Source organism: Crocodylus siamensis, chromosome 5 (assembly GCF_052110815.1).
Source record: "Crocodylus siamensis isolate JL-2025a chromosome 5, ASM5211081v1, whole genome shotgun sequence".
In the NCBI taxonomy this organism is placed as follows: domain Eukaryota; kingdom Metazoa; phylum Chordata; order Crocodylia; family Crocodylidae; genus Crocodylus; species Crocodylus siamensis.
Window position 1 is genome coordinate 45426149 of NC_143399.1, and position 120306 is coordinate 45546454.

Consider the following 120306-nt stretch of genomic DNA (forward strand, 5'->3'; position numbering starts at 1 on the left):
GCAATTTTTACTGATTTTTGTGGGTTTTTTCCTTTTAAAAAAATGTGTGCATCTCTCTCTTCCGCAGAGTAGGATGCCTTTGAATTATTGCTTGGGCAGGAAACCCGGTATCTTTTTCTTCCTTTGTACGCCGGTTTCTCCCTAATATTATCCCTTCCTGTCCGTGAACGATACTTTCCTAACGACGGGGAATATGCGGGTCCTTCCGTGGGGCCGTGCCGCTGCGACAAGACCGGCTTCGTGCCTCGGGCTCCGGCTGCTCCCGGGGCCGGGCCGGGCCGGCGGGGCGCACCTGGCGCCGCATCCCCACCTGCCCCGCGCCGAGGCGTTTGCGGGCTGCTCGGATGCTGCCGACGCGCATTGCTGCCTCGTCTCGATGTGACATAAAATTAGACTATCCCCCCATCCTCGTATGGACATCGCGTTTGATTCACGAGGAGAGCGCCAACCCCCCGGAGGAATACTGAAAGGGGGTCATTATTTATGTGTTTCACGCGTGGGAGCGAAGTGGAGCCCGAAAGCAGGGGGGCGCGGAGGCCGCGGCTGCAGCCCTGGCCCCGTCGCAGCCCGGGGCTGGTGTATAAAAGTGTTGGGGGGGGCAATAAAAGACTGGGCTGTTTGTGCTGCCTCCCCGGGGTGGGGGGATGAGGTGCTGTCCTAAGTCAGGGAGTGAAAACCTGGTCTCACTCCAATCAACGCTTGCTGCTGATTTTAAGGGGACTAGGACCCCCCCGCACAAACAGATGTTGGGGCTGGGGGGGGGCATTCGCCCGCTATGCCAGGGGTTTGCTTGAGAAATGCCACCCTTGCACTGCGGGGCGAAAAGCCCCCCCCGCACACAGGCAGCCTCCGCATGGGCGCCCGGCCGGGGCCCGGGTCCCGCGCCCGCGGCCGGGGCGAGGAGCGGGCTGCGGCGGGCGGGGAGGTAAAGGGGGCTGCGCAGGGGAGGAAACTTATTTAGAGAAGGGGGGAGGGCGAGGCGGGCGGGGAGGTACCAGAGCCAGGCGAGGAGACCGGCTCCGGCAGGACGGGAGGCAGCCGGGACCCTCGGCAGCCCCTGCCCGCCGGCTCCGCTGGCTCGGGGGCGGCTGCCGCACGGCGGGGACCGGGGCTGCCCCTTCCCCCAGCACCGAGGGAAGCACCTGGGACCCCCCGCGCCGCCCCGCAGCCACCAGGTCAGTGCGCGGAGCCGCTTCCCCGCGCGGGCCCCCCCGCACCCCGCATGGGGGGGTGTATTTGGTTGCGGGAAAGAGACGTCGAGGCAAAGCTGCGGGAGGGCGGGCCCGAGCCAGGGGTCGGCAGTGGATGTAGAGCGGGTCCCGCGTGGGGGGTGGGGGTGGAAGCAGCCCGGGCTCCGGCATAAGAAGGGCTCGGGCTGAGCCTGCGCCCGGCCCCGCGGGCGCCTCGCTGTGTTGCAGCCGCGCCGGGCCCCGCGCCCGCCCCCGCCGCCGCCCCGCGATGTTGGACGGGCTGAAGATGGAGGAGACCCTGCAGAGCGCGCTGGACACGGCGGCGCCCTTCTCCGCGCTGCTGGGTGAGTCCCCTCCGCCCGCCCCGGGAGAGGCAGCGCCCCGGCGAGCGCGGGACCCCTGCCCCAGCCCCTGCCCGAGGGCGTCCTCCTCCCCGCGCCCGCTCCTGCCCCCGGCGCCGCTCCCTGCGCTGCCGGCCCCCGCGGCAGCCGCCTTCTCCCGGCTCGCTGCTTCGCGGAGGACGAAGGGCCGCCGCGGCCGCGCCCTCGCACCGGCTCACGGCCGTGAGCGGCGGCCCGGGGGGGGACGGCTCCTCGGCCCGGCCCGGCCCGGCCCGGCCCCCGCCGCGCTCCCCCGCACGAGTCCTCCCCGCGCCCCACGGGACGGGCCCGCGCGCGCGGAGCCCGGGAGCGCACACACGTGTCGGCCGCGGGCGCCCGCGTCCACCTGCAGCCCAGGGCGCAGCCTCGTGCGGGGTTTACACGCACACGTCTATTATACCACGGGTATACGCATAGATGTGTGTATGTATATATACATGTATGTGTGTGTATATATACGCATGTATATATGTGCGAATGTGTGTGTGTGTCATATATATGTGTGTATCTATCTATATTTTGCGTGTGTATATGTGCGTGTATAGCTATCTGTATGTGTGTGTATGTATGTTTATATATGTGTGTGTATATATATCTGCGTGTATATCGATATATATGTGCGTGTATATCTATATGTCTGTATGTGTGTGTATATATGTAAGTACACCTACATATCTGCATATATGTATATGCGTGTAGATGTATGAATGTATGTGTACACACACAGATTTTTGCACATACACTCAGTGCGTCTCTGCGTGGGTATATACGCATCTATATGTGTTCAAATGCAGACGGACAGACCGCGAGCGTGCACCGTCCTCCCGTGCTATGACGGATCTCCTCCCGCTCCAACATTTCGATCTCTTCCTCTTCTCCAATTATTTTTTGCCCCAACGAAAAAACCGCAACCAAGGGTCGTAAGCTCCGGGCAGGATGAGTGCGATGGTTTGGAGAGAAAAAAAAAAAAAGACAAAAGAATTTTTGAACGTGTGACTCCCAACTTCTCTCTCTCAATTTTAAACTGCAGAGAAAACATCGTACTTAAAACTCACACGAGGAATGGGGGGGGGGGGGGTGTTCATGTCTAGAGGAGCGGTCCGCGCCGCTTTCATGTCACTGTTCGCACAAGCCAAAAAACTATCCCTCCCTGTTCACCAGATCCGCTCCTCGGGTTTGCTGATTTAGGATTTCCCCCGTCACACCCCGAGGCGAAGGGGCTTGGTCTTATGTGTGCACCCCTCGTTTCCGTCCTCGCAAAAAGGGATACATGCAGATCGCAGCCGGCGCGGGGGGCATAGCCCCTAAGTAGGAAAGTAACAGCCTGTGTGTGTGTGTGTGTGTGTGTGTGTGTGTGTGTGTGTGTGTGTGTGTGTGTGTGTGTGTGTGTGTGTGTGCGCGCGCGCACGCCAGAATGATACACAAAATTTAAAACCCCCTAGCCCCTGAAAGGAAAGAAGAGGTTGTGTGCAGGTGCGCGCCAGAACGATACACAAAAATAAATAGGAGAAGCTAATTACTGGGCGGTTTGGGGGCGGGGGGTCGGGTCAGACACGCCGGGCTAGACCTGGACAGTGAAGCTGAGGCTATTTTGAAGGAATCAAATATTCCTCCCGGCCCGTTTCAGGGCCAGCTCCGTGAACCGGCTGCGGATCGTGCCCGAGTGAACCCGGGCCCGAGTCCCGGTGCAGGCAGCCCCGGCTCCTGGCCGCTGCGGGCACACGGGTTTCCCCGGGGAAAGTCTGCTGCACGCCCCGCGATCGCGCCCCCGGGATCCATGCAGCCGCCCTCCCGCCAGCCCCGCGCCGCGGGCACCTGCAGGCGGGCCGGCTGGGGAGTGGGGCTCCTGGAGCAACTCCTGCCCTGTGTTTGCTCGCTCGCAGGGAGAGCGGTGAACCCCAAGTCGGTGTGCGAGGGCTGCCAGAGGGTCATCTCGGACCGGTTCCTGCTGAGGCTCAATGACAGCCTGTGGCACGAGCAATGCGTGCAGTGCGCCTCGTGCAAGGAGCCGCTGGAGACCACCTGCTTCTACCGGGACAAGAAACTCTACTGCAAGCTCGACTACGAGAAGTAAGTGCATGGCCCCAGGCGGGGCCGGGCCGGGCCGGGCACACAAACAGCCCATCCCTACCCGCCTTCGCCATCCCCCCCGCGCGCCAGCGTGTCCGACTGCCGTGGGAAATGCCCCCCCCCCGCTTGTATTCATCCGCGGGGTTTCTTCGGCATGCCCCTCGGCGTGACCGTGCCGCGGCGGTGCGGGGCCGCGCGGGGACTGGGAAAGTCGCCCGCAAGCCCCAGCCCCGGGCCGCCCGCGCACACCGGCCCGAGCCCGCTCCCCGCCGCAGGCCGCAGCGGCTTAGCCTCGGTTTGCTGCCTTCTCTTCTCCCCCAGAAACAACTCCCGCAATTTGGTCTGTGGCACCGGGGTTGGGGCAGCTCGGTGTAGCTGTTTCTGCTCAACTAATAACATCGTTGAAATGTCTGTCTCCTTACTTGCGAGACTGCTGTGGGCTTTTTGCCTTTCCTATTTCTCTGCTTTACGAAGGTTTTAGACAATGGGCCAATCTGGTTGAAGTCTCCTTTGGGAGTCGATGGCATGTGGAGTTCCTCAATCACTTTTGAAAAGGCTCCAAGGACACTTCAATGCTTTAAAAGTGTGGCTATTTGGTCTTCCAGCGATATGGTCTTTACTGGACTCTTCATTGGATTCATTCATTTTTTTTTTAACAGCGTAAAGAGCTCTGTGCCTGTGGCATTTCTGAGGGGGAGGAGGGGGAGGCTACTATACCTATGTAGCTGGACAAAATAATATCTACTGGTTTATTAGGTGAGAGGGGAGTGCAAAAGATCCTACCCCACCTCCTTAAATGATTTCAGGAAATCAGGGATTCCTTCATTCTCATTTACAGACTGAGTTTCTATCTACCCAGTTTATGCTGCCTACCTTGTAGCCATTCAGGTCCTGGCCTTTATCCTCTCCACACCCTATAAGGCAGGGCAGTGTTGCTATCCCCATTGTACAGATGGGGAACTGAGGCAGGAAAAATTCATAGTGAAATCCTGGGAAACTCTCACTGAATTCAATGGGGTCATCGTATTGCTCTAAGTGACTTGGCCAAGGTCACACAGGATGTCTGTAGTGGAGCAGGAAATTGAACCCAGGTGTCCTGACTCCTAGGCTTACAGCCTAACCACTTCCTCTCTGTAGGGCTTGAAATGTGAGGAAGCTGTGGGGAGAGTGGGGTAGGAGAGATTCTTTCTTGTTCAAACAGGCTATAGGGACTTGGTCCTGAGGTCTCTAACCAGGCACAACTTTAGATTGGGTAAGGACTTCAGGATGTGGCCTTTAGTATGTAGGAGGAGAGGAAAGGGAATGTCTCTTCTTATATTTTCATTCAAATCCTTGTGGAGATCAAGACCAAGCCCTTGTATAGGCAGATGGGGGGAGCTGGTTGTGGTTGTGAGTGGTCTGAGAGTACAAGGATCCTTCTCCCCTTCTCACAGCCTGGATCAGGGGATGGGCATGGTCATAAAACAGGAACTGCTCCTGTCCTTTCCCCGATGTGCATGGCCTCACCCTTTACTCCATACTGTATCACTGTGATGCAGGGCAGTGGCTCACATTTCACAGAGAAGTAAGGCTGGGAGGGACATTAAAAGATCATCTAGTTCAGACAGGATTGAACCTGTGACCTTGGTGTTCACATGCTAGGGGGGATTCTTGTCCCCCTGTCACAGTTCCCCCAATCTGGGGACAGCTTCTTACTATGGACAGTCACTACCTAAACAGCACAATTAAATCCACCAGAGTCTGACCTATAGCCTAGTGAAGTCAGTGGAAAGACTCCTACCAGTTTCAAAGGGCTTTGGCTCAGGCCCTTAGTGATCAACAAAAATAGGATCTAGTCTAGCTATTCCACTGGATCTAGCTATGCCCTTTACGTTTTTATTCTAGTTCTGATTAGTTAGGCTTTGAAGTTTATTTTAGTGTGTGTGCTTGACCCACACATGGGTACAGTGATTTTGTTAACAGGGCATTCATCATTCCAGCTTTTGTGTAGAAGAACAATACAAGTATTTAATACATATATTAATCAAGAAAATTGGATCCTATGGCCCCTGCTACACATTACAGATACTATACAAGTAACTGATTAGTTGCACAATAAACTAAGGCTGGCCATAAGTGCAAAGTACTTATCCCACAATTAACTAATTAATCCTTCAATAAATTTAGACCAGCCACACATGCAAAATAATTAACACACAATAAAGTTATAAAAGTTAGTGCTTAAATATGTGTAACAACTCCTATAGCTGGTTTCTAGCCAGCTTTAATTTGAACATGTAACAGTGTTCTAACTTACTGGAAAATGAAATATTTTGGTAAAGTTATTTTTTCTGTCCCTTAAGGTAATAAGCATATAAAAAAGATGAGTGTATTATAGTAAGGTGGCTTTTGTAATCTTTTAAATTCTATATGATGGATTATTAGTTTAAACGCATCAGATAAAAGCAAAGTTTAAAGCAGAGTTTGTGTGAGTTAAAGCTTGGCATTGTTTTCAAATGCTCAAGATACAATGGAAGAATGCTAGGACCTGCAATGGAGTGCAAAACTTCATGGAAAAATGGCAAATAACTTTTTATTCATGAATTTGTGTGTGTGCAATGTGCTAATTCATTGGTGAGAACATAGCTACTGTTTTTAGTATCGAGATCAAAAGAAATGTGGTGTGTGTCTTCTATTTTAGCAGATTATGCATTCAGAACACTTTTGTTGTTATAACTAAGGAAACATATTAGATGTCACAACAGAACAACCTTTCTGTGTTCTAATATTCTTGGTTCTAGAGGTTGTGCTATATATATGTGTGTGTGTGTGTATACACACACACACACACATTTCCATAGTATCTGAATATTTAGATAGAAATAAGGCCCAATCCCGCACCCTTTGTTTTATCTGTATATTAGCCAGTGAGCCATCTGGGCCAATTGGTTAAGGTCTATTGAAGTGGACAGAGCAATGCTGAATTACACCAGTGGAAGATCTAACTAACTGGGTCTATCTGTATGAGGAAGAGCTACCTGCAAAAATAGCAAGTAAAATATCAATTATATGCCCAAGTAATGCCGTTTCCTGTGAACATACTTGCCTATTCCCATTATAAAATAGCTTTACTTTTCTTTTTTTATTAAGAATAAAAATGTGGAGAATATAAAATAGTTTTTACAGTTGTATTAAGGCCTTAGTCCTGTATCACTTAACTTCATGGGAGTTTTACCATTGTATTAAGAGCCAGATCAGACCCTAACAGAAGAGTCCAGAGAAAACAGTGAGATGCATAAGGTTTTTGCAACCTGATCACATAGCCTATGCTCTCACATGAATATGTGGGGGGAAAACCTCCAGGGTCTCTTTCCCTTTTTGGCTGGTGTACTACACTTGTATGCATTTAATATCATGATAGGAGTTGTTTTACAAATCTACAAATCCTCTTCTCTTCTCATTCTGTTTATGGTTTGTTTCTTCATGTGCCAAAGATAGGGGTAGTTGCTTAAAAGTTATGTATTCATAGAAACACAGAGATTTGTGCAAATCCACCAAGTATAATGGTATATGGTCTTGGTATTATCAGTATGAAATTAAAACTAAGAGCACACCTAATGTTGGGAAAGGCTTATATTAAACTAAGATAAAATTTTGTAATGATCAGTTGTTATAATAGGTGGGTTATATTTTAGATCTGGCTTACATGTCAAATATAAGCACATCAGTGTAACACCCCAAATCCCACCCGTGGGTACTTGCATCAGAATTTATGCACATAAAAAAATGTTTCTCAGCCTAGACCTGCTCCCATAGAAATCAGTGGCAAAACTCTCATTCATTTCAGTGTTAGAGTGAAATCCTCCCCCACTGAAGTCAGCGGGAATTTTGCCATTGACTTCAAGTGGTCCAGGATTTCACTGTCTTTCTAAAGGTTTTATTTTTCAGATGAATGATTTCTATCCAGAGTGTCCCTAAAAGGCATTTTACATATCACTAATAGCTATAGTTTTACCCTTGCTGCTTGTATCAGTAGCATTCTCATACCACTCTGTACTTGCTGTAGATTAAAGCTCTGTTTTTAAAAAGCTTGTTAAAGATTAATAAATGAGCAGTAGGTGAGAGTGCATTTAGTCACGTTGCAGGTGATTATAAGCAACCATGTAACTTGTTGGATGCTACAAGAGTTGACTTATCATTGATTAAGACCCCTCATAATTATTTACTAATCTTTTATAAGGCATTTTTTATATATTAAAAGAAATATTACTATAAGGAATGAAGGGAAATATATTTACAATGACAACTGGTGACACTATGTAACAGCAAATGCTTGTATAAGCCTGGAAATTGCCAGCCAACTAAAAGTGCCATGCACTGAGTATCTTCATATAAGAATCTGAGTGAATTTGGATATACCCAGAGCGAGCCTCATTGTAGTAAGCACTGTATAAATACAGAGCAAGGATAGTAGCTGCCCCTGAAGTGTTTACTGTCTAAATAGGCAAGACAGACACTGGGTATAGGAAATGGTATAGTGAATAAGCAGAGGGGATAATATGATGGTAGCAAACACTATATTAGCTCACTGCTTATTTATTTATTTTTAAGTGGGTTTAGTTAGGAGGGGACAGACCAGGAATGAATCCTCTTCCCTACACCCTGGATGCCCAGAAGCTATTTTTAGGCTGAGACTGCAGCCCTAGCACCCTGCAGTGTGGAGGGATAGGAAAAAGTGGGTTTCCCTCACTCTCTTCAAAGCCTCCTGTGCTGACCAAAGCAGGGCTTCTTGGTACACAAGGGCTTCTGTGAAGCTGCTTTGCCTCCCATACCCCAGAACAGCCCCTGGGTGGGGCCAAGTGTTTCTTTCCAAATTGGAGTAAATTTCACCCCTGAGAATGCCGTAGTCAAACAAATCAGCATTTTAAATATCCTTGTGCCTCTTCTGCATTTTCTTTAGAAGTGTCCTCCAAAATTCATCATTTGCCTGTGACCAGAAACATTTGTTCCAAATCATTTTTTTTGTTGCCAGTGCGAAAACTGACCACACACTCATCCTGCTTTTCTTCAACTGACCAGTTCATTAAAGATCATTTGCCTGATGATTTCTCTAAATCAAGTTGGTTCCGCAGGCAACTTGCAGACTGTTTATCGCAAGCATTGGATATTTGAACTTAGACTCATTTTGATTGGAATGCAAGGTCCCGCGGTACTGTTTTCATCCTCTGACTGGATGGAAGCACATCTTCACATCCGGGTTCCACTGGGAACACTTGTGATTACAAATTCAAAATTTGCATTATGTGTGAAATCGTTAACCGCTGCTTGTATGCTTGCTTAGCTGATTTATGACTAGTGCCAGCTCTTGATCCAAGTGTAATTTTCACCTGAATTTAGCTTTGTGGAAGGGACCCCAAATTTGAAAGAAGGGCCTGCTTGTGCTGAATTCAGTGACAGTTTTCCTTGTAACTTTAATGGCAGCAGATCCAGGCCTCAAGTTTTCATTGTTATTTTCACAAAAAATGAAGTTTTGTGAATCAGGCTTAGCTTTCCCCCTGTGCATGAAATGTATTATTGCAGGAGTTCAGAATGAAATTCTTGGTGCTGGTATTACACAGCGATAAGAGAGCATTATGATTCCCCTTCTATACCTTACCCACAAAGGAGATGAATCTCACCTCTCCAACAACACGGCCTCAGCTCCTTAACTCAAGATACCACAGTTGAGGCTTTCAGCACCAAAAGCCACTATTATATCTTGTCATTTTAGTTAAGATAGTAATGGGCTTACTGTCATTACCAGACATTACCTTCTCAACTCAAACTTTCTGCAAATCAGATCAGCAAATCCCAGTCTTGGGAAAATCTTCCCTGAGAAGAAACAGGCATTTAGAAGGAGGGAATTACTACAGCTGGTCAAAACGTTTTTGCCAACATGCCAGAAAAATGGTGTGACTGAAGCCAAATTATTTTTCATGGAACTTTCTTGGGAAGTTTTGGGGATCTCATATGGAAAAGGAGAGAAACTGATGGTTGGGGTACTAGCCTGCAGTGTGGAAGAGCTGGGTTTAAATCCCTACTCTTTCATGCTACAGTGAGCTGGAGGAGGGATTTGAACATGGGCCTCCTGTGTCCCAGGCCAGTGTCTGAACCCTCCAAGACTGTCAAGACCAATGCTTAGATACACAGCTGCCTTTACAGAACTACTTTAAAGGTTCTGTTTTCCTACCAACCCAGAACAAAAGCAAGTGTGAAATCCTTGGGCGAAGCAGCCTTTCTGTCTTCTGATCAGCTCTAGGAATTAGATCAAGAAAGTGAAATCTGAATTTCTGCAGAAACAGAAATTGGCAGCATCGCACATAACATGGTCCAAAGCCTATTGAAATCCACAGAAAGACCTCCCTTGACTTCAGTGGACTTCAGATTAGACCCTATATCAGGGATGGATGCCAAAAGTGACTGGGATGTTTTGCTATATTAAAAACTAGGATTAAACATTTCACCTTTCCTCATTGCTGTGAGGCTTGGGTTTGCATTTTGTTTCCTTTTGGGCACAAATGCATTACTCAGAGATCAAAACTACATCTGTAGATGCTCATATAAAAACTGGGTTTATGAAACCGGAGTCATAACCATTTGCTTTGAGTATTGTAATTTTTTATTGTTTTGGCATCACTATTGGTAAAATAAAATATAACAAGGAAAAATCAGAAAAATAAAGATCATCCACTAATGACCATGTTAGTCAGCTGAAGCTCAGAGGCTGACGTGAAGAGCCCTTGAACGTTCATCTGTAGAAGGACCCAGTCCAGCTTTAAACACTAATTAAAAACACTTCTTTTTCAGAATTTATTTCTCCCACAATGTGAGTGGGGTCCCTGTTTGGGGCCTTATCCATTTTTTTAAAAATCAAAACAGACTAGGAAAGGCAAACTTATGCCTATTATTTTATATTGCTGTGTTAAAACACCACAAAACATTGCTTACAGAATAACAAAATAACTTGGGAAGGAGGACAGACAACCAAAATATTATGGAGCAGATTTTTCCAAAGCCTCTAAGGGATATAAAAGCATAAATTCCATTGACTTGCAATGGCACTTGTGATTATAAATCTTAGTGAAATATTTACATGCTCCACAAAAAAGAAAAGGGAACTTATTTAGCCTCTACCCGAATTAAATAGCATTCCCCCCTTCCATATTTAAGGAAAAGAATTTCCAAGGGCAAAAACATTTTCAGGCCCATTATTTCAAAACTTCTTTATGTTTTTCCTGTCCTACTACCTTGTTTTGCTTATTAACAATAATTTAAAAGCACAGTAGGTTGAAAAAAATCTCTGTCTTTCCCCAAGAAAAAAATATAATGTAAAATTTTGATCGGAGAGTTTTTAAATTAAAAAAATTGGAAATCAAAATGAAAATATTGGTTTCAATTTAATTTTTCTTTCTTTCCCATTCCCCCTTTTAAACAGTCCTTGTGGGTTCTGAAAATGCATCTTCAAACTAAATGCAGATTTTTGTGTTTGTGTGTCCTTTCCTCATCTGTGCAGTAGGGTTGAGTATACTTGCCAGCTTCACAAGCATTTTATTAAGACCAATAAGCGCTGGGATAAATGAGCCTCTACCTCCATAGAGATTCATTGATTCACTCCAGCTGTGGATCGGTCCCAAAATTACAAAGCATCAAGTTTTACTCTCACAATTTCTGGATACTAAGCAAATGCAGGATAGTTTAACAAACTGCTAAAAGATGTGCTGTTGTGTTGCCAGCATTCACAATTTTTATCGGTAGTCTTACAAATATATGGCAAGTTATGTAAAGCACCAGTTTCTGGAATCATGACACAAGGATCTTGGCTTGCTTGCTTTCTTTATTGAAAAAGCAAATTTCTGGTCGCAAAGAAAAGCTAGGAAGAGTGACCTGAACACACTGAAGAGATTAAAAAACCAGAAGCAAAATACAAAAAGCCCCCTAAATTATCCTTTTAGAAACCTCAGGATCTTTAAGCAAATCTCATAACTTTTGTTGTGGAAGTCTAAACTGTTGTTTTTAAAGGTAGGGTTGGCAACACAATTGGAAGAGACATAAGAAGCTAAGTCCTTTTAGTTTATTCAGCAGAGAACAGGAGATGCCTTGCTCATAGTTGAACAGTGTCTACAACAGAAAATTATTTCAGGCAGTTGATATCTATGATCTAACAGACAAAAAACGTGATACAGTTGAATAGCTAGAAGCTGACTACTCTAGGCATAAGGCACAAGTGTTTAACAATGAGGGTAATTGGCCACCCAGACGCGATGGGTTCTTCAGCACTTGCTGTCCCTAAATCAAACCTGGCTCTTTTCAAAAAAGATGTTATAGCTCCAGAAAAAAAAACAGCCCATAGGCTTGATACAGAAATCACTGAGTTGAAGTTGTTTTCTCTATGCTGTGCAAGAGGTCAGAATAAGTGATCATAATGGCCCCTAATAAACCTAAAACCAATGAGTGACTAAAATAAGAATCTATGAATTGCTGTTGTAGAGGACGAGAGGGGAAGAGGTTTAAAACATTTTCACAACTTATCTCATTTGTGACAGAGCAGCAGACTTAATGTGCATAATAAACATAATTGCATAATTAGCTGCAAATCGCAACTGCTTATTCAGCCTACAATCTGTATGAAAGGGATTCTACTAATACCTTCCAACATCTAATTATCAAATTCAGCACCACCAAAATGAAATGATTAACTGAATGATACTGCCTGTCAAGAAATATATCTAGCAGGAAGGGAAAAGATAATTCTGAGCCATTCCAACAGCTGGTGGTTTTCTTTTCTTTTTTTAGGTAAAACTTCTTGTCAGTGAAAGGCAAAGAGTGTTTTGCCTTTGAATTGAGTGGGATAGAATTTCCCTCCTTATTTTGTCAGATGTTGATATTATTCATATTATGATGATCTGATCCATTTTAGACCAAGCGTGGGTCAAAAGCCTGCAGCAAAGTCTCAGGGATAGTACTAATATACCATTTGTCCATGTGCAGGTAGCCTTCACCCTGTGAAAAAAGCCACGGGTAGATGATAGACACCTCTAAAATGGTGTAACCCTGTCTAAGAAGTGGCAAGTTTACCCCATGTTGAATCACAGTTCAGTCCATTCCCCATAGGGTAATTTGGCTGGGGATAGATCAAATCCTTGCAGCCAGTTATCTATTTGGAAATTTCTAGTAGGTCCTGCTTGATCTCTGTGAACCTAATTCAATCAGAAGTTATGGTCTGTTTCAGAAATTATCTGGTGATGTTCTATGGCCTGAGCTATGCAGATAATATAGGATTATAACTGTCCCTTCTGTGAACTTTGGGGAAAATTGGATTCAGTTTCGGTTTCCTTTCTCTTAAATTCAGGAGTGTGTTAATCTGGGATTCGGCTTCTACTCAGCATAAATATTTTCCCTGGGCTAACAGCTATGCTGAGTGAATTTACAGGGTGGTTAAAAAGGCTACTGTCCTGATTAAATAGTAGTCTATGTCCCCTTGGCACCATACAAATGGCTACACAAGGTGTTGTGCATTGGAGTATTAGGGCAGAAGTCAGGATCCTGAGTTTCAATCAAGAGCCTACATTGCAAGTGTGGGCATATGCACATGATCATGTATTAAATACATGATCATTAATGTATTTTGTCCAGTCCTCAAAGCATCCCATCCTGAAGGGAAGGGGAGAATGCATATGAACTGATTGCTTGGTAGTTAGAAGTAGGAAGGACCTCCAAGAAAGCAGAGTTGGGCATCCATTTCCAAGGCAGGGAAATGACTGCCAGCAGGGTTTTATCTGCTTGTGTTTTGACTGTCATTCCTTTGTGAGAAAACTTGTTGCAGAACCGGACCATTTATGTTGCTGACTTAGATGCCCGATTGCACTGGCACTCTTGTCATTTGTTTTGGGGAGACCATTTAACTGTGAAATGTAACAGCACTGAGATGAACAACTTTTGATGCCATGAAACCAATTTTTAAAAGGAGGTGCCTAATTCTCCTTGAGATCCATCATAGTTAAGTGCCTAAATGCCTTTAAAAATCTGCTTCACAGCTCTAAGGAAGGGAAAACTTTTGTTGCCTTATTTTTAGGGTGAACTGATTAAAGTCATTAGGATTATTGGAAGCATTCATGCTATTTTAGCTAGTACTGACAATAGTCATTGGCATTTTTGATACACAGGGTCTTTTTCACGCTAGCTGCAGTGAATAAAATAGGAAGTGGTGGGAGGGGGGGAAACGAAGTTCACCTGGGTATCAACACGATGCTTAGAAGTGGCCTGGAGAAATGGGGCAGAACAAAGCTATGCTGGCATGGGGGCAATTATTGGAGGCAAGATGCTGCTTTATGGAGCTCCCTAGCATCTGTGGGAGAGTGCTCCATCTACTGTCTCCTTTTATGGGGTTTGCATGTTGCCAAAATTTTGTGCAGCTCCATGCATAATGCTTTAGGGAAGTTTTCAGATAACCTGTTTTGCATGTTCACCAATAAAGTGCAGCTCATCTATTCTGAAAACCTTGGTGCTGATTTACCATTGGATGCAGACATTGACACTGAGACCAGATTTTCCTTATAGAGCTCCCCTCAATAGTAAGAATGGGCACAGAGATGCAGAATCTCACTGATTGTGCCCTTAAGAGTGCCCATTGGCAAGTTTAGGACTCATTGCAGTGAACTCAGGGGCAGAAAGAATGAAACATGCTTTCCTTGGGTCCAGGGATTCTGATTCTGCTTGGTACTGCTTGCATGCTCCTCTCCCCCATGTGCAAGTTTCAGGAAGAATATGACCCTGAATAACGTGCAAGGGAGTCCAGGGATTCTATTAGAAGCAGATTTGATGTCCTGCCGCAGCCGCATTTTCTGCCTGTATTACTGTGTAAATTCAGCTCCTTTACACTTGGGATCCTCCAGATCCATAGTGTCACCAGTGTAGCTGAGAGCTGAGTGTGTCCCTGTAGCTGGCAAGAGAGTATTGATTAATATAGCCATTATTGTACTGATTACTTGGGGTTTGGAAGCACACTTGTTAGCTCCCTAGACCCACTTAACCCCCCCCCCCAAAAAACCTTTGGTGGCAATCAGGGGTCATTAAACTACTGTTAAGGAGGCTATGGTGATATCTGCTTTTGTAATGCATAGACAACTAAAAATACCATGTGTGCTGGTTTCTGTTCCTAGTCTATAATTCAAGCCACGTGAAATGGCATTGGCCCCCCTCAGCCAGTGCTCCACTTTAAGTATTCTATTTTAGAAGGGGAGCAAATAATAGACTTGGATTGTTGCCCCCTTCATCCCTCCCTTAATTAGATTTGTGTTTTACGATTAACATTTCATATAAAAGACTGGAACTGGTGGATGTTTGGCATCCTTATGTGCAAACAAGCCAAATATACACATCATCTGTCCCTGAATGCCAGGCATGTGCTTCATCTTTGGCCCCTGATTTTCACCCTATCACCAGAGACCTGCTTTCTTCTTTTACCAGTGTGAAATTACAGACAAGCAATATGTCTTCCTTTGAGCAGGGGGGTGGACTAGATGACCTCCTGGGGTCCCTTCCAATCCTAATTTTCTGTGATTCTGTGACTATGTTGTATTGTGAAATGAGACTGACAGATTTTCACCAGCGCTGGTAAAGTGAGTCTCTCATTGTTTTATGCTTCCTGGGTTCTGACTTTTAGCTATGTTTTATTTTGGATCTGCTTTTTCATGTCGTAGCCAAAGAGTTCAATCCTTAGTCAGCTGGATGTGTGGGATATATTAGAGCTAGCTGAAAAATTTCAAATGTTGACAATTTTCCCATTAGAAATTTCAGCAAAGAAGCTAACCAGAGACAAAAAAACTGAAAAAAGTTTCACAAGAATTTTCTTTTCTCAGTTAGTTGTGGTGACAGCCTTTACCTGCTATGATTGACTATGCTTTCTGGCTTTTTAAGCCCTTACTCCCATTTTCAGTTTCTAGGAAACTGTCTGCTATAGATGAATTTTTAAAATGATATTTTAAAAGAAACAAAGGACTTTCACTCATTATGTTAACAGCTTCATAATAAAGATGAGTTTTGCAGTATGTTCTAGCAGTAACTAGATTCCCGACCATTCTAATTTCTGGTAGCTCATTCCATAGACAATCCCTCTCAGCCAATCAGCGCTTTATTTCTGGCTCTCTCATATGCTGGCCTGGGTTTTCTACGTGCCGTTATCTCAGAGGAGCTCAGCTGTTTTACTGGGCCGTAGATGGAGATGTGGTCACTGAGGTAGCTGGGTCTTGACACATTGATGGGAATGTGCTATGAGAATCGGGCCCAGTGTCTTGAACTGGTAATGCAGATGGATTGAGTGCCAGAAACATTGTCAGAGCACCAAGTGATTTGCTTATGGTGGTTTGTCCTGCTGCAAAAACAGACTATGTTCTGCACAAAAGGAAGCCTCTGTCTCCCTTTTCCCTTCAGCCTCAGGTAGACAGAAGGTCAGTAAACCAGTCTAGAGGTGATGAGCTCATATTCCGATTAACATACCAGAGGATGTGTGAAGTATTCCTCACATGTGAAGTCAGAAGGCCTTTCTTAATATTGGTGTTACCTGGTCATTTTAGAGTTAAGTATGAATTCAGGGGGGATCCTGAGGTTCCAGTCCCCTTTGCTGACGGGAGCCACTTGACTTTGATGGGGTGAAGGTTTGTATTAGAGCTGGACCTTGGAAGCACGTTCTGCTTCTGGCTAAGTTATGAAATGGTTGCTCTTTATCTCTAGCAGGCATTGGGCCACCTTGTGGTGGTGATGGCTGCATGGGCAGAAGGTAAGCTATAAAGAGATGACTACATATATAGAATCATAGAAAATTAGGGTTGGAAGGGACCTCAGGAGGTCATTTAGTTCAACCCCCTGCTCAAAGCAGGGCCGTCCTCAATTAGGCTCATCATCAGAGCCAAGGCTTTGTCGAGCCGGGTCTTAAAACCCTCCAAGGATGGAGATACCACCTCCTCCCTAGGTAACCTGTTCCAGTGCTAGTGAGAAATTTTTTCCTAATATCTAACCTAAACTTCCCTTGCTGCAATGTGAAATCATTACTGCTTGTTCTGTCATGTATGCAGAACCAGAGCCTCTGTGTGTCTTGTTGCCTTTCCAGTCTAGTCTCATGTTGATATTGTTGCTTACAAGTGAGACAGTTTTCTGTGGGATTTCACAGGATGAGTATCTGAATGAGAGAACAAAGTAGGAGGGGAGGGGAGCAGATTGCAAAAGTATTGCTTAGTCATGAGACAAATTTGGGGCAGAAATTTCATTTGCTTCAGTACATTGTATATTGATATGCACTGATATACAGAATTATTGAATCTAGGGTTAAAAAACCAAACAAAAACGTACCTAGGAAGAATGCTGACATGCTAACAGCTTTTGTTTACTCCGGGCCAGTGTTTTCTATCCTTTCCCCATGCTCAGTAGTACCTGCCTCTCCAAGTAATTGCACTAAAATTAACAAAGCTGTTAGCACAGTAAGGTAAAACTCTTTATGAAGCAGAATGTAAGAATCCATCCCTTTATTGGATGGATTACCTTGATCTCAAATTAGAAGGTGTGTTCTTATTGAGTTTGTAATTACTTTATTTTCTTTATTTTATTTAACCTCAAAGTAGATTCAAGTAGAAATCTGGCAGAACACTTCTGATTTTTTTTGGAATGGGACACTTTTATTTTCCATTTCAAAATGACTTTTGGTTGTCATTGTCAAAATGTTGTATAACATAATAGAAAATGTAAAAGAAATGTTAAATCCAGGGGAAAAAAAATTGCTTTTCTTGAAACAGAAGCACTTTGACACAAAATGATTTTTTTTTAATTTATTTTTTGCTTTCCTTGATTTTTGGAACAGAACATTTTTCAAATTCTCGATATTCCCTGACAAATGAAAAATCTAGTTCACGTCCAGCTGAGTATGAACTAAGATTGTCCTTTTTATGTCTTATGCTGTACTACTGTAAGCCAGGGGTTTTCAACCTTTTTTAGTAAGTGTACCCCCCAGTGGATGGACGCCTATCCCCATAAGAGACATTTAAAAGTAGATTGAATAATTCACACAAAAAACAGCAACAATTTGACTCAAACTGGATGGACTAGCCACCACTGAAATCAAAAGGTGTTGAATTCTGGGGAATTTTAAGAATTCATCAAACTGACTGATATAAGGGTCTCCGCTGTGTCCAACTTAATAATATGATTCTTTGAGAGCATGTATTAGCAGACAACTTCTTGCTCAGACATAATCAATAGGTGTTTTGGTGTTAGGACTCTATGATTGGACCTAATAGCATAACAATTTCTCAATTTCTGTACTGTTCGTTTGATGTCAGATGTGTCTTTCTTGGGCTTTCTCATCACCTCTCCCATCTGGCATTTATCAGCCAGGGACTGTATTCATCAGCCCCTCTACTTTTATTGAAGAACTCAGTATCTTGCAGGATGGCGAAAATAAATGTCCATTTTCTTTAGCTAGTGTTAGAATAATGTAATAATACCGGTCTAAATGGATCAAAATAGAGAAGAGGCTGAGTTATATTAAATACAAATTATTTTCTTCTGGGCTTTTTTTGGTTGAATTCAATAGGGGACCACTTAAGCTGTGATGGATTAAGTGAAAATTAATCCCTGTCCTTGTGCGTACGACAAAATTCTTGGATTTAGGAGATCTGTGTTCAATTTCTGGTTCTGTCATCATCACTGTCTTGCTGTGTGGCTTTGGGCCAACTTATTTAACTTGCTCTGTGACTCAGTTTCACAGTTCACAAAATGGAGTTACTAACATGTGCCCTGAAGGGGTGTTGTTTTGCTCCAGTCATTATCGTTTGAGGAATGTTCTGAGCATGGCAGATAGAAGGTGCTATATAAGATGTCTATCTTTGCAAAGCAAACCAGTTTTTAATGTGGATAGAAATAGTCCACTTCCACCCAAATGGCTGCTTACTTTCACTGGGCTCAGGTCTTTTAAACCTATTTTCATAGTTATAGATTTTTCTTCTTTTTCCATGGTACCACTTGACAGGAAGAGTTTTTTTCCTGAGTTTCCATTTATCCCCTAAAAATAAAAAAGATGATGGGAATCGCTTGTATCCCAAAATGTAGCTTTAATCTCAGTGCCTTTTCAAAGGAGAGAATTTGCTCTCTAAAGTAAGGACAGCTGTAATGATCGCTCTTCATCATGGCAACCCTGCAAGACATGAAGTTTGCCCTGAGTAGAAAGGCAAGGAGTTTGTAGGAGTCAGTGAGCGTCTCCACTTTTCTCTGGGATGTAAATACCTAGAGGAGCATAGTGCGTTTGTTGGGTATCCCTCAGACAGTAATTGTACTTTCTGAGCCCATCAGGGCCATGTATTGATTCTTCACAGCTGTCTCCCCGTCGCTGTTGACTATACATTGTCTCCCCCCTCCTCCCCTTGTGGGCTTCATTTCCTAATGCCGCTCTTAGGGAGATCTTTCTGTTGTTGACAGCGGAACAAATCCCTTTTAACACAACCATCACTCCTTCCTCCATTGTCCTCCCCCTTCTCCTTCACCCCCACTGGCACCGTGCAAATTTCCCCGTTGCATGTCTATTCCTCTGGAATGATAACAGCTATCTCCGAGTCTCAGCAGAATGACGGGCCACAGGCAGAACTTGATGAGAGACAGAAACTCTCCTGCATTTGAAGGAAGCAAAGTAGGATGTAAACGCAATGATGAGTGTCTTGTCAGGAAAGCCAGTGATACCTCAAGGAGAAATAGTCCTAAACAACCCTTTTTCATTGTAGTCTGTGCGTATCCCTTTACTTCTTATTTCCCCTCCACAAGGCTCTTTAAATGAATCCATGATCTGTAGTTCTTATGGGTTTCATCCTGCCCAGCTGAATTCAGAGGTGCAAACTGTGAGCTGTTTACACTGCATATATCAAATCCCTTTTAACACAATCCATCTGAATTTAATTGGGTCACATATGAAGAGTCAAGCATAGAGCCTCCTGTTTCCAGTTAATTTGTTGAAATTTTGGGAATTAAGATGTTGGAGGGGATAGGGGAATCGATTATTTTTCCAACATAATTTCTAATGAAAAATTATCAGTTGTAAAATTTGTTTGTCACAAATATGGCAAAATTTTAATTGATATTTTAAACCACGTTTTCGTTAATCCATGTTAACAATTTTTTTTTTTTGTTTTACCAGAAAACAGGGTTTTTGGCAAGGCGAAAGTTGTTTTTTTTTCAAAAGGTCTTCAATAAAATTTTTGGGTATTGGTGGGGGAGGTAAGGGGAAGGAAAAATGGCTCAGTTGTAGATCTTTCATAATTGAACTTCAAATCTCAGTGGATATGGTTAAATATGGGGGCAGCCTGTTTGTTCATATGACCTACGATACATTTACAGTTATCTATCTCTTGATTCATAAATCATAGATATTTCTACTCAGTAATTTCTTGATTTGTGATTAAGCTACACCATCCCTTTTAGAAAGAATCAAATTTTTTATTTTGGTTTCAGAGAGGACTTTAACTTCAGGCTTAGGACTAACCAGGAGTAGATTCAACATATGGAGCAAAAGGGTCCTTATTAACCCTTATGGGTACTTATCCTTAGGATTTATGCTGAGCTATAAGACCAGAAAAAAGTCAGATTGCATTTCTCTTTCTTTCTTGCTCCTCTATATAGCAGGATTCTCCAGAATGTGCAGATGGAGCAGGGAGCAGCTTGTAGGGTAAGGGTCAGAGGAGGAGGTCTCCTAGCAGCAAGGAGGCAAGACCGGTTGCCATTTGCTGCAGGGCATCAATAACTGCAACCAACGGGCAACATGTTCTAATTCCAAGTTTTGTGGAAATATTCATGATAAGTGCACACCAGCTCATGGGAAACCAGAAACTATTGCCTTGTTGCCAATCAAAAGCTCTCATGCAACTAAGTTTCTTAACAGTAATCAGAAAATATGGACTATGTGAAATATTATGTGCACCAAGTGCTTCTGCTTAGTGGTGGTACCTATTCCCATAAAAAGTTGTCACTGAGTGGTGTTTAAAGTCACACTATGCCATAATTTTGTCATCTTGTCCTGCAGCATCCAAATACAATTCTTCATCAGGACGTAGACAGATTAAGGGTATCTTGGTTCATCTTAATTTATACTTTTCTGATGCCTGTTCTCTTAATTATCATCAAGTGGCCATTTTGTCTGTCTCATACTTTATCTGCATTCACCAGATCAAATCATTGGACTAAACCAGAATGTGATACTGCACCACTTTACATGACTTGCATGCCATAGGATATTTAACTCACATAGACATGGCCCCTCTTCCTTTCCTGTGCAATGCTCAACAGTCAGGACAGTTGGCTCACAAGAGTGTTAGAGGCATTGAGAGAGAGATGAAATATTAAATTATGCATATCTTTTGACTTCCCCATTGACAGTTAAAGAGCTGTAGCCATATTAAAGGTATTCTTTTAAATGGCAATGTGGACACAATGCATTGATATGAAAGCCATTAGTGGCTGAATCTACTTAATATCAGCTCAGGTAAATGCGGCTCCATCACTCTGCATCCATAATTATTAAAGGCTTAGAGGGAAATCTCAGTGGACCAGCTTAAAATTTTAATGATTAGACTGTTAAGCTCAAGCTTGTTTCAGCTCTGGCCCTACGAATGGAGGTTAACCAGAAAGAAAGTGAGACTTCCTACTGCACACATTACCTGTAGGACATAAAGCCCCACACTTGATAGAAGGTAACATTATAAAGATATATTAGGAGATAGAAGGTAACATTATAAAGATATATTAGGAGAAAGTAACAGGAGAAGAACCTTAGATTAGAAATGTGTTCTGTGTAGGAAAATGGGCAAAAGGATGTGGGACTAGGGCTGACAAAGTATTTTAAAACAATTATCACAGTTAATTGTGAGATTAAAAAAACAGTTGCAATTAATCACAATTTTAGTTGCACAGTTAAACAATAGTCAGCACCCCCCCCCCACCCCAACTCAACAGCTCAGAGCCCCTGTGGCTCTTTTCTACTACCACCAACAGCACACAGCCTCAGCACCAACCCCAGCCCACCCCGTGTCTGCTCTGGACTCGTCCTGGCTGGAGCGGACCAGCTCCATGCAACAGGGAACCCATGCAATCCATACAGGGAACCCATGCAAACAGCTCCAACCCCAGCCTGCCCCACACCTGCTCCAGACTCACCTGCCCACACTGAGCAGCGGTAGCAGCAGGGCAGAAGCTGCTGCTCAGTGCGAAGGAAAAGCGGCCCCTCCCTGTCACTGCTGCCAGGCCCTTCATGCTGCAGCCACCTAGAGCCCATGCCTGGGATGCCCTGCAGCTCATCTGCACTGCCACTGCTACCCTGCTAGGTGGCCTGGAGGCAGCAGTGATGGCAGCAGGGAGAAGCCACAGGGCAGCCCAGTTGCAGGCTCTGGGTGGCTGCAGCAAGAAGGCTTAGGCAGCAGTGAGGGGGAGGGGTCACTTTTGCCCTATGCTGAGGAGCAGATTCTGCCTGGCCCCCGTCGCTGCTCAGCATGGGTGGGTATGTCTGGAACAGGCGCGGGGTGGGGCGGGCAGGGGTCGTGGCTGTGCACACAGGCTCTAGCTGATCTAGAGCTGGTCCGCTCCACTGGTCGAAATGTGCGTGATTAATGCGCTAAAAAAAATTAACGCATTAATTTGTTTTTGCATTAATCGCGCAAGTTAACAGTGATTAATTGGCAGCTCTAATGTGGACCTCACTTGGTAGAGAGGAAGGACAATTCACTCCACTGCAAGAATTGCTGTGAAATTCTGTGGCTTGTGATGCACAAGAAGTCATGCTAGATGGTTATGGTAGTCCCTTCCCGTCATAGAATCTAAGGAGCCAAGAAGGCTGGATTATGAGCTCACTGCAGCATGTGGGTCTCTGTACCAGTACTGTCTGATAAAAGCAACGCTCACCTGTGTCAGTTCCACTCTTCAGAGAAAGCTGAAGCTAGGGAAGTAATTTCTAACCATGTGGTAGCTCACTGGAAATCATTTGATAGCCTAAGGCCAGTTCCAAGTGGAAACAGGTACCCGTTTCATAGAAAACACTATCATGGGATTGTCTCTGTATGTGGACTCTGCAGGATTGAAACCAACAAATTGAACTTTTGTTGGCATTCTTAGAAACAAAGCCAAGGACTGACTGGATGACAGAGACTAAACTTGCCTCTCAGAACCAGGAACTGGTCCTTCCTTCCCTGGCAGGGCAGAGGTACTGACTTAGGACAACCTGTCTTCATTTGACTACATCTTCATCTTTGTCTTTTAAAATTAGTGAATCAAATTGAATGACAAGAGAGGTCCTGATAATAGAATCATAAAATCACAGAAAATTAGGTTTGGAAGGGACTTCAGGAGGTCATCTAGTCCAACCCCTGCTCTCTTCTAAAGATTCAAGAATCCCTACCCTCCCTTTTCTCCCACCAAATCCTCCCCCCGCCATTTTTTTTTTTTTATAAGTGGAGGGGTAGTAAACTGTAATTTAGGAACTGCCATTATCTTCTACTTCCATAATTTGATACTGGACTTTTAAGGAAAAAAATTAGCTCAAATTTTCAAACTTGTATGGCAAAAGTTAGAAAACCAAATCCAAGAATGCAATCAATATAAATAGTCTAATTTTTTTTCAAGAACTGATGACAGATAGCCTAGCTTATCCATTGACTTCTAGGTGCTTGGAACCTATGAAAATCAGCCTGTTTATTGAGAATCACAGCTGGAAACACTGGACAGATTGGAAGTCAATCTATTTTAAGATGCTTCCAATGGGTTCCAAAAACAGAGGGCTCAGAATTAGTGTTCCTTTTTGAAAATCCTGTACAAATTGGTTAGCTTTAGGACCCACATTTTAGAATGTCAGCTTGTATTCTTCCTTCTGTCTCCTGAAAATTGCAATGCAGTGTTTATATTGCTTTGTTTCAATGCAGAGGTATATGCTTTCCAGTGATGGAGAAATTATTCTCATGCAGCGTATACTGCATATTTTGTAGGTGAATTGTTTTGGATTCTGTTTTGATGAAAAGTGCCATAGGAATGTAAGGCTTTGATATTTTATTATTTTATGTTTACTCTTTTTGGTACATTTACTCTATTCTAACTGGAAAACTGCAGAAAAAGTCAAGTGATCGCACACCATATTGAATTTGCATTTTTCTATAAGGATTAGAGTTCAAAAGCTGAGTTTTCAAACTGATACGCCTTTGGCAGAGAAATAATTATAACTTTATATGCTTTGTGTTTCTGAAGTAGTTCTAAATTACTTTATCCCTCCAGGCATTTTTTAAGTCCACCAAAAATGTGTTTCCCTAGTATCCCTTAAAATATGTAAGCTTCCTATTGAAGCTATACAAATTTTGACTGTAGGATATCTGTATAGGACCAGTTTTAACGATAGGATTTCTAATAGGCCAGATGGACTAAAATTTACCGGCTAAATAAATCACAAATGTCACAAACATCTTTAGAAATCATAGGTAACAACAAGTTCTCTGTGTGTACCTTCAGTGTGGCAACAGCGTAATTAAGGTGTTTTGCAATGGCTTCAGGGGTATGAGATCAAGTCCTGCTTTGGACTCATGCCAAAGGCTGCCCCCAGTTTACCCCACTGTAAATGAGTACTTGGCTGGAGAGCTAAAGGCAGCTGGATGTGACATCACTTGTTGACTTCTCCTGACTACAGAAATGGGCATGCCTTAACTACACGAGTTTTATGAGCTGCTAAACTCAAGTGAATCTTTAGTCATACCTGAGTTATTCCCCTGAGTCAATTTAGAGTATATTTTTCAGCGATTTGACTACTCTGTGGGTAAAAACAGACAATGGGTTTATCCCAGTATGATTGCCCATGTCAAAACAGAGCTGGGAAGAGTTGGATATTTCACAGATACTCCAAGTGGGGCAATGGGCTTGTATGTCTGCAGGATCCCAGAATAAAGGACTTTGTCTCAGGAGAAATATGATGTCTGTTTTTACACAGAGAGTCCAGGTACAGGTATGGGGTTAGGGAGGGCCCTTAAACGAAAAATGATTGGAATGAATTTCTGACAGAGGACTAAGGGAATTGGGTACTCTCATTTTCTCTTCAGCATTCAACTTAAAGGAGAGCGTCACCACCAATCTTTAAAGGAGAAGCCCCTGACTCATACAGAGTGCTTTTGAAAATACTACTTGGTAGGGGGGGGGGTGAATTGCTATTACTAATTACTGAATGGAGGCCACTCCTCTAAAATGTATGTTCACTCACTGACATATTCCATAATTTACATGGTATGCAAGTAAGTCCTTGCTCTGTCATTCCCTCCCCCCACTTCTTCCAACACACACACTACTATAACCAGCAGCCTTACACTAAGCAAAAGAAAGGGAATGTACCTTTAAGACCTCTGCAATTTGCATTGTTATCTGGCCCAATCAACATTGCAATACACAAAATATGTCAAAAGTAGAGGGAATTAAAAGAAGAACAAGAACTATTAAAGGACTGGAGGGTATGTAAGTTTAAGAAAGCAATCCAAAGTCCATTGAATCAAGTGAAAAATTTTCCCTTAATTGATTTCAATGGGCTTTGGATCCAGCACCAAGCATTTAACTTGTCCAGACAATGACCTGTGAGAGGATGATAACCATCTGCAAATATCTGGAGGGTGTAATCTCCAAGAAGGGAAAAGTATATTTAGTGAAAAGTATGGGGTGTAGTGAGGCATAACAAGAACGATGAAAACTGAAGGCAAATCTTGATAAACTTCTAGACAACAAGCTCTGTTAGTCAGTTATAGAAGACTGTTGAAGATCTCTCACAAGCTAAAAACAGACCTAGGATTTCTGTGGCAACAAAGCCATTTATTCCAGGATCCTAGAGATCTACAAGGCCATTGTCCCACTTTAAGTACCTATGAAGTACCCGGATTAACATTTTGTCCTGGGACAGTGGGGGAGGGATTAATTTGAATTAATTGACATTGAAGCTTCTGTGTAAATTACTCTTATTTGGATGTCAGTATGTCTCCATGAGATGCTTTACTGTGCATTAGACTAAGCTAATGCATCACCATGTATGTATGCACAGCAATTACTGTACAGTAGATGAATCAAACGCACCATTTTCTAGTACCTATAGATACATTAAACTAATACGCCAAAGCACATGTGTAGACACTGACTAGGAGCAAATTGCTCCCAGTCAGTCTAGGCAGCAAGGGCCAGGGAGAGCTCCATGGGATGCTGCCTTCCAGCCATGTGGAGATTGGGACGGGTCCCAAATCTGTGGGGCTGGCAGACAGCTGCCCACAGAGCCAGGACAACTCCCCCTGCCCCCAGAGCTTAGGCCCTCCCCTGTTCTGTCCCCTCCTCCCCCCACAACTCCCCACATCTGAGGAAAGCCAGCCAGGAAGCTTTGCCCCTGCACAGATAAAGGCTACCTACAGAGCCAGGACAGCTAGGTGCTGGTACCCAAGAGAGTCTGGAGCTTCCCTCAGCTGTTGAAGGGGGGCAGAGCATGGCCCTGGACTGGGCTGATCCTCCTGGGTGCAATTTGATCCCAATGTGGGTGCACATGTAGACATGCAGTGCTTTAATAAGCCTGAATTTTCTGCGAAGAATTCAGGCGCATTAAATGCATATGTAGATATGCCCAGTCAGCCTTGGAATAAACCCCATGTCTCTTTTTGTAGCTGAAGAGGTGTTGCTCTTTTACTGATGTTGCCTTTCTACTTTCCCTCATTCCTTAATCACTAAAATCAAAAGAGAAAACTTCTGAGGACACATATAGGAGTTATTTTCTCCCATTTTAACTGGCTTTTAATAAAGGCAAGATGACTACCTTCTATTTGAGCCTCTGGACCTCTCTCCCCAGATCTTCAAATGTAGGTACATAGAATTGGGCACCATGGCCACAGAATTTAAAAATGACAACTGTAAAGATGAGTTCATGACTTCAGGTTTGGACAGACAAACAAAACCTTATTATAATTTGCATTGGTTTTGTATGCCAGTGTAAATTACACAACAGTCATAAAGGACAGACATGCAGTTACCCCTGGATAGCTCATACAGCAAGCTGCTATTGTTTGCTTTACCCCTGGGTATTTACGGAACATGTTCTACCCTTAGCAAATAGATATCCTGGCATGGATGCAGAAAGGTGATACCTAAACCAATGTAATTTACCTTGGTAGTGTTGTAGCCTGGGGTCAAATTTACCCCAGTTTAGGAGTTTGCGTTGTTTGTCTGCTACTTTTTATACTGGTATGATGCTAATTACATTAGTATAAATGTGTCATCTACCTGTGCTTTTTGAAGCAGAGAACTCCAGTTTTCAGGAAGAATCAAACTGCTAAGTCATTTGGTCAGTTTTAGAAACATTGCTCATAAATCTGTAGTTGGGCATTTAAATTCACACCCTGTTTTTTCAAAACTACCAAGCACCCAAACATCCTTTCTTAAGTCAAGCACAAGCTGCTCAAGTTTGAAATCAGGCCACTGCAGATGTCTAGTGATGAGCTTAACTTTAGGCATCTCATCCTGGAAAATATTGGTCTTATGTTTGAAAACTTGTCCCCAGATCACATGCCCATTTTAAAACTCGGCCTGAATATTTTGTTTTCCCCCTAATGACTCTCTTTTGGGGAAGCACTTTGAATCTTAAAAAAATAGGGCTGGAAGGGAACTCAAGACCATCTATTCTAATGCCCTTTTGAAAGTAGATCACCCCTACCTGAATCATTCCAGATAAGGGTTTGCTTAACTTCCATTTGAAAACTTCTAATGATGAAGGGTTCATAACCTCTCTAGGTAATCTGCTCCAGTGCTTAACCAACTTCACAGTTAGTGCATTCATCCTGATATCTAACTTCAATCTCCCTTGATGAAATCAGAGAAAGGGGCAGTGATTATGAAGGATTGCTGTGCTTTTTCACTGAGATATCCAAAGCCATCTGGGAGATTTGGACAATTAAATGCTACCAATACAACTGAATTACACATTGTCATGAAGATACTTGAATTATAAATTGCCATGATAGTATTGCTCTTCCACTGGCTCTTTCAATAATGAGCTGGGCAGCTTAACCTTGATCACTGATTATAAATGCCAGGAAAGAAAACATGCTGGTGCAATGGTGAGGACTCTATCATTGGAGCCTGCCTGGTGATCCTGATATCTATAGATATCTCCCTGGTTGAGGAAGGAGGGGAAGAGGAGAGAGCTCCCAGCCTGGAGGGTATTTGAGAATATGAAGTCACTGAGATGATCATATTGAAATCTGAGCTAGTGGGCTCGATGCTGACAGCTCAGGCATAACCACCCCCTTCCTTTTAATCATGTTTTACAGCCTCCTCCTCCCCCACTGGAAAGGCCTAGGTTTGAGTGAGCAGTGTGTAATATAAAAGGGCAGAGCTGGGCCTGGAGGGACCAGGAGCTGTGTACATGGGCTGTGTTATTGCATCCTCTGGCAGGCCAGTGCTCAGGATCCCTGCTGGGATTACTTGCACAATATTACTACTGTCGGAGGAGCGGGGAGGGGAGGGGGGGGGTGAAGATCACCAGCCATGTTGCTGATAATAACGGCGCTTCCCTCTTTTATTAAGTTAGGGAAGTCTCTGTTCATCACGGTAAATGCCTGAGGCTTGTCTAGGTCCGTCATTCCCAGACTCGCACAGAAAGTAAGGAGAAGGGTGACATTTGAAGTAATTAGAACGACTGTGCTGAAATGAAGCTTGCAGGCCAGAGAGGAGAATTAGCCAAGAGAAAAAGCTAGCTTGTTTCACAGCTGACGCCTCCTGCTGTGATGTGGCTGGGGAGGTGGACACAACATATCGACTACCTGCATGGGAACCCAGGGGCTTCATATTTCTATGTAGATTCTTCCTTGACATCTGGTTTGTCCTCTTTCCAGCAAGCAAAGATGATTTCTTGGGTGGGTTCAGTAACATGAGAAAGCTGCAGAATTGTTTTCTTCCTTCTGTGCCTATGCTCTGACCAGCCCGTGCCCCTACCCCACCGCATGTTTCTGCATACGTTCTCCAGGAGTCTATTTCCCTCTCTCCTCCTCTCTCTTTCTCCCTCATGGCTTTCTGCTTTCTGTGGCTTCTCTTTAATCTACCCCTCTGGATGTCCCGAGCCCTTTCCTCCCCTTTTGCATCTCTGTCCCTAAGAATTAGCCATCACTTAGACTCTTCCTCCATCACCTGTGTCTCACACCCTTGACTCCCTCTTATTTGCCACCCCCTTAGGGATCCCCTTTCATTTGTCAGCATTCCTGTTGTCCCAGGAGAGATGGAGACCTCCTGGGAGGTGGCTGGTGAATGAATACTCTCCGTAGAAGAGGGAGAGTGTGGTTGACCTTGCTGCCTGCCTCCCACATCTCTGAAAGACCTTGTGTATTGTCCAACACACTGTCAAGCCAACAGCTAAGCCTGATGTTGTGGCTAGATAGCCACAGGGATATCTGTAGCAGTGGGAGTATCCTTGTCCTTTCTTCTCATTTTGCAAAAAAGTAGGTACAGGCAAACAGAAAGCCAGAGTGACACAGCTACAAGCTAGTGGATGGGAAAAGTGTCTCTTGCTATTTTTTTAGCTCAGACCTCAGCAGAGAGAAGTCCCATAAGTGCAAGAAGTGTCTGTGAGGACACTACTGGGACAGACATAGTAGAGCACCAGGGAATACAGGGTTTGGTGAGGGGAGGAGGTTGAAAGGTGTGCTCTTAGAAATCACTAGGATGGGAGAAGGGGAAGGCTCCTGTCCCACTTAGTTTCCAGCCAGTTGCAGTTCCATGTGGAGAGGGTCTGAGCTCAGCTACGCAGCTAGATATTTTGAATCCAGTTAAAACTTTTGACCGAAGCAGGGATTACATGATTGAGTTTCAGCCCACGTTTATAGATGGTGCAAACTTTCTGGCATGAGTTTAACTGACATTTTGCGGGAGATAGCAGGGTATTAAGTGTAGGTTCTTGGAGATAAAAATAGCAAGCTTACCAAACACATTTTCTGTCTTATCGTTTCTAGGGTCACTGGTGCTGCCCAGCTCTGTCGCCTCCATGTTGACTCTCCAAATCTGATCTCTTTTTAGAGCCAGTAACTAAGTACAAAGACTCTAGTCCATTCAAACACCTTCCAGGGGTCTCCACCTCTGGGAGTTGATAACACTAGCATCAGACTTTTCCTTCTATCTTAAGGTATCTCTGAACCTCCTTGTGGTAAGATGCCTTTAGGCTTTACTTTCCTAGCCATCCTTGACCAACATCCGTAAGTGAGAAAGATGTGAATGCAAAGGCTTCTGGGATACGTGCACAAGCCATTTGGCTGATATATTTGGAGCCTTTGTGTTTTGCACTTACCCATCTCAGGCCAGGCCTGTTGGGCTGTGCTTTTGTTGGCCAATAAGCTAGGAACCAGGGATGCAGTCAGACAGAATGAGCAAAGTGCAGCCCCTAGCATGTATTATGTCTGGGATGGATTATGTCAAGTCCTGGATTGTTTGTTATTTGGGTCCCAGATGTGAGATGTACTTAAAAAGGCCTGTTTTTCAGAAATGCAGGGCACCCAAAATCTGAGCCCTTAAGCACATCACAACTTGAGCAACCAAGAATATCAGTCACTTTTGAAAATCTTCTAAAGTTTTAGAATAACACTTCCATTTTTCCCATCACGGTCTCCTGAATATAGCAATAACATTTTCATCATAAATGTTTATCCACACAATATTCATCAGCATCTATATCTAGTCCAGTATCAAATATCTACTGAATGGATCTCCCTTGTAGGTGGGAGCCGCTTATCTGAAGCAGAACTGATTTGGTCACATATAATTAATGGCAAGTGACTATTGACTGACTACCAGAAATTCTTCTAATATGCTTTGAAACAGTCGCAGTTACACATATTAAATGTATAACCTCTAACTACAGCCCCTCACGTTCTGTAAAATATCATGTGATGCCTTATCCACCTATGTGTAAAAGTTAGTTATGGAACATCCAGGTTTAGACAGAATTTCAAATAATACATTTTAAATAACACTTTAATGATCAGTTTAAGTTTCTCAGAACAACACTGAAGCTGGGTAAACCTTTCTGTAAGACAAAACATAGAGTCCTTGCTCAGCAAGGCGAAGTGCAGCATGAAGGAGCTAAATGACTTGTATAAAATGACACTGAAGAGCTAAGGACCTATAATTCTCAAGTGTTTACTCATTATTGACTTCCTGTCTGATTGGCAAATAGCATATGGGCATTCACCTGGCCTTTCTGAAGCAAAGGTGAAACAGTATTGTGAGTTTGTGGCATGAGGATGTTGTGGTCTGCACTGACCAGCTCTAGGCATGCAGTATGAATATGAATAGTGGGCCCCATGCTTTTGCTGGCCACTTTCTCTGCGGCCACAGAGAATGGGGAAGGGAAAAGATAGAGTGTTTCTCTCGGCAGAAACTTCTTGTATCAACAGGAGTGGATCCAGAATTTTACGAAGTGGGGTGCAGGAGCAGTAACCAGTTTTACAGGGGTACCTGCTCCCCCCACTCCCAGCCCCCTTCCCCTCCCCAACCACCAGGGCTGACGGACTGTGCCAGGAGAGCAGCAGTTGGGGACTTTAATTTACCAACTGCAGATAAAAATTTCCCCCTCATTCCCCTCCCTGTTCAAAGGCACATCCCCTCCCCTTCCTTCTCTCCTTTCCCACCTGCCACTGCTGCTGTCTCTGCTGTGCTGGGGGCAAGGGGAGCTCCAGAGCTGTTCCAGCTGGCCTGTGTAGGATCTGGGCTCAGCCTGGGAAGGTGGTTGTGGGTGGGTGGGTTCCCTTTCCCCACACCTGCTCCCAGGCTGGCAGGGATCACCTAGGCAAACCAGATGGGGTGTGGAAACTCAATCACCTGCTGTCACCACTACCGCTGCTCCTGTCCCAGATTAAGCCCAGCCCCCTCACAGCTCAGCTGGAGCCGCTCTGGAGCTTCCCTTACCCCCTGGGACAGCAAGCAACAGTGGGGAGGGAAGGGAAGGGAAGGGATGTGCCTCTGAGAATGGAGGGGAAGAAAGAGAGGATCTTACCTTCTTCAGGCACTTAAAATATTCCCTAGCTGCTGCTTCTGCCATGTAGTCAAAAAGGAGATCTAGCCAAGCCACTGCCCCCACCTCTGGATCTGCCCCTAGATATCAACCCTGTCAGGGACTTCCTGTAGCTCTTTTTGTTTCTCCATGACATGTTTCTGCACGTCAGAGCAAATCACTGGCCCACTTCTATTCCATACCAGCCTCCTATCTTCAGGCATCCAGCACCCCCAAACAGTGTGGTGTGTAAAACTATCCAGCCTTCACCTAGAAACCTATGAAATAAAGAGCTGGAATATAGTGCCATAGCAAGGGGTGGGGAAGAAAGGGGTGAGCAGGACGATTGTCCAGGGTGTTGACAAGAAGGGGCATCAATAGGCACTGCCCAGCCAGGGTTGGGCGTGGGATGGAGCTGTGAGCGGCTTGTTTGGAGGGAGGGGGGCTGGTTGGGGGTAGAGGGAGGCCAGCTCCCACCACTGCATTCACTCCCTCCACCAATCTATGCATGGGGGCAAGAGCGGGCTGCCACGGCGAGCTTTGCCCCGGGCACCAAACTTTGTTGGTACAGCACTGCTGGTATGGCCTGGCCCAAGATTGGGAGACCAGTACTGGAAATAGTGTTCAGTGAGTGTGTATCTCTAAGATGTGGAGAAGTCCCAGATGGATAATGAATGGGAACTGCAGGAATATTGGTGTATTGGCCAAGATGGCACTGTGGAAGGATGGCATATGCCAGGTCTGACACCTGTGCTAGGTCTTCCTGTTCCACTTGAGCAGTAAGTTCTCATCCCAACCCCTCCAGTACATCCTATGGAAAGTCTCATTATCACATCATTTAGACCAGCTCACTCATTTTCCAGTGAACTATTTTATTTCCTGACCACTGAACCAGGCAGCCAGGTACACTCTAGTCTCCTGTCAGAATCGCATTTAAATATCTAACAAATTAAGAGCAAGCAAAGCAGCTAGTGGGTATAATAAATGCTTTTGATCATCAAGGCTTCCAGGGCCTGACACTTGGGGATTTCTTTTAAATTTCCTTCTGAAACCACAATGCCTGACCCTGCTGTCAGTCAGGATCTAAGCACATTAATGCTATGCACCCACTAGTGTAGGTGAATGGTAGCCCTGGCAGCAGGTGCTGGCTTGGCATCTTTGCAGACTGATCTCCTTCTGTTTATTCATAGGCATAAAAAAGGCAGCAGCAGCACATACTTTGTCCTCCCCACACAACCCAGCCAATGTGTTTCAATTCAGAGCTGAAAGAGTGACCATGGCAGCTGTTCTCACTCATCCTTTTAGTTTTTGTTTTCTCTGAAACTGCCAGCATAGGGCCAGTCAATGCCTGTTGTGATGATGGTTTTATTAATGGGGCCATTTGTTTGACTGGGAGCTGGTCTTCAAGCCAGCACAGCTCACCAGTTGGTGCTGCACCTTGGGAAGTTGTGTGTGAAAGCATAATTTCTCTCCATTGAAGGGAAAGGAACTTTAAGAAATTACAATGCTCATCTCTTCCTTAGCCCTCTACATCTCTTCATCCCAAAACACCTTAGTGGGGTGAGCATTGTATTTTTAAGAGGAGGAAATGGAGGCACAGGGTGGTGATGTGAGTTGCCCAAAGTTATTCTGCTCATCAGCAACGGAAGTGAAAAATAAAGTCTTTGTCTATATCCATGAATATATTGCATTGTTCTCCTTCACATTTTTTAATGAAATGTTCCTTTGTCTTGATACATATGAAAAACTTGACAATGGTTAGGCTGCTGGCATTCTATTGACTATCACCAATAATTTTTTCCTAATTGCTTCTTTGTCCTTCTTTGTCTCCCTCTATCCATCTACCAAGTCCTGTCTTACACATAGACTCTCTTGGGTGGGGGCTTTCTGGGGTTCTCTTTTTGTGTGGCACCTCGCATAATAGTGTTCCAGGCCATGACTGGGGCTTGTAGGTGCTTGGGGAACATAAATATGTACCAATAGAAGCTTGGCCTCGCGTGAATGATTTGGAGATGACCACTGTTTGTAAGAGAAGATGTTAAGTTAGAGATGCAAGTGGTTAGGAACAGAGAGTTGGACAAAAGGAGACATATGTGGTGAGAAAGTTCGTGAAGTCCTGACTGAGATTCAGGAAAGACCTGGATAGCATATGCTGTACCTCAAAGCATAGGCAATGCATATGGGGGGGGTGGGGTTGGGACCCAGGGGGGACACATGCCCCCCCACCTCCCAATTTCTGTGCCTACGTTGGGGCAGCAGCAGGGGTAGTGGCAGTGGCAGGATGGAGTTGTGCCTCCCCCCCACTGTCAATACTGACACATCATTTATGCCTCAAAGGATGTGAGGGAGGTGCACTGCTAGAGTAAAAGGAAAGAGGCTGGTAATGACCAGAGGATGAGAAGGGGGTCCAAGCACTTCCACAGCAACCAGCGAGTCAGGGGGAGGGAGGTGTTGAAATCTGAGGAAGATGAGGAGCAGCTGATCGGCCATGGGGGGGTGGGGGGAGAACCATGTTCCAGTAAGTGATAGGAGAAGCTGGAGACAAGAGGGGGTGTTTCTTTGAGATATGGCCAACGAAGAGAAGGAAGGCCTGGAATGGGAGCGAGGAGAAGGAGGTACAGAGTGAATAAGGGAGATCTGTGAGTGACAGCAAAGGTGTGAGGAGGTGGCTGGTTGGAGAATGAAGCAGAACTTTTGGGAAAAGGAGGCGAGACAGAGATGCGATGTGTGAAGAAAGACAGTGGGGGGTGACTGATGGAAAGGGTCAATGCTGTTGGCCCCAGGCTCTGCCTATTTTGATTGACTGGACAACGAAAATGGCTTGTCTTTAAGGCACTGTCAGACTTTTTAGGCTAACCCACCTCCCTCTGTAGCCCACAGTCTTAACCACCAGAGCTCTTGAAAGGAAGGTAGCAATCGCTGTGTGACCCAGACTTGAGCCCCCTGGTGGTAGCAATACTCCCGCATTGCCCAGATCAGAGATGTGTGTGACTCTGGAAAGCAGAAAAGTTTTAAACTAGATGCTGCAGGAGCCACTGAAACACTTGGAAGATAATGTGATCATGATTCTTGGTGTGGGGGTGTTTATGTAGGGCTGACTTTTTCATACATGGTTTCCAAAGCCACCAGAACTCTGTGGCTAAAATCTGCATTGTGGTTTTGTCCATCCAGTTTCATTCTCCAGGACAAGATTGGATCAGCCTCAGCTTCAGCCTGCCATTCTGAGGTGTTTCAGGTTGTCCTCTGCTGAAAAATGGCTCTGTGATATAGTGTCATGTACCTGAGATCTAAACAGAGCCCTCCAGATTGACTTGCAAGTGGAGGAATGCATTTCATTCATGTGCCATAGCTGGTTCCTAGTAAAGACTCTAGACTCTAATGCATGATCAAAGCAATGGCTTCACAGTTCTCTGTTCCCCTGACTGCCACTTAATGAAGAACAGAACTTTCCCAATAAGAGCTGAGAGAATCTTATTGCATCCTTTATAAATCAATAGGTGGTGTACATGTATTATTTTATAAAACAATTGCTAGTGACCTTTAGGATGGCTTATTAAATACAAATTTGCAGGGTTTAAAATATTTATGGACAGTTGGCTCTCCTGTTACATAAACACTTCCTTTGTAATTTGGACCAGACTTGATTTGGGCAGAGGGATTTTCAGGCTGTAGCTTGCAAAGGAGGACAATGGTGGTCAGGGAGGGGGAAGGAGTCATTCATATAAGAAAATAATAGAAGCCAGAGATTGTCCACAGATCATTTGTGAGAGTCTGGGAATGGGATATTCACTGTCTCTGCGCAGTTTCTTCAAGCCTAACTCAGGGTATCAGTGCATGAAAGCCATGGCTGTTTGGGACATTGAGGGGATTGCAAGGGACCTTTAACTGATGCTAATGGATCCCCTGGTTGGCTAGTCTTGGGCAACAGGCTGAATGTTTTTACTGGGATACAGTAACCAGTCTTCCTGTCACCTTCAGAAACAGTCCATCTAGGTCACAGTTAAGATTTATTGGTGCAGAGCAGAAGCACTGTTTATAAATTGCAGCCTTGGAGCTACGCCCATTCTATAGATCATAGAAAATTAGGATTGGAAGGGAACTCTGGAGGTCACATCTAGTCCAACCCCCTGCGCAAAGCAGGACTATCCCCAACTAGATCATACCAGCCATGGCTTTGTCTAGCCAGGTCTTAAAAGCCTCCAAGGAAGGAGATTCTACAACCTGTATAGGTAACATGTTCCCATGTTTTACTATCCTCCTTGTGAGAGAGTTTTTCCTAATATCCAACCTAAACTTCCCTTGCTGCAACTTGAGACCATTGCTCCTTGTTGTGTCATCTGCCACCAATGAGAACAGTCTAGCTCCATCCTTTTTTGAACCCCACCTTCAAATAGAAGGCTGCTATTAAATCCCCTCTCAGTCTTCTCCTCTTTAGACTAAATAAGCTCAGTTTTCTCAGCCTCTCATCAGAAGTCATGCGTCTCAGCCCCCTAACCATTTTCATTACTGGACTCTCTCTAGCTCAGTGGGGGGCAACCTTTTTGACAGGTGTGCTACAGTTAGTCCTCACCCTCCCTGTGCGCCACGCTGATCTCCTACCTCTGACCAATCTTCTGTTCTACCTTCTGCTCCTGGCTCTGTGTTTCCTGTTTGATCTGCTGCTCTGCTTTCTGCTTCCTACCCTGTGCTCCCTGCCCAATTTGCGGCTTTGTTTTCTGCTCCCCACTCCATTTGCCACTGTGCTGCCTGTCCCCTCCCTGATCTGTCCCATGCCACATAGAGGCTGCCTGTGCCACTTGTGGCATCCATGCTATAGGTTGGCCACTCCTGTCATAGGTTATAGGAGGATTTTAGACTCTAGGGCCAATTCTTTTATATGTAGTTTTGATACAAAGGCAATTTAGGTGTCTAACTTTAGATACCTGTGTTCAGAAAGACTGACCACATCCCCAGTCAAGAAATCTATGTATAATTATTTTCAAAGGATGCTGTAACACCAGCTTTGCCCTTTTTTTCAACAGGAGGCTGGCTATATTTAGTACATTTTTTGAACCTCCAACTTCAGGACCCATATGATTAGATCATAATCTTCTTTTCTTTTTTAAGGAAGTTTCCAGCTCTCCTCTTTTTTTTTTTTTTCTCGACTGACAAGAAAAACTAGAAAAATGCAACCCAAATGTATTCTAAAGGCTCAGAAGCCAGAAGCCGAATGAAAAGAATTCAGAATGCTGTCATTGAAAAAAAAAATCTTGTGATTTGTGAATGTCTAGGGTTGGCAATACTAAAGAGGCTGACTGTTTTTGAAATGTCATCACCATGTTGTAACTCAAAGCTATCATGAAACAGGAAACCAGAGCGACAACTCTTTGAGGGATTATTGTGGGTATGTGGGAGAAACCTTAGTTTTCCTTAGGCTTAGGTTTTAGGATTTTCCAAGTGAATTCTGTGCTGATGAAAGGTGCCTGTTTGACATCCCTAGACAGTGACATCCACTCCATATCTGCAAGACAGATTGCACGTGGGCAGTATTAATGTACACCATGCTAATTTAGATAGATAAAGCAAATCATTATCTTCTGCTAATAGATAGGGTACAGCTAGATTTGGAAACCTGGTGTTGCACCAAACTAATCAGGGTCATTTGTTAACAGAACAGGTACATAGCACTGCAAGGGGCTTCCAGCATCATTGAATCCAGTCCCTTGGAGGGAGACTCAGCTTGTAGATTCAGAATTTCCAGGTTCAATTCTTGTAGGTTTCTCAATGCAACATATCTAGAGGAGCCATGTCTAGGAATAGGGTGGCACTTCCGCCACCTGCTCAGTCTGACATTGCTCTTCTGAGATTGTCGAGCAGGTTGATGCTGAGCTAGGAGGACAGCTGATTTTTTTCAGTATAGCAGCTCCCCATTTGATCCCCATGGCAGTAAATCATTGCTGCATGACCTGAAAAGGAGTTGAAAGAGAACTAAAGAGCAGCATCCACTGGTTCCTGGCTCAAAGCATGCTCAATTGCATGATCATTACATTTAGGAATATATGAATTAGTATAGTGGATCAGTCCACTGGCTTGTCTAGTCAATATCCTGTTTCTCACAGTGACCAGATGTTTTTAAAGGCAGGTGCAAAGAAACCCTGCAGAGAGCAGTCAAGGAGTAATCTGCCTGGAGGGAAGGTTTCTTTCTGAGCAATATTAGTGGTTGACTTATGCCCTGAAGTGTCAGTGTTTAGAGCTCTTCCTAAACGCTTGCTTACAGGATTATAATTTTAAATTAAATTAAAAGAAGGAGGGAAACAAGAAAATTCTACATTATTCTACGAAACTGCTCTAAGATCGCAACACTTTGTTCCCTCACATTTGACATGCATCTTCTTTCTGTAAGATCGAAGTGGTGTCTTCATGGCCCTCAGTCAAGAGAAGCATGTTGCTTTTGTGGCAACTATTAATTGCTTCCTGAATTTAAAAAGCATAAATAAAATAGTTTGCCAGGGAATGAGTTACCCAGTAGATAAATGCCTTGCCGTTAATGCATGGTTGACCCTGGACCCTGAGGATGATGTGAGATTCAGGATAGCTCTCAAGAAATTTACCAGAAATCATTTCAGTGGAGGTTATATGTTGTAAATTCTTAAGTAATGGGATGAAGGGAATTAGATTAGGTAATAGTTTGCAGAAATTGGATGGGCATGGATCCTTACTGTGGATCTTTAAACTATTATAAATGTAACATTTTGTTACTGCACCCTTTGTGCATCTCTGTACCAATATATGAGATTGTTCCAGGAGCTATTCAGATTTACTTTACACACTGCAATAACAATGCATTCCCTTTCCATGGTACAGTGCATCCAAAGGCATATCACAGGAGAGCATCACCTTGCCTTTCAAAGATTTGGGCAGCCAAAGAGGTAGCTCTGAAGGGACAAGAAGCCTCCACACCCCCCTTCCCACAAGTCATAGGTCCTCAGAACCTCTACGATTCAGGTGATTGGAGCAAAAGGCAAAAATGGCTGAGCATGAAATCGATATTCTGTCTTTCCTAGGTGTCCCCCATTACTATAGTATCTAAGCACCTCATGATCTTCTGTATAGTTATGCTTACAACACTCCTACAGTGCAGGGAAGCACCATTATAGAAGGGAAACTGAGGCACGAAGAAAACCAAGGAAGTTCCCCAGTAGGCCACTATGAGATGAATCGGTATCTCCTTAGTCCCAAGGAAGCATCCTTACCCTTGAGACACCTTTTTCCCTTTAAAGGCTATGAATTAGACTGAGACAGGTAAAGTCTGGCCTGTGGGCTGGGTCTGGCCAGCAGTAGACTCCATTTCCCAGCAGCCCCTGCTTGGGTGGCTGGGACCAGTTTCCATGGAGACCCCAGCAGCACCCCAGCTGTCATGGAGTTTCAGTGGAGACTGGCCCCAGCAGGACTGGCAGGCAGCAGTAGCACCAGCCTCTTCCCAGTGTGGGGGCTGTGCTGCAGCTGGGAGCAGGGCAGGCGCAGGTGCCAATGCAAGGCAGGCAGCAGTGGAGGCAGTGGCAGTGGTGCCGCTGGGAGGGGTGGCTGAGGTGGGCTATGGAAATTTTGGAGTGGCTATAGCCCCCATCCCTGGCCCCTCTTGTAGCACCACCCCTGCTGGCAGGACACACGGCAGGGTGGGGAGCTGCTCCGAGGCCGGGCTGGAATCTTGCAGCGGTGACAGCATGGTCTACAGCCAGGGCAGAGCCATGATCAGCAGCCTGTATGCCCCAGGCAGGGGTGTGCAGGCACCCTCAGCTCCCATTTGTAATTCAGTTTAGTATCTGACTCCATTGATCGATGGGAGTCAAAGGTGCTAACAGCTTCTGGAAGCCCCTCAGCTATAGTGGGAAGCATTCTACTAGTTTTGCATTTCAGCCGCTCTTAAATCCAGCACAATTAAAATGGTGCTCTCTCCTCTCAAATTCTCCTCCTCCCCTATTGTTTGTATCTGTAGACAGTGTTAGAGTCCTCCCTCCTGCTCTAGAACATGGGGCTGGTTGGGACCCTCCCCTCCCTCTATTCCACCTCCCCAGGGTCTTTCCAGATCCCATCCCATGTTCCTTCAGAATATCTCCTACATTCAACTATGTCCCTCAGCTCTGACAGCAAAAAGTAATTTTCCTCCAGATCCTCATCCTCTCCCATCTTCATTGTTGTAGGCTACATCTACGCAGCAGGTTGTGCGCCTGCTATAGACATACCCAAGGTAACTTTAAATTAGCTAGCAGTGTAGTAACAGCACAACCACTAAACTGAGCACCCACTGCTACATGCTACCAGTGTCTGAACTAGCTAATTTAAAGTGACCTCAGGTTTGTCAGCCCTAGCTTCACTCACTGCAATAACTGAAAGGTAGATGTGCCCATAGCCTCTCATCTGGGTTAGCTGATAAATCTATCTTTCCTTCCTTTGGTCTATTCAAAATGCTGCAGTGAAGAGTATCACCCTTGTCCATTGCTCTGATTATATCACACCCCTAAGCTGACTGTGCCTCTCTTCATATCTTACTTCTACCTTCAGCCCCACCAGCTTCAATACCCTATTTGCCTGTTTCTTCCATACCATCACCTGCACATGGAACACCCTTTCTGAGCTAATCCTTATGGTAACCTTCTATCTTCTCACTGGAGTCCCTCATCAGAGGCATAACTAGGAATCTTGGTACCCTGGACAGCAGGTGCCAAGTCCTGGGGAGCTGCAGAAGTGCAGGGGAGCCAAGCATTGGATAGTCCTTCCTCTCCATGCACAGGCTGCTGCTGCCTCTGCCACAGTACAAATTCTCCTTACATGCCATGGCATGGGCTCCCCAGGGCCCACCATTCTGCAACTCCCTCTAAATTGGCACCTAGGCTGCTGCCATGCTTGCCCACCCCTAGTTACACTACTGCCCCTCGAGGCATCCATTTGCTACTATAGAAAAACACATCCTCTTCATTATGTAAGGCCTTGAACTGACCCTCACTGAGTAACTATGCAATATTATTGAAGTTATCTTCCTCTTTTACTCTCCCATCCTGGTGTCTGATTTCTTTCTTATTGAATCATCTGGGACCTGAGCAGAAGTACCTATGTAATGTAAAGCTGTTGTCAAGGCATATTTGGGTAAATCAGAAGCTGAAAAGCCTGTTTTTATGAGACATCTGATCCCATTTTTGCAGATCTGAATGATTTAATTAGTCACTTCTTGTAATTTATATTCTGTGGACACATCTACATGCGACGCTTGCTGCAGTTGCCTAATTAGTTCTGCAGTAAAGCATCACATGTGGAGCTATTAGGCCAGAGTAAACTAATAAACTCCACCATAGGTTAATACTGCCAGATACAAGTACTATCCTACAGCAGAGTTATTTACTGCTCTTCAACTCATGTGTAGATGCTGACAGGGCTAGCTAGGGCATGAGAGTGCTTTAGTGTGGAGGCTGTCTGCTGGCTAGACCTGCACTGAAGCATCTTCATGCCCCAGCCAGCCCCTCTGCAGCACATTGAGCTGGGTTGGAACAGCTCTGCATTAGCAGCCCGACCCATGGGGCCCCCTGCCAGCCAGGCTTGCATTGCCTTGGCTCACTGTGCTGTGGTCCAGTGCACATGTGTACATTCTGTGCCTGGGAGCAATAAAGTCTGGTGTGAACTGCGCTGAAGTTTATTGCATTGCACTAATATTCATGTACAGATGTGCCCAGTGGGTGCATTGACACACGCACTTTACTGTGGAATAGACTAATTAGCTCCACAGTAGTGTCACTGTTCACATGTTTGCCAGAATTGGGGTACAGTAAACTAATTAACTCCTCCATAAGATGGTACTGTCAAGGACAGTACTATCTTATGGTGGAGTAATTAACTGTTCAAATACATGTGAAGACAGTGACCATAGGCATACAATGCACCAAGGGCTAGACTCCTGGCTCCTGCCAGCCCCTCCACTGCCCAACACTGTCATCTGGAGCCTGGGATTGATTCCCCATGCCCCCATGCCCCTGCCAGCCCAAACCCCAGTTTGAATTGCTGCTGTCTCTGGCACACATGTAGATGCTGTGCCTAGGAGCAGTTTTCTCTGGCTCAAATTGCTCTGGAGTTTATTATGTTGCATTAATTGCATGTGTAGATGCACCCAGTGAAACTTAAGTTGATGTAACTAAGGACATTAATTTAGTATTAATTTATCATAATAGTGTATTATTAATGTACTGCTTAGCTTAGCTACTGCTTATTATTGGTTATGTATTGCTTAGCTCTGTAGAAAATATGATCACTTTCTAGAAGCAATTACCAGCTAAGCCTGATTGTCCTATGTAGAATATCTCAACTTGCTGCTCAGGTATATTTACTCATAATCAGTCCTGATACAGTTCTTAGGATGTTCAGGGGTCATGGTTGGCTGGGATAAAGTTTTCTTCAGATGGAATATACTTCCTAATGAAACTTTCAATTATCAGAAGGAGAAAGGAGACAGTTCCTTCAATAATAATTAGATGAACTCCCAAATAAATGCAGAGTAGATGCAGTGGTTCAGTAAATTTACAGGCTAAAAGTTTGCTGTATACGGGTTGCTGTTTGAGAGCTGCTGCTGCTGTATAAGGGTGTCATTTTACTTTCAGTTGGCTGGCTAGTTTTGTTCCATTTAGCTTCTTAGTTCTCTCAGCCATGCTTTTCTCAAATTCTTTCCCTGTGAGAAGTAAATGCTTCCCAAGCAGTGTAGCTCCAACTAGAGTTGGCCCTGGCATTGCTAGCACAGGGCATTTCAGTCAGATTTCCTTACTATGGCTAACAAAAATCTTGAGTATTTTTTAAGAAAGGGGAAGAGAGATGAAACCTTACCTGACTAGTTCACTCCCTGAGTCTGCTGGGAGGTAATGCCAAGTTAATGCCAATTACCATGGTTGGATTTGGGCTCTGCTACTCACTCCTGTTCAATTAAGAACATCCAATTCATTTCACATGAGCTCCATCAATAGCTGTTGGATAGTGAGCACTTTCAGATGCCTATCTGTCACAGCTGGATTCAAACTAGTAAGGACCCATGTTGCACTGTACTCTTGAGCTATGTAGTACACTATTCTTTTGTCATTTATTTAAAAAAATAGTAATTCCAAGGCCTATAGTAGTTAATGGCACTGAGAAGAAGCTCTGGGATAAGGCACTGACAGTAGGTGGATCAGATCTTGATTCCTCCTCACTTGCTGCTGTAAAGTAGAGCTCTTGGTGATCAGAGCTCCCAAGTATATGGGAGTTACTAAGACCCTGAATGCTTGGAATTTACTGATACCAAGGTTTCCTGCTCAGAATGAGACTAAGATTGTGCCTTTCACAAAGGACAAGGAGATGTTTATATTTGTGAATGCTTGAGTTCAAGTTGGAGATATCCCCCCCTTGCTACATCACTTCCCCCTCCCACCAGCTGGCAGAATGTCCCAAAGCTTTTAGCAGGTTGGAGCTGGACTCTAGCACTTCCATGACAAGTCTCTTGCTCATGGTTTAGACTGCTGAGTTATTTCACAAGTGGGTGCTGGCGTGTGGAGATGTTTGCTGCCTTCACCCCAGAAAACATCTTCCATTTGCTCACTATATCCCTCAGTTTGCTGCTACCTCTCCCATCTCATGGTTCAAAGAGCTGTCATCACAACCCTGACATCTTCAGACTCCTAATGCCACTTATTCATTGCAACTACTATGCTATGGCTTAGGGGCAGGATTGTGGGAAACTCTTGTTCACTGCTCTAAGTGTTGTATTCCTGAGACAAGAGAGAGAAATGGGATGGAAACAGTTAGTTTGTCTAATAAAGACAGGTCAGAATTAGGAAAGCATCTGAAGAGGAACATATTTATGCAAAGGAAAGAAAATATATGAGGGGAATAAGTGGAATGGTGTACTGTCCATGAGAGTTAGGTGAATGGACATGAGATACAGAGCTTCTCATGTCTACACAGCATGTTACAATGTGGCAGTGGAGCCAGATACTACCTGATGTTAAGCAATCTGCATTAGTGCTGTCTGGGAAACAATTCGTTTGTGTAATTTTTTCCAGTTACCTAAAAAACCAAAATCTCATTTACTTTTGGCAACCATGGAGTATTTCCTATTTAATTAAAAAGCATGTTCAGTTAGAGAAAAAGAAAAGAACATTTTTTATTGAAAAATTTTAGCCAAAAATATTCAGTAACCAAACTGAGCCCAACTCGTTAAACTCTAAAAAAAAATCTGACCATTAAAATCTACTCTGATGTAGGAGTCTTATCTGATTCAACCAGATTTATACCTATATCACAAAAGCTACTTCCCATGAAATCCCCAATTAGAAGTGACCTGTGAATGAGTGCCAGGAGAGAGGTATTAGATTGAGTGGATCACAGCAAATGAACTACTTTAGTGTGTCCCACTAGGGGAGAGGCTTGCTGGAGAAGTGTGTTGGATAAACTGCTACTGGCACTGCTAATGCATGGACTGAATCCAACTTCTTTCACTAGCTCTAAAATTTACACTAATCATGCAAGAGGAAAACGCACATTGGTCTAATGAAACAGTAATAGGCTGTGCAAATAATAAGCAGTGGCATATACTAAGGCAATTTAGGAACTTTACATTCAGGTGTAATTGCATGCATATAAGACTGTTGATGTTGTCACTGATTTGTGAGCATTGCACTTTCCAGACATGAACACACTGCTCAAAAGAGCTTGTAAACTGAGCATGAAGGTGTTAAACCAAGCAAAATCTAAAGCAAGGACATAGGGGAAAAAATCTCTCTAGAGGGCAAAAAACATTTCCAAACTCAATATCAGTTTAGTCAGCAGCACCAAAAGGGAAATTGCATCTCATTTAACTGGACAATGCTTACAGGAAAAAGTAGAAGAGCAGTCAGGAAGCCGTGAGTTCTAATAACAGTTCTGCCAGTGACTTGTTGTTTGGCCTTGGGCAAGTGACTAGCATTCAAAAGATTGTCTGATTTTAAAGTACTTCCCTCAACTGCTGTGTTGCAGCTCTATGCCTGGACTGTTCTGCTATGAAGTGAGAACCATGTCAGAAACAGGTTGCCATCTGGTGTCAATTGATACGCCTCCCTTGATTTTAATGGACTGATGCTGTTTTATACCAGCTAAGGCCTGGTGTGCATATAGGCGTGTACTGTATAATTGTTATGGGTGTGACTTCCTATGTTTGGATATATCCGGAGGTATATTTCCCCTTTTCAGCCTGTTTGGCCCTACAGGCACTGCTCTGGAAATTTAGTCACTAGCAGCTAGAACCCAAATCTGTCACTGGGAAAGGAGAGGAAGGCGAGCAGCAGTGGTATTTATGCCTTGATCTGTAACCACACCAATGCAGCAGCTGCAGCAGCCGCATCAACCTTCCCCATGGGCCACAGTTTAACCACAGCCCTGCTGCAGGGTAATAGTTACATCAGTATTTAGGGATTAGAAATGTTATACCAATAGTACTGCATCTGCACTCAGAAGGAGGTTTGAAAAGCTTTACCTATTGTTAAAGAGGTATAATTTTGTGTTTATGTGTAGATGAGGGCTGAAAAATCTAGGCCTTAACTGGGATTGTTAGGATCAGTTTATCAATGTCTGTCCAATCCTTTGGAGGTGCTGAGTGCTATAAAAGGCTTTATATTATCCAAACAAAAACAAAAAAAGAAAAGGTGTCATGTCAGAAGGAATCTGCCAAATATCTCTGCCCTGATCCACAGCTTCTGTAAATGAGCCTAAGTTTCACTGGACTCCTTCCTCCCATCCAATAGGACCACCCTATCCTACTGCTAACACACTCCTCCTGCCAACAAACCCCAGGCTCTCAGTGTGAATCCTGATTTACTCTCAGTGAGGATCTGTCCCTCCAGTCTGTTCCCTGACATTCATCATGGCAGAATTTAATTTTAAAGAAAATCATGTGGGGAAAAAAAACCCATGGGGCATGATATAAACTACCCTAAACCTGAACAGAACTGGAGGCTAAACAAGATCAAACAAAGGATTCAGAGGAGATTTAAAACCCTCAAATATTTTGGTGACTCCACCCTGTCCCATCCATCCCCAAACCTAGAATAGCAAAGGAGACTCAAAGAATTCAGCAGAAGGACATGTGACACAAAGTGGTGAGAGGCATAAGCTGCCTGCAGGAGGGGTTTATGTTTCCTGGGGCTCAGATGGAAGCTTTTGACAGGTATCTCCATTTGTTTATTTAAACTTCTTGCTCCTCAGATAAGTATTTGAAGTTTGCAAGGATGCCTGGGTGGCAACAGCTGTATGGCATTGCTCCAATAAGATACCAGCAATCACTAATATAGTGTAGTAGGGTTGGAGTGTTGTAGCCATGATGCTCCAGAAAATATGCAAGCAGCAAGGGGTGATATCTTTTATAGGACCAACTGTATAGCTGGGAGAGATTTTAGACACATGATAGACATCTCTCCCAGATGGGGCCTCAATGGCCCAGAGAGGTTAAAATTGACTTGATAGGGTGGATAAGTGAGAGTCAATCTGCTCCTAGCCATGCAGTGAGTATATGCTGGAACCAGGAATAGAAGGCTGGAATCCCAGCTCTCACTTTCCTGCTCTACCAGTCATTCATTGTTGGAGAAATTATGCACCAACTCTTTGACAGACCTAGTATAGGAAACTCTATCTACTCTGAAAAGATAGAAGTACTGTGACAGCTGTGCTCATTTGAGCTAGGCAGCTCTTTACAGGTTAAAAGCTGAAATCAGGAGCTCTCATCCAAATTCCACAAACAAACACAGCAGAACTGAGATGGGTTAAAATCCTGCTAGCTGGCCACCATTTGCATGAATGACCTAAACTTTGCATCATGTTGACTAAATAAAACAGAGAGAAAATTAGATTCAGGTGCCAGCATCCCAGACTTTGACAAGAATTAGATGCAAACCAATCTTACCAAGATCTCTTTGAAAGAACAAACCCACAAGAAAAATCTAAGCTCAAAACTGAGCCAAGTATGACTTTGTACTGTGCTCCAGGGGAACCCTGGATGTTGATTATATGGAGAATGATAGGCTTAGTGTACTGACTTCAGTCTCTGAAAAACCTCCTGTCAAATTTGGAGCTCATCAGCCTGGGTTCAAACCCTTTTTGATGATCTAATACAGGGAAACTGGGTATCATACAAAGTTTTACATGCATCTGAGAATGTCAGAGCCATTATGAATCTCATCCTGCCTCCTGAGATATGCTTAGGTCCATTTCCTTGGTCTTCTTCCTGCTCTTATAAATCACTTCTTGGACCAACTCTTTTACAAAATGTATCCAAACTTGCCTTCCCAGTTTCTGGCCTTGTGCCTTCCAAATGCATAGATTTATCACAAATTCCTGCCCTAATGCAATCTGCAAATGGGGTACCAGCTCATCTACTTCTAAAGAAGAGCACAGGTACACTATGGAGCCTCTATTGCTATAGATATATGAGCAGAGATTTCCAGAAGTGGTTTGTCTGCCAGAGCAGCTACACCACCCTGAATGATAGACGTTAGGCCAACAAAAATCCTCTTTTATCAGCACAGTTAAACCCAGGGGTTTTGCCCAAGTAGCAAGGGGGTGCAATTTTAGCTAGCAGCTTTTTTATCAAAACTTTGTAGAATAGGCATGGTCACAGTATGCTGAAAATGTTTCATTCTCTTTACCTGACACTTGAATCATTTTCCACCTCTCTCCTCATTTCTTCTGTGGTGACAGAGCTGCTTAGGGAAACTTGTTGGGGCATTAGTTCAAGGTTTGGTTTTTTTGTAGAAGCTGGAATGGGGGAAAAACCAGGACTTAGATCCCACATGAAGTCACTGTTGGAACCAGGGTTAGAGTCCAGTTCTCTATTTCCCAGTTCCACAGCAGCTCTACCCAGTATAGAAAACAGAGGTTTCGAGTTAATTGAGAACAGACATTGGATATGATCGAGCCCATCAGCATGGCATTTTTAGGGACAATACATCTGTTTTTGCTGCCCTCAGATTTTCCTTTGTCAATATATCATGAGCTGCTGTATCGGCCTCTCTCCCTGTTGTCTCAAGGACATAGAATTCTTTTGGGGAAGCAATTAGGACAGAAACTAGACTTTTGGAAGCTCTGTAAGGGACACATGACATCTAAGGAAAAAAAGGGATGTGCTTTCAACTTTTGGTAACCAGGATGTAGCTAAGGCTGTTTGAACTGTGGAGAAGAACTCCTTGTTTCCCTCACCTCCTGAGCAGGATTTGTACATGGCTATGTGTGTCTGGGGAGAGAAGTTTAAATAATGTATTCCCCACTGCAGTAATTTTGGTCAGCATTAGTATTAAATAGTTAGCACCATTGATCAGTGATGTACCCTGGGTTTCCAGCACCCGGGAGTCAATGTTTGCATTTGCGCCCTCCCCGTCCTTCTCATAGCAAAATTTAAAGTCACATTGCTCAATATCTTCATTAGCGACCTGGACGAGGGTGTGGAGAGCACCCTGTTCAAGTTTGCTGATGACACCAAGCTGTGGGGTAAAGTGAATACACCGGCAGGCAGGGACCACATCCAGGCAGACCTGGATAGGTTAGAGAAGTGGCCGGATCTGAACAGGATGCGGTTCAACGAGGACAAGTGCAGAGTGCTGCACCTGGGGAGAGGGAACCAGCATCATGGTTATAGGTTAGGGGCTGACCCTCTCGGCAGCACAGAGGCAGAGAGGGATCTTGGAGTCAGGACTGACTCCAGGATGAATATAAGTCGCCAATGCGACGAAGCAACAGGCAGAGCCAACCGCACCCTGTCCTGCATCAACAGGGGCATCACTAACAGGTCCAGACAGGTCTTGCTCCCCCTCTATGCGGCACTGGTCAGGCCGCAGCTGGAGTACTGTGTCCAGTTCTGGGTGCCGCACTTCAAGAAGGACGTGGAGAACCTGAAGAGGGTCCAGAGGAGGGCCACTCGTATGGTTGGGGTCCTCCGTGGCCAGCCCTTTGAGGAGGGCTGAGGGACCTGAATCTCTTCAGTCTCCACAAGAGGAGACTGAGGGGGGATCTTGTGGCTGCCTACAGCCTTATCAGGGGCCACCAGCAGGGACTTGGGGAAAGTCTGTTCACCAGGGCCCCCCTTGGAGTCACCAGGAACAATGGCCACAAGCTGAGGGAGGACAGGTTTAGGTTAGATATTAGGAAGAACTACTTCACGGTAAGGGTGGCCAGAGCCTGGAACAGGCTTCCCAGAGAGGTGGTGCTCTCACCTTCCCTGGAGATCTTCAAGAGGAGACTGGACAGGTACCTGGCTGGGGTCTTATGACCCCTGCCACCCCCAGTGCTCCTTCCTGCCCATGGCAGGGGGTCAGACTGGATGATCTGTCTAGGTCCCTTCACACTCATTGAATCTATGTTTCTATAAGAACTCTGAAGCGCCTGGCCGGCATTCCCCCCAGCTGGTGCCTGGGGCCATGGCCACCTCCATTGGTCCACCACTGCCATTCACATCTGTTTCATTAGGCTTAAAGGTCAACCCGCTGGTGATATGAACAGGAAGAGTCACCTCTTCTTTCAACTACTGGTTCAGGCTGTCTGAAAACTCTGGTTTGATTAGCATTCTGTTCCCACCTGGATGGTTCTCTTCAGTTACAATGGGAGAAATGTAATAGTTTTGTCATGCCTAGATTTCATTGTGAAACTCCCTAATAGTGCGGGGATATTAATAGGAATGTTCTGAAATATCATGGAGACTCTGGCTCCTGGATATACTTTAGGGGACAAGTTTAGAATATGATGTCTTCTTGGAGACACAGTTATGACTCCAGTAAGGGTAACTCTAAACTTCAGCTTCATGGGAGCATGTTGCCATCTTTGGAAGTCATGGAGGACTTCCACAGCATGGAGACCTGCATGAGCACAGAGGGCAAGCTGGAGGTAGGAGTTTGGGGGGCTGATGTGCTGCGTGCATCATTCTCCCTGGTAACTTAGAAAGATAAGAAGTTCCTAGGCTGCCATGGAGATTACTTGGGGAATGCACAGGTTCCAGAAGCTGAACTCCCTAGCTGCCTCCTGTGGATTTTCTCACAGGAGGAGAGGAATCTGGCCCCATGTTTCCTAGCCACCAAGAATCTTACATAAAGAAAAGGAGGAAGGACTATGTGACTTTGCAGTGTTCCCAGCCTCAAATGCATCAGTTCACATCTTCCCCAACAAAGCAAAATACACCCAACTCTCAAGTACTCTCTTGGGGTTATCTGGTTGGAGAATAGTACTGTTTCCTCTAAGGTCATATGGTGTAGACAGAAGAGGGATCTGGCAGCATACTTGACTTGCCTGCCTTTGCCACCAAGGAACCTGACAGATTGGGAAATTCAGATCACCGGCAGCTTTTTGTAATTAAAATCCACTCATATCTCACAAACTGGAAGGCAAACGTTGAAATGAACATCCAGGCAATTTCTCCAGCACTACACTTCAACTGCAGTCCATGCCAAAGGCTGGGAGTGAAGGGCTGTGCCTTGTTCTTGCTGCTTATTGTCCAGATAAAACTCCTTACATCAGTCACTTTGTCAAGCTATCTCGGTGCTAATCACTTCCAAATGCTGCTTATGGTCTCCAGTAATGTGAGGAATGTCTTAACTTGGGATCTCTCTTTGGAAAAAGATTTTACACAGCTTATTTTTCCAAGTAGTATTGGGAATAGTGAACAGGATGTCAGCAAGCATCAATTAATGTTACCTCTAATAATAACCATATCTAACAAACATAATAAGTTTTGAAAGATTTCTAGGCATTGTCCCACCAAGGCCATTGGCCCATCTAAGTTTTAGTGGAGAGCTGGGTCTCCCTGAAAAGCTCAAATCAAAAATCCTTTGTAATTTTGTGGGGGAGGAAGCTGAACCCTGACCTGACTTTTGTGGCTAATACTCATTGCTGTAATGTGCCTTCAGATCCAAACACCCCTGAAATCTCAGGGGAGAGGGTTTTTAGAGTGTAGATCTAAACACTGCAGCTTGATGAGCTCTCTCTAATGATTAACTAAGAACTGACATGCCCTAGTCAGGTGCAGAGACCTATCAGTTTATTAGGCCTATTTAAATTTTATTGCTTTCTACTTCTACTAGTAGAAAAGATCAAACACTGTTTGTGGCAGGAGGAATGGCCTGGTGGAAAAAGGCACTGGTTTGGTAATCAAGGAAACTTGTATTTGATTCCTGGCTGAACCACAGACTATCTGAGCCACCTGTAACAAGTTGCTCAACCTACCTCTTTTAACCAGTAAGAGAAGTGTAAGACTTCTCTACCTTTCAGGTTTATTGTGAGGTTAACATCCTTTAACAACTAAAATTTTCAGGTTCTACACTGTTGAGAGATGTCTTAAGGAGTGCATCTACATGTCCGCTTTACAGCGGAGTAGACTAATTAGCTCCATAGTAAAGCATTACAGTCTACACGTTTGCTGGTTTTAGGGCACAGTAGATTAATTAACTCTGCCATAACATAGTACTGTCCAAGACAGTATTATCTTATGGTGGAGTACTTGTGTGCAATCAAACGCACGTGTAGATGGTGACAGTCACGAGGGTGCTGAAGTGCAGGGGGCTACCCACCAGCTAGCCCCACACTGTCACAGCCTCGTGCCCCAGCCAGCCCCACCACCACCCAGAGCCCAGGGTTGACCCCTGGGTCTCATGCCAGCCCAGGGCTGCTCTGCCTTGGCTCAAAATTTTGTGGTCCCAGGCAGACGTGTAAACACTGTGAATGGGAGCAGCTGACTCTAATGCAAACTGTGCCAGATTTTATTTCTTCGCATTAATTACACATGTAGATGCACCTAGAGAGAGAGATGCTTCAATTGCTCTGCCAAGCCTATGTGGACCATAACAGGAGGGTTCAAATGGAAGGTTTCACCTTGTAGCTGGGAGTTTGGAGACCTGGTCTAAGCTTGCCTTTGCTAGTAATTTGTCATGGAACACAGCACATCAGTTAGGCTAAAAGTTTCAACCTTGGGCACCTACAATTCCAAATTCTCTTTAAGGGTTTAACTTAAAATGGGTCGGTTTTCAGAAGTGCATAGCATAGACAGCTCCCACTAAAATCAAGGAAGGAGCACCCTGCTGTAACCAAGCCTAAATTTGAACATGCAAACAGAAAGTTTTTAATAATTATTACTATGGATACTGTTTGGAATCCTAATGATGGCCATTAGAAAAGTTACACTGCCAGTCTGATAAACAGAGATGGGTTTGAAATAACCAGTCTCTGCAAGACTTTGCAAAATATTAGCCCATTTCTAGTGTACCCAACCTGCCAGCAGCTTCCTGAACTAGAAACTCTCATTTTTATGTTTCAGTTGAATTTAGTGTTAGTTAAAGGTATCTGGTTGGCAGTCCTGGAAACCCAAATGCCCTGTTTATCAGCAGTATAGGCAGCAGCAGCACAACTTTCCTCTGTCCCTTGCCAGTGAGTATCAACTTTGACCTGGAAGGGCCACATCCAGGGGTGTAAGGGCAGCTCAGCTTCCATAGTCCAGTCAATCCTCAGGCTGTCTGTTCAGACTGCCAACAAATGAGACCAATTAGTGCCAACTGTGAAGGCGTTTTTGAGAGGTGAACGCCTACTAATGCCTGCTGGGAAATGTGAAACCGTTGACTTATTTCTATGTAGGCCCCTGAGCAACCAGGGGGCAATGCTAACTTTGGGTTGCTGTCAGCTTGTGCTGGAGTCAAGCAGATGACTTAGAAATCAAAAGGCCCCATATCTCATTACGCTGTCCCTCTCTGCTTGGAAACCGGGGGCTCTGTTGCATGCCAGAGGCAACTGGCACCCAGTGCTGTAGTCATTTAATCCATCTCAAATCTGAATCGAGATGAAACAATGTTTTGTTTGAAAGAATCAGCTCCCTGAGCTGCAGGGGAAACAGGGAGTTGAACAGAAGGTGAAGTTTCTTTCCCGCCCTTGTTGGCCTCCCTTCAGGACACGATGGATCTGTGTAAGGAGGAAGGAAAAACACTGTGGCTGCAAGCCCTGTCGATTTCTGGATGAGTAGGTCATCTGGGTGTGGGAGCCAAGTCCGTGTCCAGCACAGTCCTGTGGGGCTTTGAGGTTTGGGTGTATGTTTTACTTGGATGAAAGTGAGAAGGGGTTTCTTACAGGAGTGGAATGTAAGTCTCCCTCTTCTCATCTGTCTCCCATTCTTCTAGCCTGAAGCAGGATCTCCAAATTGCCCAAGACTTGGAAGTAAGGACAGTCAGACAGCCACACCATCCTTGCAAAACTCTCCATCCCTCCTTTTCTGTTGTGAAATATTAATGTATATTAGAATTACTTCATTCTCTGCCTGAGTTAGAAAACCCTTTCCCCATCCTCTGTGCTTTCTCAAAGCTAGTGCACAGTTAAGTATCTCTTTTCTGTGATGTCTCTGGGACCATTAAGTTGACTACAGCAGATTCAGCTAGAGGATATGTCTCACAAAGAGTTTTTAATCAGTTGGGATTAATGGGGTCTTTAAGCTCCCACTTCTGGAAATCTGATGGCTCAGTCTCATTATGAACCCATAGGAACAGTTCAGTTTGGAGTGTGTATGCCTGTACAGATTCATCAAATGTTAGTGGAATTAGAGGCCAAATTGGAGTATATCTAACAAACACAGTTCAAACTTGGATTCACTAATTAAAAGCGGTTGTTGACTTATTCATGAAATAGAGCACAAGAGTCTGCAGGGGTTCACAATGGACACCAAAGAAGTTGGTTCTCCATTGGTATGCAGCTTTAGTATCTACTTACCCTGATGCAAAGTCTAGGGACAGAAGTTACACATAAACCAATTTAAGTAATCAGAAATTGGTTTTAATCTGTTCTGTTGAACAGAAGTTTACTGCACATAAACCAGTTTCAAAATGGCAGAAACTGGGTTAAGATAAACCTAGTTGAATGTAGTATCAGACTTCACTGACTTGGGTCAAACCATTTTATGAAACTTCTGTCCCAGACCCATTTCTGGTTCAAGTTAAATTAGAGTCCCCCAACATCCCAGCATGCTTTCCAGCCCTCCGCTACTCTATCTTCTCCAGCAGAGAAGGGTTGGAGCGGGGAGGGGGGAAAGAAGCAGGGTCTGCTCCCTCCAGGCAAACCCAGGCTAGGGTTTAGGGCCAGGGAGAGGGGTCAACTCCCCACTTCCCTGCCAAATACAGAACTGCCCTGCCCTGTTAAACTTACTGAAAGTTACCACTGGCTACAACGATAGACTACAAATCCCAGAGGCACCTGGAAGCAGGAAGAAGAAGTTATGACAACTCTGCAGAGTCCTGTTGTTATGATGCTGGACTGCAAATCCCAAGGTCCTTGGGGGCAGCAGGAAGTGGAAGTGCCAGAGAGCTGTGCTCTAGCGGCCCCCAGGTTCTGGTCTGAGCCATTGCAGGCATGTGGCTACATTTCCTTCATCAAAGGTAAATGTATGTCTAGTTGTTTCTCAGTTTAAGCTTTGCAGTTTAGATTGACCTGCCTTGGGCTTTTTGACTATCTGTACTTTGCCAAAGTGTGCATGGAACACTAACACTGCTTCTACATGAGCGCGGACGTTTGATTCCCCAGGGACAACTAACAGCGGGACACCTTGTGCCACTGTTAGTTGTGCCCAGGAATGCCTATGCCACATGTCCTCTGGCAGGCAGCAGGTTACCCCAGGTGGGGTAAGGGAGGCTGGGGCCAGCACTGAACTGGCCCCAGAAGCCTTACCAGGGGTCCTAGGTATCTCCTGGGGCTGCAGCAGCAGCACTTCTGCTGCTTGGAGCCTGGCCAGCAGCCAGAGTGCAGCCAGGCTCCAGTTTTGAGCAACATGTGCTGCTCTTGTGTGTACCATTCTGCTTTTCTTGCATGGTTTTTTTTGACCCCTGGATATCCAGGGGTCATTACACCCCCCCCCCGGCTGCTCCTGTGCAGTGTGGAGAACAGCTGAATGCGCAGTAAGTGGCACCGCAGATGTGTCTTTGGTGCCACATACTGCATGGTTGCACTCATCTTGATGTGGCCTAAAATAGTAAAACCTCACAATCTCCTTACACTGAATGCAAAAGTTTCCATAAATCATTGAACCAAGCCCAAAACATTCTGATTAATAACAAGCTGCACCTCAAGGACAGAATTACACTTAGGATTCTGCTTTCACCCAGATGAGTAGCAGTTGTCCTGTTCCTGTGCTTTGGTACTATATAGTATTCCAATAAGTCTAGATAATCCAGTGGTTTTGTAGAAAATTAGAATAAGGTTTTAAGCCAAGTTTTCTTCTGGTTTACCTCCAGGAGTAACTCCACTGACATTCATGGATCCTCCATGGTATAAAATGGTAGAAACAAATGCAGAATCAGGCTTTTTTTGTCTGGGGTAGAAACTACAGTAAACAAAACAGCAGCAACAGTCAAAGAGGTCTCTTGTGAAATCTCCCCCTCACTCTTCATGAGAGATGATAAGCAAAACTGTTCATTCTCTTTGTAGTGATTGCAGTGCCAGAAATGCTAAAGAATATTAGTTTACGGTGCAAAACCCCTGCTGAGATTATTTCAAGGGCTATTTTCTATTGTTTTGCTCAGTCTATCTTTAAACATTCCACGTCAGGGCTTCCACCACGTTCCTTGAGAAAAAATTCCACAGCAGACTAGATATCATGCAAAAGAAATAATTTGTTTCTTCATTTCACACTTTCACTCATCACATACCTGCAGCCAGCTCTCACATCCACACCTCATTACTTCTTAGCCAAGAGATACACCATTTGTTCTTTTAATCTTCTTTTGTAAGCAAATAACTTGAACCTGCAGCTCTTCTGAATTCCCTTCCATGCATTACTATCTCTCTGTGCTGCCAAGGACTCAAGACAGTATTCCAGGTGTAGTACTATTCAAGCCAAGAAGAAAGAGTAGGTTCCCTCCCTGCTCTGTGGTGCTGTTTTGTGTATGTGGCCTGGAATAGCACTAGCCATTTTGGCAGACACGTGGGACTGCAACCTCCCGTCTATTTTACTGTCCACTCCTATACCTATCTTTCGTTCAGCCTTCAGCTGTCCCTAATTTCCCCTCCAGTTCCCACTCCCCCTCTCCCCTGATTATTTTCCCAGAGATACAATAGTGGCCTTCTTCCAAGTTGAATTTCACTTATTATTTGCTGCCCATATTTCTTATTCCTCTAGCCCCTTTGATTATTTTGATCTTCTGTGATTGGTGTTCACAGCTCTGTCCCATTTGTTATCTTCTCCAAATGTTATTAACATGCTAATTATTCCCTAATTGAGATTCCTAATGAAGATGTCAAACAAGACTGGTCCTAACATTGGTCCCTGGAGTACCCACTTCCTCAGTCCTACAGGTTGGTTTCTATTACTATTTTGCCTTTGCTTATGGCATTTGATCAGTTTTCAATCCATAAATGAACTGTCATCACATCACATTCAATTTAAATGCATTTTTTTCAGTAAGAATTTCTTGAGACACAATATCAAATACTTTACTAAAACAAAGGGCCAGAACATCAGCTGGTGTAAGCTGATGTAACTCCACTGAGAATTTTCCCTGATTTACACTGTCCAAAGACAGATGAAATCCACCACACTTCTAATCCTCCCATAAAAAAGTGAAAATGAAAGTGCTTTGCAAACAAGAAGTGTGTTTTTACAACACCATATTAAATCTGTTGGTGTTATCTCTACTTCACGGATCAGGAAGTTAAGACCTCAAGCCATGACTTGCTCAAGGTCATTCAACCAGCCTCACACAGAGCCAAGAACAGAGCAGTCAACAAGTCTTTGACAATATTCTATAGCCAAATAAATTATTGGACCATATCAGACCCATGGGTCATCTCACTAGTTCAGTGTCCTGTCTGATTCTGGCTAGCTTCAGAGCAGCAGATCTGTCTTTGCGCAACAATATCAAGCAAGCAATGTACTGCAGGTAACACCACAGTTTCATGCTACCTCAGTCTCAGTGTTTTGAATCCGATGACAATGAGCAACATTGGAGAGTCCCCTGGATGATATGTTGCCCATGAACTGTGGCTTGGGGACTGCTACTATGGAGAAACAAAAGGCCAATTTATGGAGAAATTTCCCCACAGAGGATATTTCTTCATCATCCCAGTTGCTTTTAATGACTGACTTGTACCCCCAAACAGAAACGTTCACATCTGTCCTAAACATCTTAAAAACTCATGAATGCAACTGTTAATGCCCTCATCCACCCAAATAACCATTTTGCTTGTGAGTTGTGCTGATCTCTGGGCAACAATATTTTGTAGAAGTATATTCCATAGGCTAATTATATATGTCATAAAAAAGGGATTTTCTTTCTTCAGCTTTAAATTAAGCATCTTGCAATTTCTTTAGAAAGAAAGATCCTGTGTATCCCACCTGTTTTCTGTACATCATTTATTATCTTTGAGTATCTGTTTCCCATTCCTCAAATTCCTAAAACCTCCTTCATGCAGAAGTCCCTGCTTACCTCTAATAAATGTCATTTGCCTAAACGCACTACTTTTCTCTGCCACTTGGGTAATAGGACTGCAATCATGTGACTTACACCTTGAATAGCAGTTTGCCGACACTGAATATTCAAAATAAATGTAGCTTCAGCCAATTGGGAATCAACCCCAGCTTGAATTTTGAATGACTACAAAACAAATTGATAAAATACTATTTTTTGGGAGGTTTGCAAATAAAATATATGGACAAACAGAATATATGGGTTTAATTCTGCTAGTTAAATTATGCATTCGGAACTGCTCACCCAGCTATAGCAATTACTTACAAGAGAAGCTGAAGCATAAAAAACATAACCAGATGGTTTGGACATGCTCTTACCCACTGATTTTTAGGAGTGTAAGGCTAAATATGTTCAGTAGTAGGGACTGAAAGGCCAATGACTACACCCTTGACTATGCTTGAAGGCAATGGAGAAAGAATGTCCCTGAAGGGCAGGTGAAATGATAAAACATGTGGGCTAAGCTACCTGTGCTTCTGTGGGTAACCGTGTTGCCTATCCCAAGCTTGCAAAAATCATGAGCCAGGCATCAAAATATCATGAGGCTACTTTTTAAATACTTACATTTAAAACAACAATAAATAATGTGGTCTTTTAACTTGCCTTCTGATTTCTGAGCTTCACGTGTTCCAGCTTTTCTCTACAATCATGTAAATTCAAACATTAAAACAATCAAAAGCTAAGATTCCCGCTTAATCACCTGACTCCAGGACCAGGGACTTTAAAGAAAACATTAAATATCACAAATCCATGATAAAATCATAAGAATTGGCAGCACTACAGCACATGAGGGCTGTCTTCTTTCACCAGCTCAAAAGTTACATTGGAAAGAAATGAGAACAATGTATTGGCTGTATGATCTATTCATACTGGCTGACTTAATGAGTCTCTGGGTTCAGTTCAACCTCTTTTAACTGGAGAGATGGGCCTGAACCCAAATCACAGAGCCAAATGACCTCTGAGTTTTCCAAAGTTTAGATCAGTGCCTGCATTTTGTAAATGTCCCCCTTTTCTTCCCTAATGACTCAAGTGCTTCCTCCACCCACATCTAAACAGCCCTATACTGCGGAAAAAGTTCTGATCCAGAGTCAGACTAGGGTGTGCCTACACTGCCATCTGAGGGGCAACTATAACATGTAAAAAAAAATTAAAACAAAAAACAATAGAGCTAAATTTAGTTTAGTTAGTTTGGGTCCCAACAGCAGTGAAGACATGTTCCTACCAGGGTCAGTACAAGAGTGTCGCCTAACCAGGGCAGGGTGCTTCAGCCTGTGCTGCTGGAATGTCAGTGCTATCAGCACCTGAGCCAGCTAGATTAAACCTAGCTCACATATGGCTACAGGTGTTACTATCATAGCTCTGACTACAATGTAGACATCCTCTGTGGCTTTGTCCCAGCTCTGCAGCATCATTTTGAGTATAAAACCCAGAAATAACTTAAGTGTTTCACAAGATTAAGCCTTCACTGCAAGCACTGAAGGCAGCTCTAGCTGGAGCTGCGTATCTGTATAAATCAGCAGCTGTTAATGGCACAGCACTTCTCCTAATACAGCCTGCTTCATTCCAGCTAACCAGTTAATTTCCAACCACCAGTAATTTGAAAGCAAGAATCACTGAAACAGCAAGTCAGTGTTGGCTTCTTTTGTTCCTCTGCATTTGCTGACTAATATAGTCATAGAATTTCTTTTCCCCCATTGCATGTTTGACTTGGACTGTGAGTTTTGACACGGGTGGTGCATATTTAGCAGTGTGCTCCGATTCTTTTCTAATGGCGATCTGTCAGACTGCAGGCTCTAGGGCTGTGTAATCACGAAACATGCTATCCTATTTCTCTGAGTGGGTGGAGCATGACACTGGATCATTTTGCTGCAAATTACTCAGCATATTTCACCATCTGAATACCCCTGCAGTCAATGTGCTGTCATTTCATATTCTTTTGTCATGTCAGTTCTCATTAGCTAGCATAACAGCACCGTGGCTGAATAAGGGATTCATAATACAAAACCTAGTTTTAAACTGAGATGTTAGTCTATAACATGTGCATTCATGCAGTTAAGAAATACCAAATACCCCTGTGGATTCTGGGTATACAAGCTGAAGGCAGCTTCTCCATCTGCTGTATGATTCTCTCTACTATATATTCACTAGAGTTGGTTGACAAATGGGTGGGGAGGGAATCAATTTTGGAGAAAGTTTCCAAGTAGTTTTCATTCTGCAGTTTGAAATGAGAAAAAAAATCTAAAATTATCCATGATACATTTTTGTGGAAAAATATCAACGTTAGCCTTCCTCAACTTTGAAAAAGCCACAAAAAAACAAGATGACAATGCTTAAAATTTCCTTTTTGCATCTTTAGAACTCAAAGCTAGACAACGGAAAAAGGAAAAACAGAAATAAAAGGAAAAAAATAAAAACGTGGATGTTGCTTTATATGGCAGAAAAGTGGGAGTATAGGAAAAGAGAAAGGGAAAAAGAGAAAAAAACAGACATTTTGAAATGTTAGTTTGTTTCCACTTTTTAGGCAAAAGGTAGGACAAAGTGACACGAGTTTTCAGAGACTAGAGCTAAGCTAATATTTTAATAAAAAATCCCTCCCGCCCCCCTTTTTAAAGAATATTTCCAATTAAAAATAACAATATTGAATTTTAGTGCTATGATAATAGCTTTGGCAAACCCTCAGCAGGAAGAATATAGTACAAAAAGTAATAAGCTATGGTGTGGAGCAAAGAGGAAAAATATGCTTTGCATGAACAGGGTTGTTACTTGTTGTTGTAGTAGGTAACAACCCCAGTGATCTTGGCTATACTGCACAATGCACAGGGAGATTGTTAATAACCACAACTGGGCAGAGACGTTGTTTTAAACCAGGATTTTCAAGGAAGCCTGAAGAGTTAGGCACCCAATAGCCCTTGAACTTCAGAGGGATTTTGGTGCTTAATTCCCCTAAGATCCTATTGAAAATTCCAGTCTTAAATCTCAACCTGAGAGCTGGGTGTGGCAATCACATTATGCCCTGAGCTCTAAGAAATATTCACTGCAAAATCCACAGCCATATAAAACTATTGTGGCTTGGGCTTGTTTTACAGAGGTGGTTAGTGTACTCAGTGTTATTTTCCAAATATATGCATGTGAACTTACTTGGTGCTGGGGTAAGATGACAACAGCTACATTCAGGTTCACGGGAGTTTACAAGCTGCTCCCCATATGGCTCTGACAGCGTACCTAGTGCACAGTACTCCCAGCTGTTCTAGCCCAGGGTCTTTCTGACAGTGCACCTCAGTCATGACCGACAGCCCCTCTTACTCTTCAACTTCTGGACATTTGTGGAGGCAGTTGTTTCAGTATACCCTAGCTAATAAACAGAGATGATTGATTGCCCTCTCTTAAAAGGCCAGGCTCTAGCATTTCAATACTGATGTGACTGCCAAACATGTGCAATACCAACACACCTGTTTCATGCTGCCAAATGTTCTTTGCCCATCATGACTCACTCAAAAACTGAGTCCAGTCCACCAGCACATTTTAACAAAGGCAAAGAAAACATCCATCCCTGCTTGTGACAGGCACCTTCCAGTTGTTTGCACAAGCACCAGTTCACCAGGACAGTGGAGGTTTCATTTCATATGTCCAAGACCCAAGGATTTTAATCTGGAGAAGAACATTCCTTGCTTCCTCCTTTTCATCACTGGAAAGTTGTATTCATAATGCTACAAATGCTTCCAAGATGTAATATCCAAACACACCAAGCTGCACCAAGGGGGATTGTGCTCATACAGCATCTAGCACAGTAGAGCCCAAAGGTATGATTCTTGCTCCTAGGATCTATTACAGTGGTTCTCAATCATGTTAGACTAAAGGTACCCCCTGGAAAATGCCAGCTTTTAGCTTTCACTTGTTTCTTGACTGCAGAAAAATAAAAAGGCAATTCTTATGTTGCAAAGAATTCAGAAAGCCCATCACAGGTCAGAATGTCTTCGACACCATGGATTCCTAGTTGAAATCTCTTGTGCATTGTGTAGGCTTCTGCACACCTATCAGTGCTGATATTGTACAACACCCTTTGGCACTCTTAAAAGGATCTCAGGGTACCCTGGTTGCTTATTGCCACTCTGTTATTGTTGTTAGGTTCTAAAGCAGGGGCTGGCAATGTTTTTGGCCAGAATGCCAAAATCACCCCAACCTCCGCCCAGACTGTGACTTGGGGAGCCACAGGGGACCCAATCCTCATTGCTGGTGGTGGCTGCATGCATGCCTCCGGGTAGACAGTGGGGGAGGAGCTGGGATTGTGCTGCCCAGCCCCTTCTCCACCACATGCTATGAGCTGCCTGTGCACCTGTTGCTGCCACGGAGCTGGTGCCGGGGCTCCGGAGCCCACTGCAGCTTTTACAGCCTCCCAACTATCTGCTGTAGCTGGCCTGGGCTCTGGGCATGTGTAACAGGCAGCTGGAAGGCTGCAAACAGCTGAGCCAGGCTCCATAGCTCAGGCACCAGTTTCATGGGCAGGTGGTGGGGGAGAAGCCACGGTTGTGCTCGCCCAGGCCCCTTCCTAGCCATGCGCCCAGAGGTGCATGCACAGCTGCTGCAGCCACAGAACTGGTGCAGGGGCTGCAGAGCCTCATGCAGCCTCCTGGCTGCTGCCAGCCCAGGTTCTGGGCATTTGCGGGCAGAAACTGCCCAGAGTCCAGGTTGGCTGTGGCATGCCAAGGAAAGTGGCCTCACATGCCATGCCCTGGCACACGTTGCCGATCCCTGTTCTAAAGTTTCTCTGCATCTTCAGATTGCAAATGCTAGATCTGCTTCAGGTATAGTCTCAAATGGAAGTCTGTGCTGCATTAAATATGAAACGGAGTAGCCCAGCCCCTGACAATATCCCTTATGTTATTTATTAAGGGTATGGACCTCTGACTATAAGATGAAAGGAGAATGGGCTTTACCAAATGTCAGCTGCTCCATGGTAACTGGCCATGCGCATACTCCAGCCCCAGGGTAAGTGGAAGCTAAACCACTATAGCTTGGCCTTCAGTGAAAAGGATGAATTACTGAAGTTTAGATTCCACTTACTGCAGGGTAAGAGCATTCACATGGGCAGTTACCATGATGTTGTTGATATACAGTAACCCCCACCCTTTTACTCCACAGAAAATTGTTCATGTGTCTACACACTTCTCTGCCCTTAAGTATCTAGTATGCTGTGGATCTTTTTTATGAATTGATTTTTAGAACCTGCCAGAAGGAAAACTGGAGGTTTTAGTGGTTAGGTAAGAACTGGGGATTTTGACACTCAGCTCAGGATGGGGAGGCCTTGAAGATATATTAATGGGACAATCAGACATATATCACCTTGGCTATTTCAGCCAGTCTTCAGAAAAGAAACATTTAACAACGAAATCACCATCATTAAGTTTCAGAGTTAACACTCTGCTGTTGTGGGGTATTTCTTTCAAACTGATTTTATTCAGGATTGTGAGGTGGGGAGAGGGAACATGATAATTTATACGCAGTTCACTGACAAATAGTTGGCTTCATAGCCAGAAGGGTAAAAATGCAAGCCAATGCATGTCTTTTGAAAAAAGCTTAGATTCAGTGTTAGGGGATTTGTGTGTCATTTCTATGAATTTGAAGAATCCACACGTCACTGGTAACAGCTTAACTAAGCATGGTGCTACTCTACATTGCCCAAAATTTCTATGGAAAGCATGTTTTCTCGTTGTGTCTCAGTCAGATGGAAGGAGGGCTCTTCTCTGTTCACAGCTTATTCATTACAATTGGGCTATATGCATTTGTAACTCCCACTGCCTTGCACTGAACAGTGAATGTGAAAAGGCCCAAGTGGCAGATTTGGTAGTTGATTGGAATTGTATCCTACTCCCACAGCATTTCTGCTCTCTAAAATGATGCTTTGTGTGGGCTCCATCTTATAAGCAGTGAAACCACTTTCCCCCTGGCTGGTGACTTCACTGAAATTGGTGAAATGACATCTGAAAAGAATTGCCCCTCCAAGCAACTTGGTTGGTATCAGAGTATCACTGCAGAGTCCTGAAATGAATGTGTCCCCAAAAAAGACTGGATTTGGAGCCTCTTTCCAGTTGCTTCACTTTTCCTCTCACCAGCCTCTCCTTGTCCCACCTCAGATGATTTCCTTTTCCAAAAAGGGGTTTCTAATTTCTGAGCTGACTTAAAAGAGCAGGTTTATTGCCTGCCCTGTCATGCCCAGAGATCTTTGCAGTCGCTGCAATACTGCTTCAAAAGAAATGTGACTGCAGCCAATGCAAAGGGTTCTGGAAGATGTCAGAAAAGCAAAGGGGCCTTGAATCCCTAATGAGGCACTGGAATGGAAATGGGGACCTTTTTCTGGAGTCCAAAAATAGAACAGGTCTGTTATTGACCTATTGCTGGTTGGCTTTAGCAGCTGGGACCTGATGTGAAGGCGCCCAAGCGGGCAAAACAATTCCTATTGGCTTCAGTGGGCTTTGGGTTAGACTCTGTGGAAGCACTACTGTAATGCTATGCCCAGTGGCATTGGGCTACTTCTGTTATGCTTGAGGTAGCCTTTGGATGGGAGATGATGCTGGTTAGGTCTTCATTTTCTTGCAGGAGGTTGGCACTGTCCCTTTCAGGGAACAGGAGATGTTCAACCACCTTCAGTGATGTAGCTAGTAGTTAATTGGCACAATCAATATTTGTTTTGTAAATGCAATCAGAGGAAAAGAGGGATTGGGAACCAGAAATTAAATTGACCTGTAAAAACAGATACTGTGTAAAGGGAACTCTTCCACAGCCAAGCAAATATTTAGAAAGTAGAAGCAATAAAAGGAATAAGCATCAATGTAATTTCCTCTCTGCCTTGCTGCTGGGAATAAATACTACCTGATAACCCTGCAAAAACTTGAAACCAGAATCTGTTTCCCTGAATAAAACTGTATTTTACCTTTGTGACACACTCAGAGTAACCTGTTGTGTTTGTGTAGCCCCTTGGGGGTGCTAAGTTGGACATGCTCCTCAGTTATTCTAGAGCTGGACATTCAGTCGTTATTTTTAATGCAACCTTGGCCTAAAATTTCCTAGATTAAAAAAAATATACTTCCAACATCCACCAGCTTTTAGTGCTCTTGATTGTGTGTGTATTAGCCATTGAAAGTGAGGGATCCATGCATTGCTTTCTCTTGGCAGTGGGGTCCTGTCCACTGCAGAGGGATTGGTGGTGGAGGGTGGTAGAGGTAGCTCAGTGCATCAGTGTGTGTATCTGCATGTTTGTTATGGGAGATGATCTCCACTGCTTTCAGTGGTAGAGGCTGGGTTGTGGGAAGATTTGAGTACAAAATGGGATTTTTGTTTGACAGGAAATCCAAATAGTTCAACACTTGTTCCCACCCCGAAATGAGGTAAAAAACTGCAATGTAATTCTTTACAGAGCAAAATGTTCCAAAACATTTCAATGAGGCTGTGTATTTTGTGGGAGGTGTAGCCCAACTGAAGAAGTCTACCCATAGAGCAGAACGGGAAGCAGAGCCCCCAAAGTGCATTTCCCATGGGACAGTGGGCCACCGTAGGAAGATGTGGCTTAATACAGAGTGACCTGAAATGAAATATTACTATTCAGTGCAATGAGCCAAAATGTTTTATTCAGATCAAGATGACACAATGCAAAATAGTTCCAGTTTTCCCCAAGGACAAAATAAGAATATTTCAGTAAAACTGAGATTTTTCTGTAGAACATATACAGTCTTTCTTTTTACATCAGTTGGTATCAGATCAGTTCTTAAATCCAGAGACACTTCACTGATATTAAGAATGGCTCTGAATGTATATTAAGATAAAATTTAACTTTGATTTCTCAGCTTTCTGCCTCTTTAGATTTTTTTGGGACATTGTATCAAGGGATTTCCCATTCAGTTATTCATCTAGAATTGCATCCTTAACTCCAGAAGAGTACCACTTTTCAGTAATGGAAGTATTTTTGTCTGGATTAGATCAGTGTTCTCAGGATCTCTTGTGATACTAGTTTGCCCATGACAGTGTGTGTTTGATATTGTTGTATTGTCCATCACAATGAGGCTGCTTGCAACGATTTATTGGTCTGGGTCATGTGTGAAGGCTGTGCTAGACACTCTAGTTAGTGCATGGTCACTTATGAGGTCTAGACAGCTCATAATGGAGTTTTATCAAAAGGTCACTCAGGAAGTGTAAGTATGCACGCTCATTTATTATGTAGGGTTGCATTTCACTTTTGTGCTGCTGACACTTTAGAACATAAATGAAGGCTTTTTTGATAAACATATGCACAAAACAATACTGCAAAATGATATTAATGGAGATGGGAAAGGGTGGTTTAAATGTAATCTTGTTTTTTTAGATATTCATTCCTGAGCATATTCCTCCGGCACTTCTAGTGCTGCTCTTTAGCTGAGTGGGTAACAAACTTCCCTGAAACACATGTTAGAGTGCTCTCTAGTGCACAGATCTATGAATGAAGGATGCGTCTTCTGAGATAACTGGATCTACAGTGCAGCTTTGTTTAAGAACAGTCTCATTTGGCTTGCAAGGGATACCACAACAGCTGTGTTTCATTCTATAATGATGTTAAAGAAATACTCAACCCTAATGGCAAATTATTTTTATGGAAGGACTGACATCAGTAATTGCTTCCCTGTACAGGGATGAATTGATATACATGAAAAATGAAAGATTAGATAACTTCAAAATAACATAAAGGGAAACTGATAACTCTATTTTACGAAGTCTCTAGCCAATTTTGTATCCTTTGTCTGATAGTTGTAGTTCTGTTTGTCATGTTTGCCCTAAACAGCTGGCTTGTACATCAGACCTAGTTTACTCTGTTCAAATTTATACAACTGAGCGATTTTTATAGCAGCCCAGTCCTAAGGAAATGATATGCCAATGTGACAGGATATTGCCTTTTGTCTAATTAGAAATCTCTGTGTTAACACATCTGTAGCTGGGGCAGTTCTGATCATAATGCACCATGAATTTTAAATGCCTAAGAAAGGTTTGTTTGCAGAGCTGTACTGCGAGCAACCATGTGCAGTCCCACATGCAGATGTTCAGACCATCCTCCAGGGATATACATTTTCTTCTTTAATAAAGGAAAATGCAGTCCTCAATTGTAACCTAGGAGATGCAAGGGCAGTTTGAGATCTGGTTCTTTAACTGCTTCTTGCCTGTTAAAGCATGGCATGTATTCCTAGTCCTGTTCTCATTTTTCTAGCTCTCTGATATCACTACCTAACAAAAAAAACCACTGGCACAGGGACAGCTAGATAGCGCCACTGACAGTTAATGGAACATCTCAATTGTCATTATCCAATGACCTTGAGTTAGCATTTCCATTTAGGATTCACTGCCATGGTACATATGACAGTGAAGCAAAGACAAATGTTTTTACTCGAATGGAAGGTGTCAGAGAAGAATAACAACAGCTGGCTTTGATTCACTTTCATATGACGCACCTCCAATAGGTCAGCTATAGAAAGTAGCTAAGTGTAAGACATAGTTGGGTGCTGCCATTTTGGAGCTTTTTGTCCTATGTGTAGGCCAGTTAATGTCCTGTTGGGCTCCTCATTTTTGCTTCAATTTATAGCGACTTGCCCAAACCAGACACCTGGATGAGAGCACTCCAGATCTCAGGGAAAATCCAGATATGGATCCACTTGCACACACAATCTCTGTGCCTTTGAGTGTCTCCTGTCTCCTGAGTTCAGGGCTTTTCATCACTTCCAATGGTCATCAGAACTAGTGGTTTTGTTTTTCAAATAATAACAAATAAGAAATACATGTGTTTCATTTAACATTTGAAAGTTAACAGCTTATGAATTCCCCTTGAAGGGAGCCTGTATCAGCACCTAAGAGATCCCAATAGCAATGACTTGGAGAGCTATGTTCCCTTTCAATGTATTTTACCAAACAATGATAGATCTTTCACTGAGGGCCAGTTGTTGGGTGCCAGGTTTTATTGAAAATCTGATCTTAAGTGTCCCAACAGGAGCTGTTTGATGCTAAGCTATTCTGAAAATCGGACCCTTATTTAAGTGCTTAAGTAGGATCTGAACTCTTCTAAAAATTAAATCCTGTCCACACACACTAATTTGTCTGGGAAGCCAGTGTGTGTTCCCTCCCTCCCCCCAAGAAATTTCATATGAAAAAGCTTCATTAGAAATGTTTCCATTTTCCCATGAGAAGTTTCAAACTGATTCAGAATGAAAATTTTAATTTCCCCCAAAATACTGAAAATGAAAGAATATTTTAAACTGAAACAAAATGAAAATGTTCATTTCAGAATGTTAATGTGAGCAGCAAATATTCATTTGGAAATGAAGTGGGAGGGGGGCAACTTTTCAGTCAAAACTGTCATTTTCATGAAGGAAAGGGGAAAAGGGGGAAAAAATATCAGTTTCAATTAAACTTTGTATTCCATCAGGAAAAACAAAATCTTTACATAAAAAATGTTGACTTCCCTATTCATTATTTTTCCCCTCAAAAGTGGTAATTTGAATGTGACAATGGATTTTGTAAATTAGGAGGCCTTCACGCTTGTAGTGAATCTGCTTTTGCCTCATATTCATTCCCATTAATCTCAATATAAACAAAAGCTCTGAAGAGGAAAGTTGAAAAGCTCCTGGGGGTACGTTTAAATCAGTCCTTTCTAATAATGTCTGTCGGCCTCTCTTTGGAAGCTGCTGGTCCCCAAGGAGAGGGCATGTGTATGCTGCAGTGTGTTGAAACATGGTTGGGTATAATTAATTCTGACCCCTGGCTCCTGCTCGCTCTTTCTTAATATTAAATTTGACTAGTGATATTATGGTTTTCAATTATCCTTGTTTTCTTGGGGGGTTTTCTTTTCAGGAATCAAGTTGGTGCAAGCTGTGCCTGCAGAACTGCAATTAGGGAAGCAATAGCCAGTTTGCAGAACCAAGGGCCAGATCCTCAGCTAGGGTAAAATGTCGTTTCCTTGACTTTAGTTGGCTATAGGCATTGATGGATAGACACCAGTTTCTGTCCACTGAAGATATGGCACTAGCACAGGCTCCAGGCTTTTTTCTTAAAATACAGCATTTTGCCTTAACTCCCAGACTCACATTATAAACAGTTATTAATCTGAATGCCACAGAGTTTAAGGTTAAACCATCAGAAGGAAGATCCTGCTGGTCCATCTGTGGGCATTAAAGGTCTTGAGGTCCATGCCTAAGTTTAGAGATTTGCTCCAGTCTTTTGGCTTCAGCCAAGAACACTTTTATGCATGTAGCATATAGTCAATTTGGCCCTTGTCTTCCAACTATTGAGGCACTTGTGTGTATCCAGTATGAAAAATAATCCTGTTCCCACTGGAGTCGATTGGAGCTTGGCAGTTGTTTTACATGGGCCCAGGATTGGGTCCTTGGCTTATAAATTGCTATGGACCTTTGTGGGTTAAAGAAAACACTGAAATCTATACAATCATCATCCTTATTGGTAAATCTCTCAACCTCATGACATCCCTACTGAAAGGGAATATTCAAAGGAGTTAAAATAATAAAGCATGCTTGATGCTATCCTGTTTGAAAGAAAAGTCTGAATATTGTTAGGCTTTTTTTTAAGGACTTTAAAAATGAGAATGAAAAAAGGAAGAAATGTCTTAAATGTTAAGAGCATTTCCAGTTTTCTTGGAGTGATCTTTTGAATGTCAGTGAGAGGGTATACTGATAGCTTAACCAAAAGCACAGGATCAAAGATATCCCCTCTCTTATAAGTTACCTCTGTTCAGTAGAATTCAGTTGAAGCAAATATTTTAATGAAATCATTAACATTTCTGCTGAATCTCAGTTGCTCAACTTTCAAGCTCTTGGCTTGTGTGGGGATCACCATTTCACCAGGTCTCTTGCCAAGTTGATTCCTATGTACAGTTATTAAGCCATTGGTGATTTTTTTTCTTAAGCTCTAAAAAGTTTTTTGTTTTAAATGTATGCCCTTTGTAGGCCAGAGCTGGTGTGCAGTGGTGTAAAAACTCCACTAATTTCAAAAGTGTTGTTCTCATTTACAGCAACCAAGGAATGCTGATAGCATGTGAGAAAGGTCACACTCGGTGGTATTTGCATTAGGAAGAAAAGAGACAGGATTTGATTGTCCTTTGGTATTAGGCCAATCTTCTCTAGTCAGAAATTATAATATAGACACTCAAAGCTTCCAGATACTCTGAAGTCTTGTTAACTCGATCCCCAACTCTCTAGACCTTGAACTCTTAGGTTCAGGTTTTCCTTTTCCACAGCGTTCAGCTCAAAGCCTACAGAGCTCACTCCCCTCACTATTGACTATTGGTTAGACTTAGCAAGGCTAAAATACCTTGCTCCTACTGTTGCCCATTGAGCCAATAAGTCACAAGGGACCTGGCTGTCTGCCTTTATGGACCAGACCCTTACTTTAAGAGAGCTAGTGAAATTTATACCAACTGAGGTCTTGTTTTAAATCCAAATCCAATCCATGTAAAACACTTGTGGATGTTATCTGACGTTTAATTATAGGGGTATATGGAGATGCAGATGAATGACTTCATGTTGTACATGAATCTATACAACATAATAGCACGGAATTCAATTTTACTGAGAATGTCAGCCCTAGAGACTTAAACAATTTGGTAAAGACTGGATTAAATGTAGAATCAAAGAAATATAGGGCTGTAAAAAACCTCAGGTAGTTCATTAAAATTCTCGCCTTTGTCGCAAGACAGGATCTTCTGTGTCTAAACCAGCCTAGACAAATATTTGTTTAACCTGCACTTAAAAACTTCCAGTCATGGAGATTCCATAAATTCTGAGATTTGGAGTGATTACTCAAGCCTAATTTGACTTTTGAATCTTTTAATTCTCATCCAGGCCCGATTTTAGAAAATAGCAATTGGCTCAAAATTCAGCTCTGCAGGCCAGAGTTTGGAGCTAGGATTTTGGTTTAGATCCCTCTCTTCACTAGCAGCCAGTCTGTAATATTTTTAATCCTATGTAGCACAAATGCTTGTTACACGTTTCAGAAGAGATGTATCAAACTGTAAGAGTTTTCACACAGTGTCTATTACGTGGAAGAAGCTAACTAACATTAATGCACTTTACAACATAATATGATTTACTCCTGGTTGCTAAGGCCCCTCAAGGCATGAGAGGATGTATTCTGCCAGCAGGAATGAGTAGGAATTTAGACAAGGGAGCAGGAGGGTGTATGTAGAAGCTAAAAACAACACTTGCTGCAAAGCAATAGAATTCTCCAATAAACCTGAATCTGCTGAGAATACATTTTACAAACATGCAGCTAAGTTGGCTGCTTTTGTTTGGGGGTTTGTTAAGCATTAGCTAAAGAATGCCATGGTCCAGCCTGCTCGGTGTGAAACCTAATTCTTCCCCTTTCTGGAGCCATGGCATGGAGCGCTCAATTTTTTTCTCTCCATAGGGCTGCAGGCCCTCTAGTACTCCAGCCAAAAAACACTCATATTTTAGCAAGCTTAGCTCCAGCCCGGTTGCCAGGCAGTAAAGCAAATGCTTGTCTGCCCCAGGGGGAGGGGATGTAAAGGGAAAGGGAGAGAAGGGTCAGGCTGATAACATGGAAAAATGTCCTTCTTCAAAGCCATTTGAAAAGTTTTCTAACAGTTTGTGATTTTTTTTTTTTTTATCTGTGAAGAGAAAACACAAACCATTTGTCCCAACTGGGACTTGGTCCTGTGACCATGGGTTTGAATACCAGGATTTCACCCTGTATCTCCATCAGCTTTCTTCTAAACTCATTCACCTTGCTCTGTTCACTCCTTTAATGCTGCATGGGTTTGGCTAAAATAGGACTGAATAACTTCTTCCACTCTTGCTTGCTTTTGCAAGCAGCAAAGCCAGTGAAAGAGTTTTTGCCAAACTAAGCCTACAGCCTTCTCAGCCCATCTCAGTTCAGAGGAAATTGTAGTGGCAGTGAAAAGTGTTGGATAACGAGCACTGATGAGCTTTGTAGAAACCACTGAGGTAGTATAGGCAGCAACAATGCAACTTTCTTTCTAACCATCCTACCAATGTGAATTCTCTCTGACCAAAAGCACAACATGCCTAGAGAGCATCTTGATCCCCATGGCTTCTGCTTTCTAGTAGTCTGCAAAGGTGACAAGAAGTGCTAAAAAGCAAGGGGAGCTTTGGGATGTAAAAGCCTGTTCACTTGGAGCTAGACTTGAGCTGCTGTCTCTGTAACTCATGACATGCTAGCTGTGAAAGAGCCTTCAGACAGCGATAATTTTCTGATGTTGCTGACCAAAGATACTGGATTCATACTAGTGACCTGGTAGCCAAAACTTGTCTGTCCTATTACAATCCAGTGGGAAAACATAGAGTTATAGTTGTAGTGGGAAAACATATACCCCTGACTGCTGTGGATGAGGAGATTTAACCAGTAGTGTAACAAAAGGGGGGAAGGGTCAACCAAGGCACCAGCCCCAGGTGCCAACCCTGGGACTTTGTGGGGGGGCCACAAAAATAGCAGAAGCTGCACTGTTGGGTCAGGTTATGTTACTGCCATGCCACTAGTACCACAGCCAATGGCACTGGAGCGTAGCATCCAGTTACACCTCTGAATTTATCATCCTCTTTTAAACAGTATCCTGGATAATATTATAAAAGACACATTTGAAGAGAGGTTTATTCAGTATGGCCCATTCTGATCCCTCTGGTTGACAAGGCTCTCGGTTCCACTAAAGGGCTCTAGTACTCAGAAGCAAGATAGGGAAAATATCTGTGTCATAGTTTTTTTCCTGGCATTTCCCTTTTTCAGCCCTCAGGCAGAAGTTTTAGACAGCTTAGGAGGTGCATGCATGACATGATCTGTACAGAGGGAACATAAGAGCTGATAAAAGGCCAGCAGCTGGAGCTGAAGGAGGGACAATTGTAGGAAAAGGCAGTGCTGACCTAGGGAAGAGGACCTGCTGTGAGAGAGGCAAATGAAGGCTCCACTTTCTCTACCTCCACTTAGTTCCTGAAAAAGCAATCTGGGTCTTCTCATTCAAGTACTTTGCATGTAACCACAAACTTGCTAGGACTGCAGTTGGCTCCACTGTCTCTGCCTGTGGTGCACTCTCTTCTGGAGTTCCTGACTGGTTGAGGCTGGGTGCAATACAGTGCAGTAAGGGAGGTTAGACCAGTGGAGGGCCAGTGGATTGAAGAAACACGGCAAATCGTGCTTTCCTCCCTAGGCAGCAGCAAGTATGAGCATGCACGAAAAGGGATTCAGAAATAAGGCCAAGTGTGAAGAGTGTTGCAGGGAGTGAAGTCCAGTTCCTGTCCCTAGCAAACTTTCCATAACAGCATTCGCACAGGTATGTCTGCCGTACAATGGAACTTCTGTCCAGGTGTGTCTTCCCTGGCCATTCACAGATTCATGGGGAAAACCTGCAAAAGGAAGGGTATGCACAAAAACACCAAATATGGAAAAAGCATTCCTTCAACTTAGATCTAGTCCAGCAGTCCCTGACCTGGCAAGTAGAATTTGACTGTTCTGTCAAAAAAAAAACTCTGCTGAGGGCCAAATTTGCAGCTGATACAAACTGGTCCTGTTCTACCACTGTGCGCTGAGGATGCACTGCTTTACACCACCTTAGGGTCTGGTCCCATGTCTATAGTTATGAACCATGACAGTGACTGAGAAGGTGACCTGATGCCAAGATGTCTCAATCCAAGGTCACTGTCTCCTGCAGTGCTGTTCAACTCACTGCTTGCTGCAGTCTCTTCCAGAGCCTACTCAGGCCCTTTTCACTCTTATATTTCTCTGTTATGCTCATTGAAAGTGAAATCTCTCTGCTCCCACCAGTTGCCTTCCATAATACTTATTCTGACATAAATTCACATATCCGTGAGGAATACCCTGTACTCTCTTCAAGGGCGGTCGGTATAGAAGGCATATGTTTGCCCTGTGTGGGAATCTTAGAAAAAAATCTGGCTAAGTCCAATTACAGATGCAGTCTGCTTTCACTGTACCACTGCTGCCAGCCCTTCCCTGTGTCACTGCAAATTCAGCCACAAGAGACCAGAAAGGCCTGTCTCCAACACCAGATCAACTTAAGAGTGCCCAGGGACAGAGATTAGCTTTCAGTTTGTCATGTTATGTGGGTATGTTTGCATGTGTGCTGCTAGGATTTATACCTTAGGTGATGGCTTTTTGTTAACAGAGATGTAAAATATACCACCCTTTCAAATCCTGACTTTTGTTTCTGATTGGCAGAAAGGGCTCTGCACTTTACCTAGGGGTAATTGGCCAGTGGACAGCAGGAAGGAGGGAGCAAGGAATGAGAGAAAGAATATTCACATAATTTACGGTGTGACCTACAAAACTACAGTTCACGGCTGGAAAGGAAAAATAGAAGCACATTCTTGGCTTTGCTCTCCTGGGATATTTGTACATGGAAGATTCATTCATACTGGTGTGGCCTTACTCCAGAACACCTCCTCTTTCATGTCCACACTGCATGCAAAGGTGATCACTCATATGCTGGCTTTCCCTTCTAAAGTCTCGGCAAGATTCCCAAATACAGCAGTGGTTATAACCTCACAAGCATCAGTAAAGCTGTGCGCTGTACAAGCTGGCTAATGTTCAACTCTGAGGCTGCAGCATGAGGGACATGAAGGAATCTGTAAAAACTGGATTGCAAACCCCATGGATTTTTATTTCTTCTTGCTTACAAACTGGCTGCTGAAGAGTGTTTGGCTCTGCTGCCTACACAATAGATGTCTCTGCCCCTAAGATGGGTTAATCAGTGTTTGCTTGGCCTCTGGACTTGTCATGTGAAGGAGGGAGAGCAGTGATGAAAAATCTGGCACCTGCAGGGGAGGAGAAAGCAGAAGGAGGGCGGGCAGGCCCCGAGGAAGGGAAGCAGCCCTTTCTGCGAAGTACTATTGTAGAATAGCAGAATCAAAAGTCAAGCTTATCCACCAGAGAACTCACCATGAATCCTTATCAAAAAGCAGCTCAAGAGCAGGACTGCTGGGCAGTCACCCTAATTAGAGCTGGCACATTTCCTGCAGGTAGATAATACTGGGTGATATCCCATTTTTAACGGGCTCGTGCTATACAGTTTTGAACCCAATTTCAAACAGCTGAATGCAGTAGGATTTGGGGCTGAGGAAGTGGTCATGAATATTGTGAAGTGAGAGACCGTTTGGAAAACTGGGCAGTACATCTGGGTTTGGATTCTGAATAGCCCTAAAGTTTAAGAGGCCTAAATTGTTGATGCAGATCCGTCACTAATTTAATGCTGATTGAAGGTGCCAGGCTGTCAGCCCTGGAGACTGATTTGTGGCATTATCCCTGGAAGGTATCCCACATACCATACTCTGTCCTGCCAATGAATCTTGTCCTTTGGCAGGTCCAGCCCTCTTATCTATTGAGTCCTTGTCTCCCTCCCCTCTCCCCTCCCACTTCCAGTGGGATGGAGACCATTTCCATACCATGGAACCCCAGGATCCCAGTTAAGATAGGCTGATCTACAATAACGTTCCAATTTTTTGCCCCACAGCCAAACTGCACCTTCCTGAGTTAGTGTTTCTTTAACAGAATAGATGCCTGTTCAATCCATGGCTCTGCCAGCTTGGCAATAATTATTCAACTGGTGTACGCACTACATGCAAACCTAGCAACTATGAGAAGTCTAGCAGGGAGAAACATCCTTGGATACAATGTCCTTCCTGGTACAAGTGTAAATGCAGTGTGATCAATGGTGTTATGCCATGGATGAATTTGCTCCTTTCCTTTTAAAACACTTCAGCTTGCCTCACAGACAGAAGTTTCTCTCTTCTGTTTCTTCTGCATGCCTTCCATTTGGCTAACACTGCCTTCTTCTCTTCCTCTTACTGTTACTGATGTGAGAGGTTTCTCTCTACATCCTAACAGCTTCCTTGAAATTTTCTAGCTTATTGACTCATTTCATTGACAATCTTGTTAGAGCAGCAGCGAGATTTTCTTCTCTGTATCATGTGCTGCCCAAAGGTAATAATTACTTAATACTGTTGCCAGCTTAATTACAGCTGGCTAAAAGTATCAATTAATTTTTAAAATTTAAAAAAATGCTCATTATTTCCATTTTCATTCAATGTTCTCACAAAAGCTTTGGTTTTCAAAAAAATCATTAACTATTAGAAGTTGTTGGTATAAAACTTTAGTTGTTAAAATCTGAAAACTGAATTGTATTGTTTACTGACCAGCAAAAATTTTGGCCACAAAAATAGTGTGGGTTTTGTTTTCGTTTTTTTATGGGGGGGGGGGGGGGGGGGGGTTTCCTGCAAGAAATTTCATTTTTGGCAAAATTACTTTTGAAGAAAAATATTTCAACCAGTTCCGGTCTCCAGGCTTCACAGTATGCTACAAAGCTAGGGTTTTAGATCTGAAAAAGTACTGTGACTGGTGTTAACCAGTCCCTTGCCAGGGGAGAGACCAAAGACTAAATGGACCATTGTGTCTAGACTACACTTTTGTTCAAAAAGATGTTCCTTTTAGATCAGGATTGAAGCACCAGATAAAAATATTCTGGGTAAAGCTTGCATGTTTCAGTTGTCTGTGTTATATTGGTTTAGTGCAAAAATAGGACTGCTGTTACTATGACTGTCAAGGTGATGCAGAAACTGAATAATTCCAATTGTAGTCAAGAGCATTTTTCTCCCATGCCTTTCTACCTTTTGATTCCTCTCCCTCAGCTCCTATTAATTATTTAACTCTGAAAAGCATTTGGGGTGCAGCTTGTATGAAAGATGGCTCTGCCAAATAAAGTTGTAATGTGCTAGCCATTCAGAAATGAAACAGACCTATGAATCTTTTGAGATTTGTCCATCACTATTTAATAATGGAATCCCTGACCTACCACAACCCATGCCAGAAGGCTAGGAAGGCCATTATTTATATGCTGTGCACATAGCTAGCATGGATACAGACAGCAGCCGGGAAGCGCCCGTCAATCACATCTCCCTTTTGTTGTGTCATGTCAAAAAAATGTTCTCGGAATCTCACAACAAATGCCTTGTTCCTGATGAGAAACATTAGCCAGTTCCCAAAACATGGCCCTGTCTTCCCCAACTTCACTTTCCACTTGGTAACTCCATGCTTTATATTCCCTGCAGAGAAGGCCAATGAGTTTTCATCTGTAGATTTCCCTCCCAGTAATATGTACAAATCAGACAATCCATGACTAGGCATAACCGATCCCCTAGAAATCTGATCCTGCTTTATTTTGCCTCTTGGGTCTACCAACATTTATCATGGTCTCTGATTTCAGTTTATCAGAGGCTGAAAATGGACCCATTGACTTTTGATCCCATCCCCAGTTTTTTTCATAATCCCAGATGATGGACAATTTGAATACCTGGAGTACGGATACTTGGAGTATGAGTGATTCAATGAGCACTGCTGAGAAACAAAAAGGTCTCCCCACTTGCTTTCCTTCCTTATGTTGTGCATGGTGAAAAAATATTTTGTGGTTGCCTTTTAGAGCAGGTCTAGAAACATTCTCAGGACGTAAATTTTAGGATTCCCCCCAAGAGTGGCACTGGCCACATCTGTATCCATTCTAGTGACAAGCTCATATTTTCAACATGTGTGCATGTGGAGGGAAGTGAGTAGGCATAGTTTGTTCTCTGCAGAGGTCTCCGGATCACAAAGAAAAAGTATAGACAATTTTCGTGATGTGCATGGTGAAAGATAGGCCCATCCCAGTGCTGGTCACCACTACAGCATTGGCTTGGCTGTATTCAGTGAGCAAATGAGGTTGGCTGGTGCTCTCACCGCTGTTGTAACCAGATCTCAATGGAGTTTTGAAAAATGGAGCTCTCTGCAACAGCAGCAACTGTTTGCAATTAACTTTAACATATGGTAGATTTTGTTTTTGTGTCTTTCCATCAGGATAAGAGCCAGATATCTGGCACAAAACACAGCCAGTGTATGTCATTTGCTCGCCCTGAGTAAACCAAAGGGTTGTCAGACTTAAATGGGGTTTCAGGAGCTCAGGCAGGCCAACTTCCATCTATCAACAGAGTCAAGGTGGCTTCTCCTCTTACTATGTAATAAACTACCCATCCTCATTTCAATGCCATGTCAATACAAGTATCTTCTGTGTCCCACAGTAAGAGCAGCAAACTTTTCACATCTCTCTCTCTCTCTCTCTCTCCTATTGCATAGGCCTCTTGAGCCTTCTTCCAAGCAACAGTAGCATTTTCTTCACCAGTTTGGTTCTGTTATGGGGCTGCCATGATTTAGAAATCCTTTAATATGACTCTTCCAACACCGCTGCTGTTCTGTGCTACTGACTGTACTAATATATATATATATGTATGTATATGTATATATGTGTGTATATATATGTGTATGTATTTTCTGGGGCTTGTTTTTTTTTAATTTTGTCCAAGAAATTACAGTATTTCAGGTTCAGGTTAACCCAAACCAAAACATTTTTACCAATTTTTCCATTTGGCCACTGAATTGAAAAAACAAACAAAAAATGCCCAAAAAACCAAAAAAACCATTATTCATCTAGCCAGTGCTGGGTTATTACAGAAGTTGACCTTCAAAGGAGATTTTCAACTGAGGTCTTTGTAGATGTCAAAGCTAAAGACCTCATAATTATGTCCAAGAATATAAGGTGCTCTGTTGGTCTTTTCTAAGGGTATGAGACTGATCTGAATGGATTGTCTGTGGCTATCATATTAAACACAGTCACTGCACTACTCGAACTGAATTCAGACATGACTCCATCTAATCTACTGGCTGCTACACATCAAGGCTTGATCTTTGCGTTAGAATCCCCCAGTATGAAATATTCTGTAGAACATCAAGCTCTCCTCTCCCTGGCACAGAAGCTGTTTGGTTTCACTGAGATGCATGAGATCTAGGGCTGTGCGAGGCTTCAGACAGAGCTTTGGATCGGGAGAAGCTTTGGACTCTTTGGGGTCCGAAGCAGCACGTCCTGGTTGAAGCGCTGCCTTGTTCGGCTTCCCAAAGAGCTTCGGAGTCGCCTCAGAGATCCAGCCATAGGGTATAATGGGGAAACAGTGTCACCCATGGCACGAGTTTTGCTTGTCCGCAGCTTGAGGGGCAGTTCCCCCCAAACCCCTGCACTGATCTTGAAATTGGGCAGGCTTTGTGGCCTCAGTGAGAGCTACCACCCCTTCAATTTTGACCCCCCCTGTAGTGTAACACATAGACGTGACAGGAGTTTTGCTTTCAAGAATTTGGGGTACAGTTCCCCCAAAACTCCTGCACCGACCTTCTTGAAACTTGGCAGGCTCTGTGGCCTCACCAGGGGCCACCACCCCTCCAGTTGTCACCCCGTGGCATAAAACACAGATGTGACATGAGTTTGGCTTTCAAAAATTTGGGGTGCAGTTCCTCCCAAACCCCTGCACCAATCATCTTTAAGCTTGGCAGGTTTCATGCTCTCAGCAGAGGCTACCATCCCTGCAAGTTTAATCCAAAATGGACAAAAAACAACAAAGTTATAGATATTTCATTGATTCCTCCATTATACTGTATGGCCGGATCTCCGAAGTGGCTCCAAAGCTCTGAGGCAGAAACTCAGTCCAGAGCTCTGGATCGGATCGCTGCCATCCAAAGTGGCCAGATCCAAAGCCGGATCAGATTGCTGCTGACTCACACGGGCCTAATGAGATCCTGTTGCTTTTTTGTGTGGTTAATTTGCTCTTTATTGTCCTGACTCAAAGCATACCCAAGTCCCTGGAAAAATTTCCTTTGACATCAGTGGGCTTGTATCAAGCCCTCAGTTTGCCTTGGTTATAGAGTCTGCAAGGGTATTATTACTGGGTTCTCCTTGTAGCATGAAGGAGAAAGCAGGATTGCATGGGAGAAAGTGAGCCTTGTTCTTCAGATTTGCCTGCTATACCTACAGCTCAAGAATGCAATAGAGTGAGTCACTGGATTTCTAAGTGGAGATGGAATGGAAGCTAATGGAGGCAAGGCTTACAGGGGCATTTTCTCAGGAGGTTGCCACAAAATACAGTGAAGATGAAAAAATAATGCATTGGACAATGAGAGTAGGCCCACGTGAGACAGGTATGTGGCACATGATAGTTCATTCTTGGTGTTTCAGTCATTGTTCCTGGTAGTTGCAGGTGAGGGTCAGAAGTGGTGATTTTAGTGATTCTTTTAATTAATGACTGCCTGTGAAAACAGGGTATAGGACTTAAGGGCCATGGGGCCCCCCTCCAGTCTTGTGTTCCTATAAGTGAGCTTTTGCTTCCTGCTGACTGGTTGAGCCCTTTATCTCCAGTGATAGAAGTGTGTGTTTTCAACCCTGAAGTGCCTCAGTCCAAATCCTGCTGTTTGCTTCAGTCAGTCAGCTTTATAGACTCAGCTGGGGGGGTTGGAACTGTGCTCTATATATAATTTCATGCCCAAATTCTCTGATGGACTCTCACTGCTCTGTGTTATTCCAATTAACCTTAATAAGGGCTGTTCAGTGTTCAGCTATGTTGACAACCTGGCCACTTACATAGGTGCCTAAATATGAACTTAAAGCCTAATATTAGGCAATCATTTACTTAAATCTTAGTCTCTGGTATTGTTTAATATCATTAAATGCATTAATACCTGAACAAGGGTGTTTGTACTTGGAAGCTTGCAATGAAAAAAATGTCTGACTACTGTAGTTGGTCTAATAAAAGATATCAGGTTTACTCAAAGAACCTTAATGCATAGAAAATTCAGCTTCCAATTTATGTTGACTTGTCTAATTAGGTATACAAAGAAAAAATATCTATAGAAAAATAGGGCAAGAAGAGACCCGAAAAAGTCATCTAGTTCAACCCCCTGCTTAAAACAGGATCATGCCCTTCTAAATCATCCTAAGCAAATGCTAGTCTAACCTGCTCTTAAAAAATTCCAGTGACAAATACTTCACAATCACTCACTTAACCACCCTCATAGCTGAAAAGTTCTACCTGTCTAACCTCAGTTTACATTTTCCAGTAAGTCTCATGCAAGGATATATCATGTACAAATTATTATGGGAAAACTAAAATTCATTTTAACAACATTTTAAAGAGAGAATACTTAGTAATGCTAACAAGTAAGATTTAAACCAGAGGTAATCATTTTTTCAGACTCAAGGTACTTCTTAAATAGACTCAAGGAACTCCTCAGAAAATGCCAGCTCTTTTTTTTACTAATTTTTTCACTACAGAAAAATAATAGAACAATTCTGTTGCAAAGAACCCAGAAAGACTGCAACAGTCAGAATATTTTTGACATTGTAGATTCCTAGTTGAAATCTCTGAGTTTATCTTGTGAATCATAATTTTGCACACTTAACCGTGCTAACATTGGGTGGCACCCTGGGCATAACTGAAAGGATCTCAATGCACCTTCTGAGCACTGCAGCACTCTGGTTGAAAATCACTGATCTAAACTTTATTTGGACAGTTTGTGAATACATCACCAGAAAAATACACAATAAATGCACATTTCAACAAAAAGGTGTCATAAACAAGAAATCATAATACAGGGTAGAGTGGGATATAAATCTAAATATTAATCTAAATACATAGACATAGTTAATATAGGCCTGCATATATGTTTCACTGAGGGAAAAGTTCATGAGATGTTGCAATAATAAATTTACTCTTTAGGGCTAGCGGCAGATATTACACATAAACCAGCTTAAATGATCAGAAACTGGTTTAAACCTGTAACAGAACAGAAGTTCACTGCACATTAACGAGTTTGAAAATGGCTGAAACTGAGATAAGCCTGGTTAAATGTAGTATCAGACTTAACTGATTTGGGTGAAACCAGTTTATGCAGTTTCTGTTCTAGACGCCTTACTGATTTAAGATAAACTAGACTGCCACAGCATCCTGGCATGCTCTCTGGGCTGGACAGGGCCGACCCTTCCCCTCTGCTCCCTGGCTGGAGCTCTGGCAGAGACTTGCAGGCACAGCAGGGTCTGTCTGGCTTCCACCTGCCCTCGCCTCCCCTTGGTGCTCAAGCAGGAATCCCGCCCCTCCCTCCCTTCCTTCCCTCTCCCACAGCACGGACCCCAGCCTCACAGACCCAAGGATGTTGTATACTAGCTAATGCTAAGAGATGTCTGTGTGTCTCTCCAATTTCACTGGGACAGGCAAACAAACCAGTGGCTGCTTAGGGCTTTTTGGAGCTAATCAACAGGTCAACTGATAAGCTGTTTAAGAAGAGTTTGAACTAAGGGAGAGAGGCTATTGTTTTGCTGATGGGGTGATAAACACTGTTATCAGCATCCTGCTGGTTTGCTTGCCTGTCAGTTTGCTGCAGACAGTATAAAGAAGCAGAGAGGGAGATTGAAAAGCTCTGTATCATCAACAGATGTACATACTGAACACACCCCCTTGCCTCATAGTGCTAGTCAGGGGCTGGGGGCTGGCAACACTCCCAGCCCTTGAGCAGCCAACAGAGAAAAGTCTGGGATGGTGCAAGCAGATCTCCCTAATCAAAGCATCCTGCCAGGGCCTGGCCATACCCACCTCAGCTCAGCATTATTCAAGGGAAGGGAGGGCTGCTGTAGTGCCTCCCAGCTTCTAACCTGATCCACTGCAGGCATGTGCCTGAATTTCCTCAGTCCAGACAGAATGACTGTCCAGTTACAAACCAGTTCAGTCTAGCCACGTTAAACTAACCTGCAAAGATTGAATCAATTCAGCCTCAGGCTTTTTGAATGTCTGTCCCTAGCCTAGAGGTGTATTTGTTTTCAAAGGAATACATATGCAGAACTTGTTGAGTACCCTGATACTGACAACATTATTAAACATTATTAAAATATATATCTCAGATATAGGAACACTTACATAAAGAAGTAAATTTAGGGTTTGTTATACAAAAATGTGAACTATTAGAATAAGGAATACATGTTTGTAAGGGTTAGAGCTGTATGATGATAATCTTTTATTTTTTTAAGTAACACGATCCAGTGTAATGAAGATATTGTAATATGCACAAAATGTCAAAGTTGTACAGGATAACTGCATTTCTTGAATTCTGATGCTCAGAAATAAAAATAATTGAACACATCACATTTCAAAGGAATTTTTCAATTTGAGATTTAAATGAAAAGTATTAACAGTTATATAATCTCTTCTTGACTAATCTCTTTTTGACTAATTATAACACTTGACCTTTCTGAAATATTAAAAATTCATTTTTTCAAAATTTTGATTCTCAAAAAGAATCAGTAACTTTAAAAAAAATCACCAGTTCCCTTACTTTCAACCAGTTCTCCTTAACAGTTCCACCTGACTAAATATTACTTCAGTTTTTTAAATATATTAATAACATCTCTTTTCTTTCTTCCATTCAATGATCTGGTACACATTATAGCTCTTTAAAGTAACTGAAAGACAATGGTGAGTGTTATGCTATAATCTGCTATAATCTTTGTGATCATCTCAACAATTAGTCGACTTCCAAGATCCCTCAGTCTTATGAAAAAATCTGACTTTGTTTTAGAGTGTTGCCATCACTAACTTTGAGAATGCTGGTAAATAAAAGTAATAAATGTTCTAATAATATTTAGTATAAACTGATGCCTGACATCAAGGGTCTCTCAGAATACGAAAGGGCTTTTTATTTCATCCCATACATGCAAACTTATACACCCGATGGCAGAGACAACTAAGTAGTGAGTGTGATAGGTGATATAACATTATCTAGATATGTCTGTATAAATATGGAGAGAGAGGTGGGAATGAGCAGAGTATAACTCGGAGGATGTGTCTGGTTATGCAAAAACTGTTCTGACAGTGAGACTGATTAGACTTTGTGGTGGACCTTGAGGAGGGTCATTCAAAACTGAACTAGGATGCCCCAGAGAATATGCTGTAAAAAGACTGGTGTTTGTCTAAACAGACAGAGAATGAAAAGGGAAAAAGAGAGGGCAAGTGACCCACCTCATTGTAGGTTAGTGCATGAGCTGAGAATAAGAATGTCGAGCAATCAGTTCATAAATCCCATCCTCTAACCACTGGACCCAATATTTTGAAGCAAGAACCCCATTCCAGGACTTGTAACCCAATGTCTGGTCAGCTCACCACTGTTTTTCTGGTCTCAGACCATCTGAAGCAACTGAAGAAGTTGAATTTTTTATAGCACAGGTCCCAGCCCCAGCCCTGTCCAGCTCCCTCCCTCCCTTACTATGGGGGCCTCATCTTTCCCCACTCTACAACTTAACCTGTGGGAGCTACAGCCTGCTCTCCAGGCTGCATGGCCATCATGTGCATGTGTATGTTTGTACCGGCACATGGCGCCCCCTGCTCGAATGCCCATCTCTCGCTCCCCCAGCACCTTGCAGGCTGGAACTCTGCCAGCCTGCAAGAAGAAACCCACATTTTTCTCCTTTAGAGGAGAAAATCCAGGTTTTTCTCCTTAAATTAAAAAATCTGGGTTTTTCTGCCTTTTTCTGTTGCTGATGGAAAACTCAGATCCCTGCTCATAAGGACTATGATCCCATTTGAGGTTGCAGCTGCTAGAGCACAAACAGCTGCACTAGGCCACATTGACTTATTGACAACAGACAGCCAGAGGCTGCAATAACAGAGAATTTGTGTTAACCTTCTCCTTATTTTTTCCAACTGAAGCAAAAACTTCTTTGAGGTTACATCTCTTTGGTCCCTTTGGCATATGCATGAAATCAGATGGGGAAACAGACACAGTTCAGTAAACCAGAACAGTGAATATGGACCTTCTCTTATTCTGAAACCGATCTGAGAAGCACAGAAGTTCTCTCCTTAGAAAACTGCCAGTATCCCATTACCAGGCACCTGAGTCATCTGCTCCAACCAGTGTCCCACTGAGATAAAGGGTTTTTGCAATTCGGCTGCAACCGTAAAGAAACAATCTTGTAGCCTATTTCTTTTCCTTTGCCCAGTGATTTTGTGTTACAGCAAACTGCAAAAAAAAAACAGTGAGCATCACCAAATCTATCTGTAACCCTTCTGCTGGGTGCTGGTCAGCAGCAACAAGGGCCAGGTTCGGTTTGGGGATATTAAATATATTTTTATCTTGGCTTGAGCCCCCACCCAGACCACCTGGGAAACACTAAATAAATTACTAGGGTGTCTCACATAAACAAATACCCCTCCTCGCAAGCAGTGTAAACACAAAAGACAGATTTATTACAGAAAACAGAGGAAAACACTACTAACTACAAGACATAGTCTATAGGTTGCGCTGGGCCAAGGGAAGCTGCTAGAGAGCATGGGTGCTTCTGCGGTGCAAGGGGCCCCTTGTTACTCTTAGAGGAACGGTAGCATACCAATCTTTGCTCCCACGGAGAGGCTGTATATGTGTGTGTGGGGAAATGACTGTGGCTCCAGACAGCATGCACACACCCCAAAACTTCTAGGCTGTATTATATGCCCTGCTGAAACTCCAAAAGGTGCCAGGTTGATTAACAGCTACAGCCAGCCCAACCACAGGGCTTGGCTAGAGCAAAGGACCATCAGAAGAAACAAGGGGAAAGACCAGGCCCACCCTCTAGGCCTGGGCTGCAGGTAGTTTGGGTCACAGCTCTACTGGGAGCAGAAAGTTGCAAACCTCAACCCTGGCCTAAAACTGGCAGGATTAAGAACTCCCAGGTTTCAACTCTGTTTAAACTGCCAGGCCTAACTCCTGGCCAGCAAACCCAAGGAATCGATACTGTTTTCCCCAATATTAATCTCTTGAAACCTCAAAAGAAAAAGGGGGAAGAAAAGGAGGAGAGAGAACTTCCCAGACACGGACAATTCACCCTCTCTCCCCCCTCCACCTGAGCTTCCATTTTCACTAACTGCAAACTCCTTCTCTCTTGGAAGAGACCTCACTCTGCAGCAGCCCCTAAGCAGCTTCTGTCCTCAAACCAGCCTGGCTCACCCTGTACCCCCCAGTGACATCACCCTGACCTTGTCCAGGCAGAGAGCACCACACTCCAAGAGCCATCTTGCCCACATAAAAAACCACACACAATATACAACCCAGGTGTGTGTGGGGGGGGGTGTTACGTATCATTCCTTGCTTATTGTGCTTCTGTGGAGGAGGTCAAAGTGAATGCTGATGAGGTAGGCTTCACTTCCCTTTACACTGACATAGTGATTCAGGAGAGTATAATTAGGATGACAAGTGTTACCTGTGGATGCTGATTCTCCTTTGATTATCATTGGAGCCCCTTTGGTCAAATTGGAGCTACACTAGATTTACATGACTGAGATCAGAATCTGGCCTGCTGTTGATTGTGCTGTCCTGTGGGCACAGCTGAAGTTGTCATTAGAGATGTGGATGGTTCCTTACCTCAGCCCCTCTTCTTGCCTGGAAGGGGATACCACCTAACAATGCTTATAGATATTGCCTGGGGTACTTAGATCAGCTGCAAAAGATCAGCGTCCAAAATCCTTTGGCAGCCTGGATGCTGCGTGCATAATCCACCCAGAGGAGCCATATCTTACAGTAAGGTGTCAGAAAAGGGAAAGGCTGATTTATAGAGACATCTGTTGCAGCCTTTCTTTGACAAAGTGCTATCATCAACATACTTTCAAGGTGACTATCAGTTACAGAGAGCATGTATCAAATGAAACTCCTCATTTTCCTGTCACAGATTAGATAATTCTTGTGTTCTGGGAGGCATGTATGCAGGCTGTCTAGGGTTTGGGCAGTTTTTTCAAATCTCAGCCCCACCTTGATAATATCACCTTACTAAAGAGAAAGACTTGAGGGTCAGTTAGGGGAAAGGGATGAGTTGACTGTTGTATCTGCAGTTAAAAGTTTCCATTAGTTGAACTCTCCCCCTGCAAAATGATAATGAGGACAATTGCAGCTCTAGTATTGTATGTGGGGTTTGAATGAGTTCTGATCTCCCTCTTTCACCTGGAAGGGACGATTCTTTCCATTTGTTCCTCTATCACAGTCACCACAGGACTCCAAACCCTGTGCCTTTCCTGCTTCCTTAGCATGCTGAAGGAACTAGGATATGGCTCACGAGGTATGAGTTTCTGTCGTATTTCCCAGCAGGTGCATTCAGCAATGCATCAAAAAAACATGACCATTTTTCTTCAGTGGCCAGAGGGTTAGCTCCCTGAGTTGCTACATGAGGAACCCAAGGCTCAGGAATGGTATTCTATGTTTCTTCTGTCAGTATGGGGTAGGCTTGTTCCAGTTTGCTCAGTGCATAGCTGCTTGTTTCCTGTACCTGTAGATGGCAGTGTTATGGATGTGTTGACTCTACTGCTTGTCTCTCTTCATCCTGAGCTGCAGGTGTTTGGGAAGGCTGTGGATAAAGCATATCATTAGCTGGCTCCCCAGACAGGGTTTGAAGGGCTATGTAGGCCCTTCGGCCTAGATAGACAAAGGTATTTAGGTTCCTTACTTTTGTTGAAATCAGTTGGAGTAGGTTGCCTAAATATCTTTGTGAGTTTGTGGCTCACTCCTGGTCTCAGTGTCTCTAGGTGAGCAGGAGTAGAAAGTTCTGTGCAGATAGCATGGTAGCATCCAGGTTGCCATTAGCAGGGAATGGGTGGGCTGCAATGCCTTTGCTCTCTGCCTAGGTTCAATAGGCCTGAGATGGTGCTGGGCACAGACCATTTGATTCACTGCTGCATAACTTCAAGTTAACATTGTTGCTTCTCTATTGAAATGAGTAAGTAGATTAAATTAACACTAGCATAGAGCAGGAGGAATATGTTCACTCAGAGGACCATAACAGAGCCCTGGCTATGCATAGCTGAACAGAGAACTACATGGATGGGACTGCACAGATGAGACTAGAAAAGGAATCCAACCCAGACCACCCTCTGGGTAGTTGGTTGAGGCACTTTGGAGGAACAGAGAAGCCAGAGGAAATTGAAGGTTCCAGATTCATTCAGCCTAAGCCAGAGAAGCCGGCCATGTTAGAAACCCACTTGCTCTTTAGACTCTCACCCTTAAACAAACAAGCTCTCATTCCCCTCTAGCAGGATCACCACAGTGAAGGCCAGCAAGTGTTCTGAGAGGAGCATTAATTACACCATGAGCTTCCAAAACTGCTTTCTCCTCCTCCCACTTGACTTACCAAACCTTGGAGGAAACAGCACATCAGCTGCTGGGGCAGCAGTGGCACTCAGAGTTGTGCACACATCTGGCTGACAGGTGTTTGATTCTGTACTTCTTAGCTAGACAAATATGTTGAGGAAAGCAAGGAGAGGGAATTTCCCCTATGTATGGAGGGACAGTAATACATTTGTGGTTATGGGTTACTAGTATAAAGTTTCTCACACCCCAATCTCTCTCTCAGGCTCTTTGTTCAGACTCACCCTCTTCACCAGGGAGAAAGTTTTAGAAGAGGAAGGTTAACTGGCTTGGAATGAGATGGGAATGAGAATCTGCTGCTGGAGACTCTCAAGTGCTGGGTGGCTGCAGTGTAGCACCTGATAGTTGATTCAGCTGAAGTAGTGGGGGGTTAGACTGGAGCAGGCAGAAGACAGTAGAAAGAGACAATCCTTTGGTGTCACTCGTTTTAGGAGCATTGCTGTTTCTTCCAGGCTGGCAGCACAGTGTCAGGGCTCAGCAGCTACTATTTGGAAGCAAGTTGTCAAGCAAAGAGGAAGAATAACCCTTGGCTTGGAACTCTGCAGATGTGGGCTCTACTCCCCCTGCCCTTTGAGATTCTGTGGCTAGGTACAGACAGTCAAACAGCCCAAGGCTGGATTGATTCAGTCTTTGCAGTTTAGTCTAAGCTGCAAAGATTGAACCGATAAGCAAATGAACAGACATTCACTTTTGATTCAGGCAATGCAGCCACATGCCTGCAGTGGCTCAAGACAGAAGGCGGGAGATGCTAGAGCATGGCTCTCTGGCATATAGCCAAGCTGGGCTGTGTATTTGTTTCCTCTTCCTGCTGTCCCTCATATCTCTGGGATTTGCAGTCCAGGCTCACAGTAGAAGGACTCTGCAGGGTTGCTCATCACTTCCTCTTCCTGCTTCCAGGTGCCTCTGGGATTTGTAGTCCACAGTTGCAGCTGGCACTAAGTAAGCAGGACAGGGCAGCTCCATATTTGGGGGAAGGGAAATTTAATCCCCCTCCCAGACTCCAGCAGGGGTTTGCTGGGGGGGCAGAAAGCAGTAAGCCAGCCCTCACTGCTCCAGCTAGGGAGCAGAGGGATGGGGCCAGTCCTGCTCTCTGGAGCAGAAAGCCCAGCCCAGCCCAGCCCAGCCCAGGGCTGCAAAATGCTGGAATAGTGGGGGACTCTGATTTAACTTGAACCAGGAAGTGGTCTTGAACGGAAGATTCATAAACTGGTTTGACCTAAATCAGTTAAGTCTGTATCAACAACATTCACCCAGGTTTATCTTAAACCAGTTTCAGCCATTTTGAAACTAGTTTTTGTGCACTGAACTTCTGTTCTGTTACAGGTTTAAATCAGTTTCTGATCACTTAAGTCAGTTTATGTGTAACTTCTGTCCCTAAACTGTGGCACCCCTCAAGCAGCTACTCAGACCCAGATGCACAAAGGTATTTAGGTATCTGAAGATCCAGAATGATGGCCAGTTGGATTTCCACAGATGCCTAAGTAGGCCTGGTGCCAAATTCCCATTGCTTTTAATTATCTTCAGATGTACAGAATGGATACTTAAAAAAATTCCACTTGGCACTTTTTTCTATGGGTAGATCCAGGATTTTGAAACAGAGGGGTGCAATTAGTGTGATGCATCATCACATATATAATACAACACCAAGTCTTTTCCAGTTAAGGAGAAACTAGAAGCTTTACTACTATTCCAGAGGCCTAGCACTACATATTTCAGTTTAGGATCAAAGCAAAGCCAAATATAACTTTTTTGGCATATGCACTGATTTGCTAGATTATATACTCCATTTAAAAACACCACAAACTAGGCAAAAAGTCAAAAGATGTTGTTTCATTAGTCCTGTAGTCATCTAGTTAAATGTTTGTCTCTTATTCAGATTCATATCTAGTCATCTTGAGCATCTTGACAGTGTCTCCAAAGTAGGGGCGATGCATAAGGGGTACACACAGGTGCACGTGCACCACCTGAGCATCGCAGTGCATCCCCTACAATAAGGTGCTACCGACACTGCTGGCAGCACCTGCGGGTGATCGCTGCTTGCCACCCCACAGCCAGCACCACTGGCGGGGTCTGTGGGCAGTCCGCGACAGCCACTGGATGCTGCCGACACTGCTGGCAGTGCCGGCAGGTGGTCGCCGACCCCTGGTCAGCACTCATCACCCTCCCTTCCCCCCCCACCGACAGTACTGGCAGCATCTGCAGGAGCTCTGCACTTACCGCTTCTACCGCTCTTGCTGCCGCCGCTGTGCTCCTGCCGCCGCTGTGCCCCCCCAACCACGGGGGGCATGTGCCATTCATGTCCAATACTTCGCTAGCAGTCATATCTACATCTAAGTTAACATTACCACACCTGAGTTAAGGTTTTTAGCAAAGAACATCCTTCAGGGCTGCGCAGTAGAAGAGACATTACCAGAAATAGCTAAGAGACAGCAGCATTGCAGAAGAAAGGATCGTTTGAATATCTGACCATTAACCTGAGAAGAGGGTCATTAATACCCATGGTGGAGTGAACGATATCCATGAGCCATGAAGTCAATTGACTCCCTCAGTGCTACCTCAACAGAAATGCCACTGGCCCTCCCAGACAGTTGGTTTTAAAGTTTCGGTGGAGCAGATCTAAGGAGGTAGGGGAATACCTGCAAGAGCTCTTCTTTTCCTGAGTGGTCCTGCAGTTCTGTGAGAGGCAGCTGTGATTTGGTTGTTTGCCTGGATCAGTGATTCTCAACTAGGGTGCTGGGCTAAGCAAGGTGTGAGGAAGTACGCAGATAAAAGCAGGCTCAAGCTTCAAGTATGAGGAGGTAAACAGGTAAGAGCAGGCTCAGGCTGTCCCTGCCTAGCTGCTTCCCTACCCCCACCACTGCCCCTGCTGCGGAGAAGTGAGGCCTGTAAGAAATGCATTCAGTTTTTAAATGGGGTGCCTCTCAGTTCACAAAAGTTATGGAGGGGTGCCTTAAGTTTGATGTGGGGTGCTTTGAGTCTAAAAACATTGAGAACCACTGCCCCACATTGGGACTTTACACCTGTGGAAATAGTTAGCTAACTGATGAGGTGCCAGACACTGCTGTGCAAGAATAAATGTTTTCGATCCGAGCCTTCAAGAGGCCGAATGTACATATGCACACACACCTTGTTTTCATAGGTGGTCTCTCTCCATCTCCTTGCAGTTTTCTATCTCAGGGCTGTCCCTGCACAGTCAGTGGGCCTGGGGACCATATGCTTCCCGCTGCACTATGTACTCAGATGCCTCTCACCCTCGCCCCACTGCACCCTGCACCTCGACGCAGCACCAGGGGAAGAACTTCCTTAAAAAAAATCATTTCTCCATCATTCCAAAACTGAAAAGGACAGGTTGTCAGCTGATGTCCCTCAGTCTGGCTCCCTTGACTTCAATGACCCTGGACTGTTATAGTTCAGGCAGAGATCTGATCCAATACAGCCTCTTTGTCTCACAAGCTTACAAGTTTGAAACAACATCTAAAAATATCAGTTTTCTGGTCATTTTGTATTCTGCTGTACATATTTTGCATGCATCTGCTCTTCTTGTGAGAATGAGGCTGATTCAGCACATTTCATTTCCTGTGCTTCCTTTTTTTACGTATATAAAAAAATATTTTTCCTATTAAAAAAGCATCTGCTCTAAGGACCTGATGAGGAATGGTTTCTGGTAAAGACTGCATGACAGTTCAAAAAGCCCCCCAGGGAAATGCAAGATGTTCAAAAAGAGGGGGTCAACTCATCATTGCAGAATATCTTTAAATAGAGATTAGATATCTTTCTGAAAGCCATGCTCTACTCTACCAGTGCTGAAACTTTTTTTTACAAATGGGCCAACCTTGATATCAGAAATGGGCCTCCACTCATCCCCTCTTTCTCCCTGCCACAGAATTTAGCAGTGAGAAGGAGAGGCAAACAGCAGCAGCATTAAATTCCTGGGCTCCAGAGATGGGCGAAGGTAATGGCTTCAGTTAGAGCCTGCACTGATATGCTGGTGGGCTCACACCAGTTACAGGCAGATGAGGTTCTTTGGGTAAATTCATAGATCGTAAGAGGCTGGAAGGGACCTCGCAAAATCATTGGGTCCAGCCCCCCCTGCACTGGGCAGGAAGACAATTGGGGTCAGGTAACCCCAGGAAGGTGACCGTCCAGTCTCCTCTTGAAGATTTCCAGGGTAGGTGATTGTACCACTGCTGGAGGGAGTTTATTCCACAGTCTGGACACCCTGACTGTGAAGAAGTTTTTCCTAAGGTTGAACCTGAAATAGTTTTCCAGGAGTTTGTAGCCATTACTCCTGGTTTTCCCCAAGGGTGCCCTGGTGAACAGTTGTTTGCTGAGCCCTTGATGTAGTCCCTTGATACAGTGGTAAGCTGCTACCAATTCCCCTCTCAACCTTCTCTTTGTTAGGCTAAAGAGGCCCAAGTCCCTCAGCCTTTCCTTGTATGGCTTGTCTTGCAAGTCTCTGATCATACGGGTGGCTCTTCTCTGGATTCTCTCAAGCATTTCCACATCCTTGTTGAAGTGTGGCACCCACACCTGGATGGAGTACTCCAGCTGCAGTCTCACCATTGATGGCTCTTGTCTCAAAAGCCCTGTCAACTCTACAGCTCCTAATAGTCCAGTGCTTTGCCCCTGCTGGCTGCTAGCATGGCTTGTCCTGCAACCAAATGTGATATATTTTATTAGATCAACTTCTTTCGTATGGAAAAAATGGTGTCCATATCTTGATCTTTGTCTGCTTTGGCATTTTTGTTGATTTGGGAGCTCTTACCCATCAGAGACGTAACCAGGGAGCACTACATGGAAGTGGCTCATTAGACCAACTAGATAGCTGGAAAAATTGTTCTTTGCAAGCTTTCGGGTACAAACACCCTTCTTCAGGCAGAGGGAGAGTTTGCAGTTGTTTTGTCTCCCTCTGCCTGAAGAAGGGTGTTTGTACCCGAAAGCTTGCAAAGAACAATTTTCCCGACTATTTTGTTGGTCTAATAAAAGATACCACATTTACCCAAAGAACCTTGTCCGCCTATGTCCTAAGACCAACATGGTAACAACCAATACCCGCCCCACCCCCACCAGTTATAGGTCATTCACACAGGTTTCATGGGCCACGATCATGTGCCTGCTTAGCTCTGCTACTGGGTGGAGCCCCACTGGAATGCAGAGAACCCCTCATGAAGTAGCGGAGAACCTATGCACAAATATCTGCAGGATTGGGGGATATATTTGATTTTTTGCTCACATTTTGTTACCTTTTTCCCTCATCCACCCAGTGACTTTGGCAAGTGAGTTAAATTTTTGATAAGTTTCAGCACTTCAAAAAAAGGAAAAATTACAATAGGAAAAGAGCAAGAAAAGAGAAAAGTTGACTTGATTGATTTCAGTGGCTTCGGTAGGAAAATAAGAACAGATAAAGATAGTAAAATAAAACAAATGTTTTCATGAAGGATTTGGTGACAAGTTTCTGAACTACTGACATGATATACATTTCCAGATCCAAAATGGCTTTCAAACTGTTGGCATATTTTGCTATTTTATTTTCATTGCCAGCCAGCTGGAATAGTGTTAAATATAAGCTTCTGGAGTCACTTTGTAGAATGCTGAGGCTAGTTATTTATGTTATATATCAAGTATTCCTTTAGCATCCATGGAACCAGCCCTTTTTATTTTAGTGTTGTTTCTTTGATGGCGGGCATTGTGTACCTTTAAGATTTGGGTTTACCTCCTTCATTAATTCATGAGGGGAAAAAACAGTGTCGGATAAGGAACTGGCTGGAATCTAGAGCCTTGGGTTCAGTTGTCTCTCTTTGCTACTGGCCTATTGAACAAGTCGTTTTTCTCTTTGTGGCTCAGTTTTTTCATCTGCAAATCAAAGCTAATCTACTGACTCAGTGAGAGACATAAAGCCAGTGCCACATAAGAGTAGGGTCACTCGAGTGACCCAAAGGGCTGCATGTGGACCAGCCGGCGCGAAAGTAAATAAGCCTGATGGTGGCTGCTCATGGAGCAGGGTGGGTTGCAAGTGGTCCAGAGAGGGGCAGTGTGAAAGAGGCCCTGTGAGAAGGGCAGAGTGTGTGAGTTGGAAGCTACAGGCCCAGCAAGGGGCAGAGTTTAGCTCAGCCTCGGGCCAGAGCTGCTATGAATTTGCTATGCCATCCATGAGGCATGGGACACGGTATAGGGGAGGACAGAGCCATGGACAATGCCCTAGGCATTGGGGCATTCAGTGGGTAGCCTTCCACATTCAACACCCAGTTTATTAAACCAAACTGTGGCAGGTGAGACACGGCAGCTGCCCTAGACAGGTAGGCAGGCCAATGTTGAGACCCGGCCCAAGTTTAATGCTAAATTAAGAGATGTTATCTGCCTTCTGTTACCTGTCCAGTGTGAGGCATAAGGCCAGTTACTTGCCTTCACTCTGACTTCTTGTTATTGATTTAATTATAATTAAATAATTACATATTTTTATCACTTTTCCTGATTAGGAACTCTGCCATTTCTACAGCCTGTTGCCTAAATCAGTTAAGAATATATCTAGTTCAGCTTTGGTATTTACAAACACATTAAGGAGCTGGAAGTGGTGAATTCTGCTATTTATTACACCGTGGTCTAGAAGTAAATGCCATGGCAGGGAGAGATGGGCGCACAGAAACAATAGGTTCTACCGTGCATTGTGCCACTTTAATCTCAGTAAAACACAACTCAAGCATTGCACCTTGGGCCCTATAGAGTGGACTCCATCATTAATTGCCCTATTTTAAGGTTAAGGGGAGTTTTGCTCTTGTTAGGATTGATGTGTCCCTTACACAGCCTACATGGTGGCATGGTGGCCTCTGTAGCTAGAATGACTGTGGCATCTCCAGTGCTACCAGCCCTGCTTGACCACACTTCTGTGTTCCCTCTCCAAGGCTCTTTGCTGTGAAGTGCGGAGGGTGCTTTGAAGCCATCGCTCCCAGTGAATTCGTCATGCGAGCCCAGAAGAGCGTGTATCACCTGAGCTGCTTCTGCTGCTGTGTTTGTGAACGGCAGCTGCAGAAGGGTGATGAGTTTGTCCTGAAGGAAGGTCAGCTGCTGTGTAAGAGTGACTACGAGAAGGAGCGGGAGCTGCTCAGCTTGGTGAGCCCGGCTTTGTCGGATTCCGGTAAGGGGGAGCACTGTGTTGAAACCCATCCTATTCTCATCCACCCACCCCTGTAACCTGTCCAGATCTAGTTGTAGCCTGTCCCTCTCTTCTAGTGTGCTCACTTCTCCACACATCTTAGTGTAATCCACGAATTTGAACAAGGTGCTTTTCACCCCCTTGTCCAAGTCACTGATGAAGATGTTGAACAGTGCGGGCCCGAGGACCGAGCCTTGGGGAACCCCACTGCCCACATCCCTCCAGGTGGAAAATGGCCTGTCCACCACCATCGCTGGGTGTGACCCTCCAGCCAATTTGTAGCCCATCTGACTGTAGGTGTCAACAACACAGTCACCTAGTTTTTTAATGAGAATGAGGTGAGAGACAGTATCGAAGGCCTTCCTAAAGTCCAGAAAGACTACATCCACTGCAACACCTGCGTCCAAGGATTTTGTGACCTGGTCGTAGAAGGCCACCAGGTTGGTATGACAGGACCTGCCTCTCATGAACCCATGTTTAGTGCCCCTAAGCATAATCTCCCCTGCTGGTCTCTTGCATATGTGCTCCTGGACAGTTTTCTCAAAGAGCTTCCCCAGGGCTGAGTCTCACCAAAGTTAGCAGAGTGAGGCACTAAAGATGAGAACAGTGAATGGACCTGGTATCTGGACCCAAGCCCATTTCAGGTTTTGATTAAACTAATGTCATGCATGGGTCTGAAATCCATTGTTCACACATGTTCACAGGAAGTGTAGTTACAGGGAAAGTGTGTGAGCAGCAAGTACTGAAGCAGGTGAAGGATACCCAGTCAAAACCTAGTAGCAAATTTGGAAGTAGGTTGTTACTACAGAATCTGTCCCAGCTGCATAGCCATGTTTTACATGGATGTAAATGTGTCATGTATCCGGGTTCTGTGTGTGTGCATCCCAAAGAGTTTACAGTCTAAAAGCAAGTGTTATTATTAGGCACCATGCTCTAGTGAGCAGCTCTCTGGCCTATCCATGACTGGCTTTAGGCGAGACATTTCCCGTCTCTGTGTTTTAATGTCCCCATATGCAAAATGGGTATATGGGGATTGTGAAGGTGGCTGCCTTCGCAAAGTACTTTGAGGTTTATGGATGAAAAGAGTTGGTGGGTTCTTTGTTATCAATAGGCCTGCGCGAAGTGGCTAGTATTTGCTTTGGATTTGGATTAAGCCGGATTGGGGGAAAGTGATTCAATTCAGTGATTCGAATCACTGTCCCGAATTGATTCAGCTGAGTCTGATTTGAAGATTTGGCTGCTGCCGAAGCAGCCAAATTTCCGAATTGCACAGGCCAATCCCACCCGCCCGCTCTCCCAGCCCCACCCGGCCCCAGCTCCTGGCTCTTCAAAAAAAAAGCCTGCCCTCACCAGGTGCTGCCAGGCAGGAGGGGAGTGATCCCTGCTGCCCCCCACTGCCCCATGCCACAAGGGGGACTCTGCCACAAGCCCCCTGCCCCTCCCCCCATGGTTGCCCTGCCCACCTCAGGTCCTGGCCCTTTAAAAACAAAAAACCAGAAACCTTGGACTCACCGGCTCCTGCCCAGTGGAGGGGACAGGATGATCCCCGCTGCTCCCCACTGCCCCGCACTGTGTGGGAGGTTCTTCCACAAGCCCCCAGAAGCCCGAGGCCGCTACAGCAGCCGGTGAGACTGGGGTTTTGGGGTTTCTTGTTTTAAAGGGCCGGGAGCTGGGGTGCATGGGGGCAGCCATGGTGGGGTTGGAGGAGTGGGCAGGGGTTGAGGGGCACTCAGGGGGGCTGAGGGAGCAGCCAGGGGATGGGGCCTGGCAAGGTTCCCCCCATAGTCCCCTCCCCACTCCTCCATCCCCCTTCCCTGTCCCCTACATATCAGCATGGAGTTCGGGTCCAGCTGCAGCAGGGACTGCCTGAACTGCCAAAGCTCTCCAAATCTTTTCCAAATCTATTCAGAGAGCTTCAAATCAATTTGGACCTTTTAACTGGTCCCCTGATTCGATTCGTATTCAGAGATTTGGCCACCGAATCAGGCTGAATCTCCTCCGAATCGAATCAGCACCCAAAGCTTTGCACAGCCCTGGTTATCAACATGTTTGGGGGAATGCAGGGGTGGAAGTGAGCACAGAAATGAGTGGAAGTTTCCTCGAGTCCATTGAGTGACCTGGGGCAGTCAGGTCTGCCTGGGATTTATCCAATGTAGCAAATTCAACGCCTGCTCTGGAATCTGAAACTGAACTAGCCCAAATGTAGCAATCTTCCAGGCACTCTGCAGAAGACACCTGTTGCACAGGGATATTGGAGAGGCCTGATGGAGTGCATGGAAGGGATGGGAAAGGCTGTTCTAGAGCAAGGCAAGGATGGAAAGGACTTTCTCTGTACATGGCTAGCTGGATTCCTGTTCCAATGTTGGCTTTAGTGCTGCTGTAATAGTACTATGTTAGTAATTAGATGTTAAGAGTGCCCAGACCCTTGGATAGATATCATTCTTCATTACTTTAAACATAAATAAATGAATGCTTAACATTTCCTGGAGAGAAAAAACAAGTAAAAACATCCCAGCAGTAATGGTTAGAAAAAGAAAATGAACTGTTAGCAGAAATATTGGTGTTAACGATGTCCCCAAAGACCTTGTCTCCTAGCAGGGCTGGATGGACACATGCCTTTTGCCTGTGTCACGCATATCATTTTCCAAAACAGTCTTTGCTTCCATTGAAAAATGTTGTCATATGATAATTTGCTAACTGTACAAAGGCAGTTGCCCTGTAAATGCTCTGTGTGGTATATTAAAGAGGATGCCCATTAAGAGTTTTGCTGCCAGAGATGTCTTTTACGAAGAGCACAGTATCGTTATCCCTGTCTTGCACATAGGGAAGCTGAACCAGGAGTGGGAGAGACTTAGCCAAGATTACCCAGCAGGCAGAGCTAGGGATTGAACATAGGTTCCTCGTGTCCTGCTCTAGTGCTCTTTTCAGTAGGTCACGCTCCCTCCCCAAACCTTAAAGATATGTCTGCACTGGTTCTGTTCATATCTTTTTGGGAGCTACTGAAAAGTAAGCCCCACCCATCTCCAAACCTACAGCTGAGGTGGTGAGGATGCCCCAAGGGGGGCCCTCCCTGTTCTTCCCATGTTGCTCATCTCAAGTCCCTCTGTTTCACAAAATCTCAAGAGCACCTTATTCCTGGGTGAAGTGCTCAGAGCAGGGGGGGTGAGGCTTATTTTTCAGCAGCAGCCTTGAGATCATCATCACAGTGTCAATGAAGACACTGCCCTCTGCTAGGAAAGTGAAATGTCACTTCTCCAATATGCTGCTCTACGGGGGAATGGGCACACTGTTGATCCAGCTGCAACATGGGTGGTAGGTATGTTACTGGTGCAGCAATTAGGGTGTATCCAAAGAATAAGTTAGGGCAGGGCTGTGCAACTGGTGGACTGTGAAGGGTTCAATTGCAGCCACTGGACTTCTCCCATTGCTCTGGCTGTAACAGTTGCAGGAGCCTGTGGGCTCCCCCACTCTCCTCTGGCTTCTGCATGAGTCTGTGCTCCGGGGGTGCAGGGTGGAATTGGGCAGTGGAGGGGAGTGTGCAGTGCAGCAGTGGAGGAACGCTAGGTACAGTGATGGAGGGGGTGCCTGTGTGGAGCATCAGGATGGGAACGTCCATTCAGCGAGCAGCCTCATGGCCTGTGGCTCGCTTGGTGCCATCTGTGTGGCACACAGCTTCTGCTCATGTGGCCCTTGGGGGCTTAAAAGTTGAACACCCCTGAGTTAGGGGATGAGCAAAAAAAAGGACATGGTTGTAGAGCAGTAAAACAATCTTACTGTAGCCCCAGAGGTATCCATTTGGGCCCTGCTTCTTGCTTGTGCCAAAGGCTCTGCCCAGTCAACCCACCACTGTGTGGGTACCTGGTCATTCAGACTGAATGCAGTGCTAGAAACACCACACCCTGGTGTGCTCCTGGCTGCAGACACTGTCATGGCTTAATCATGCCAAGCTGGTAGACCACATGGACCTTTAAGCTTCTGTCACCTACTACCAGGTGGTAAGGTAGGGGGTGAACTTAGAGTCCATCACCTGCACAGTATTAACTGCCCAAGTGCACACTGTAATCCTGTGGTTAATCCAAGGTAATCTACCTTAGTTTCAGATACCAGTGAGCTGCCTTGCATTTACTGCAGGGTAAGAGCATACTCATGAGCATTTACCATGGAGTAGCTCAGGAGTGTACAAACCGCACATAAGTGGTACAGGGAACTGCTATGTGTGGCACATGAGTCCCAGGCACTCAGTAAAAGGAGGCACCAGAAGGGAGGATGGGGGACATGAACTTCCAGCCACATGGAGGGGAGCAGGGGCAGGATGCTGCTGTGAGAGATGTCAGGTGTCACTGCCAAGAACTAAGTTAAACCTTCCCTGGCCCTGCAGCTGCCAAATGCAGGGCTTTGGATTCTTGCTTGTCATATAATACTGCAGTAATTGCAGGTTGAGAAAGGGTTAATCTGGCTCTTGGCAGTGACAGCTCTTCTCACAGCAGCATCCTGCCCAAATTCTCATTGCCCAGATGCCTCCATTCCAGTACCCCAGGACACAAACTCCATTAGGTTTGCCTCTGAGGAGCGGGGATCAAAGTGGCCCTTGGGGAAGGGGCAAGACTTATTTTGTGGTACCCCTGCCAGAAAAGGCTGGCCACCACTGGAGTAGCTGATGCACTGTAAACTCACCAGATGGAATAAAAACTAATGGGAACCATAACTAAAAAAGTGAACCAAATCCAATTCCCTGATCCTCGTCTGGGGGTTTGAAAAGGTTTGGATAACTCTTCTCCAAAGAATTCACAACTTTCTTCAACCTCATTTTTTTGACAATATTTCTAGCCCAACGACAACCTCAAAGTAGGACTAATCTCAGGGAAAAACAAGTTTGTTCTTGTGAAATGTCCAGCTAGGACCTAGAAGAGCTGGAGGCTGAAATGAATCTCAGAAGAGGATCCAAACTTTTGGACCCGTTGCCAAACCAAATCCAAACTCTAGACATTTAGGCTAGAGGCAGACATTCAAAAAGCCTGAGCCTGAATTGATTCAATCTTTGTAGGTTAGTCTAACCTGCAAAGTTTGAACCTATTTGGAGGTGGATAGACATTCCTTTTTCATTCCAGAAATGCAGGCACATGCCTACAGTGGATCAGGCTAGAAGCCGGGGGGGACTAGAACTGCCCTCCCTTCCCTTCTACAGTACTGAGATGCGGGGGGGCATGGCCAGGCCTGGGCAGGATGCTGTGATTAGGGAGGGTTCCCCCCTCCTGAGCAGCCCATCAGGAAATGTTTATCACCCCTAACTCAGTGTTTATCAATACATCAAGAAAACAACAGAGGGGCATTACCAGCTACCTGTTGATTCTGCCTTTGTCCCACATGCCACAGTTTGGAGGTAGCCAGCATGTGGTCTGCTAGCTAATGCTGAGAGGTGTCTGCAAGGGACAGGGGAATGCCTGCTTAGCAGAGAGTGGGGAGGGGAGGGGGGCACAGAAGCCAGGCACATGTCTGTAGTCGCTGCTGGAGCTGCAGTCAGGTAGCAGAGGGGAAGGGCCAGCTCTGTTGTGGAGCAGAAAGCCCTGCCCAGCCCAGAGAGCATGCTGGGATGCTGCGGGAGTCTGATTTAATTTAAACCAGCAAGGGGTCTGGGACAGAAATAGCATAAATCGGTTTGACCCAAATCAGTTAAGTTGGATACTGCATTCACCCAGGTTTATCTCAAACCAGTTTCAGCCACTTTCAAACTGGTTTATGTGCACTGAACATCTGTTTTGTTACAGGTTTAAATAAGTTTCTGGTCACTTAAACTGGTTTGTGTGTAATGTCTGTCCCTATCCCTGGTGGTGATCCCAGGGCGTATATACATGAGACATTTAATGCGCATTAGACTCATTCTACAGTGCATTAGTGCAGCTGGCAAAAAACATGCTAATGTGCAGTAGACTTAGTCTAATGCTCATTAACATCACAAAAAAGCGTTCCTCTGCGCTAATGCACCATAGCGCTGATTATGGTACATTAAGTTAGTATCTGTTATTATAGATAATAAACTTAATGTGCCATAATTATGATGCTACTTTTATGAAGTAATGTGAATGCCTTATTGCTTCTTGGCCCATGCTGCTCATCAACCTTTGCTTTCCTTACCTGTTGGGTTAGGGCAGTAGGGGCATCTCACACATTTTGGTGGCTAGTATGTCTTGGTGACGTTGATTTATGATATCATGGGGTTACCGGACATCTCAGTGCAGCATCACCAGATGGAGGGAAACATAAACAGGCAAAATGCTGCCATCTTCTGGAGAGGGAGGGGTGCGCACTCACCAGGCAAGCAACTGTGTGAACCGGTGGGCCACTTCTGTGCTTTGTGGGAAGAAGGAAGAGCTGTGCCGTCCAAAGCAGAACAGGGGTATAAGCAGGTGGAGCAATGCCATGCCTTGGTGAGAGAAAGAGAGTAGTCCATGTTTCCAGCACTCTTGCCTGTGCCCATACGAAGCAGTCTCGTTTTCCAGTCAGGCATCCTCTATCCTCTGTTACAACCGTCCTGTGGCTTTGAAAAGAGTGTGACGTTCACAATCTGATTTCAGGCTCTCATCATGCCTGGCCTGGCTTCCAGAGGTGCTAAGCAGTCAAGAAACCCAGTCAGGGCAACAGTGCTCAGCACCTCTGCAAACCAGAGCAGGCTTGAAATCAGAATCTATGCCCTGAATATCCTTTGGACAAACCACCTGTTTTTTTAGTTCTCAAGGTTTTGAATGCCATAAACGCTTTGACACCACACAGCAAATGACCCAGCCCCCGTGTCACTGGGTTTTGAATACCACAGTCCCAGTACAAAGGGTCTTGGCACGTCACAGTAAGTGTTACCAGGCTTTGAAGGCCCTGATCTTGGCATGGGATACAGAGTGTCTTCTTTTTCTTCTTTCTCTTAAACTAATCCTGGGCAATGTGAGCCTTAAAGCAGGTAGTAGCCTTGGACCATACCCCATAGCTGACTTTTCCACCATTAAAAAGTGAATTCCACAATGACTGCAGTGATAGAAGTTGTAATTTGGAGATGCCCTGTCACTTGAAAGACTACCGAGGATGGGAGTTAGAGGGTCTCACAGATCAGTTAGTGAAAGAGACTGAAGACGGCAGAAGTGTGTTTATTACTCCACAAATAAATACGGGCATAGATGAACGAGAAAAGCTAAAAAAACATGTTACTGCACCACAACTAAACCGCGGTTTTCAGTTCTTCTCATTCACCTACACTTGCATTTACTGACCACTACGATGACCTCAGGTGGAGCTCAGGTCCGCGGAGCAATTCCCGAGCACCTGCCCAGCCATCTTCCCCGTAATGGAAGAAGCTACAGAATTAAACTCTACGTCCAGCTTGTGGCCTGCTTTTTGAAGGGCCCACCAGAAATGGAAGAGGGTGGGAGGAGGGATGCAAAGCAAAGGCCATTTTATGAGAAAATGCAGATAAAAAAGCAAGGCAGTGGGAGCCATATGTTGTCTATAATCTCCAAAGCCCTCACTTCAATTACAGCCTCCCCTGAGTTCCAACAGCCAGGCCTAAGTAAACAAGCCCCTCTGTAAGAGGACCCCGGTTTCCAATTAAAAGTGTACTAACATTTCTCCTCTCCCTAATTCCTTCCAACCAAAGAATTTCTTCATCTCAGCCCACGAAATCGAGTAGCCCTGGACTCCCTGCCCCCCGCCTCCCTTCCCCATTGAGCTGGAGGGTCACCCAGAGGTCACAGCAGACAATAAAAATCGCCCCCAGCTCTTTCCCATGTGACGTCAGGGGGAGTCTTAGAGATTAATTAATTCCTACCTCGTTCGTGGAAGGCTTTAAAGGCAGAGTTAATTAAAAGTAATACCACGCCAAATCCAACTCAACTCTTTTTGCCACTTAGAGGGATTTTTGGAGCAGGTGTTTGGTGTTGGGGGTGGGTTTGGAAAGGCTCAATGCCATTTTTTTGTTCATAAGGCTCAGTTCTCCGTTTGCTTTCTCTGTGTCACTTTGTTTAGACGCCTCAGAAGCTGTGGAGTCTCCACTGCTTTCCACTGAGCTGTACCCTTCAGGTACGGAGGGCGTTCTTCTATCTCCAAAAGTCCAGCTGCCTTTTGGAACAGTTGGGTTATAAAGAGTAGCCAGATGCCAGCCTGGGGGTAACAGGAAAATACCAGCAGGCATTTTAATAAAGTACAACCAACCGTAATGCTTGCATATGCTCACCCTTGCTTTGCTGGGAGAGAGAAGTAAGTTTCAGAGCTGTTCCTGCTGCAGTGATGTACAATAAAAACAACAGGTTGGATTGCCCACAACATGGGGGACAAGGGTTGGGCCAGAACGACCCTTGAGTTCCTTAGTTAATCTCAAACTATACACTGAAGTTTCCAAGTTCAGGTCTGGGGCTGACTAAGGCTGACCAAGACATTTTATCTAAACTCTACAGAATTATTGATAAATTCTGCATACCAATAAGCGAACTTTATCAAGCTCCAACCAGAGACAGGCTTGAACCTGTTTAGCTTTGGGGGAAGTGCAGATCCAAGAGAAGCTGGTGTAACTCATCGGTGGATGGAACAGATGGAACATTTACACTGAGGTAATCAGTATTGCACTTGTTCAAAAAAATAGGCAGATGCCACACATCCCTAAACTGAGATAATTTCACATAATCTGATGGATAATTACCCATGAAAGAATAAGGGATAAAATCTCATGAGTGTATATTACACTGGTTTAGGTTTCATTTGTCCACTTTCTTCTCAGAGCAGAGGTTTGCTAAAGGCAAATAGGTTATTGTCACCTGCTCTCTTGCTGATCAGTGGTGAAACTCAGTAAGAGCCATCTACTGTCTGCAAATAGCTGGGGATAGCTACATCTCTGTTTATTCCTGATCCTAGTAGCAGTGTGTAAAATGGCGTAATTTACATACTGGGTATGTAATTTACATACATGGTCCTGGATAGATGAACACATACTCGGATGTAACTAAGCCGGTGTAGTTTACATTTACACTGGAGTATGTGTTCATCTATCCAGGACCATAGTGGAATACAGCTCTGTCTACCCACTTCATCTTATTTATTTACTGGAATGCAGTCATTCGTGATGTGGAGTTCCCCTCAAAGGTGGCTAATAGTGCACAGCACTACTGACCAGTGGTGTAGGACAGTATGCAGTTGAAACCAGAGGGAGGGAATAATTACAAAAAACAGAATGCACTTGTCCACAGTGGATTTTAGCCAGGCTCTGGGAGTGAACAAAATGGGCATATACAAAATGGCTAGGCCTGCAGTTTTACATCTGATCCAAAACTCAGCAAGTACGTCTCTTTCCCTCCCCACCGCCCCCCAGTATCTGTCAAATAAAGCAGGTTTGTTTTTTTCATACTGAAGGAGAGAAAGCCCTACAGCAGCAGCTAAAGACTGATGGGGATTAGAGCAACCAACCTGCCCCCCTGAACCCAAGCTTCCTGCAGGATGGGAAAGGGAAGCAGCTCTGTGCTTCTAATCAAGGTTGTTCCATTTCAGCAGCTTGCCACACCAGGTGCTACTAGCTAACCAGGTGCATGTGTTCAGGGAGAGCAGGGCTGGAAGAATGTAAAATGGCAGCACATGCCATGAGCAAGTGGAATGAGGGAAGCACAACTGTTTGGCAGCTGGTGTACTATCATGTTAATAATAGGGCTGGGGCAGATGACCCACTTACACCAATATAATTGGTTTTTTTTACTGTCATGAAAAAAAGGAGCAGACAGACGTGGTAAGCCCCCCTACACTGATGTAATTTTGCCCTGGGTGGGGTAAAATTACCTCTGAAAGAATCCAGGATAACATTCTAGCTGTGTAAGACTTTGCCTACAGTCACCTCATTCTGAAGCCAGAAATATTGGCAGCAGACAGTAGCTACCATTGTCAACCTGCCAGAGCTTGGGCATATCCATGCCCTTCTGGCAGCTCCGCAGGGCTCCACCGCATCAACTGTGTTGCTGGAGCAAAAAGTGCACCTTAGTTAGAAACCTGCTGCTGAAGGGACCATGGCATGGCAGCCACCAGAACTCATGGGAGTGTCTACACCTGCCATAGGCTACCTGCTAGATGGCAGCCAAAGCCTTGCTCCCCTCAGCAGAATTAGTTTAACTCTGCCAGGGAAAAGGATGGTTCTGCCACTACCTAAGAATTTTTGCTACAAATGCAAAGTTTTGCCAGCAGACTAGGAAAAACTGTTAATGAAGCCTAAATAACGTTGGTCTATAATTCCAGTGGTTTTCAACTTTTTTCATCTACATTTTTTTTAGTGGAAGTGCAGATCCCTTTGAATGGTAAGTGTGGGTATTCGCATAGTTCTGATTGTTCATAGTCATCTTTTGTGGACGCCTTAGACATAGTCTGCAAATCCCCAGGGGTCCATGGACCACAGGTTGAAAACCACGGGTCTATACCATCATTCGTCCAGTATTATCCCCAGATAGGTTAAGGCAAATTTTTCCCTGACACCATGTGGCAAGTCACTGAAAGAGCACCTTGGTGTCAAGTTAGCCCAGGATAGCTGCTTATCTATCCACTCCAGAACTGGGTGAAGTTTTATATCAGTGTAGAAAACCAATGCAAGCTATACAGTTGTAAATGTGTACTTTGTCCAAAACCAAAATCATCTCAACATTGCCTTGTGCTCCCACATCTGTCTGTCATGTTCGTGATGTCTTATACTTAGGTTTCAAGATCTCTGGGGGCAGGTGCCATCTAATTAGTATTTCTGTGTTGAGTAGCTAGTATGATGAGGCCCCAATCCTAGACTGCAGCCTCTAGACACTTAGGCACTGGTAATAAAAACAATGATCATATGCTGACAGCATGATCCTGCTAGCCGCATCATGCTGCTCCTATTTTCTTGGGTATTGTGATCTATGGAATATCAATTATGAGTTAGCATTTACTATCTGGCATTGGTGCAGCCACTTCTAAAACACCAAGTCCACTTATGGTGCCCAAGTTCAAGAAGGTTATTAAATGTCAGAAAAGGTTTAGTAATAGCCTCTTGAGGCAGGAGGCTAGACTAGGTGATGTTTTTAGGTCCCATCTGCCTCTGATATCTATGTTTCTCTAATAAAATGGAGAAGATGCAGAGAAGTCTGATTAAAGGATTGGAAGGCGTGCCTTGCAGTGAGTGACTCAAGGGTTTCATACTATTTAGCATGCCTAAGAGAAAGTAAAGGGAGATTTGATCACAGTCTGTAAATGTATCTACAGAGAAAACAGAAATCTGCTAATAAAGGGCTCTTCAACCTAGCAGGCAAAGGTAATACAAAATCCAATGGATAGAAACAATACCTAGATGCATTCAGATTCAAAATAAGGTGCACATTTTTAAGAGAGAGGAGGATTAACCACTGGAACAGTGTGCTCAGAATTGTGCTAGATTCTCCAACCCTGGGAAATTTTAAAATTATAACTAGACAATTTTTTAAAGCATGCTGTAGTTCCACCACAGTAATTGGACTTGAAGCAGGATTTAATTCAGGAGAATCCTCTGGCCTGTGTTATACAGGAGGTCAGACCAGCTGACCACAGTGGTCCCTTCTGACCTTAAAATCTATAATTTCATGATGTTCTCTAATGACATTTTAATTATGATTGCCATTCATATAAGAGAGGCCCCAACCTCAGCATGAAATGTGCTTTAAGCCTAATACTCAGCAGCATTTTGTCAGGTAATCAGGAGCTCTTCTCAGCTGAGTTTGCCAGGATCCATTCTTTTTCTCCAGGGGCTACTGCAGATGTCAGGAGAAGAGGACCTCACCAAGTAAACTGATTTATTATTACAGAAATACCTACTGGTCCCAACAGAGATAAGAGTATGGCTGTGGTAGGTCCTACTCAAATACATAGTGAAAGGCAGTCCTTCACCCTGAGAGCTCACAGCCAAAAAAAAAAAAAAAGGTCAACAAAATAATGTTGGGACACATGAATTATCCCCATTTGCAGATGGGGAACAGAGGCACAGAGAAATTGATTGGTTTAATCTCTTGCATAGAGTCTATGGCAAAGAAGGAACATCAGCCAAATCTACTGTGATGCGGGTAGGATGCTAACCATAGGGCCATACTTCATCCCTTAGCTAACGTTGCTTTTTTATCTTAGGGATATCCTTGTTCTGGCTGATGCTGAACTTATACTTTTCTAATGCAACAGAGTAATTATGAATTCGTTTGTGCTCATATGTGGCACACTTGATTCAACTTCTTGTTAGCTTCCATAACATTTCACTTGGGCAGATGACTAGTCTCTGTGAACTTCCTTTTCCTGGTTATCTTAGCTGCCCTAGTAATATGACAGTTTGACATGCTACTGCACTTATAAAGAAACATATCTGTCTGCAAGGCAAGGCCTTTTAGTGTATCCTATCCTATTTCACAGCCCAGTATAAACCTACAGATTTTTTTCCAGCAGAAATGGGCTGGCGACCTAGCAGACAATGGCTTGCTTTAAGTTACAGCTCTTAAAAGGTACGTTCCTACAGGAACGGGAACTTAGGGGAAATTTCCTTGGTCACATCCATGACCCCTAATTCAATGCTGAAGTCTCCCAGAGCTGATTTTAGTTTGTACTAACACAGAAATCACTATCATTCTGCATCTCTTCTGCCAGGCCCACCCTCCCACTCATTTCATTCTCATCCTTCACAACACACATGGGTGCACAGACCCTGGAAGATCATCCATGTAGCCACTGCGGCAAGCCGGGGAGCACCAGTGAAAGGCACATGCTACCCTATTGTGCCTGCTTGCCAAATGCTGGAGAAGTGCAGTGGAGCTGCCTTTGGCACACACCCAGCACCGTTGTGAGGCTCAGCCATGCTTCCTGGCACACATCCAGTGCTGGCTACATTACGTGCTGTCATTATTTTGGAGAGGGAGAGGATGGGCTGTGCTTCTCGGTGCTACTCCCAGGTACACCAAAGAGGCAGGGTAGACATGCTTTAAAACTGGCTCTGGTTCCTTCCATTCTGCTAATTCCTAAAATGATGCCTATTCCAAGCCTGGCCATGCTATTGACATCTGCATCATGTTGTTAAAACAAGCAGTTTAGCTTCATTATTGGTGTAATTACTGTAAACACTTCCCAAATGGATCCTGGAAGAGCTTTGTGAAAAAGGTTATGATTGATTTACAGCTCAGGAGAGGGGAGTTCCTTTGCAGTAAAATACTCATTTCACAAGTGCTTTCATCCCTTCCTAGTCAGCTGCTGATTGAGGCTTAATAAACGAGCTTATCAATACAGTATTTAAGACATAAATAAGGTCCCTTAATTATGGAATGCAATAAAGCTTTCTTTTGTGTAGCGTCTTTCATACAAACTGTATCCCAAAATGCCTTGCAGGCTTAAGGAACGCAAAGTGGTGTGGGGTATAAATTACAGAGCGCAATTGTGGAGAGACACTGAAGGGTGAATAAATTAAAGCTGCCTGGGCTAATAACTGAGGGAGAGAAAAATGAAAAGGTGAAAGAAAGGCTGAGTATTTTTTGTCATAGGAAATGATAAGAAAGGTCAGGGGGGAGGGGAAAGACTTTAAAAAGCCCCTGATTTATGGTTTTAAAAAATCCCCCAGGTCATAGGTTGTATTTTTCTGTTTTTAAAGCAATATGACTTCCATGCTGGAACAAGAGTGGCTTGAAAGATTTTCATATTGTTCGGTGATTTTTGAAAGCATTTAAAATCCCCTTCCCCCCTACATCCAACAGCCTCTGGCTCAGCCCTCAGGAGTACCTCCTGATCCCGTGGTCCTAAGTTCTTGCTTCAGCCTCTGCACACTTGCTGTTCACTTAAATCTGCTAGTACAGCGGCCTGTATTTATTCTGGAATCCAGGTGAAATTAGCCATTCTCCTGGGACTCGAGGAAACTGGGATTCTGTTTCAGGCCATGCCACTGGCCTGCTGTGTGACCTCAGGCAAGTCACACCCCATCTCTGTGCCTCAGTTTCCCCTCCCTCTATTTTTCCATCCTATCTACTTAGACAAAAAATTCCTCAGGGTAGGGATTGTCTCTCATTAAGTGTAATACTCCATCCAGCATTTTGAGGGTGTGATCTTCACTCAGGGCTTCTAGTCACTGCTCTAAAAGAAATAATAGTCATAAGAGGACTTAGGGGCCTGATTCTGCAAGGTCATAAGCAGTGTGTCCATGACACTGAGTGCTCTTTACCCCCCTGAAATCATTGTGAGGTGACTGAGGACTTGTCTGTGGTGTGGATTTTGCCAAATGTATATGTGCATTCACACAACCCTTTTTCCAGACTAGCAGTTGAGGATTCCATGTTAGACAGACTAGTGGTCTAATCTAATACAGGAAATCCTATGCCCCTATTGTATAGTTACAGGGCTGCTCAACCTGCTGAAAATAGGTAGAATCATCTGGCGAAGGTAGATTCACTTGTACTGCATATGGCCACAAGTTCTACCCTCTCTGTTCCTTTGGACAGTCTACCCCTTGATCTGCTGCTGGAGGGAAAAAAGCCAACTATTAAGTAGGCAACATATTTTTAAGTTAAAAGCTGTTAAATTTTAAATATTCAGATTTAAACTTTTTAATGAAAAAAATGCAGTTAAAAATCTTAGAACCCCACAGAGAAGCTTTTCCCCTGCATGGCTCCAGGCTTTGCCTACTGCCCCTTAATGAAAGTTCAGCTTTACTAGAAATGTGTTTATAAACTGTTGCTGCTTTTGCTAGCTCTGACACTGATGTGTGGAGTCAGGATCCACAGGTGTCTGGCTCTGCAGCATATATCCTTCATCGTTGAGAGCTTACATCATAAATTAACAGCACAGATTGAGTAAAAAGAGGGGGGAAAATGAAGCCAACCTCCAAATCTCACCAAGCGTTATCACCTATGAAACAAGTTTAAACGTCGCATGACATAAATACATGCTTTTACTGAATCTCCTGAATTCTGGAATTTGGTTGGAGGGGGTGGGCTATGTCAGGGCTTTCTCTATTTTTTCAGAAAATAAATTTATGCTTCTATTGCCTCTGGTTCTACAGGCAGTGCTGTCAGCAAATAACCAGCGTTCTTCCTTTCATATCACTTTCACATTGGCAGGTTAGGTTACATGATGAAGAACATCAAAACCTTATATGTTGTTGTCAGCACCTGTAGCCTAAAGACTGACTGTCCCCTCCTTCTCTTGCTTTAAAATCCTTCTGCTACAGTGGTTTTGAGTCTCAGGAGAAAAATTCCCTAGCGTTTACTTTGGCGTGAAACTTCTAAGGCAAATGTTTTGGCCTGGTTGCCTTCCTGATAAAAAAATCTATGTCCCATTTTGTAAAATGCAGAAATACACACTGAGAGCTGCTTTGGTTTGGGGTACATTAGAAAATAAGCCCTAGTGTCTTCTGATCAGCCAAGCATGAAACCTCTTTTTGCACAAATGTAAACTTTCTGGTCTGACGTACGATGCTAATACTGTAAGATAGAGCTAGCAGGTTGGTGTGAGAAAACTGGAAGGGCTTGGCAACCTTTTAGAGAATCCAGCGCACCTGCTGCCACCTCTGCTACACACTGCCACCTCCACTATAGGCCACTGATTCCCATCCTTGGTGGCTGTGGGGGGGTCAAATTTGGCAGGGCTGGTAAACAGCACCTGCTATAGAGGAAAAAGAGCACCAGAGAGGGCTGTTGCAGGGGAAAGGTGAGAGGAGAAGAACAGATCAGTGGCACAATGCAGGGCAGAGAAGGGGACAAACCAGACTGCGTTTCATGCTGCTGGTCCCCCATACCACAAAGGGCTGGATCCAATCACTTTGTGGGCTGGATCTGGCCTATAAGCCATAGGTTGCTGACCTCTGACTTAGGCCTGTGGCACATTGAATAGAATAAGGATGAACTACCATGAATACACCCTTCTTCCAATCCAGATACCCCCCAGGCCAAAATAAATATAACTTAGCTGTTTTTTCAGCTGTGTCCAAAGCACACCCAGGACTACTGTCAGGCTCTGCAGTATTTATGATGTATAGGCTACAAAGCATTTTTTTTAATCATGCCACATACGTGGAGCAGGAGTGAATGGGCAGGGTGTGTTTCCCCCGGGGCATGCCATGGCATTGTCCAACACAGCGCAGACATGTTCTTACAAGCCGAAATCCCACTGGCCTAAAGCCAGGGCCTGAAAGTTAATAGGATTTGACCTCCTACATCTATGAGAGCCAACCTTTTGGCAGGCGTGCCACAAATTAAACAATGCACCCTCCCTGAGTCCTACTCCAGTCCCCTTCCCCTGCCTAATGTACTGCTCTGCTTTTTACTGTCAGCCCTGTGTTCCCTGCCTGATCTGCTGCTCTTCTCTCTGCCCTATCTGCCATTGGGCTGCCTACCCCCTCCTCAGTCTGCCACTTGTCATATGCAAAGGCTGCCTATGTCACTTGTGCTTCACATGTTGCAAGTTGGTCACCTGTGTCCTAAGTCATTCAAACACTGCAGAAAATTGAACCCTACATGTCTGGGGCCTAAGGTGTATTTCCTAACAAGAGGAATTATACTTTGCAACTAAGCCAAAGCACACAGTGCAGAAAGATGAAATGCTCTGTCCACCATCTTGATGCACCTGCTTCATTATTACAGGTAAAAGCGATGATGAAGACAGCTTATGCAAAATGGGACAAACTGCTGGGAAAGGAGAGGACAGTAAGGATCACAAGAGGCCCAAGAGACCCCGGACCATCTTGACAACGCAGCAGCGGAGGGCATTCAAAGCATCTTTTGAGGTTTCCTCCAAGCCATGTAGAAAGGTGCTGTGAAAAAACCACTGCTCAGCATATTGTAGAAGTTGGGCCAGATTCTCCAGCAAATGTAAATCGTTGAAGATGCTGGAGCTGTGCTGATTGACATCAGCTGAGGACATGGCCTGCTGTGGCTCTTTCGTGTCGGTGGTGTGCGTGTGTAGCATGTGCCTGCATAGTCGTATGCACACAGGGAACCCAGTTCTAAAAAGCAGCTACCATAATTGGGTATGTGCAGATTTCAAATACGTCAGAGATGATCAAGACGGGTTGCAGCCATACATACATACCCATGCCTATTTTTGCACGCAGCTATGAGATTTGCATAATCCAATTGCAAATGGATATTGTCATAATATTGTATGGTTAGTTTTCTTTGATCCTGAGCTGATGTGAATAAACATGGTTCCACTGAAGTCGTTGGAGCTACCTTGATTTTTACCAATAAATCATTTAGACCCTTGGCTGAGGAAGCTGCCTGGTGTTTGGACTGAGCTCAAGGGAGTCTGTCCCGTGCTACTATGTTTCTATGGGGAAAAGTTGCAGAAAGCGGGGGCTGGATCCTTTTCTTTTTGGCACCCTGGAAACAGAAGTGGTGTTGCAGTTGAAGGAGTTAGTTTAGGTATTAGATGTCAAGTTGTAAAGTTCTGTCATTGCAAACTTTTGTGGGACAGTTGGGGGAATGGAAGGTAGCAAGGTGGAAAGCATTTTATATGGGAAGAACTGCCACCTCCAAAAGGAAACTTAGAAAAATAAATTGAGCTGCTTAGAAGAATGAGAACATCTACTTTGTTGTTTCTCCAAGGTCAGAGAAACTTTGGCAGCAGAGACTGGGCTGAGTGTGAGAGTCGTGCAGGTCTGGTTCCAGAATCAAAGAGCAAAGGTAAGCAACAGCAACTATGTGCCGTACCAGAGCCCAGGGATCCTGGCTTTTCATTAATGTTCCAGACAGGAATGTGAATCCCCAGAGTTGTGCTCTGGCCTGTACAAACCTAAAATATCACTAGGAATGTGTGTGTGCCAGTTGGGAGTTGCATTATCACTGTACTGCTCCAGAGAGCTCCCGGTGCAAGTACTGGGCAGGACAAAAATTCATAAAGCATTTTTGAAGATGAAAATCACCATGTCAGTCATTGGTAAGGTTGTCCTAGTTAGGAACCTGTTCTTTCCTTCACAAACATTAGCTAACTTACCCTCACCACCTCCCTGTGAAGTGGGAAAGGAACAAAGTTGTCCCATTGTAAAGAGGCTCATGGTTGAAGGAAAAGGCCCTCTTCTATGGGGCAGCAGGAAAAAGGTGCAGCCAATTGCCATGTGTCTGACAGGCCAATGCATCCAAGCTGGTTTCAAACCTCTGCATTCCTTTCCTTCCTGAGCAGATGAAGAAACTTGCAAGGAGACAACAGCAGCAGCAGCAAGATCAACAAAACACACAGCGGCTGAGTTCAGGTACTGCCTGAAACACCCTTGGACTCCCCCTGTCTGCTACCAGAGACCCCTCTTACCCTGCTAGAGACCACAGAGCCACTGCATGGAGCCTCCCTTCCAACCACTTCAACTCAGCAACAATAATTCTCCTAATCTGCACAGCACTCAAATCTACTACCTGTCTCCCTCTCATTGACCCATCTGCATGAGGCCACTAACTCTCTTAGCTGCAGTCTCCTACCCTAGTTTACCAGAAGCCCCAGTTCCACTCCAGAGTTTGACCCCTTCCCAGTGTCTTTGCCTCAGTTGCCTGCCCCCTCTCCCCTCCCCACGCCCATACACATACACAGAGATTCTGCCATATATTGCCTCCAGGTTCATTAGCCCTGTAAACTGGGGGGGAAATCTTCTCCTGATGCATGGGTTGGACATCATGCATCAGGATATGAGGCACTGGGAAGGGGAGATTTGGAGAGGATAGGTATGCAAACCTTTGTAAGAACCCAGGTAAGTTAGAAGTGAGAGGTCTTGTAGCCACGCACACGTAGCCTTGTTCTCTGTTGTCTTCCAGCTCAGACAAACAGCAGCGGGAGTGCTAACCTCGAAGGGATCATGAACCCATACACCACTTTGCCCCCACCACAACAGATGCTGAGTATTGAGCAGAGTGTCTACAACTCGGATCCCTTTCGGCAAGGGCTAACCCCACCTCAGATGCCAGGAGATCACATGCATCCCTATGGTAAGACTCTGGGTACTTGCATAGGTGAGATTTGGGCACTTGGTCTATTTCCACTACCAGATGCTGGAACACAGTGGAGATTCACCAGTTTATATTAGCTGAGCACTATGTGATCATGTGTGTGTATATGCATACATGTGATACTTCTTCCTGTACTGGATACCATCTCAATTTGCTGAATCCTAAAGTATGCCCCCTTCTAGAAATTCTGGCTCATAAGAGCCCAAATCCTTACGTTAACTGAGGTAGAGATCATTCTTGCTTAGCTCAAAAACGTCCCTATGTTGGTGTTCTGTTCCTGCTCCTGGAGGTCTGTGCAGCCACTGATTCTCTTCCCTATGCATTGAGTTTCTTGTCCAACAGAGCAGTGTAAGTGCCCAGCTGAACATGGATCAGATAGGCCAGCATGAGAACTGATTCAAAATTACTTCTTAATTTAGCTCAATGCAACTTTATAATCTTTTGACCCTCTGACTTGAAGACTAAGGAGCACCGTTGTGTTGGTTAGCATATCATAAAATCTAAGCTGGCTTAGGCAGTCCTAAAATGGACAATGGATTATGTGATAAGCAACATGGGTGGTTTCTGCAGGTGAGTATGTATTGCGATGTGATTCTCTCGGACCAGGGTCTACCTGAAAGAGGGGGGTGGCTCAGAAGACCAGTGACATTATGTTCCATTCTCTTGCTGACTGGGCTGCTCTATTTTGTGTTTATAAAGCCATCTCACTAGCCATAGAAAACCTTATGTCTATCCTTGGGTGGTCTCTCAGTTCTACCTGCATGGTAGATCATCCCTTGGGGAAATGAAATCATTTTCATAGGCCTTGGTTCCTCTCCTGGTAAAGCAGAGCTAACTTTAGCCACCTCAGAGGGTATAGATTTCATAGACATTTGGGCTGGAAGGGACCTTGGAAGATCATCAAGCCCAGCCCCCTGCCCAAAGGGCAGGAAGTCAGCTGGGGTCCAGGATGATAAGGACCGGGATGGGGGTGTATGAGGACTGACCAAGTGGCAGCTGAGGGTTCTTGACCTATGCCTAACTGTCCACCATCAGCTCCGGTGGCCCCTGGTCAGTGGCTCGTCAAAAAATATATCTTTCATTCCCCTGAAAGAGGGCGGAGAAAGAGTTCAACACCTCTTTGAAGCACACAGTACTTCTTATAGCTCCGGCTGATGCAGCGCGGTTTGACAATACCCCCTACACTGGCCAGTGTCTCTGTAAAAAAAAGCCCTGAAAGTAGACAATGTAAGTGCAAAATATGTTTCTGATGTTTCCAATGCCTGACCCCATGTTGGTGATAACTCTTTTGCATCGTTTCTTTATTGCCATTTAAGGTGCTGAGCCCCTTTTCCATGACCTGGACAGCGACGATACCTCACTTAGCAATCTGGGAGACTGTTTCCTAGCAACATCAGAAGCTGGACCCCTGCAGTCAAGAGTGGGAAACCCTATTGATCATCTGTACTCAATGCAGAACTCCTATTTTACTTCTTGAGCTTTGTCTGTGTCCACTGGGCAGGCAGCCGCCATGCTCATTACACTGTAGATTAAATTCACTTGAGGTATGATGGGCAACGAGGTTGTTTTGCTGGAATGCTGTCAAACAATATTTGTAGCTCAGTATTTCCAAAGACTGAATAAGTTATGGATCATATAATTTAGGGTTTCTGTTAGAATCATAGTATTAGATTCAAAATGTTTAATGCAGCTGGTCCACCTTTTTCAAACTCCAAAATTTTAACAACATTTTAAATTTCAATAGAAGCAGGAAAAAACCCATTCCTACAATATCTTCACAATTCTTCCCTCCTTTTTTTGACCAAATGTAGCAAAAAGAAAAGAAATCAGATTTTAAAAGTTCAGTACATTTTTGAAAGTGAAATTCTGACAAGATTTTGGTGAGTTATAGGAAACGTTTTCAAAGACACGTTCACCACATTTTTCTTCACAACCAGCTCTAGCATTTATTGTTAACAACAGGGACTTTTAATATAGATGTTCTCATGCACATATAGAGAGCTAGAAACTCCTAATGTCTCCCCATCTTACTGAGAGACTCCTGTTGAGAGGTAGGGGGTGTGTGTGCATGTGCGTGTGTGAGTGTGCATGGGAGCATGCATGCACGTGTGAGTGTGTAGAGATGAGTGTGTGTGCACAAGTATATACTGCACAGCCCACCTGCCATATTGTATCAACAAAATTTATTCCTAATTCTATCAAAAATTTACTGTACAGCAAAAGTAACTTTATTTTCAGTGTGAACCATATTTAAGGAAATGCTTGATGCACTTAAGTTATAAGATGAAATAATTTACTTTTATAAACTTTATGTTTAGTTTGCAACAGCCCAGTGGCAGGGAAGGAATATGGATTCATTTGAGTCAATAGGTTTTTGGTGCTTTCAGTTCCCTTGGGTGTTCTGACAGGGCAGTTATAGTCCAAAGAGTGTCGGTGTAAAAATACAGATTTTTACTCATTGTGGCCTGATCCTGTTCCCATGGAAGCCAATGGCAAGCCTCCCATTGACTGGAAGTGTGTAGGATTGAGGCTTGTATCTGGTCTTGTGAGTATCTACAGCACTTCTGAGAGCACTGCCAAGAGCATGTCCCACTCATTTACTCTTGCTTTATGTAAGCCAAATTCCCTAAGTAAGGCAGTGTAGCCATTTTGGAGCTCCTAGGCTTTCTGTCTCAAGCATGTTGATGGACATACTTTGCAGTCTGCTCCCAGGCAGCTAAGTAACCTCATTTCCAAGTTTTAGCACAAACTGAATGGGAGCAAGCGGACTGGGCATGTTACATGGGAGTCCTCGTAGGCATGAATGGCAGGCCATATAGCGGGGGGGGCGGGGGGGCAAAGTGGCAGATCCAGTCAGCAGCCGGACTCCATGTCCCAGCAGCCCCTGCCTGTGTGGCTGCACTGTGATAGCATGAGGTTGGGGTTTCTGTGGAGGCCAGCTCCAGCAGCACTGGCAGGGTGTGCAGCAGGGCACAGAGCTGCTCTAGAGCCCAGCTGGGAACTTGCAGTGGTGACAGCATGGTCCAGAGCTGGGGCAGAGCCATGATCTACAGCCTGCATCCCCCTGCCTGAGGTATGCAGGCTTCCGATTGCGGCTCTGTCCCAGCTGCGAACCACACTGTCACCGTCACAAGGTCCCAGCCAGGCTCCAGAGCAGCTCTGTGCCCTGCCGCATGCCTTGCTAGTAGGGGCGGCACTTGGAGGGGGCTTGAGGGGGCTACAGCAACCTCAAAATTCCCTGTAGTCCCCCGTAGCCACCCCTCCCAGTGGTGGTGCTGCTGCTGCTGCTGCCTGCCTTACACAAGCCGCAGCAGGTGAACCCACCCCGCTCCTGCCCATAGCACAGCCCTCCCTCAGCTCCCCCAGTCAGAAAGAGGCTAGCACTGCTGCTGCCTGCCAGCGCTGCTGGGGCCAGTATCCATGGAAACCCTGGCCCCACACTATCACAGTGTGACTGGTGCTGGGGTTTCCATGGAAACCTGCCCCAGCCATGCAGGCTGGGACTGCTGGGAAATGGAGTCCACCGACAGCCAGATCCAGCCCATGGGCTGGACTTTTCCCACCCCTGCCATAGACATGAGTTCTTTCCACCACTTCACTGCCTGTCTCAAGAGTTGTCCATTGTTAGCCCCTGTAGGAGCCAATGCAGCTGTAGAAGAGTGAGATGGGATCTATTCTGCCTTATGCCTCACCAACCACAATTTGCCCAAAGACATCTACAAAGGTGGTAACCAGCAGGGGGACCCATTTTTTCCTGTGGAGGCTTGATCCAGGATCCGTTAAGGTGAATGGGAAAGTTTTTTCTTGACATCTCTCTACTTCCATTTAAGAATGTACAGAGATCCTTGTTTCAACATTTGCAGAGGGCTGTCTTTGACCGTTGGCCAGCCCCAATCAGCTATGGTCAGATGGCTGAATCGAGATTACTGATGGCACCTCCGGTGGGAACAGATGACTTTTCAGAAACCAAGCAGGGTCTGTGAGGCTGGCACTTATTAAAACCGTCCTTCTGGACCTTACCCAAAGCCCACTGAAGTTAATTGAAAGACTCCTGTTGACTTCAAAAGGCTTTGGATCAAGCCATTTATTTGAAAATAGAGGCTTACCTGTAGGTCTGTTGGAATTATTCTTCTGCTTCCAGAGAGACATTAAATATCACAATTGTCACTTTTCCAGTTAAAATTGCCCTTTAAATGATGAGTTCCCTTGCTCTCAGCTTCTCAAGTGCATCAGGAAAGCATGGTATTTCAGTGTCCCCATGGTCTTTTGGACAAATCAAGACTGGTCATGGGAAAGTGAAGTCACCTCCTCCTTTCCAGCTCTATGTTCAGTTCAATCCCTGGGGAAGCTACAGGAACTTTCTGAGAGCCAAGACCTCAGCTGAGGCTGGTGCAGACACATCCTCATCCCTACTATCGTTTATGTGTTGTGTCATTTTGTGCTGTTTCCATAAATTATGCAAGAAACAAAATGTAAACAAATGAAGGTAACTTTGATGCTGTAGTTTTTGGCTAGTCGCCATGGTAAGGATCTGACACTGAATGTAATGGGGTGCTGAATGAATTTTAAAATGTAGTAGAAGCTGCCATCAGAAATGACATACCGGGATTAAATTTTAAAAACTCTGCAAAATGGCTGCTGTCTGTTTGTATGGGATATCCCCATTATTCTGCAGTTATCTGAAGGGAGTGAATACCAGCAAGGGAGTGGAGAGGGAGCCGGGGTAAGAATTAGGCAGGGTGTAGTAGGATTTAATTGAGGAGTCTATTAAACAGGGGAACAGCCACCCAGAGGGAAGCAGCACTCTCTACTCCTTCCACCCCTTCCACCCCTACCTTGTTCCTCCCTCTGCTGAAACCCCACTCCTGGAACCTGTCCATGCCCTGTGACCTGGCTAGCTGGCATGTGCTTTGCATGCTGTTTGCACAGGGTTGCACCCCCAGGGGTGGGAAGTTCACACCCCCCAGGGGCAGGAGGGGGAGTCGGCTTGGTGCTAGAACCAGTAGCTGAGCAGGATTGTTAATGGGGGTGGAAAGTTTGTCCACATAGAACAGGATGGTTGGGGAGGGGGCACTGCATCCTGGGATGCTGGAGGACTGTAACTTGGCCAAGTCATTTGTGGGAGGTGGCTACACATTAATGGAACATGAGGTGGATAACACAGATAAGAGTTAAACTTGCCCTGGAGTGTTATAATTTTAAACCACCTAAAATGTGCTTGGAACTAGTTTCAGGTGTTAATGTATGGACAATCCAGGGTTTAAGGGCTCCAGGAGCTGGCTAAAATTAATGTGTAACAAGGCCCTAAATAGCACTTCATAGTCAAAGAGGTAAAGTCAAACCCTGGAGATTAACCCCCAGGGAATGACCCTGCACCGGTGTGGGGAACCGAGGAAGATGAAGCAAACTACATCAATGGGGATTTTCTATGTCTACCCTCTATGATGCTGCAGGACCATCCTACTGCCCACCTAAATGTGTAGTAACTGATGTGCAGTGACTGGGGTAGTCATTCATTTCAACACTTGGCTCAATTTACTATTTTCCTGAAGGGGAGTGGTGGCCACAATGACATCAGGCCTATCCGGCACAGAAATCACTACCCTCCCTGCTTGAGAACAACTGTCTTTTGGAGCAAGCAGGTGTTGAACTACCTTTTAACAATAGTAAACTTGGTCTCCAAGTAGCCGTGGATGCAAGGGTTTGTCTCAACTTGTGTTTGTGCAGCACCTAAAGCAGAGCAGCCCTCATCCTGATCAGGTTCTTTTGGGTTCACATGCAATATTTTTGTAATGAGGATGATGACATTGATGATGCCATGGGGATTGAGGCATCACACAGTGACAAAAATAATGTCCCCACATTAAGAAAAATTGCTCATTACTGCTGCATTTCCACCTCTGCTACATGACCAATAATTCCCTAACACTTGGATTCTATCTCAGACATGATATTGCCCATGTACCTTCATTCCAGTCCCTATGAGGTACATGAGGGCTTGCTTGGTGCTGGGATTGAAATGAAAAGGCATTATCAGGGCCTTGTCTACACTGGGGTCATAACCAATTGAGGTCCTGGACACATGACATGTCAACATCAATAAAATTTACATTGGTTTTATACCCCAGTATAAATTACATCTGTAAACAGCAGCTGGGCAGTTATCCAGGGGAGCTGCAGTGGTAGGCATTATAATAGTGCCTTGCCACTAGGAGAAGATAATAGACTGTTTGCAGGCTATTGCCACAGGATAGCTGCAGACACACAACACCTGCACTGCTCTTCTTACTACTTTTTTCTAGCAGATTCTAATAAGTTACACTGGTGTAGGAATATACATTGAATGTACGTGCACGTTTCTTTTTGCATGGTGGTGTAAAGGCAGTTTTTGCTGCTGTAAATATGCTTCATGTCCAGGTCCTTAGCTTTTCTGAGGATGCCCCATGAATCTGTTTGGACTTCATGAGTCAAAAACAGTATACTTTCCTGTCTATCTTTCAAGCTTTACTAGCTATCCTGTTGGGAGGTATGTACAGCAGACTGGTAGACCACACAAAGCAGGATCAGGCAATGAGTATTGTGCTGGAGGGGCTTCAGCAGGGCTTTCAAGAATGAAATGTGGCCAAGACATGCACCAGGAAGAGGTTCTGCCATGGTTCCACTTCTCTGCAGTTTAGGAGCTCTCTTGGGGAGGGCAATGGGAATCCTTGTGTGTGAAGGGAAAGGTGACTCCTAGAATAGCAGTTCACATGAAATCAGGGAGTTGACTTGTTTTGCCCTTCCCTTGGTTCTTGCCTGTTGCATGTAGAGCTGACTCACTAGGCGTCTCCTGACCGCTGTGCAACAGGTAATAGGACCCTTGTTTCAAACCATATGCTGATAAGATCCCAATCACAGCAAGCCTCTTTCAGAAATGTCAGTCACAGCACAGCGGTTTTAATACAAGCAAGGTCACA

General features: G+C 44.4%; 1 protein-coding gene across 3 annotated transcripts; it reads left to right on the forward strand.

Annotated features, from left to right (window-relative positions):
• The first annotated feature begins 1017 nt into the window (after window positions 1–1017).
• Window positions 1018–117976, forward strand: LMX1A (LIM homeobox transcription factor 1 alpha). 3 transcript variants are annotated; one of them, XM_090049128.1, is made up of 9 exons: window positions 1018–1175; window positions 1419–1534; window positions 3454–3640; window positions 94144–94376; window positions 111002–111168; window positions 111965–112042; window positions 112539–112608; window positions 113159–113329; window positions 114667–117976. In XM_090049128.1, exons 2-9 carry the CDS (start codon window positions 1459–1461, stop codon window positions 114825–114827), a joined length of 1143 nt encoding a protein of 380 aa, XP_089905254.1. In that variant the 5' UTR covers window positions 1018–1175; window positions 1419–1458; the 3' UTR covers window positions 114828–117976. The 3 variants fall into 3 exon arrangements, with proteins under 3 accessions (XP_089905254.1, XP_089905252.1, XP_089905253.1); XM_090049126.1 differs by having other exon boundaries at window positions 1157–1175; window positions 2365–3640; XM_090049127.1 differs by lacking the exons at window positions 1018–1175; window positions 1419–1534 and having other exon boundaries at window positions 2138–3640.
• The last annotated feature ends 2330 nt before the right edge of the window (window positions 117977–120306 follow it).

Bases quoted from the DNA above. Each gene is read 5' to 3' on its own strand.
- LMX1A (XM_090049126.1), top strand. From the start codon at position 3,348: ATGCAGCCGCCCTCCCGCCAGCCCCGCGCCGCGGGCACCTGCAGGCGG. The intron at 3,641-94,143 runs GTAAGTGCATGG...TCCCTCTCCAAG, and splicing joins TGCAAGCTCGACTACGAGAA to GCTCTTTGCTGTGAAGTGCG. The intron at 94,377-111,001 runs GTAAGGGGGAGC...TCATTATTACAG, and splicing joins CCCGGCTTTGTCGGATTCCG to GTAAAAGCGATGATGAAGAC.